The 121,896-nt window shown below is 50.2% G+C and overlaps 1 protein-coding gene across 3 annotated transcripts; it reads right to left on the reverse strand.

Moving 5' to 3' along the window:
* Nucleotides 1-51,380: 51,380 nt before the first annotated feature.
* On the reverse strand, nucleotides 51,381-121,477 carry UACA (uveal autoantigen with coiled-coil domains and ankyrin repeats). Of its 3 annotated transcripts, none has more exons than XM_090149203.1 (19): nucleotides 121,337-121,477; nucleotides 109,508-109,641; nucleotides 108,986-109,074; nucleotides 108,175-108,239; nucleotides 107,234-107,291; nucleotides 106,853-106,923; nucleotides 106,643-106,749; nucleotides 105,486-105,667; nucleotides 104,985-105,022; nucleotides 104,387-104,473; nucleotides 103,185-103,292; nucleotides 102,339-102,371; nucleotides 101,752-101,850; nucleotides 101,523-101,559; nucleotides 100,644-100,693; nucleotides 96,864-99,566; nucleotides 96,286-96,438; nucleotides 95,434-95,499; nucleotides 51,381-51,933 (listed from the first exon to the last, which is right to left on the reverse strand). In XM_090149203.1, the coding sequence occupies exons 1-19, from the start codon at nucleotides 121,391-121,393 to the stop codon at nucleotides 51,892-51,894; spliced, it is 4,179 nt and encodes a 1,392-aa protein (XP_090005329.1). In that variant the 5' UTR covers nucleotides 121,394-121,477; the 3' UTR covers nucleotides 51,381-51,891. The 3 variants fall into 3 exon arrangements, with proteins under 3 accessions (XP_090005329.1, XP_031443774.2, XP_090005330.1); XM_031587914.2 differs by lacking the exon at nucleotides 51,381-51,933 and adding an exon at nucleotides 94,265-94,745; XM_090149204.1 differs by lacking the exons at nucleotides 51,381-51,933; nucleotides 121,337-121,477 and adding exons at nucleotides 94,265-94,745; nucleotides 112,404-112,539.
* Between the last annotated feature and the right edge of the window lie 419 nt (nucleotides 121,478-121,896).

Below are 121,896 nucleotides of genomic sequence, written 5' to 3' on the forward strand. Positions count from 1 at the left end.
GTGCTTGCAATCTTTATGTTCAACACCCTATTTCTTAACAGTGGCTGTTCCCGAGAGGCAAGCGATCCCGGATCTACATAACATCAAGGGGAGATTTACAGCTTGTTTCCATAATGATGACACCAAGCAGGAGATTATGCTGTCAGAGACGCCGGTGCAGCCACACAAGCTCTAGGGAAGAAAAACAACTGTCATCCCATGGTGCAGTGTAGTCATCATCACTGCAGTGGGCATCCCGAAGCTCAGGTCCTCCCAGTGCCGATGGCTGGGATGGGGGAGGTGGGATGGGTGATGGGGAAGTACTCTTACCTGCATTCAACAGCACCAACTCAGTCCTCCCTTCCTTTCCCATCCAGCCTTGTGTTTGCAGTAAGAAACCAATGCCACAAACACGCCAAGGGGGTATTTATTTTTCTTGAAAGCAAAATAACAGAACGGAACATCAGAAGGGAGGCATTTATCTCAGCCGGCTCCTTTCTTTTGTTGAGAATCAAAGTGGTGATTATTTGAGCAGGTTGCTTCCTGACAGCCCACCACAGTGGCAGAAAATGTGCTGCAAGCATGTGCACCAGCGAGTGGAGGGCTGGGATTTGGGACAGCAGTGCTTGGGACACACTGCTCCCATTACCCACATCCCAGTAATGCCCCCATTTTCCAGGCACAGCTCGGGATGCTGATGCATGCCACCTGCCACGACCCCAAGCAAAGCATCTCCCGAAATACAGCTCCCTATGTGCAGTTCCATCCCTTCTTTCCTCCTCAGGAAAAAGCCCCCCCAGTGAGGCCAATGCCTTTCAGAAGACAAACAAACACACTGCTCCATCTGAAGTCACCAGGCAGCCAGTCACCACCCGGGCGGCAGGATCCAGCCCATAATTTGCAGTGTGAGCACTCGAGCAGCATTGCCACAATACGATGAGGTCATGAGTCACCCAACCACTGAAACCATGCAGCCAGCCCCGTACAGTGCATAGCTGGGAGCCTGGGGATGCTCTTCCCTGCAGTGCCTGGAGAGCAGGGGTTGGGATGGAGGGAGCAGATGCGTCCCCTGCCCCGAGAATAATGGGGAGATGCAGCTCCAGCAATAAAACCCCAGGAGCAATTGGATCCCAGCAAAGTATGGCGACAACACTGCCTGCATGTGGCTTCCTAAAAACCTCATAAAGCTGCAAATGCACAGCCTGGGAGGGGAAGAGGTGAGGGATGTGCTCTGCTCAATGTGCATGCCCCTGCAAAGCCCCAACCCCGGATTTTCCTCCAAAGATACTGCTGGAGAAGACAGCAGAGGAATCCCACTACTGCCAGCCCGATCGCAGCCCCGTCCTTCAGGGACGGTTGCAAACAAAACAAAGGAGATGGAAGATGAATGCTGCATTACCCTGGCAGCCGCGAGTTAGGCTATGATACATCTCTACCTCTGGGATACGTGACAGATATTATTCATTGTTCCCTTCTCACTTGTCACCGTGCAATCAGGGCTGGGAACCAAGGGAAGTTCACAACTTTCCACTGCGACTCGCCTGCAGATCTGTCAGTTGACTGAAGACCCAAATTACACAGTTACAGAGCCCAATGAACTGCTAAAACCTGCACGCCTTGCTGCCGAGATTAGAGATTCGCCATGGTAATTATGTTAATGTTGATGTGTAGACGGATAACTGGCAGCAAGGAGTTGCTCTGAAACATCTATTTATAGTTCTGGGGAAAAAAATAAACCTCGCCATCTCCAGGCAAACATATGGGCGACCAAAGCAGACAAATTAAGTGGGAGAACAGAGGGAAAGAAGGACCAGGAACTGGAGCCAGGCGGTGCCATGGAGCTGGTGCCCACGGTCAGATGCGCACTGAAGGATGGATGGTGGCACTTCGGTGGCACCCCATGCATTTGTGGTCCAGGAGTGGGATGGTGGCACTTCAGTGGCATTCTGAGCGTTTGTGCCACCACTCCAGGCCCACCGTTCACCAGGAGTATAGTGGATGAGGATGTGCCTCCATGCTCCCCCCTCCCCATGGCTGTGCGTTGTGCACTGCCCAGAACGCGATGCTCCCGTGCAGCACCGACGATGCCGTGCTCTCCGGCTCCCAGCAGGATGTGGGATTTAAATTTTGAGCTGTGTGCTAAATTACATGGGCCGTCAGTCAACTCCTTGCGATGTTTTGAGTAGACAGATTTATACAAACACTCAACACTCAGCAGACCCAGCACGGTATCTTTCACACCAGTGAGGAGGAAATAAATCAAGCCTTCCCTCCCCCCTCCCTCACCATGCCAAAATTTCTTCCTGATGCCTTTCAAACAGGATCAGGAAAGTATGTATTTACCGTGGAAACAACTGAAACTCCCTGAGAACCCAGGGAACGTGCAGCCTGTCCAACCCAGGCATGGGGAACGAGCCCATTGCCTCCAAACCCCCATAGGAGACACCAGGATAACCCCAACAATGGGGGCAGAGCTCAGTGTGCTGAGTGCTTTGGGAGCAGAAGGGCCACTGCGGAGGCTGTTACTCCTGAAGATAATGCTTCCCACCCCTCACCCCCTTGTTTATTTTTTAAAGCTGATGCTCTTTTAAATTCCTGGTCTCAAGCTGGCCCAGCACGCTCTTCCAGGCACAGTGCTATAGCATGCCATTAGAAAACAAAGTGCTTTCTCCACTTGATAGCTGGCCTTTTATTTTTGGAACTGATACATGCAATCACAGTAGCATGGCCCCAGCAATTAGGAAGAAAAGTACTTTTCTTTTTCAAGCCCAATTACCCATCCTGTAATTGACATAATTATTATCTTTCTGTTTCCTAATAATATTTATTGAACACTATGAATTCCTATTCTCAGCAAAGCTGCTCCCAGAGCACAGCAATTTTAAGTCCTGGCAGGGTCAGAGCTGGAGGAGGATCAGTGCAGGTTGTTCCCAGCGTGGGGGGGCTGCACATAGTTTGCAAACCTCACCCTCTTGCTACCAGCTGGGTAAATATACAAGAAGATACACGAATTTCAGATGGACATAGTCCTCCACGTAATGAACAGGGGTCCAGTGACATGCCCTGAAGACCTCAAGGAGAGCCAGGAAGTAGAGAGAATAGTTGGTCCTATCTGCAATGAAAACAGGCACATTAATTTAAAGCACACCCAGACCCCTGCTTCTTTTACATGTTACAGTAAACACCTACCAGAAAATCAAGCCCTGAAGAGACTCAACCACAAGCACACCAGGGACAAACCAAAGCCCACAGGGGCTCATGCCCTCAGCTGGAGCTTTGCCCTCAGCACCACCCACCCCTGCAACCACCATTCCCAGCCACATCCAGCAGCCAAGGCACTCCTCCAGCCCTCTGACTCCAAAACACATCACCCCAACCACAGCTTCTCTTGCCTGATCCAGATTATTTATGGCACTGATCTCCTAATTGTCCCAGTGATCTGATAGGTGGAGACAGGGAAAGCGTGGGTCAGACCAGCTCTTGGCAGAGCACAGCTGAGCTGGCCATCAGGTGCTGCCTTTTCAGCATCCCCCCAGCTGGATCCCATAAGCATTGTGTGTGGGGATGCTTTGGGAGTGTGAGGGGACTACAAACAGCCTTGAATTCACTATAGAGTCAAATGGCAGTTTCTCATAGAGACGGCTAAGATCTACCTGATGCACGAAGCAACCTCTTCCATTATCCCCTCAACAGACTGCTGTCATGAAGAATTGAATGAGCCAACTTTGGTTGGGATGGAAAAGAGCCTAAGGAGGAAGTGATGGGGTCACCGTCCCTGGAGGTGTTCCAGAACTTTGGAGATGTGGCACTGAAGGAGGTGGTTGGTGGGGTGGGTTGGGGATGTGAGAGGACTTTTCCAGCCTTAACGATTCTATGATAAACATGGAAAAAATAAAGCCTCCATCTTCTCCTAAGCTTCCTTTTAGTCCTACTGTTCCGCTCACACCAACGCCAACCTTGGGCCATCCGAGTGGCTCTGGCTGCTCTCCCTGGTAGAAAAGCCACATCCACGGGAGGAGCAGCCTCACGTTTCTTGCTGCAGCTTCCCTTGAAGTCTCAGGGAATTGTGGCCAGGAAAAGCATGGAGCATCCATGGTGGGGATGAAGGGGGCCGGGGGGCTCAGCCCCGGGGGTTGGCATAGGATGGCACCACGTTGTGGCCCCAGCGCTGCGCTGCACTGCTGCCCCACGCAGACAAAGCACTCATTGTATCGCCGTCTGATTCCTTTCATCGAGGGGATAAAATTAGAAAATCAACCTAATTCCCAGGAGCCTTGTTAAATCAATATGACATCCATCAGGCAGGCGAGGCACAATGCAAGGCTGAGATAAAATTAGAACGAGACCCCCGGGTGGGTTGGTATCAGCTCTGCATTTCAGAATTGGCAGGAGCTTTTGCATAATTTATCAATTACAAACAATTTAATTCATCCAGAAGAACGGCTCGCAGGGCAGCTTTGGGTGAGCTAAATGGCACTGAGGCTGAGCAGCTTCGGGAACCACCTGCAATGGGGCGCAAGGCACAGAACCAAGCTGGGATGGGGCTGCATGGGCCTCAGGATGCCGATGCCAGCATGGAGCTGACTGTGCTGTTGGCAATGAGACAAATGGGACACAAAGTGAGAAAGGCTGAGGATTGGATTTGATGCTTCCCACCCCCAGCCTGGAGCCAAGAGCTGCGAATGCTATCGTTCCGTCCCAGCAAGGGAAACACCAAAGGTTAAGGGTAGGTTATTTGAGAGAACAAAAGTGATAAAAATCAAAAGCATTTCTTCTGCTGACTCTGAACCTTCGGAAGGTTATGAAGCGCTTCCTTCCTGCAGCCCTCCTTTGTTCCACTGCCTACTGCCCGGCTGTGCTGCCCAGCGCGGGTCTCATAGCAAACAATGGCAGTTTGTTTGGGAGAGGGGAGGTGGGAGAGCACGGGAGGGGTGACAGCCCCCTCTGGAAGTGACTCCTTCCCTCTATGCTTCCCCCCCCCCATCCTGCCCTCTTGTTTCATCGCCGGCTCACGCAGTTATTAAAGCCAAGAAGTTAAGTGGTGCGTAATTATGGCATTGTAGTTGCTAATTATAATCCCACAATGAAATCAGTGCTTTGCAACGAAGGCCGCAAAGACCCGGTGGTTAGCAGCAGGCCTGTTCCTAACTCCTCCAAACTGCTCCTGGCAGCAAGGAGGACTCGCAAGGACGATTCAGATGGGGTGAGGCACACAGCAGCACCCTCCTCCCAGCAGTGCATCCCAGTGGGGCTCCATGGGGCACTCCTTATTGGGGGAGTGGTATTACCTTACAATGGGGGTGGTATTACCTTACAATGCATAGCCCAGCACTCCTGGTGCGACCGTTCAACCATTCCCAGCATGGCAGGCCACGTTCCCTCTCCCCACACAGCTGCCTGGATCCATCCCTATCCGTTACCATCGTTCTCTGTAGCAGCCTAATAACACTCCACGCTTTATATCCTAGGTGCTTGATTTATTAGGTAATTTGTTTCTTCTCCGTAGTGCTGGCCCGCTTGTCATCCGTGTAATGGGATGATGGAAGGGCACGCTGCAGACACCAGGCATTAAAAGCTAGCCAAATATGACCCATCTAAACTTGACGTCCAAAAATCGATTCACAGCAATTTTTGTGCTTCTGGCTTGCCTGAGTTGGGGGGGAGGAAGGGGAAGGCAAAAATTACAGTGATTCACACGGGGCTGCCCTCCATAAGGAGATGGGAGGGAGGAGGGTGCTGGGATGCTGCAGGTGGGCACTGTGGGCAACAACCGTGATGTCCCCATATCTCTCACATTTCTATCCAGCCCCTAGGGTCCTTGGGAGAGCCCTCCTATGGGCACAGCGCGGGGGGGTGATGCCATTTGATGACTGATGCCATTGACCTCCCCGCATCGTGCTAGCAGGAGCTCAGTGCCCTCATCCCACAGCTGGGATTCAGTGTTCAGCTTTAGGATGGGGACGCAGGAGGGATCTGCAGCTCCTTCATCAGGATGTTTTCCCTTGCTCAGAGCAGAGCTTTGTAACCTCAGCCACCTCCAAAGTGTCTGCTGTGGGCTGCTTAGGAGTAAATGGGGCGCTCATTAAAGCCCAGGCAAGGAACCGCAGTGTGTTCTAATTCACACTGTCATTTATATTTATTAATGTAATTAACCTGCTCAGGTAGCTGTGCTGGTGAGCAGTGTGAATCACTGGACCAGGGAGTGAACCCAGGGCCAGGTGTGGGCAGTGTGCCTGGGCTGGCTCCATCTAGGCTGTGAGGACCACTTGCCCCACACCATAGCACTGGGGCAGCAGAAGACCCTGCTGGGGCTCCCATGTCCTTAGGAAGGAATGGGGCCACATGTGTGGCCCAAAGGAGGATGTTGCCTATGGCTGTAATGCAAATCCCTTTGCAATACTGTAAATCCTGCTACAATATTGTAAATCCTAAGGAGATGAAAACATGCAGAGCCCCTGAGTTGCCTGGTGCATGGGATCCACCAGCACCTCCTCGTTCCCAGCCATGTCCCTGCTCCTGGGTGTGGGTTTCAGTGCTGTGCTCAGCCCAGAAGTGAGAGAGGTGGTGGCACAGAGCTGTGCTGCGGTGCTGCTCGTGGACTGCCTGGGGCAGGAGAGCAGGGATTGCAGCAGCCTCAGCCAGAGCAGCTGAGATGCAAAGGCAGATGGGGAACTTCAGGCACTGCAGGGCCATGAGCTGCACCCAACATCTCCCACACTGATAACCATCAGCTGTTGAGGGTGTGGACGACATTAGCAACTCAAAGGGATTAGGAGAGATGTGCACTGGATAAGGGGATGTGCTCACCCGGAGCTGGCCTCGGCGCTGGCAGGTGAGCTGGTTTTTGGGGTCGGTTTGCTGATATGGATTATCCTGCAGCACTCAGTGAGGCACCAGGAGTGGCCATGAACTGGTGTTCTCAGCTCCCCTGGCCAAGGCATCGCCACAGTGTTGCCACAGTATCACCCCAACACTCACAGCATTGCTGCAGCACTGCCAAAGCACCTGCAGCTTCACCACAGCATTGCCACAGCATCACCATGGCATTGTTGCATCACTGCAGCACCCACAGCATCCCCATAGCACAGAGGATGCCCCATCCATCCCCAACCTCTGCCGGAGACCCCCAGGTTTGGAGCTCCAAGAACAAGGGCAGGACCAGCCTGGCATGCATGGAGAAAAACAAAACACAATTAAGGAAGCCAACCAGAACACCAAGTTAATGAGCACGCTGGAAGCCATCAGCCAGAACCTGTTTTGGCACGGGGTGCTGCCGCCCCGACGTGCCAGGCCGGAGCTCGGGGGGAGGCAGCTGCTGTCCCCAGGCACCGTGGGTCTGGAGCAGCACTGGTTTGGTGAGGGGCTGGGAAGTGCAGGAGTCGGCAAAAGGAGAGGTCACCTCTGATTTCAGCACTGTCTACTTTTTCTTTCTTTCTCGTATTTTTTTTTCTTTCTTTTTCTCCGTGTTATTATCTTCGTTAGGCTCTGCTTTGGCTGCAGGGCCTCTCCAAGAGAATGGAGTGCGGCGTGGGTGTTACCGGCTGCTGGCGCTCCCCGGCTCCGTGAAGCAACGCCAATTACTAATTTCATGGAGATAAGCCCTTCTGAAGGAGGGGGGAAAAGAATTCTCCCAGCTTTGAAATCCAAAAGGCGCCTTCATTTCTGCATTCCGCGAAAGCTCGCAGGGCTGCGGCGACGGCTCCCATCCATCTGCACACGGAGGGACGCGGCAGCACCCAGGGGGCATCACCTGGAGGTATCGGGGAACACGGTGCAGCTGTGCACCCACCCACGTGTAACCCCACACCCGGCCCCTTCCCCCTGCCGCTCCCACAGCCCCGCAGCACCCAGGGCATGAGCGCGGAGGGGGAATGGCGGCGCGCAGAATGAAGCTGGGTGTAGTTTGCATTTTTATTGCTCTAGCCTCAGATTCCAGCCTACTGAAAAGGTTTCAAAAAGGATTAGATGCCATAAAACCTTTAATAATCCTCCCACATCTTACGTTTAATTATTGTTTTTACACATGCGGAGCCAACACGCCTGTAGCGAGCAATCACGTCTCGCATGCCACTCCTCCTGCATTTCTTCTCCCCTGCGTGGCTCTGGCTTTCCACAGCTCCACCACCCAGCAGGACCCATCCTGGGGACTCGCAGCTCCTCCATCCCATAACCACAGCCCCATAGAAGTGCGTCGCATCCCACAGGGAGCAGCAGCTGCAGGCAGCTGTGCAGACGTGGATATGGGGCAGAGCAGGGGGATCTGGGGGACGCTCGCAGAGGAGATGCTGAAATCACTCTTGGATGGGGATTAAAAAAAAATACCCTCATCTCCAGTTCTAACCCGCCTGCTTGGAAGGAACATGTTGTCGCTCATGTGCTGCCATCAGAATGGTTTCTGGAAGGGAAAATCAGATCTTTTCATCGTTTGTTCATCTCAACAGCCTTCCTGAAGCCAACCAGGGCTGGGGAAGATTCAACTGTAGGAAGAGTTTAAGAGTAGAGCACATCCTGGTCACATTTTGGTACCATTTCAGAGGTTCCATTATCCCACAAAGCACTTAAAAGCAGCCCCACAGCTCCACCAACCCCAGGCTCCCACTGACACCGATGCCAGGGCCATAGTGACATGGGGACCTAGGAAAATGGGATGTCCCAGTGCTGTGTGTCTGGTGTGGCAGTGTCTCCAGCTCTGCACCATGGCCAGGCAAGGGGAGAACAGCTCTGGTTGGAGTGGGGAGCTCTAGGGCTGTGCTGGACCTAAACAGGCTCTTTGTGAATGGCTTCATTATTATTATGATTATTACTTATTACCTAGGTGCTGCTTCTCCATTGCCCATGGCATGGCCTTGCTAGGGGGTGATTTTCACCCCGTTATTTCTGGGCTGGGGGAACCAAGGTCAGATTGGCTCTCTCGTTCCCACATTTCAACTCCAGGCACATTTTGAGGCAACCTCATTTTCTGGGGCACATTTCCCCACTGTGACTCCAGGGACCCCCATCTCCCTGTGCCGAGCATGCTCAGGGCTGGGTGCTGGCAGCCAGCACTGCCGCTACCCTACGGAGCAGCATTTGTGCGTGGGCTCATCCCAGCCCTGCTGTGACTCATTTCTGATGAAGATTATTATCTTTTTTTTCAGCAGAAAGCCAGCAGTGGGACGGGCTGGCACCCACAGGGCTGCTTTCCCCTGCATTGAGGCAAAGATGTGCAGCATCAGCGGAGGTGGCCATGGCCTCGCTGGGAGGAAGGCCAAGCGAGGCGCACAAGGAGTTAAGGGGCTCAGCCTGGCTGGAGGAAGCCTCCCTCAGCAGGGAAGGAAAGGACAGAACAATTCCTCATTTATTTTGGTCGCAGGCAGTGTCCCATTAAAATCTTGCTGCCCGAGCTGTGCGCACATGGCAAAAACCAGAGCACCCGGCTCCCAGCGAGACAAAGGCAGCCTGTGCTCCGGAGATGTTTTATTCATGTGCAGCCTTGGAGCACAAACAAGCCCCACCATTCCAGCTTGCCTTTGTGAGATGGGAATGGCAGTGAGGGGATGGAGCTGCACCCAGAATTGCAGCTTCTTCCCCAGTTTGGAGAGTTCGTTGTGCTCATTCCCCCACACCATGCAGAAACTGTGTGCTTTGCTTGCCATCCTTGCATGGCATGAGGGCACGGGGACAGTACTTGGCTTCCAGCAGGGAGGAAAGGCCCCTGCAAACAAAGAAATAATGGAGGAGTCGGCCTTCGCCTTCCCCTGATTGGCTCTAATTGAATATTAATACCATCTTGATCTTATTTTAATGCTCCATTTAATCTGAATGTTTGTCTTATTTTTGTTCCTGGCAGAGGATTATGCACACACGTGACATTGGGCCACCGCTCCCGTGCGCAGAGCATGAGAGCCATTTCCAAATGGAAATAATTCCAAAGGGAAAAACTCCAAATGGAAACACCTCCCAGTGGAAATACCTCCCACTGGAAATACCTCCAAGTGCAGCTATCGGGACCATTGGGAGTGAAGTTCATGCGTGGAGCAGATCCTTGTTTCGGGGCGTGGATACAGCACCCCGTGCCCAGACACGTGCCTGAGAGAGGCAGAGATTGCACATCTCCAGGATGTGAATCCACCTCTGCTGTGACGGAGGTGTAGGTGGGGCAATGCCTCCCAATGCTGCTCTGGGTGGTCTGGATGGGTTGGGAGCCAGGAAGGTCCCATCCCAATGGGGTGGGCTCCTCTCTGAGTTATACTGAGAGCACCGTTAATTAAAGCACTCTTCATGATGACCGTCCCACTCACCAAGAGGCAACTGGGTGGGTGGTTCTGCCCCTGGCAGCAGGGATGTGGGGATAGCACAGGGCAGGTGTCCCTCCATAACTCATAGCATCTTCTGCATGGAAAACAACCTTGGGAAGCAGCAGGGCAAAGTGGGCAAGAGCTGAAGTGCCACCAGTCTCTGTTCCCATCCCCAGCCCAGGACCTAAGGGGTAGCCACAACAGGTGCTCTCATCTGTGCCACTTAATTTTCCTGCCCAATCTCTCCTTTTTCAGAACTCACAACACGTTTGGTAACACTGAGGTAATGGGCCAGGGTTTAATCCCTCCCAGAATCACAATAACAATCACAATAACCCCACAGATGGATGCGCCAGTCCAGGAACGCATTAGTATGGGAGAGCACAGCAAGTGGTGCTGCTGCCAGAAATACCAGAGGAATTAGCAAATTGGGTTGCAGCTCTCGAGTGAAACCATTTATTTAGGATGGACTGTTCCTTCTTGTAATCCTCTGTCATCAGCACTCGCTGCGAAAATTTAACTGTGTCAGACTAAGCCGGCGTGGTAAGCCTCAGCGCTAGCTCTGTGGGTAGAGAGACTCATTGGTTGCCCAACGCTATTTGCAAGTCAAGTGCATTTCTTTCTTTGTGCTGTAATTGCTGAAGACTGCAAATGCCTTACTAAGCAGATCGAGGCGGCGGGGCTGGCTGGTGCCAGGGGGCTGAGCCTCGGCTGTGGCTCTCACTAACCCCATCCATTAGCTGCCGTCCTCCTGCAGGGCGTGGGGCTGGGGGCACACAGCCTCTGCTGCTCGTTGGAAAGACGTTGACACGGACAGTGCTTGGAGTGTAGAAAGCTTATGGTGACATATAAAGCAGAGGTAAACATTCCTAATGGCTTTTCCAATGCTCTACGAAGGTAACTTTGAAAATAAAAGAGATAAGTTTAAAAAAGTGCTGCAGCTGAGCCCCCACTCCTGCCCCCCACTGAACTCCCTGCTCCTTACTGGGGAAAACATTGGTGGAGAAAAAGGCTTAGGAGGAAGACACAGCAGTTCCCAGGTGTGTGAAGTTTTGGGCTCCAAACCTGAGAGCATCAAGAGTTCAGCTGGGGTTATGTCAGACCTGGTGACACAGAAAGCTCTTCCCTCCAGCGCTTGAGCTTGCGTGCCAACCACTGCTGTGGCTGCTGAACTGTGTTGCACCCCGGCCTCATCCCCAGGACATCACACATCTCCTCCTCCAACCACTTCTGGATGTGCAGCTCTTTGGAAATTTGCTGCCCTCTCTTTGGGGCTTTTGATGTGCCCCGGGAGGAGGGTGCGTGGTAAGGTAAGCATTGCTTCACTGCTGTTTGTGCAACCCTGCTGCAGATCCCTTATTATTCACGATGATATCTTGCCACTTGATATGCATAATAGCTCAGAGGTACCGTTGACTACATTTTTCCAGCACTTTGATGTGCTAGCGATAACTTGTTTCTGTTTCGCAGCCATTAAGCTAGGTGGAAATCATTACACTACATTAAGTGTGGGGTTTGTTCTTTAATCAGTGTTGTTCTGGTTCCAGGCTCAGTGTTGCAATCTGTCATATACAGAAAATATCCTCTAAACTCAGGTAACAAGTTTGGAGGAAGCCAGCAGAGCTGAGCAGGGTTTCGCTGAGGTCAGGAGCTGAGGACACAGTGCTCCCAGTGCCTCGAGCATCCCTGGCTGGGGTTGCTCCTTTTTCAGGAGCAGGTGCCAGTGCCTCCAGGACAGACCCTATGGATCCATCACACACAACATCTGTTTGACATTTTAATCTCATGTTTGTGAAAGCAGCTAAATGGGAAACTTCGAAGGTAAGGCTTGAATTTTTAGGGTGCAAGGAGAGGTTGACCCGAGCATGGAGGTTCTGGGAAAGAGGGGAGGAGCACCCAGAAGGCAGAAGCCCTGCAGCTGGTGCCGCAGGGCACCAGTGCTGCTCTGTGCAGAGCCCCTGGAAAGCTTGCACAGTTTGCAAACCAGCACCGTATTTGCTTTGCAAAACCTCTAACCACCTCTCCCCAGAGTATAGGACAGACACAAGTGGGAAGGGGAATATCACAGCCCATTAAGCCCTTGGTGCTGAGATGGGGAGGGGTGGGTGACCCCACCACGGATGGGGCCACACCGCTCACATTGGCCCCTGCTCTCACTCAGTGGCTTTGGCACTGGTGTCTCAGTTTCGTTTCCTGCTTTCTTGCAGCCTCGGCATGTTTAGCTTGGCCTCCTGCATTCTGTGACATGAAAGCCTTGGCTATAAATACATCGTCCCGTCTCTGAAGCCTTTGTCGTGTTTTCCTGCTTCGTCCTCCTGGGGAATGTCGGGTGAGGGAGTGCAAGGTCCCACTCCCACTGCAGCTGCTGGAATCCTTGCACTCTGAGATGCTCTCCATGGCCCCCACCTTGCTCCACTGATCATAGAAACACAGAGTTACTAAGGTAGGAAAAAACCGCTGAGATCCCCCAGCCCAAGGCCAACCCATCACACCATGTCCTTCAGTGCCACATCTCCACATTCCATGAGCACCTCCAGAGATGCTGACCCCCCTCCCCGGGCAGCCCATGTCGGTGCATCACCGCTCTTTCTGAGAGGACATTTTTGGATGCTCCCATGCCAGCCCAGGCAGCACTGAGTGCCCACGCTGGGGCAGGCACGCCTCGTGGGTAGTAAACATGTGTACGGTAGCAGCCCATAATTACAGCCCTCATTCAGCTGAGCATCGCCGCTTAGAAGGCATCTAAGCATGTGCTCAGAGGTAATTACACGCCTGAAGATCTTCCTGACTAGGCGCGGATTTCAGGCTGTGTTCGATATCTCCTGCCTTAGCTGTGATTCAGCAGCACTGTGCTCTGCCTCTCTGGTTCTAACGACTCAAAGCCATCGTGAGGTGACCACAGGGCCTGGCACTGCGATCTGAGCATTCTGCACTTCTCTCCGCTTTGTAGCTAGGAAAACGAGTCTGCTTTTGAATCTTGTTGCTGATTCATAGCCCTTCCCTCCATGCAAGACAGCAAATTAAAGGCTGATTAGGAACCGGCTCTGCAGAGACCTCATGAAATGGCTTCTCTGACACTTAGGGGGAAAAAGAGACAGAGAGAGAAAACACTTGGTTAGAAACTGGCTCGATACAAGAAGGCGAAGCCGCACCGGTTCCTCTGCGCAGTCAGTTTTTCCGTTCCATTTGCATAGCAGCTCTGGTTTCACGCAGCCGACGCCGTCCGCTCCGCTCTGCATGTGAACGGAGCCCACGGCTGCGCTGCGCTGTGCCCGCGGCTGAGCTCCTGCAGCACTGCGTCCCACGGCCGTGCGCTGCCACTCCGCGGGGTCAGACACGGCCACCAGCTGCAAAGCAGGCGGCGAATGATAAGGAAGCCAGGTTGGAACAAAGTGCCCCCGGGCCGCCTTCCGCTTTTACTATTATTTCTTTAACAAATCAGAGCAGGCGTTGTCAAGAGAAGAGAATCTCGAAGCAAACGGCTTGGGGTTTTGCTGCTGAAGTTCCCCAGGGAAACGCTCCTGGAGCCAACAGGCACAGCAGAGGCGCTGGGCGGCGGAGGCAGGCAGTGCTCTGTGCCAGCCCCTCGTGCTGTTCCACACCGTGAAGTCCTCGAGGGTTTTGTTCAGCTGAGTTCCTGCTGCACAGCACATGTGGCAGTGCGCCTCGGTCTACAGCATGGGAATGGCAAGCAACTCGTTAGCAGCACGCAGCTCATTGGTGGAGCCATTTCTCCATCATGTAACCACGGAGTAGAGCGGGATGCAGGGAGTTGGGTCCTGGGGAAGGAGCCAGCAGGTGGGGGGATGCAGGTCCCAAGTTCATCAGCAGCCATGGCTTCTCCATGCTCCTGCACCCACTCCCCACTCCTTTATTGTGGGGTGCAAGTCACCCCCCTGGAGTTAAGGATGCTCCATTCCTGCATCCAAACCCAAAACTGAAGCAACGTGCTAGCAAAACTGCTCTCAGGGAAAGCAGATTGGCTCAAAGGAGCACAACGGGCAGCGGGCAGCACCTGCAGGGCACCCAGCCCTGCCCTTCCCCTGCCACCACCTCGCTGTGCGACCTGCACTACCTGGTGTGAGCCTCAGCGCTGCGGATAGAGTTATCATCAGCATCTATTAGCAACAACAAACAATATCTGCTCCGTTCATTGTTGTAGGCTGGATTATTAGCACTGGAAAAACAGCTCCCGGAACACCCAGGGAGCCAGCCGAGATTCATCTGTGTCTAATTAGCAGTGGCTTCCTTCTTTGTTTGTTCAGTTAAAATTAACTCTCTTCCTGGGAAAAAAATAAATAACAAAAAAAAAAAAAAAAAAAAGAGGAAAAAAAAGAAAAAGAGGAAAAAACACACACAAAAAGCTGACGCTGCCTGGGGCTCTGGGCCGGGCAGACTGGGGGCATGGCTATGGGTGACCCAGGGGCCGAGGCAGGACGGGGCTTTCCCAAACCTGCCATGCAAACCCAGGGATTTTTGCATTTGCTTTCACGTCTCCTTGACCCCAAGGACTGGTTAATGTATTTTGTAAGACTGCATCTGTTCTTCGTCAGCCTCAGCGTTTGTGTTCAGTTGCCAAAGGCACTCAGATAGATGTAGAAAAGAAGCCAAAAAAGAACCCCAGATCCCAAAGCCCAAACGTTTCTTGTTAATCACAAAGAACCAAAAATAACTCAAAGCTGCGGTCATGGAGCTGTGCAGCACCTGCGGTGCCAGGACCTTCATGGGGGAAACCAAAGCTGCCCCTGAGCCAAACCAGGGCATATGTGGCACCTGAGTGCTGGGCTCGGTGTGCTCAGGGCTAACAAGCAGTGCTATGACAGCTCTGGGGAGGCACAGAGCATCCCTGCAGAGCAGCAGGTGCTGGGCTGGTGCACGCCCTCCGCTTGCTATCGCTTCATCCCAGCATGGGTAAAGCATCCTTACACCAGGGGACCGTGGAGATGCTGAGCGCTGGGGATAAATGTTGCTTAAGCACTTTATGGCACCTGCGAGAGTCGCTTTGCCTGGGGAAAAAATCACCCAGTGAGCACTGCTGGCAGCAGGCAGAGGGAGGGAGGTGGGTCTGCAACGGGCTGGAAAAGGGCTGCGCTGTGCTCAGGGCTGGGAGCAATTTGGGGCATAGGGGGCCGCATGGGGCAGGAGAGCCCCACTGTGAGCACGGGGGGACAGAGCTCAGCAGAGAGCTGAAATAAAGGATTTCTCCTTCTGTGCTGGTTGGGAAAGCAGAAGTCCCGGACCGAATGGGCCGTGCTGCGCTGCTTGGCCGTGCTATTTAGCTGTGCTGGAAATGAAGGATGAAGGTGATAAAGGGTTTATTTTAGCAGGCAGCAGCCACTGGCTGCTCCGTAATGCACCGGGGAAGCTCAGCTCCACCGCCCCGTTTCCCATTCCAGTCACGTGCCCCCAAAATTGCAAATGGAGATTTGTTACATTTCATTTGTTCCTATCCCTGGGAAGCCATTTGCGATGAGTTCATGTCTCCCAGGAGGCTGCATTCCAATCAAAGTGAAAAGAGAGGGGGGAAAAAAGCCACACTACGCTGAATGACAATGATATCTCACTGCCGATCGTCGGGACCCGGCGGCGCTATGCGGGTCAGCGCCGGGCAGCTCGTGTGCGTGGGGCCAGAGCTGTGGCCGTGCAGCCGTAGCACTGCTTGGCCGAATGTGTCTCCACACAGCGCTGCGTGATGCTGCTCACCCGGCTGCAGCTGGAGGGCAAAGCGAGCTGGGAGGCACGCCGGGAGGACGGGCTCAGCATCTGCTTCAAATTAAGCAGGTTTTCTCCTGCTCTTTCCCCACTCTCATTAACCGAGTGCACGCACTCCCAGAAACTGAAAGCAGAGATGGTTGGGGTGAGCTCGCACTTATTTGTTTATATTTGCTTTTAGTTTCCCCTTTGTAAAAAAGCATGGTTTTCACTTGAGGGCAGTTTTTGTGGGCTGTGGTGCGGTGTTATTGATTAGCGCCTGTTATTCTCAAGCAGGAGGCTGTCTGACATGCTGCCTGCCTGCTGCTAAATGGAAATCTCCTAATCTTCGCAATCCCTTTAAGCGTTGGCAAATGAAAAGGCGGCACATTGTGGCAAATCTCTGCTCGTGGGGAAGAGAGGCAAGAGCTGCGGGGTGAGAGCAGGAGCTGCAGGGCTCTGCATGGCGTGGGGATGTCTCTCTTTGCACTGGCAGGAGGTGCCCCGAGCATCCCATAGCAGAAGCAGTGCTGACCCACAGCCCCGTGCAGCAGCCTCAGGGCTGCAAGCATCGCTGCACCACAGCAGTGCCCACCCCAGCACGGTGGGGTCAGAAGTGGGTGCTCTGGGGGTGCTCCCAGCCCAGCATCCATTGCTGCTGTAATGAGTAGGAAGACAAATGTGCATTCACAAAGCCCAATTTACACTGTGACAGTCTCAGCAGAGCAATGTACTCAGCACTTCCCAACGAATTAAGGATGCCACAGAAGTAAAGCCTCAAAAAGCTGCAGTTAATCCCTACGTTCCACCCCGGGGCTGTGTGAGGCCATCCCATCCCCATATGGAGCACGCAGGGAGGGGATGCTCAACCCCCAAGGCCAGGTGGGACAGCAGCGTGCCACTGCGCCTGGCAGAGCAGAGTGCTGGAAAAAGGAGCCCGTGTTCATTAACCTGCACAGCCAGGAATAACAATTGCCTTCCATCAGGACCTCATGAATAAGTCGCACCATCTGATTTAGTTATTTATATCCTTCCTGCTGGTAAATTAATTAATGTTTCATTTGCAGGCGGCCCGTAAAGCTACTTCTGCCTGCTCTGAAAGTGGGCACGTTGCAATGTCATCTGCTTTAGGCAGCATCCTCCCCAGGAAAGTGGCTCTGCACTGGGCCCCCTCCCCGTGCAGCAGGGCTGCAGGAACCCATTGCTTTGTGCCCCCCTCTGTGCATCACTGGTGCAACACTCAGCAGAACTCAACAGCCCAGCATTTCCATCCAGCAGAGATGTGGGACTCCCACGGCCTTTGGAACAAAGACAGAAAGCCAGACAAACGGACAGAACCCTGCGAGTACTCCAGGATGGTTCCCTTTTTGCTATCCAAGCACTGCACACAGTTGTGTGGTGGCTATATAACATGGTGCAAAATGCTTAATGCACACAGGCCATGTGAGAACACCAGCAGCAGCCTCTCCCGTGGCACAAACCATCCCAAGGCCACAGAGATGTCCCCACTTTCCCTCTCTGCACAGGTCACCCCCCAGGCCATGTGTCTGGGCAGGGAAAGGCTCTGCCTGCAGCCCGCCTGTGCTGATTGCTTATGGCCAAATATGCCCAATTATTTTTCAATGCAGACAGTTGCGGTTCATTTGCTTCCCCATCAGGCAGGGGCTTGCAGGAAGTATTCCAATGCCAGCCACGTTTTAATTTCCTCAGGGAGTGGCACATCTTCTTGTGCAGATGAGCTTGTATCCAGTCATGGGACCCCAGCAGGTCCCTATCATCACTTAAGGGAAGCAGAACTGCATGCCCCCATATTGTTTTTTGCTTTTTTTTTTCCTTCCACGGCCCATTGTCTGGAATGCCAAGCTTGAATCAGGAGAACTGTCCATGTCCAAATCTGGAGTTGTGCTCTCTCAGGCTGGGGTTTTCCTTTGCTCTTCATTATTGGGTTGCTTCAAAGAAAATGATGAACAACAGAATCATAGATGGGATGGGATAGAATAGGACAGGATGGGGTAGGACAGAATACAGTAGAGTGGAGTAGAATCATTAAGGTTGCAGAATACCTCTCCGATCCCCAAACCCAATCCCAACCCATCCATCCCACCGTGCCTCTCAGTGCCGCATCCCCTGAGTTTTGGAACACCTCTGGAGATGATGACCCCAGCCTTAGACTCTTTTCCATCCCAATCCTCTCTCTCTGAACCAGAAGGACGCTCCCTGCCCAACCTGGGCACAATTTCCAGGCCCATTTTCCTTTTTGGATGCTGCTGCCCATGGGTACCCCTGCACGGATGCGCAGCCGCAGCTCACCCTGCTCTGAGCCACTGTAAACTGCAGTAATAAAGCACATGCTAGAGAGATGTCACTGGCAGGATTGTTAATGCGTGAGCCTAATGAATATGAATGGTCTCTTCATAAATGTAGCTTTGTGTCATTAAATTCCTTCACACCTCACTGATCATGGAAAGGTTACTCAGAATTAAATGTAAATCACATATTTACTGGTACGAAACAGATCAGCGTGTCGTTTTTAAAAAACATATAATTTAATAATGGTGCAATCTTCCCCTAACCAGCCTCGTGTGATGGATTCGCGGTGCTCTGTCGCTTGGGGTTTTCAGGGGAAGGTGATACAGATCTCACATTATGGGCAATTTACACCGTGTTTTTTTTCCCCTAACTGTAGACCTCAGTTCTTAATCATGTCAGTGGCCCAGAAATGAAAGGAGTTATTTCAGCCACGTCACTCCGTATAATTAAAAGATTAAGGAACGTCTTCCGTTGTGTTAGAAATTAATGGGCTGGGGGCTGGGTGAGCACCCGATCTGGGCAGTGCAAGCTGCCAGCGTCACGGGGACGTTGCATCCCTCCCTGGTTCTGCTCCGAAAGCAAAAGCTGGGCACTCCGATATGTGGTGGTGTGCAGCTGCTGTGTTTTGGGGCAAATCTGGGGGCAGCTGCTGCATGGAGCTGCGTGCAGACGGCTCAGCCACGGCTCAGGGGAGGATGTCAGTAAGGAGCTCTGTGAGCCACCCAGCTGCCGCCAGCAAAGCCCCCTCGCAGACTGCTTTAAACAGCACCAGCACACATTAGCTGGTAAGGGAGAGCTGATTAGTAATTAAATGGCTTTTAAAAATAAAACCATTAAGACTAATCCCATCAAATTTGGAGCTTCATCCAGGCAACTCTTATTAATTATTGTCCCACCTTGCGACTTCTAAGGGCCGGGCTGTTGGCTTTTGGGTAAATCAAGGTGCTCCTTTTGTGCCATTATCCCTGCTGGGACACCCAGGGCAACCCAAAGTGGGGCAGGTCCCATCCCTCCCCATGCACATTGCCATGATGCCATGCTGCCACATCCTCTGCTTCTGCCCTCAGCAGAGCAGTGCTGTGGGGTGAAACGGGAGCCAGAGGGAACCTGAGCAGTGCTATGGGGTGAACCCGGAGCCAGACCCCATCTGATGCTGCCACCATCTGCAGCAGAGGGACCTGCAGGGTTCGGCCACAGCGCCTCATGGTTTGCCTCAAAGTATCAATAATTTCAGGGTTAAGGAAACAAAAGCTTTTTTGCTTATTTGTATTTTTCCCTTCATCAATACTGGGGCCAGGCAGGCCACTTCCAGACAGTCCCCGGGGCCTACTCAGCTATTAAAGATAGAAATTATATCTTCATAACCCAGGATATTGCTGCTCGCTTATTTATGACTTGCTCCATTTCAAGAATATTTATTCTAGACAGGGAGCCTGATAATTTTCATCCAATCTACTTCTCATAGCTCAGGGCAAAAGAATGGAACAGCTCAATTGAAAGAGCACTTTCCTATTATTGCCAGGTAAGGGCAGAGCAAGCTGATCTCATTTCTGCCCTGAACTCGCAGCGCCACTGGATTCAGCTCCTTTTTTTTCTGCTTTCTTTTTAATTCATCGAGGAATGGCAGCCCACACAACCACTTAAAGGAAGTACTGCATAAATCCCAGTGCAGTAATTACCCATTTGGAAACATGACGCTTTATAGGAGAAGCGGCATCGCGCCAGGATGCTCTGCACGCTACTCCTACTCCAGCTGAAATCCTCCCAGGGCTTGTAGGCAGCAGTTAGCGGCTGCAGTTGCAGGCTCATAAAACTAAGCCACTGCAGCTGGGGCACAGGAGCTGCAGCAGAAAGCTGCCGAGGTGGGAAAAAGCCATTCAGGATCACGGGCCAGAGGAGGAACCAGAGGACCTGTGGCCATAGGGAGGCACAAGGGCTCAATTCCGCTTGTTGGCCAACATCAGTGCAGCCCCACACGCTCTGCACCTAACCAGCACAGAGCTAGGCTGCCTGCAGTCCTGGATGTGATGGGAGAGCCACAGTCAGCCCTGGGAGATGCTCTATAAGATGGGTCAATGCCCCAAACATGGGTCAGTTCTTCACAAAATGGATCAGAGAATCACAGAAATCATAGGGGTTAGAAGGGAACTCTGGAGATCATCTAGCCCAACCTCCTGCTAAAGAGGGTTGGACTGATGCTCTGTAAGGCTGATCAGTGCCTCATAGGAAGGTCTGATGTCCTGTAAGATGCACTGATGCCCAGTGAGGTGGATCAATGCTCCATAAGTCTGATCAATGCCCCGTAAGATGTGTTGATGCTCTGTAAGATTGATCGATGCCCTATAAGATCAGGTGATATCTCATAAGATAGGTCATAGAATCATAGAAACAGAATGGTTTGTGTTGGAAGGGACCTTAAAGCTTACCCAGTTCCAACCCCCTGTTGTGCTAGAGCAATAAGAACACCTCCCACCAGACCAGGTTGGCCCAAACCCCATCCAAACTGTGCTTTGTTACACCATGAACTCTCTGATAGCACATAAGTAGACCTGAGTGCTGCAAAGCAGATGGACTAAACTGATAAACAGACACAACAAAGCATTGCAATTGAACTTTCCCACTGGCTGCTTGGGAGCAAGGAGCCTGGTCCTGGTCCTGTCCCTGCTTGCACGGCAGCACCATGAGGCCACCGAGCACCTTCTCCCACCTGCTGCGTGCCTTAAATGTCAAAGCCAACGAAGTGTTGAAGAGCTTTATTGCTTTTTGTGAAGCCGATTAGGAATATCTTCTGCTAGGTAAAGAGTAATATTGCAATATGAAGGATCGGGGAATTTGGAGGCAGCGCTGTGTGAATTCCCCACAGAAACCTCTGTTCGCACAGCCAGAACAGTTATCAAAAAGACAATTTAAGCAGCATTGCACTCTAACTAGCTGGAGGACACAAGAGCCGGTCCTGTACAGCAATCTTTCAGCCTGTAGTAAATGAAATTGCAAAAAAAAAAAAAAAAAAAAAAAAAGTATTTAAAAAAAAATCAGCTTTCCTCCCTGATCGGTGGGAGGTGAGAGAGGCAGAAGGGCTGGGATTGTTACAGCTGTGAGCTCAGCTGTGTCCCTGCCAGCAGCCAGAGCCGCCCCTCAGAGCCCTGCTGCTCCCCAGCCCCAGCAGCTCACCCACAACCCCACCCCACGCAGCATCACAGCGGATGGAACAAGGCCATGGCCACAGTGCTTGGGTTCTGCTCCCTCTGCGCACAGGTGGGCTCCTGCCATCCCCAGCCATCAGCAAGAGACGAAAAAGTACATGAGGTGCATCCTGCTGCACTACAAAATCAGGTTGATGCCGGGTGCCAGATGTGATGCCCAAAGGGTTTCTCTTGTCCTGTGGGAGAGTTGTCAGGCTGCAGTGCAAGCCCTGAGCATCGCCTCCAGCCCTGCTTCTCACTCACCCCGAGGTGCAATACTGTCTGAAGAACAGTGCTGGAAAAGCAGCCTGAGTTAATGGCTCTGGCAGCAGCATGGAGCCAGGGCAGCGTCTGCCAGTCCTTACTGTTAATGGCCATTATTTAGGGACCACCCTGAGCTCACCCCGTGCTTTGGAACAGCAACATGATGGTCCAATCCAGCTCTGGTGAGGACTGCGGGAAGCAGAAATCCATTTCCACTCACTTTGATGGGAGCTGGACTGAGCCCCAGGGCTCTGAGGCCGTGCCCATGAATTTACAGCAAACATGGCCATTAGAAAAATGATAGCTTCCCAACTGGAAATCGCTTACAGATGCATCCAGGGGAAAATTCCCTCTATTTATCCCCTGGTCAGGCAGAATTGAAAAATGTACTGCAGCTGAAGCCCCCGTGACATCCCTGGGACACAGCCTGCCTGCAGGACCCACAGCATGGCTCTGGCACAGCAGCACGGCGCTGTGCGTCAGCCTCACTGCATCCAAAGACAGGAGGACACGCATCCAGTCTGACCCACCAGCACTAGTACAGAAATCCAGTCCCAAGAAGGAGCAATAGAGGCAGGAGGAAGTGTCTTTTCCTGGGATTTTGTGCCCCAGATCTCAGAGCTCCCTCAGGCTGAGTGACTTCTCCAGGAAGATGGAGGAGAGCATCACCTAAAGGTGATGGAGCCTGCACTGCTTGGTGTTGCTTTGAGGAATGCTGGAGCAGCGTTCTCGTGCTCCCGGCAGCAAGCACAGAGCTGTGCCTCTGCTTGCTCCCCACTCCTTTCCCAGCACAGCCCAACCCTTGCTGACACAACTGGGCAGTTTCAGAGAACGACCCACAGGTTCACTCACACCTCCGCTAAAGGGAAGGCTCATTACGCGGTTGATCCAAGTATCCTTTATCCAGAATCTCAAATTCTTATTCGAGGCAGTAATTAAAACAATGGCAGATCAAAGCACTCCCAGGCATCTCATTTCAGGTAATTCCTCCTCGCCTTGGCCCAGCCTTTGTTCTTGTTGTTCTGAGGTCATCAGCACCATTAGTTCACCAGCTCGCCATCCCACCATCATCTCACCAGACCGCCATCCCATCATTACCTCACCAAATCACCGTCCCATCATTGTCTTGCCCAATTGCACCCCGTGCCATTTCCTGGGGCGAGGAGTGCACCAATCCCTGCCTGCGGCTGCAGGAGCACAGGGCACCAGCTAACCTCTCTGTGCACACAAAGACGGACCCCCAGTTCCCTCCTCCAGGCAGGTGCATTTTTTCTTGGAGGCAGCCAGAGCTGAGCCACATTTCCTCTCCTTCCAGGCACTCATGCAGAGACAAACTGCTCCATCTCCACACTGCAGCCTGGAGCAGAGCAAAACACCTCACCCTGCAAGGCCAGCTTAACAGCAGCTGTGATAAGCGACGTGTTTGTCCTTGACCAGCAATTAGCAAGCGCCTGGTGTGATGAGCATCTCCTGAACTCCTCTCCCAGCTCTCACAGCTGCTGCTTATTAATGTTTGTGTGCGCAGCTAAAGCAGAGGGCAGCACGACCCGGGGAAATCGGCAAGCTTTTATTAGTGCTGCAGATAATTACATTTAATCAGGACACTGGCTTTTCCCACACCAGATAGCTGAACCATCAATCTTCCCTTTAATAATAAAACCCTCTCCAACTCGTTTGCATTCATTGTTCCTTTTGCAACAGCCCATTGCACACGTTATTGCCCCACCTCCCAGGGCATATTGCAGGGCATGGTGTGGCTGTCCCTGTCCCCACATCTCCTCCTCATGCCCTATGTCCCCTCCCATGTCCCATTTGGTCCCATCCGTCCCATCCACCCAAACGCATGCAGCATGCAGAACTTTGGGGTAGCTCTGTGTCTTCATGGGCTCCAGAGGAATTTCTCACCTGCCGTGAACTCACACCACAAGGATTGCATCTGCATCAGGAAGTGTTTGCACGGGAATGCAGAGGGCTGATTGCGTGTACAAACTTTGAAGGAAGAGCTGATGGGATTTTTAGAAATAGAAATAAATGCTTTGTGTGTGGGGGGGGGAGGAAGCACGGAGCCTCTCAGGAGATAGGAAAAATAATGTATAAATGAATAACAGCACAGCAAACATTCATCTTCAAAGCCAAAACTGGGGAGTAAAGCTGAAGGTATTATAAATCCTATTTTGCTGTTGCTTGGCTGCTGCTCAGCACGGCCAGCTCGTGCCAGGATGGACGTATCCATGCTGTGCTGCACAAATCCCAGACCATGGCTGGGGTCGGGAGCCCCTGGGCACAGTGGGAGCCAAGCAAAGCCCGTGGTACATTTTTTCCCCAAAAATATTTCTCTTCTAATCTAAACCACCATCTTTCATCTCCCTTTTATTTATTTTTTTTTTTTTCATTGATTCCTGAGTCCTGGCAGTGGGAAGCTTGGTTGATGGAGTGTAATTCTTGGCACATCTGTAAAAAAAAGCATGACCCCCTTTCCCTTGCAGCAACTCCCACCCTGACAGGAAGGGAAAAAAAAAAAAAAAAAAAAAAAGGCCATTGGCCAAAACATACAGCCAAAAATTACAGCCAAACAACCTGTTTCCAGCCAGTGCCAGCCCCTGGAAAGCCAAGTAGCATCACAAAGCCATGCACACAACACAGCAAGTGTCAGTGATGGGAGAGAGCTGCCTACAGTGGACGCATGGGCTGTTGGTGAATCACACAGTGAGAGGCCTCACCCAGAGGGGCAAAGCAGAAATTTGTCACTGGGAAGTGTGTTTTTTACCAACATCAGCACATAACAGCTTCAGGAGGGGTTTGGTTGAAGTTACAGAGGGCGTCAGGTGCATGACACAAAGTGTTGGGTGAAGGACCCAAGCATTGGGTGAAGGACCCAAACACTGGGTGAAGGACCCAAGTTTTGGGTGCAGAACCCAAGCTTTAAGCAGATGTGCACTTATTCCCTCAAAAACGTCCATGCACCTCGCCCCACATCTGGCCATGTGCTGCAGATCACGGGGAGCTGCAGATCTTTCCATGCAGAGCAGCAAATGTCATCGGAGGCATAAGTACTTCCAGATTCAGCACTGCAGTGTGCAGAATCAGCCTTCCCCTTGTTGTGTTTGCAGTCAGGTTTTACATATGGCTATCCACCACTCTTGTTTTTTCCCCCTTTCCAAAGCGGGTGATTCGCACCATATGTTGCTGACTCTCATATCAAATTCTGCTCTATAATGAGAGTAAGTGCGGAGTGAGAGGAGTCACCCACTCAGTAGCTGCAGGACACAAACAAAGCAGAAGTCATCGTGCAATAGCTGCTCTGCAGGGGAAAAAAAAAAAAAAAAAGGCAGAAATCCATGCATTGGAATTTCTTTCTTTTGATCTATGGTGAGAACTGAAATGATAGAGCACCGCTTGGCAGGATCACTTCTGGCACGTCAGCTCCATAATTCCTCCACCCGCTGAGCCCTACAAAGCTCTGTGCCATACCCTGCTCTCCCCTGGCTGCACCCGGTGCATGGTGGGGGTCCTCCACCCCTGCACAGCCCATGGCCATCAGTCTGTACCCATTTGCACAGCAGTCCCACCCCCAGCACTGCTGACATTATGGTTCCTGCAGCGTTGCAGGCAACTTTTTTCAAACTTTCTATTTCTGTTCATTAATCATTTAGAGAAATGTGCAATTACTCGAGTCCAATTACAGAAAATGTGCAACTACTTGAGTCCCATTATAAGCCTGGATGAAACGCCAAGAACTTGATTAGAGCAAAACCACCGCCAGCCCCATATACTTTAAAAGAAAATATTGTGTGTTCTCCTAGCGGGTGAAAAGAAATCACAATTTATTTACCCACAAACGTGTCTAACCATTGCTGACAATATGGGAAATCTTTCCTATCGGCCGTAACGTGATTTCAGCCTTCCCTCAAGGAAGAGATGTCTCTCCCTTAATTAAAACAATGCCTGAACTCACTGTAACCCCCTGATTTCATGGTGAGAATCTGCTCTGATTTTTCCAGAGGGTTTTCAGCCGCCCCGTGAGCTGGCCGCGGGCCCAGCCCTGCTCCTCGCTCCCATCCATGCGCCGGACCGTGGCGATGCTGGGGCAGGAATGGCGCTTCCCATCCATGGATCTGCCCACGGTGAGACCGCGACCCAACAGGCCACGTTTTGTTTTTTCAACTGCAAAGATGAGAAGAGCAATAAGAAATGATGCGCGCTTCTCCCAGCGCTCCGGCGGGACCTGGCCTCGCTAATCTTTGCAACCAATTGGCTTTATTCAGTAATCCGTAATTACACGAACTGTCTCCTATGCAAATCATAAACGTCTCAATCAATCAGCGCTAACAGCCCATCAGATGGGAGCGCAGAGCACAAAGAGCGAGCTCGGATTGGTGCCACATGTGGCTCCCACACCCGTGTTATTTAGGTCAGCATCTCCTGCGCTGCGTCGTGGCGGGGAGTGAGAGGCATTACTGCTCATTAGGGATTAAGCCCAGATTTACGGCTCTGCTCAGCGCGGCCGCGCGGCCGCCAGACGCTCCCCGCCACCAGATCGGAGGTTTTGGAGGAGAACCGCGAGCTAAGGGGCTTAGGGAGGTGAATTAATGCACCGGGCCTCCGCAGCTCATCCAGAATAAAAATCCCTTATAAAAGTATAATTTTCCTCTTGTTACTCGTGATTGCAAAATAATAAGATTGTTTAAAAATCCAATCGGATGGATGTCAATATTGGCAGGAGACGCGATGGCGAAGCGCGCGCCAGCCTTCCGTGGCTTTTCTTAATTTTAATTAGGATAAAATTTACTAATCTTACAGGGTTTACAGAAGTAGGTTTGCCAAGAGGCCATCAATTGATCTGAATGATATTGGCTTCCTCTTCAGAGCCCTTCGCTGACTGCTATGCAAAGCCTGGGCTTTTAGCTCCTTTCTCAGATCGTCTCTGCAGCTTTTTTGGCATGTCAAAAGGCCAGATGTTTTTTATTTGAGAGCAAATTGACACGTTAAATTACATTGTGCAAACAGTAAAGCCAGCCATGAGTAAACAGGCGACGAGGATTCATTGAATTTTATGGGTCGCAATAATGTTTATGTAATTTAACAAATTTATGCTTCGTGTCAGCTTTACCACAAGAGTTATTCATTCCAAAAGGAAAAGCAACTTACATCGCAGCCCCCATGTTATTCTGCCTGGGAGCCAATCAAAAGCAAAACAAGCTTTAACATGACAATTGCACAGGGGCGTGCGTGTGCGTGCACACCATAATGTATCTCGTGTAACTTAAACACAGTCTGCGGATATTGCTCGATTTGTGTTTTTTTAATACTAATTTGATTACTTTTCTATCATCCAGCCAGAATGCAAACAATGGGAAAGGCTTCTGCCGAGCCAAGCGCCGCTCCAGCGCTGTAATACAGATATACTCTCCGTGCGGTGCTTTCAGAAGGTCATGTTGATTTTTACCATAATGCATTTTCCAGGTCCCTGGGAACCCACAGCAGATTTAGCAGGAATCCTCAATGAATCAGGCTGTCTGCACTCCCACTGAAGCGTATACCTAGCCCGAATTTCGCTGGCAATGAACCATGCCTTAATATTACAAACTCCTCCGGCTATTTAAATGCAAAGTCACAGCAGACTTCGGGGCAAGCAGCCGGGCAGGCCGTGCACTGGCAGCATCACTGCGTAGCTCTCATTAACGCATTTAACACCCCGTGCGTCCGAGGCCAGGCGGGAGGTCAGCACGGAGCTGCCGGGAGGCTGGCGCAGCAGGGGTTAACGCAGGGAAGTGCTCCTTTTGGAGCAACGAGGCATGCTAAGCTCATCAGCCCTCTAAACTGGCATCAATAATAAATGGCTTTCCACCAACACTGAGCAATTATCAATCGCAGGCGCTGCTGTAGGGCCTGGCTATAGCTGCGCAGGCAGCAGAGTGAAGAGCAATGCTTGCTGCTGGCAGCAAGGGAGAAGCCCTGGAGAGCAATTCAAGGCATCTTCCCACCATCACGGCCTTGCTACGGCCCTTCTCACATGCAGGGCCATCAGGGAAGGCTGCAGGTGCCACAAACCAGCATCACCAGTGCCATGACCCTGCCGTGCAGCACCAGGGACGGGACACAAGAGTCAGTGGGTTATGGTAATGTAAAGTGGGTTTTTACCCCAGGTGGGAGCACAAGGACGTCCTGGGCCCTCAGCCAAGGCAATGGAAAGCTGTGCAGCTCACCCTGCTCACAACACTGCCACCAGCATGGAGAAACCAGAGCGAGCCAGCTCAGGGCTAGAGCAGGGCCCCAGCAGCCAAGCTTTCCCAAAGGTTCTTCTCCATGCTATGCACTGACCCATCCGGAGGTTGCACAGCAAACCCAGCCCCCTCAGCTCACATCCCAGGGATGATCCCTCCTTCCTTACCTCGCTCTGGCCCAAGGTCATGGCATGCCCAGTGGCCCTGAGGTCGTACATTAAAACCACCATCACCACTGGCAGGAGTTATGGGGCCAGCACTCAGCAGAGCCCTGCAGCCCCCCGGCTGCCCACAGCCCACCAGGGATGCCACGGGGAGCTCACACTGCCGACCCCCAGACTTGTACGGCCCATTGGTTTTGTGAGCACAGCGTGATGGGACCAGATGATCTTCATGGTCTTTTTCAACCTTAACGATTCTACGCTCATTGCAAATTTCCAGGCAGAGGCTCTATTGGTTCCCTCTCCACCTGAGCACGGGGACAATGCGGGCAGTGCCCTCGTCAGCAGGAACTGGGCTGAAACCCATTCAGGATCTCAATGGCATTTAGAGCAGCCTTGAAGGAGAACTGCGCGCAGGATGTGAAGAGGGAGCTAAGGTTTATTGCAGTCAATATAATTAATTTCAAGCTAATTTGAGCATCTGATTAAGTTTAGCATTACCATAAAAACGAAACTGCTATTTAAAACCAGAGAGGGGTTTATTAAATAAGTGCTGGAATGCAACAGAAAGCAAGATGAAGGTAATAAAGTCGCTTAAAGTAATAAAATTAAGTGAATGCTCGAGATATCCTTTGATGGATCTCTCTTTTACCCTTCCCCAGTAATAGAGATTTTTCTTCCCCAGTCCTCTGAAATTCTTGTGGGTCTTTCCAAATTTCTACAGCAAGAAAGTACATGTGGGAAAAAATGGAACCTGCTTCAATGAATTATTTTACTCTGAAGCAGAGGAGAAGACCCTGGGGAACCAGGTGCTCACATAAGGGCACACGTGGCTCTGAGCACCCTCTGCTCCATCTGCCAGGAATGGTGCCTGGGGGGCTGTGGGTCTGGGGAGGGACCTTGGGCTCACCTCCAGCCTGCTGCTGAGGGATGCAATCAAACATCAGCCCAGCGAGAGGATGGATGGTGAAAACCCTGCGGGATTCTACTGCTGCGCCAGCGCCGGCCACGACAACTTGCCCTTCTCCTCCAGGTCTGTGTGTCAGCCTGAGAAAACACTTATTTACTCTGAAGGCCACGGAAGCCTTAAAATACAAAGCCTGAGATAACACTGATAAGATCACACAGACTTCCGAATTAATTTATACTGCTGTCCTAAGCAGAAGTGACTCACTGATCGCCGGGCAGCGCCGTCCCTCGGGTGAAGGCGGCTGTCGGGGCGCTGGGGCACGGCCACGTGGGGCTGGTCTCACAGCCCCCATCAGCCTGTGTGCAGAGCCTGGGCACAGCATGGAAGCAGTGAGTGCCGCGACCCAGCCCCCCCCCCATGCCCCACACAGCCCCCAGCCCTCCTGCACCACCAGCAGGATGCTGACACACGAGGCATCGGCGCCAGCGTTGGGATGCAGGGCAAAGAGCGAAACCACACCAACGTCGGAGCTGTGGGCACACGGACCAACCTCCTGCACATCACCGAACCCTCATGCAAGACTCCCCAGAAACACACAGCGAGGCTTCTGCCATGGCTGCAGCACCCAATGGGGCCCCACTGCCCCCAGCTTTCTCCCCAGGCCGGAAGAGCCCACAGACCTGGAGGAGTCTCATCGCCACTTCACGCAGTTTAAACAAATACCAATTCCTGTTTTGAGCCCTTCCTAAGATTTCCACTTGGCACGGGGCTTTGCTGGTAACTTCCAGCGCAAGGCTGAGCGCAATTTAGATTCTAAAATACCGACTGCGGGCTGTTCCCTTAATTGATTTCTTTTGTTTCATTCTACTCCTCAAAGATTTGTCAACATTAATTTTTATACGCTTAACACTTTGCCAACGCTGGCCAACTTTTTAAAATTAATGAGTTGAGATAGAGATTGAATACCTTCCCTTCCCCACCACCGCAGCAGGGAACTAACACAGGGCAAGAGTAAAGTGTGTTATCAGCATTTAATTTGTGAATTCGGGGTGATGGAAAAGCAAATCTGCCAGCAGCCGTTGGCATATCAGTGGCGGTGCTGCTGTTCCTCTGGATGAGCTCCTCCTGTTCGCATTCTGTAAACAAAATAAGCGCTGTATTTCCCACAACAACGTGAGCCGCTTCGGAGATCCGTGGGTATCCCGGGGTTCGGTCAACACAGTGGTGAAATATTGCATTCACAGTGGTTTCCTGGGGAGGAGGCAGCTCACAAACACCGAGCGGCAGTGCCCTTCAGCTGCGCGCTGTGTCAGCTGTGATAAAGCATCAGTAACTGAAACTAACAGAGCTGGTGCCAAACCCCACCGAGAGGCACTCGCAGCAAGTGCAGCGCTCGGATGGCAGGAGCAGCTCGTGTGTTTGTGAGAGTGGCTCTAAAAATGCATTTTTGAGATAGCTCGTATTAAGGTGCAATTACAGGTGGAGTAACAAATCTGCTCGCTGCCTAATATAGAGAAACATGCTGTGACCACCAGATAATGCTGGAATTAAGCAAGATGGCAACGACTGCAAAAGGCAACCCAGCAAACGGCCTGATCGCTGCTCGGGTGATGGGTCCATGCCAGTGGGGTTGGGATGCACAGCACACAGGGGGGCCTTTTGGGTGGTGATGGCAAAAGGGCAGTTTGGCACCCACTGAGCGCTGTGTGTGGAGAGATGCTGGCTGTCACCAAGGAAACTGGAGATGGCTGGAGAGACCTGCTGCCTGCCCGCCTGCTGCTGCTCTGGGGAGGGATGTCAGCTGTTGAGTGGCACTCCTGCAGCTGCTGGAAGCTGCTCCGAGGGGTGCGGATACCATTCTGGCCCTGCACAGGAGCACTTTGCATCTGCTTCCAGGGAAGGGCTTGAGCTGCTGCCACCCAGATGTGGAGGGGGGACATCAGACCCTGGGGGTGGCTGGGAGGAGAGCCATGCATTGGGGGTCTTCCCAGCTGGCCACGGGCACTTGGAGGCAGGAATAGGGATTAGTGGCAACATCACTCCTTCTCCTCTTGAGGCTTCACCACCTCTTCGCCTGTAGGCTGGGTGTGTTCACAATGTCTGACCTGCAGCTGGAGAGCTGAGCGGTGCGGTGGTGGATGCCCCATCCATGGGTACAGCCAAGGTCAGACTGGATGGAGCTGCGGGTGTCCCTGCTCATCACAAGGGGGTGGGGTCAGATGGCCTTCAGAGGCAGCACCTTGTACAGCACCTGCACAACACAGGGCAATGTGCGGCATGAAATCACACAGGATTCAGCCCCGCTGCAAGAAAACCTCACATTTCCCACTGCCAGAAGTGCTTTGGACAGCTGATGACAGGAGAGGCTGCGCAGCCTTCACAGGTTTGGCACGGGAGATGCTCTCAGCACTTCAGCCCCAGTCTGGATCAAAACCCCAAAGCAGTCCCATGCAGGGCTGGGGCAGTTCCTTCCCCCCCCTCCCCCAACCAACCCATTGTACACACACACCTCCCACCCTTATGCTCATAAGACATAATTGCATTTATCTGTTTCCATTTTTGAAACAACGGGGAAGTTAGCAAAAGCAGAATACTTAAGCACAGCTAGTTCTCAGCAATATAATTCTCTTTAATCTTTTAAGCATTTGACAGTATTTGCTTGAAAGAAGGAGCAACAAGTACATAATTATTGCACTAATTAAGCTGCCAAAACACAAGCATGCTGCAAGAGCACCTTTGAAGCAGTGAGCTCTCGATTCATTAGCATCTGCTGTAAGCTTATTAATCACCTAACAGGCAATTAGCAAGCTGTTACTGTTTGAGACTAGTATGTAAATAAATTCTTGGGTTAATTTCTTCCTCTGATAATAAAGAAAACATTATGAAAATTAGCTAAGCGACAATGTAAATGATCTTGACTGTTAATTATATGATGGTGTTACATATGCGGCCGCCGTACGCGAGATAAGGGATGCACCTCTCACTTTGCGTATGGGTTTAAAAATAAAATTGTTGACATAGGGAAGAGGGAGGCTTTCTGCATCAGAGTCACAGATGTTTGCCTTTAGCTAACCAAAACGAGCCGCCGAACGACTGACACTGCAGAATTAGCAGCCGGGCGATGTGCAGGCAGCAGCACAGCGTGCAGAGCTCAGCCTGCAGGGCCTGCAGCCTTGGGCAGGGGCACTGGGCCACCCTTAGCCCAGGGTCTGGGCACCCAGAACTCTGTGGGGATGAAAACTGCTGGAATTGATGCGAGGTGTGAAGCAGAGCCCCGCCTGCACAGTACTGGCTGCTGTTTCAGAACAAAGAATAGATTTTTATTCTCCCCATTTCCTAGAAGGAGGACATCATTCTGTGGCTCGGATGAGATAATTTACCTGTGAGGCCATCCATTACCACTGCCAACCCGGGCTGAAGGCATCGACCCGTTATCCATTATTTGCCAGGCTAACAAACTGAGGGCTCCCCTTCTCTCGGGGCATCACCTCCTCTGCTCCTATTGCAGCAGCATTCACTCATCCACCAACAGAAGCTCAGGGCAGGGATCTGCCAAACAGGGCACCCTGCATGCAGGCTGTGGGCAGAAGCACAAACCCCACACCAGGAACCCTGTCTGTGCCACCTGCCCTTGGATGCAGGCACAGCCCTGCAGCCACGTCCCACCCCAGGGACAGCACACTCTCATCCCCAACCGTCACAAATGTGTTCCATCACCAGCTCAGCTTTACAGCATTCTCTCCCCCAAATCCTCCCCGCTACTTGAAGCATGCTCCAGCGAAGCAGAAAACTAATTACAGCGCGGCGCGCACCCGCTCGAGTGAGGAATTACCAGCAGCAGAGGTTACTTAATAATCTTATTAATTTAAACTATTTTATCACTATCTTTTGCCCCATCATTATGCACACAAAAGGCTGAATATTTCACAATTAAGAGACGACTGAAACAAAAAAATGAAGATTAAGGGAGGGATGAGGCACTTCCCAGCATCTCCAGGCAGCACTGAGCTCTCTGCCCTCCTCTCCAGCTCCAGTGCCACTTCATTGCCATTTCATAGAACCATTGAATGGCCTGGCTTGAAAAGGACCACAATGATCATCTCATTTCAACCCCCTGCTATGTGCAGGGTCACCAACCAGCAGACCTGGCTGCCCAGAGCCACATCCAGCCTGGCCTCGAATGCCTGCAGGGATGGGGGGCATCCACAGCCTCCTTGGATCCCGGGAAGAAAAGAATGCAGATGAAATAAAATCTGTGAGTTGTTCAGTTCCAAAAGATCATTTTCCATTTCCAGAAGTGAGCACCAGAGCTTTAGAACCACAGTGTGAAAGCAAAAGGACAAGGAGGGAATGGCTTGTAAATGGGTTTTTAGTAGGAGCAGTGCTTCAGTTTTATGGTCGGTAGCTGGAGATCCCTTCAGAGCAATGTGCTAAGAGGTTATTTTGGATCCAGCTTAGAGAGTGTAGCAGTTTGGCCCATTAAAAAGTAAATTTTTCATGTCAAGAAACAATCTCTTGCAGATGGAGCACTCAGCTGTGAAAAAGAGCAAAAAAATCTGGGTCAGGAGCGCTGTGTGTGCACAGCAGCTCTGCAAAGAGTTCCTTGTTCCAAAGGGATCCGCTTCCTGTGTGCATCTCCCAGCACAGGAGCAGTCCCAGCAGCGCCGCACTGTGCCAACCACCTGTGGCCATCCAACCCAGCCCACCAGGGCCACATCTCTCACCGCAGCAGGCTGGCTGCTGCTCCAGCATGGCAGAGCAGAGCTTTGCTAAGGCCCCCTTTTTGCTAAGGGAGACTTGCCTTTGGCTCCAAGCAGCTCCAACCAAAACCATGCTCCACCGCACACGCAGCACCCAGCTGTGATGCGCTGCAGGATGGCTCTTCTCCTGCTCCGTGTTAGTTTTCCCTCTGTTCAAACATAGATAATGGCTGTGAGCAGGAGTCACTCAGCATCCGTGTGCATCACCTCCTCTGCGTTAGGGAGATACAGCCTGCGGCAGCAAAAGCTGCTCTTTGAATCCACCTTCACTGAAATAACACATTTAAATAATAAAAGAGCTCATAAACCCAGCATTGTTTTTTAAAACCATTAATTGAAGCCATCAGCAGCAAAGTGCTGCTCTCACAGCAGGAGCCTCTGCCAGCAGTGCTCAGAGCTTGGAGGGGCATTGAGCACCACCTCAAGCAGGAAAATGAGAAAACATTCGCCACGAAAGAAAAGATTGAATGGAACAGAGGGGCAGTCGTTGGTCAGGAGGTGCAGACCCCGGAGGGGAACTGGGATGCCGCACTCTCCTGCACCATTCCAGCACTGCCTCCCTCCCTACAGCATTCACCAAAGCATCCTCCATGGGTAGGGATGTGCTCAGCCAGCCCCACCACTCCGAGTCCATGCACCACTGGCTAAGTGAAACGTCCCCATCCCCAGGAACCCTTCCCCACTGCTGCCAGGGGACACCAGGGTGAGACAGCAGCAAGGAGACAGCAGCCCAGAGCACAAAACAAGGGCTTGGTGCGGGAGGTGGCTTTCCAGCATTCCCAGCAATACCAGGCCAGCAGTGATCTGCAGCACCAAGAACACCGAGGAGGTATTGCAGCAGCATAGCAGTGAGCCCTGCTTAGAGCCTCAGGGGCACACAGAGGGAAAGGCCAGGTGTGGGTGATTGGTTCTGCCCGGGGGGGGCACGCAGAGCCTCAGGAGGAAGGGATGTGCTGCACAGCACACTGAGTCACCAACGCCCCGCTGCTCGGGAGAGAAATAGGTTTACCAGACCGAGGATTTCCTTTTTCATCAGCTTTCTGGGAGGAGCTCCCTTGGGTGGCATAACTCCAGGAGGAGCCAGGGACACCACACACCCAGCTGTGAGCACGCTCCTCATACAGGCTGCAGCACAGCCTCAGCTGCTGTGCGTTATAAATCAGCGCAAGAAGGGAACATCCCCCATCAAACACACCGTAAAGTTCCTCACCTGCAGAACAGGGAGTCCAGGACCCTCAGACTTCAGTGAACGCAACTCCCGAGCTGTGGCAATTCGGCACCTCGCACTGGTGCTGGCCGGTTCCTCAGCCCTTCGTACAAGAGTTTTGTGCTCTCCGTTCGTCACAGCTGCGGCCGGGGCTGCGGGCAGGGAGGGAATGGAGCAGAGCGGAGCGGAGCGGAGCCCGCAGCGCTGCCGGGGCTTCTCCTACCACCGTGTGGCCGCGGCAGCCGCTGCACCGCCCGGCCCCGCAGCGCTGCGGGAGGAGAACACCGTCGACGGCACGAAGTCTGTGATCCTGTGAGGGAAATCCCCCTTCGTGGCATCACAGAACGGCTCGAGGTTGGAGGGACCTTTAAAGGCCGCTTGGTCCCATTCCCCTGTGTGATGAAATGGAGCACCCACAGCTCCACCAGGTGCTTGGAGCCCATCCAGCCTGACCTCGGCTGTCTGCAGGGATGGAGCATCACCACATCTCTGAGCAACAGAGAGAGGTGACAGGTCAATGTGATGCACACCGTGCCCGTGGTGGTGGAGGCACCAATGACAGCAGCATTTTTGCTCTGCATGGAGCCCAGTGGCAGCAGGAGTCAGAAACACAAGGGCTGATGGATGTGGCCACCTCAGCATTTTTCTCCCACCTCAGTCACAACCAAAGCATTGCCCAAAATGCTGTGGTACATCAGATCTGGCCGAGTGATACAGCTGCCCAAAAGGGCCTCTGGGGGAGTTCTGTCCGTGCTGTTCTCAGGGCTGTCTGGCTTTCTTCCAGCTCCAGAAAAAAACCCAGGCCTATCAGGTTAGCTCGATGTTACGTGCTGATACGCATACAAGAGCTCACCTTGTCGGCTTTAGGAATCCATCAGTCTTCAGTGAGATAATGAGGACCAGTCTCCGGCATTTTTTCCAAGATCTAGTGATATTCTGAGCTGCTCTAACCTCCAGGCTTGATTTTGCAGACAGGCAGCTGAAGACTTCAAAGGCAGAAGCCCTCATCAGTTAGGAAATTCCTCTGAATACCCAGAAGCATTTGGCACAGCGGTGCTGCCAATGAGCTGGGCAGGGTGGGGTGGGGACAGGCCTGGGGCTGTGCTGCGGGGCTGCTTGTCCCCATCCCAGCTCAGCACGGGGCAGAGACACAGGGTAGAGCTGCGGTTCCAAGGGATGAGACGCCAAGCCAAGGCTGTAAGCGGCGTCATGCTCCAGCTCCCATGCACAGAAGCCTCTCCGAGCTGCTCAGCATTCCCCAGCACAATGCAAAGCAGAGAGAAAAGCTCCATCACGCCGACTCCTCGGGGACTTTACCTCGGATGCCCCAAGCAGAGCCCAGCTTGCTGATTGGAGCGCAGCACAGAGATGGAGTGCGGGAGCACAGATTGCGCTGCAGAACCGGAGAGGGACCGAGCGTTTTCAGCAAATTACCTCTGTTATGAGCCTGGCCATAAAAATCACCTCGCAAGTGAATTTAGCTTTTCCTCTCTCCATGCCCAATCAATTAGCACATGAGTAATACCAGGCCCATTAGGGCAAACCGATGCCGGGGGTGTTATGTCATCTGCTATAGAAATGATTGCTTAATATACCGGTTGGCTCCGAGGAACTCTTACCCATCACACAACCCTCTAAAATCGATAGCAACAGTCAAACTATATTGTTTCAAACAAGAGTACTGCTGGGTAGCTAAGTAAGCTCAATATCAGTGCTTGTGATCTCAGACACTTACCGGGCTATAAATAATACAGAGGAACAACAACAATGGAGAACATTCTACCCAGAAGATGGGGCTGGCACAAGTCATACAGGGAGGCAGCATGGGGTGCAGGAGGGCAGGGCTTGGGGCAAAGTGTCCCCATGGTATCTGGTGTCCTCTGCAGCTCAGCAGCACGAGCCCAGCTGCTGCATGTACATCCGTGCACATATGCAGCTCCGGTGCTGCAAGCAGCAGCAGGGCCACCATTGCTTTAAAATATGCTTCACGAACCAGAAAGGAGCAAAGCGCAGTGATGAAGGCTGACCTAAAGCACCTGGATGTGGTGTCACTGTGGGTCCATTACAGCCGAGCTGTGTTTCCATCACCTCTTCCCTCTCCCAGCATGAATCATCACTGCTGGGGCTGGAGAGAAAAGGCACAAGGAAAGGCTGGAGCTGGTGGGATGGGACCCGTGTGGCACCAGGCAAATGCTTTGCTCTGGGTAGGAAAAGAGCTAAAAGCAGAAGGAGGAAAGCTCCTCTGCTCGCCCTGGGGAAGGGAGTTCACATCATAAGCGCAGGACAGAGAACTGCTGATATTGGGGCTGCCAGAGGATTTGAATGGGATTGGCCTGGGCTAACAAACTGTGGTCAAAGCTAATCTCTGATTAGCTATACTGAGGAGATTTAATTTAGTTTAAAGCCTTACCTGAAATGCAGAACCGGGTATTATTGCATATCTGACCGAGGCCGCTGTGTACAGCTGAAGTATTTATAGTAGAATTAAAACCTCTCTGAAAGCAATCATCCAAGGAGCAGCAAAATTGATTGCAGCGGTGCCGCTTCCAAACATTCGGAAAACATGAGTCAGTCTCCAAAATGTCACAAGATTTTAAAATGTAATATATTTTGTCTTATTTTTATTTAGTTTGCGAGAGCGGTGCTCAAATTTTCAAGCTGCAAAAGGTTGAAACCTGACTCTGTGCTGAGGAAATGGAGATTTGCACCCAACGTGATTCCAGCAGCCTGGGCTTTAATAAAAGGCTTCTGCAGCACCACTTCCCTGGGAAATCAGAGCGTAGGGGAAAAAGTCGCCTAACTAATTCCTATTAGAGGCGAGCTGCTCTCTCCTCATCTCCTGTGAGTGTTCTTGATTAGCTAATAAATGATTAATCGCGCCAAGAAAAGCCGGCTCCTTCACCTCCTGCTTTCATCCACCCGCTGCCTCCGGGGCATTTCCAATGTCACAGCAGCCCCTGCAGCCCCCCGGCCGTGCTGAGAGCCCCACAGCAATGGCTTAGTTGCTGCAAGCAGGGCTGGAGGGGAGCAAATGCATCCCTACAGCCACAGAGCACAGACACCCCGTGCCCACCCTGCCACCCCCCTGTGCCATCCTGCTGTCCATTGTGCCCACTGTGCCACCCCGAGCCCACCCTGCCACCCCCTCGCCCTGTCCCTCAGCCCAACATGCCCTCCCCTGCCTTCATCCCACAGCCGGCAGTGCCCCACTGCCCACCTCTGAGCATCCTCCCCCTGCTCTAAATGCTCTGTAATTTACCTCAGAGGAAATGGGGTGCATTGATGCCACCGAAAGCAGCAGGCACATCTTTGGAAGCCGTCGCTCCTGACAAGTGCTCTATTTTAATGCTCCGAACAGCAATTTTTATTCCAGCAGTATGTGAAGGCACTTAGTTTTCTATGCAGTTTTTACTTTTTAATCTCATATACTTCTTGCTGGTGTCAAAGTGTCACCATTTAATAGTCTTACTGGGAAAAAGAGTGTTTCAGATCTTGTTCTATAGTCCACATTGTGAATACATTAGAGAACCACTGAATGATTTAAGAGGAATTTTTATACCTCTGAACACAGATGCAAGGCTAAAGCATGCGGGTGTGCCGGGCCCAGCCTCACACTGAGTGCTAAAGAGCCGGGCAGCCTCCCCTCCTGCTCCAGCATCTCCCACAGCAGTGGGGGTCCAGGCACTCCCCCAGGAATGGCTCACACGGTGCTGCTGGCAGAGCCCAGATGGGGAGCACGGTGCTGGCACGGGGCTCTGCCCAGCACCCCACATATCCCCTTCCACCTTCTGTTCTCAGGTTGTGGACATCTCCAAGCGCTGTAAAAGATGCTCCCATGGCACTTCTGATAATGAGAACAGGAGCAGACTGTGCAGCTGCTGCACATCAAAGTGCTCCTGCCCAGCCCTGCTGTCTGCAGCAATGCAGCACCCGACAGCCCCATCGGCACCTGTCCCAGCTCTACCAGCAGCCCCAGGTGAGCCCGCCCGGCTCTCCCTGCACACACGCCATGCAACACAGATGCAGGAGTGCACACTGCAGCCAACGGCAGTCCTGCCCCAGGAGGACAGTCCAGAGGTTGTGGAAGGCAGCAGCAGGGAGGCAGGGATGGTGGTAATTATGATGATGATGACGATGATGACGAAGATGATTTCAGGTATCGCACGTGTCTTATTTACTCCTCTCAGCAGGATTTTGCATGGAAGTCCTGGGTTCCAGGTGTGTTCGCTGGGATGTGCAGCCGTGTGTTGCAGAGATGTGCAGCCAAGGCGCAGCGACGGAAGCAGCTGTGTGAGGGCAGAGGAGGGTCCTTGCCCTGCACTTGTGGCACTGACTGTGGAAGGAAAGGACACAGAATCAAGCCCGTTCTTTCACCAGGGGATTTGCAAGGCATCATTTGCCCCCAGTTAGCATTGGCTGCCATAATGATGCAACTCCTGAGATTACCTGTCAAGGCTCTGTGAATTTTAAATAAAAGGTAAAAGGGTTTAACTCGAACACGACACCTCTGTGCATACAGAAAGAGCTCAGCTGCCGCTTCCCTACAGAGGCAGGTACGATCCAGACCCCAGATCAACACCAAGCACGGCTGCAAATCAAGGGCCAGACATGATTGCAAACATATTCCTCGCTCTTTCCTTTCTTCTGCTACAAAGGAGATGGGAGGCACACACGGGCTTTGCTTATATCTCATTTCAAACAAAATATACAAGCATAAATAACACTGGCTGACAGCTGGAAGGTTTCTGATCGCACCGCAGAGGAGGACGGTGGCTGAGCTGCTCTGCTGCAGCCACAGCCACTGCGGGGCACAGTGAGCATCGCCCTGCGTAGGGGCAGGACCCCCAGCCCAGCCCTGTGTCCCCAGCCTCAGAGTGGGGAAGGGGGCTTCAGGAATGGGGATTGTTTTTCCCCCCCAAACACACTCAAGAAAATGGGCGTAGTGAGGGAGTTGCCAAATGATGGAGTGATTGCAGCCCAAGGTGAGCACTAGGCCTACACTGCTTGAAGTCATAATACAGAGGAGCCGAACTGGGCCATGCTGCAGAGCTCAGCATGGGTGCTGTACCCCCACAGCAGCAACAGCAACACTTTGGGTCTTTGCACTCCAGCAATGGGTGGTGGCATGGGTTATGTCACCCATCCCTGCTCACATGCAGAGCAATCCTCAGTGTGGGCACTGTGCATGTGAGCAAAGCACAGCACCGGGAGTGATGGGGATGGGGACCCCGTATTAACGTGGCACGCATATTAATGTGGCACCCACTGGATGATGGCGATGTCTTTTTAATGCACCCACATCTGAAACCTGAATGCATAATCTCTCTATTACACACACACGTGATATATATACGGCCGGGCAGCCAGGGTGATGGATGCGCACGTATTACATATGCAGAGGTTTGGGATCCCACTGCACAGTGGGCAATGATTTCTCTTTTCCACAGCTATTTATTTGCATAGCAGCCGCTGTGGATGACGAATACAGTCAGGGCGAGACCGCTGCTGAAATACAGCCCAGCTTCCCGAGCCCGCTGCACCATTAATTATTAACTCAGTACAGGAGATTTGCCGCTCTCCCAGCACCAGACACTAAAATAGTTCCGTACATAAAAGAGCATTAAGTGAAAGCTCAGGCAAAGCCGATCGCTCTGCACAGAGACGTCCCGCTCGCAGGACCTACAGCTCGGCAGGAAAATTTACAATCCTTTAATTCCATTTACAACGCGGCAACACAAAAGGGAGCTGCAGACAGAGGCTGCGAGCGGGGAGAGCGATGGGGAAGAACGAAATAAACAGGGCTACAGGGGAGCAGGATCATCAAATTCCAGCCAGGATTAAGGGAGAACGCGCCTGTTGGGCACCAACATGAGCCTGGAGTTGTATTGAGTTGCAGAGGTTCCATCTTGTCCCTGCTCCTGACTGAGCACATTGCACATCTCGGAGCAGCTCCCCGTAATTTGCTTATAAATAATTGACTTCTCGGTGATGGAAGCCTCTGGAGGGTCTCCCGGTTTATTCACAACAAGGCACCTCGGCCTGCCGTGCAAATTAGCCCTTTCAAACCTGTCTCATCTCCAACAGAAACGTTATGAAGAGTGATTTTTTTTATCCCCCGTAATAACCTTCAACTAACCTTTAAACTGAAGTGAATAATTTAAATCTTATTTTCATATCAATGGGGGAGTCAAGCCAAGCAATTATCTTTTATCTGTATACTCTGTCGTCAGCGCGAGGCATAATAAAGTTTTCCCAAGTGGGCAGAGCGAAACGGGGAGAGAAAGAGAGAAAGAGAGAGAGATGCTATCTGACGGCATTAAGGCGGAGATGAATTATTCAGCAACGAGCGCAGGAGCTGCAGGACAGCCCTGCATCAGCGGGCAGTGGGAACGGCCATACCCACAGGGTGCTGGGGGGAACGGGAGAGGGAAAGGGGGCATCCCGCAGCGGGGAGCGGGCTGACATCCCCCCTGGGCTCATTAGGATGCTGAGTCCCACCAGAGCGCCTGTGATCTTCTCTATTAATGCGTAAAATCCCGCAGCTGTGGTGGAGGGCGCTGACAGTGGGCTTGGTGACCCTGGCGGTGGTTGCAGCCTATGGGTGCTGCCTCAGCCCTGTCCCCGTGCTGCACCCACACCTGTGCCCACCCACACCTGCAGCTCCGTGCTCCTGGATGGCACTCGGAGCTCAGGGACAGCGTCCTGCACAGCTGGGGCGGCCGCTTCCCACGGCTGTGACTGCACCATAGGGGCAAGGAGGGAGGGTTCTGCTCTGTGGTCTTGCATAGTGAGCAGAGATTGAGGGTTCACTGAGCCTCCGTGAAAATCCCAGCAGGTCGGAGCTGCCTGCTTGTTGTTCCCAATGGGTGAAGGCCTGGAGTGAAGCAGGGGGTCCCACGGAACGCTGCAGCCCATGGAGAGGTGCTGCCACTGAGCACGGGATATCTCCCTGCAATCTTTCCACTTAAACCAGTGATTAAACTGAACTGGCAGATGATTAAGCAAACAAAGATTAATGAAACAAGCAAAGGAATCAAATCTTGATGGGGGAATAAATGCATGATTCAAAACAATATTAGGACAAATTGTCTAACAGTGATCGGGAATGTGTTGCTTTTGTCTCAACAGCATTTGTTGTACTCTCACTTCGTTGCAGTCAAAATATTTGCTCAAACCAAAGACAGAGATGAAAAATCTCAAATGCTACCAGTGCTACCCGTGATTTAACAAAAAGATGTGCAGGATGCCCTGTCCTGGAATGCCAGCACCCAATGCAGCACCCAGCAGTGGTACCCAATAGCATCACCCAACAGCAGTGCATGAGCGCGGGATTTGCATTTCTTTCTGAGCAGAAGCAATGGGTTTTAGAGCTGCAAGTCTTTTTCTTTCATCAATTTTGCATATGGAAAGATCATGTTTGCTCTAAATAGTTTTGTTTTTAAAGCCTCTTAAATTTTTGAGATGAAAATAACAAAGAAGGAATGGGGGGGAAGACTGCTCCAGACAGACTGTCACAAGGCTGCAGCAGCCAAAGAGCAGAAGCAAACTCCATCAGCAGAGCAGTTAATTAAGAGGGGAAGGAAACAAGGTGCCTAACGCAGAGATAATTGCTCCTGTTCCACTGCAGCACACACTGCCTGCACACACACACACACACACACACACACACACACACACACACAGGTACCTGGCACACCCCATCTGCAGTCCTCCCCACCCAGAGCGCCCTGAGGACGCCGTGCTGCTCTGTGCTGCTCTGTGCCAGATTTTGCCTTTTCATTCAGGTGATGCTCTCAGATCAACCTGGCCCAGCAGCATAGGACAGAGCCAAAAGGTTCAACTTGTCCTCCTGCGATGCAACAAAACAGGATGGCAGTTCAATGCGAGTGCAAATCCTCATTCCTAAAAGCTGCACAGCAAAGTCTCTGCCACCATCCCAGCGCCACTTCCCGTGGCTCTGCATGGCCAGCATGGTCAGTGGGACCAGCTCCAGGGCTGCTGTCCTAAAACGTGGCACAAAGAGGGAGGCCATGCTTCCCTCCAAGCCAGTGATGCACAGAAGCAGAGCTGAGGTGCGTTGCTCCATGCCTGGAGGACTCAGGGTGTGAATGCACTTTTGGGAAGTTTGCTGTCTTTGGGATGGAAGGAAGAGCCTGAGGGAAGATGGAGGTGTCAGTGGGGCAGTGTGCTCTAGTGGAATGTACCATGCATCACATCACATTGCATTGCATTGCCTAAACCACGTCATGTAGCACAGCATCACATTGCATTGCATTGCCTCAAACCACGTCATGTAGCACAGCATCACATTGCATTGCAGCGCATTGCAGCACATGGCCCTGCAATGTATTGCATTGCATTGCATTGCATTGCACCACACTGCATCACACCACGTCACAGCACCTCGCATGGGTGCAGCAGTGCAGCCAGCAGCAGCTCTCTGCCCCCAGTGCTGGGGCTGCTCCTTCCACCAGCAAAGCAAGCTGTGCACTCTCTGTCCCTTTAACCCTACTGCATGCAGCCCCCAGCCCTGTGGTTGCCGGGCACCTTGGGGAGAGGTTTGGCATCAGCAACTGCAGCAGAGAATCCACTGAGTCCATGACATGAATTCCAAGTCTCCCTCTCACATGGAGCTGCCTGAGCAGCTCAACCATGCTCCTATCTCTCACTCTAGCCTCCCCCCCCCCCTTTTTTTTGGAGACTCATTACTATATTGTGGATATTCTCCACTAAAGGGCATCTCTTTGAATGCATTTGCTTTTTTATTAATGTGTGCTAAGACAAGTCAAGCCTGATTATCATGAAGACAATTGCTGAATTCCCTCCTGGAGAAATCTCATCTAGACTGTGTAGGCGTTTTAATTTCAGAGACCCATTAATTGGCACAATTGCTTAAGCAGCTGCTTTCCGTGTCATTTTAGGACCACTTTATGAAAAACAGAGCTTAAGGAAAAAAAAGAAAAGAGAGAGAGAAAGAAAGAAAAGAAAAGATAAAAAGAAAGAAAGGAAAAGTATATGACAGGCCGGAGCTTTCTACGTGGTAGCATAATTAATGCAAGGAGCTTCCTATGGGTGGGAAAGCAACAAAAAGCTGCTCCAGCACTGCACCGTGGCACATGGCTGCTGCTGTCCTGGGCTGTGTGTGCTCAGGTGCAGCATGGGGTGTCTGGTGCTGCTGTGGATCCATTGGGTTCTGGAAGGTAACAAAAAAAGCAAAAGGAAATTGAGAAGGCAGCCTGCAGGGATCGGCCACGTGTATTTCCTGCAGTGTGAAGCTGCACTCCCAGCACATCTGTGTGCAGGAGCTCCTTCTGCCTGCATGGGTGAGGGATGGGCACAGTACTCTGCCGCCCTCTTCCCAGCCCTGTGTCCTTCCCATGCTTGAAGTATAGCACTGTAACCCCATGCTCATGACCTGCAGCACCCCCATGTCTCCAACCTACAACATCCCTATGTCCCCAGCCTGCAGCATCCCCACATCCCCAACCTTCAGCATCCATACGTCCCCAACCTTGTGTCCCCACGTCCCAACCCACAGCATCCCTGTATCCCCAACCTGCCGCGTCCCCATGACCCCAGCCTGCAGTGTCCCCATCCACTGAGCTGCGTTCTCCCACAGCCACTGGATCACAAGACTATCCCAGCAGCTCCAGCAGCACGCAGAGCTCCTGTGATGAGGTTAATTATGGAATGGCTGAGGAACAAATCCTTCGCTCCAGGAGAAGTGGCCGGAGAGAGCCGTGCGCTCTTCTTTGCCATAGGCAAAAATATACATTCCCCCTTATTAATAAATAAAGCCATATCAATGCCCTAAATTATCAGCAGAATATATTTGCTAACCTGAAGCGATAGTAGGAACAATTACTTATTAATAAAGCAATAGCTAAATCTAATTACATCCCCATCAGATCCTGCAAGTAATAAAACCACAGTTGCCTCGCGGAGCCGGGGGACCTCCTGACCCCAAATCAAAGTTTAAACCATCCATCAGCTCCCAATACATTCCCAGCACATCCCGCAATTACCATCACCTCCGCTCCGCTCCCTGGCAGGGGCAGGGGTCACCCCATGCACTGCATGGCTGTAAGCTAGAACAGAGCCTTAGAAATCTCATTATCCTGTTAACCATACATTTATCTGACAAGATAAAAGAGACTAGGTGACCAAGCTATCATTAAAGATTAATAGAAAGTATAAAAAATTCAGCTGCAACCAGCATTACTGTTTAGTGCCTGTGATAGGCCTGACAGGATTATTAATCAGGCAGCCAAAAAGATTTAGGTCTTTGCTCTCGGTTTTTCATTTTAAGCCTTTCGTTTCCCCCACGCCATAGAAACCGCAGGTCAGCGCCGGCTGCTGCTAATTGGTTCTGCGGGGTTTGAATGGGAGCGGCTCGGACCAATTATAGGATCACCGGGAGCTGCGGTGACAATGAGGGCTGGGGACGCCGAGCTGTTTACCAGGAGCCCCCCCCCGGCACAGGGCTATTAATAAATGGTACAGATCAATGCCGGCATTAATTTTAATAGAGGGCTACAAGGATCGCGCCGGTCCCAGGGTGATTTTCCCCTCATTCTTAATTCCATTTAAGTTTAACATGAAAGATTCCCAGGTAACACCTACACAGGAAGAAACGAGATTTCCCTGTTTTTAAGTCTTAAGTATTCTTTTTATTCTGCTTTGCTTTTTCCCTTTTGATCATAAATCAATGTCCTCTCACAAGTTTCCCTGCAAGCCACGTCTGCGAGCAGGCTGTGCTGCACTGCTCTCCATTTCTCCACCTGTGAGAGAGAAAAACCAATAAATTAGGGAAGGGCTTTCTGAAACCCTGCACGGGGAAGCGAGCCTGCTTTGCCCACGGCGGGGGTTTGGGAGCCCCCGGCTACACAGGGCTCCATGCCTGTCCCCATCCCCATCCCCATCCCCATCCCTCTCCCCATCCCCATTCCCGTCCCTCTCCTCATCCCCTCTCCATCCCCAGCTCCATCCCACCACCTTTGCCTTTGCCACGTTCCCCCAAACCTAAATGCATTTTTAAATTAAAAAAAAAAAATTACTGAATTCAGCCTTTGCTGGGACACCTCCAGAAATTGTTCAAATCCTTTTAACACCACCCTTCTGTTTTCTCACAAGGCAGTATTGAAGCGGGAGCTCGGAACTGAGAAACACTGGTGGTAGATGGAGGTTGGACTGGATGATCTTGGAGGTCTTTCCCAACCTTGGTAACTCTAGGATTCCAGGATGGCTAAACCAGCACGGGCACAGCTCTTTTCCACGAAAATGGAACAAGCCAGAACAAATCAGCTTTCTGTAGGAACCACTTGCATAAAAAAGCAACAATGAAATATCCCTTGCTGTAAAAGCCCTCCAGACACCCAGCAGGGCCCTGCATGCGTGAAGCTCAGCCCAGAGCCAGGCTGGCAGAGCTCGGCTAACAGCCTTTCTACATGGCATCACGTGCCATCCTTCCCGGGCAGCCCTATCTGCTGCACGATCACATTCAGCAGCAGATTATCACACTTCCAATCGATGCAGCACATTGTTTAAGATCCCACAGTCGGGCAATTAATTGTCGAGCATAATTGGAATTACGCAGAGAACAAACGGGCGCATCAGCAAAGCCCTGCATCCCCACATCCTCCTGCCAGTGAGGAAAAGTTGGGATGTGCAGCGCACCTCCCGGCCCTCAGGTCTGCCTGGTGCTGCTGGGCTCCGTGCTCAGGGTGTGCAGAGCAGCCCATGGAGAGGCGCAGCACCACGTCCTGCCGCGCTGCTGTGTGCGCAGACGTGCGTCTCAGTTCTCGTGGTTTAAAATAAATTTAATAGATGCTTCCACACTTTGCTGCTGCTATTCTGGGCATGGCGGCTGGAGTCGATACACAGGCTGCTAATTGACAGATCGGCTCGTGAGCCAAAAGCAGGGTGGTGTCTGCGAGAAGACGTGGGTTTCAATTGCTGATCTGCCACAGCACCAGTCACCAAGCCATGGCCCCAAACCATGTCACCTTCCGTGCCAAGGTGCTGTGTCACTGTGCCGTGTAGCCATCTCATGGAATCATGCCACCTTGCCTTCTGTGTCACTATGCCACGGCACCATGCCTTGTCACCATTCCATGCCACCATTCCATGCCACCATACCACGGCACCGTGCCATATCACCGTGGCCACGGCACCATGCCATGTCACCGTGGCTCCTTGCACTGCAGCAGCATTCCCTATGGATGCCCTCACACCATGCCAGGCCTACTGGGTGTCTAAGCCGTGCCAGCATTCACCAGAGATATCTCCTGATGCTTTCTGATGGGACAGTGCTTGCAGACTTCCCCATGCTTCCCATCAAAAAGAAAAAGCCATTCAGACAAACGGGGAGAGCACCTTTTATTTGCATAAGCTTTTGCAGTCAAAAGCAAAAGACAGTGGCAGTGGAAAGGGTTTCCTAAGAGCTGGTATGCTAAAAGGGCTCTGAAGAGCCTGGTTTGCATCCAGCCAGGAACTGCAGTCGTTAGTGCTGCAACCAAAATAAATCAATTCCAGTTCTGCAGGATGAACGCAGGAGGCTCAGGCTGCTCCGCTCCCGTCTGCAGCGAGGTGCAGCTGGGCTTCACGTCGGCTTTGAAGCTCACAGGGCTGAGATAAAAGAGAAATTCTAAAACCCCGTGCAAGCAAGGAGAGCTGGATGGTGGGAAAGCCGGGCTGCAGTGCATGTCTGAGAGATGTCTGTCTGTCTGTCTGTCTGATGTCTTCCACCTCATCACAAACAAGTGTAAGGTGGAAGCACAACCTCCAGCACAGGGCACTTCAGCTGCACTGAATCCAGCAAAGCAACAACTGTTCCTCCCGGGGCCGAGGCCACCCTGGCTCCAGCCGCTTTGCATGGGCTTCGGAGTGGTTTGGGGCAAAAAGCTGTGAGCTGTGAAAGAGCATTGCAGCTCTGTAACAGAGCGTGAAGCCAGGCGGGTTCACACGAGCCTGATGGGTTCGGCAGGGGAATGTTGGGAGAAAAGCAAATCCAGATTGATAGAAAGCTCCATTCATCTCAGAGGGATCCAAGCCACAAAGAAATGGATCTAAATGTCAAACATTCCCCGGGTTTTGTGGTATTCCAAACCAGAGGGCTGGGCAGACCCATTGCACAGATGAAAACCAGGTGCAGGGAGCTGTTGTGAGGTGGGCTTGGATGACGGGCACCAAGCCTGTGGGTCTCCAGATTGAGGGTTTCATTTCGGGGACATTTAATTCCAAATAAATCCATGTGATTCTTGCCTAAAATATTCCACAGCATCCTGTGAGCCAGGTTGGCCGCTCACCCCTATCTGGATGGCATGAAATGCTGTGGCTGCCATTAATACGTCGACATTCACCATGCCACTTTCCAATGGCTGTGTTGTGCAGATGCCCTGGGCCGCCAGCTGCCCTCAATCCCAGCAGCAAATGCAGCTGCTGCCAACGGTGCCACCGCCCCCCCCAGAGTTTCTGGGGGAGCTCTTAGATCCCATTTGGCACCGTGGTCCTTTTGCCTACAGTGGTGCTTCACGAGCCAATGCAGCACAACAAGTTGAATGCATGTGCATGAAGTCTGTTACCCTCTGCATCCACAGCTTTCTGCAGACAAAGCAGAGGACCAGGGGGGCCATGTAGAATCACAGCATCATAGAAGGTTGGAAGGGACCTCGAGGATCTTCAAGCTCCAACCCCCCTGCTGCATGCAGGGCCACCAAACTCCATCTCTAATACTAGACCAGGCGGCCCAGGGGCCCAACCAACCTGGCCTTGAACACCTCCAGGGATGGGGCATCCACAGCCTCTCTGGGCAGCTGTTCCAGCACCTCATCCCACTCCCCATCTTTCACCAACTCTGAGACCTAAAAAAGCCATTTTTCAGCCAACGCTATAAAGCAAAGCTGCCGCTTTCCATAGAGGCTCAGCACATTTGACAGAAACTCTTTGTGTGAGGGTAACTGGAAATAGTAGGAAGGCAAATGCAAGCCTTTTTTGGGGGAGATGTCTGAAACACAGAGGAGATAAGGTAGAACAAATTGTTTCCTGACATCAGCTGATGGGAGGCCTGCAGAGGCCCCAATCCTTCCCCTGTTCCATAGGCTGGGCTGGGAGAGGAGGATGGGGAAGAAGAGCCTAATGATGGTGTCTGCTCATCATCACCACGAGAAAAATGAACTGCTTCCCTGAACCTGAAAAATATCAAACGGCATAAATAAATCTATTTAAATTATTAATAAACGAATTTACATTCGGAGCCTGAGAAGGAGAATTAATTTCATTTCTTATGCTAAACTGGCCAGCATGGATGATGACTCAAGAATTAAAGGATGCAGAAATGAAGGGAAAATGAAGGTAGCCGGCTCCATCAGAAAAGAGATGCAAAGTGGGGATCCTGGGTCCAAACAAAGCCATCAGCCAAAAGCAAGAAGACCAAAACCAACCTGCAAGCCTGAAGCTCTGGGGGAGCCCGAGCCCCCCTCTGCTGCCCATGCATCCCGTGTCTCTGCCAGCACTTTGGGGGACAACAGCCCTCAGTGCAGAACCCCATCAGCTGGCTGCTCCCAGGGCAATTAATTAGGAGGTGCTCCCAGCCCCTCGCATTCCTCCCCCATCCCTTCCACTGGGAAACAGCATTCATGACGGATTGCGTATGAAAACCCACTGCTAAAACAATCCTCTCCTCATCTGCCCTCTCGCTGGAGTCTGTCTGCAGTCTTCTCCAGGATGCATTGTTATTTCATGTGATGAGACATTCCAGAGAACGAAATGAAATAAAAATAGACATTTGGAGGGGCTTTTGTATTGCTTCTTCGCAGCTCCCCACACTGTGACTCCTGTGAGCGCACTTGTCGGGCTGATCCGCTGGCGCTGCCGCCTCGGCTGTCCTTGTGCTGGAGACACTGCTCTTTTAAATTCGGTTTCTCAGAATTAGAAGAAAAACTTGGCAAAGCAACAATAGGGAAAAAGAAATATGAATAATCTCAGAACAGAAATTGCATTATGTGATGTGGTTGCCATGTGGTTAAGTCTGAGAGAGGATCATGCGAGCGCATTGTGGGAAAATTGATAACAGGCTGAAGAATACGGAGGGCTCAGATCGGAGGGCTGCAGTGCCAACCCTGAGCCAGTGCAAGGGGCTCAGTGCTGGGCAATGGGATGGGGACGGGGGCACCTGCACTGGGGTCTGCAGCCCCCGGGGTGCTCAGCTCCAGGATGGATGGGCTCCCTCAATAAGCCCCGAAATCTCTCAGGGTGTCACACAGCCCGTCTCAGCTGCCACCGAAACTGCAGCCAGCACTGAGATCCGTGCCACCCACCCCTGCCTAAGCTGTCACCCCACGTGCACTCTGCTCCACTGGGGTCAGTGCCCACAGCCATCAGCACTGTGGGTCTGTGGCCACGTTGACCCCAAAGCATCGCCCCCAGAGCGCTGACTGGGAAGAAACACGGATTTCAGATACGTTGGGATTCAGATGGTTTGGGGGAAGTAATCATGAATGATGAAAGCAAATTTTGCTCCCCAAACTGTGCGAGCTGTGATCCATCCCCGCCCGCTGGCTGTCGTGCTATGGTGGTTTGAGTGGGAGGAAAGTCAGCACTGTCAGCTGAGCGGCAGGAAGCTCTGAAAGCGTGGGGAAGTGCATGCACACACACTGAAAAAGGGGTAAATTCTGTGAAATCAGATCAGTAATGCAAATTCTGCTCTTTTCTTGCACCGTGGCTCGCTGGCAGCATGCACAGAGCCATCAGCCCAGTGCAGCACAGCAGAGGGGAGGCCCATGGTGTGCCCCATCAGTCCCAGCAGGTCCTGCCTCCACCCAGCCCTGTGCAAACCATGCAAAGCACGGGGAGGTGAGAGGAGAGCAGGCGCCTCTGTGCCCTTCTCAGTGTTGTAGCTTCTGGGGATCCTTAAGACATTCATTCCTGTTGTATGGTGAATTGCTGCTGCCTTCCTTGGGGGCAGGAGGAGATAGAGCATGCAGAATGCTGTCTGTGCACTGCTGCTGCTGTGCACCTGTGTACTCTGTGCCAGGAGTGCTGAAGAAGAGAGATGGGGCAGAGGAGAGGGCAGCAGTGGGCTTGGGGTCTGCAGGGACAAAATGGGACCCTGGACAGTATCCAGCATCAGAGCCTCGGGACAGCCAGGGCTGAGTGCACACAATTAGGGAGCAAGAAGGGCAGCGGGACTCCAAATCCTAATTTGGCCTGATGAAAGCTTAATGATTCCAGCTTGATGACTGCCGGAATGCCCCAATTTCCTCATTCCAAAAAGCCCCCACTGCCAAGGCTCGGGTGGAGCGGACACGCATGGTGCTGCGGCTCCGAGGGGTGGCAGGAACAGAGCGAGGATTTCAATGGCTGAGGCACAGAGAAGGATTCCTGCAAGCAGATGAGCCGGTAATCTAACAAAAGTGTGGAATTAGAGTATTTTAATGAGGGTTTCAGAATGCGTAGCAGCCTGGTGGCATGTCCAGTGGAGGAAAGCGGCTATTTGAAGGGAAGCAATGCAAAGGCTGGGGGCATTCAGTGCCAGCTCCCTGCCTCTGAGGTGCCCCCGCCCTGGGGCTGCATCCCCACATTGCTCCTGTGCAGGCTTTGTGGATGGGAATCACACAGCAGTGTAGCTGGGGAGCAGCAGGAGAACACTGCTCCTCTCCCAGCGCCCGTTGCGATGGCTGCAGAGCTCCGTCCCTGGAGGAGACAGACGGGAATCCAGCTCCTATCTGCATGCAGCTCTGGGCCCCGTGAAGCTGTCTGTGCGCGGGGGGAGCGGGGGGCTGCAATGCGCACAAGGTGCTCTCGTCATGAAAGCATCTTTTGATTTTGTTATTGCAGCTATCAAAATATTGCAGAGTTCAGAGCATTCCGCAGGGATCCCCGCGCTCTTCAAAGACCGGAGGACCACGGCTGGGGAAAAAGAAGCCTTTAATTACGTCGGCTTCCACGCTTGTTTCTGCAGTGGAGTTCCTTAAAAAAAAAAAAAATAGTTTTAATGAGAAGAAACACATATGGCCCCATTGTTCAAACAAGGAGAGATATAGCTGATTTTTTTTTAATAGGCAGTAAGTTCCTTTGGGTCTCCTGGAGCTCACACCAAGGGGCTCTGCACTGAGCACTCCCAGCAGCAGGGCTATCCGTGGGGCAGAGCAGCTCCATCCCAGCCCCGTCCCATCCATCACCCCATCTGTTCCCACTGCAACACTCTCCTCCTCCCCTGCCCCTTCCAACCACACAGAGCCGCATGCAGTGGGATCTCAGCATGGCCATCCTCCACGAACGCGCTCATTTCCCTCAGATGTTCATCTGAATCCAAATGGAAAAGCTCACTTTTCCCACAGTATAAATAGCAGCGCAGTGTATGACACAGCAGAAAGCACGGGCCAGCCCCACATTTCAAAGAGCATCTTGAGCGTATACTTCTAATAAATAATCCTATCTGGCAAATTTAATTAACGGGCTGCAGCGCGTGGTGCAGCCTGCTGGATAGAGTATCTCCATCTGATCTGCAATGCTTTTAGAAGCTTTAAGTATTAATAAAGAGTGTTTTGTTCAAGAACTCACAGGGGACAATTACAAATAATTGCCAAGAAGGGTGTGTGCCTCATTTAAGTGACTGCATATTAAAAATGATGAAGGATTAAAAGAGAACTCATAGCGATGGAGTGCAGCAGCGGTGGCTGCCCCTGCTCCCATTGCCATCCCTACAAGGGATGCTCGGTGCAATTCGGGCTTCCCAGCCCTGGAGCAGAAGGAACTGAATGGAGGAGTGGAATGGCCAACGGAAGACAAAACCCACCAAGGAATCCAAACCCAGAAAACCACATGAAAATTATCACACCGCAAAGAATTTTTCTGGGGATGTTTTCCCATTTTTCCTGCCTTGGAGCTGTAGAGCGGGGTTTCCCCCTGCACTTCTCCTGTGTAGGGTATGAGATTCACAGCAGCCAAAAAATGCTCGTTCCCTTCCATGATATCAAGGAAGAGGGAAACCTCCTTTGAAATGACTTCTCATGGCAGAAGCGTGCACAAAGAGCAGCACTGCAGACGCTATATGTGCAGCACTGACATTGGGATGGTCAGTTTCTTAACAGCTCTCACTTTCCACGACAATGGGAAAGAAAGAAAGAAGTTAGACTTCCAGCACACCTTTCTCACCCTGCAGGCAGCAAGAAACAGGCATCACAGTGCCCAAAGGAAAGCTCTGTTGGGACCCAGCAGCACAGATCAGAGAGGTGCCCATTGATGCCAAAAAGCAGTACTCTTAGAACGACCATAAAGACATAATTTTGCTGCTTTTTCACATGCAAATAACAAGTCAGGAGAGCAGCAGCTCTGGCACAGAGAGCAAAGCAGGGCTCAAGATGGACTGCGCCAATGTCTGGGTGGTGAGGTTTGAATGGGAAAGCCCAGAGCTATGCCTGTAAGCCACCGTGCTTGGGGCCAGGGTCTGAGCTCACCACATGTCTCCTTGGGGGTGGCACCGTGGGGTCTCTGCCCACACCACCTGCAGCACCTAGGATGGGGGCTGAGAGCATCCTCCCCACGTGCTCCTGCACCACTACCACCAGCCAGCACTGAGGACAGTGGGGACAGAAGGATTGGGCTGTCCACCCTCCAAGCCAGAGCACACGGCTCACTGAACACCAGCTTTGGGAGCTGTTTCCAGCTGTTTGGGAGCAATGCCTCCTCCAGAGCCAGGAGTAACTCAGGGCTGAGCCCTGGGGTGTATATGGGACTAAGGAAACCCAGAGCACAAGGCCAGCACAGCCCCAGCTCCGTTCCCAGACAAGACCTCTGCCAGGGATGGGTACCAGTGCCGGGGTTGAGGTATCAGTGCCAGGATGGGGTACAAGTGCTGGAGGCATGGCCCCAGGCAGCCCTGCGCTCCCATGACAGCCAGCTCACCCCAGCCTCTCAATCTGGGAAGGGTCCACCACAGCCCTCTGGAGCTCAGCTCAGCAGACCCACAGATCCCCCACTCGTCGCCATCTCCCTGCGGGACTGGCAGCAATAAATCCTGCCCGCCGCAGGCAGTGCCATGCCCCCTCATTTTCCATGAGATCCGCACGCAACGCTTCGGCTCCAAACATCTCCTTTTGATTTCATGGGGAAGGAATGCTGTGAACTTCAGTTTAGAGAACCAATTTATTTCATGCAATTTCTCCTCCTCGTAGAAGCGGCTCTGTATTCCAAGCCGTGATTTTCCAAAATAAAAGCAGCAGTTAACCATTGGAGCGGAGCGATCCGCCTCCGCCTCGCTTCCCCTATTGCTGCGTTTCAGAACTTTGCTTAAAAATGGAAAGGGGCACCTTTAAAACTTTAATACCACGTAAATGTTCCAGTCTCGCTGCTGCACCAGATCGTTCAGCAAAGTAGCTAATTAAAAAATGGCTGCTGTGATGACAGACTAGATTAATAGTTTTTGAAGAGCAGCCAGTGCACCAACTGCTCCCGTAGCCATGCTGAAAGCTAATAATGTAGAAAATTCTGCCAATTCTTTTAATTCATGAATATTTAAGCCTGTGAAAAATCTGTCAGATTATAGCACTTTTCTGGTGATTTTCTGCTTAAGTACATTTATGGGCAAATGCCAGTTGCTCAAGAAACTTCAGTGGAACGCAAAGACTTTTTATTGTCTGTGTCGCCAGAGCCCTTTTCCTCCTCCCATCGCCCTCCAGCCGGTGCCAGGATCAGCTGTGGGCACAGCACTCCCACTGGTGCCCACTGGGATCCCAGGCAGGGATGACCCATCTGCATGGTAACAGGGATGGGGAGGAGCAACAGGTGATTCCTATTAGAGAATTATAGGTATATATTTTATATATATATATATATGTATAATATATTAATATATATATATAAACTTTTGTAGGAGCACAAATCCTGAGTTTCCCAGCTAGGATCACTCCCAAAGCTCCTCAGGGGATGTGCCCAGGTCAGGCAGACTGCAGTATCCCCAGCCCTTCAGCAGCAGGCAGCTCCTCAGCTCACTCCTCATCCACAGCACTGCCTGGTGACTCACCTTACAGCTACTGAAGAAACAATTACACCAGGTGGGAGCATAACCTGCTCAGCCTTCCCTCACAGTGCCAAAGGCCAGAACTCCCCATGAGCAGCTCCTGCACAGCTATTCTCCAGCCCACCACAGCAGGGATGCTCTTTTCCACAAAACCAGGAGCAACACGGTGGGCTTTGCTCAAGCTCCCAGCAGAACGGATGGGATGGTTGGTAAGGGGCTGCAGAGCTGCATCCCCTGCAGAGCCCACAGCCTGGGGATGTCCTGCACCCTGCGTCCCAGCATCCCTGCATCACCACCAAACTGCTGCTCAGCTGCACCCGTGTGCAGGAGGACCTCATTCCAAAACGCTTTGGAATGCACCAAGTATTCCTGTGACTTTGAAACAAAAAACGAGGAAACTCCAGCAGAACTCAGAACATCCACAGAGCTGAAAAGAGTCTCTCATCCCAACGCAGCTGTTATGGTGGGGAAGAGAAAACCCGCCCTGGAGCCGCGTGCTGGGAAGGTTCACGTTTTTAAACTTGAGCCCCAAGTGTCCTTTGTGCTGTCAGGTCACATCAGCCCCTTAAACGTTACACAACACCGCCGTGTAATTAAATGCTTACAGGATTTGCAGGCTGTTTGTCTCATGGTTGGGAATGGCTCCTCCAAAGCTCTCAGGTTTGGCACATCCGCTCCTCCACCACGGATGCCACACATCTGGGCTATGCCAGCACAGCACAGAGTGGGATGCAGCAGGAGGCAGCACCCAGCCTCGAGGGTGGGGGCAGAGGGTTGGGGGCCCAGTGGTTTTGGGGCTGCCCCATTGCGAGCGGAGCAGCAGTGAAACTTCGCCTTCCTCTCCTCACCACCTTCAGCCACTCACAATGTCACTCCAGCTGAGCAAGAAGCAATTATGATTTAATTACCCCGCTGCTCTTCAGCAGAATTTTTGGAATGGCGGTTTTTGTAGGGCCTCATTTACCCTTCTCCTCTTCACCTGCATTTGTTCTGCGTGGTGCTGTTGCTGCCCAGCCACGACCGCGTGGTCACCTCATCCCCCCCCTCACAGCAGCCACACGGCAAGGCAGGGCACGACGAGAGCTGCTAATTCATAAATATTTAACACCCAGCTCTGCTGCCTCCTGATAGCTTTTTTCCAGAGTTTCTATTCTCATCCGTATTCCACCCCCTTCCCCTCCCTGACGGCCCTCCTCGTTTTTTTTCCCTTCCTTCTCGCCGGGCATTAATCCAAGTGCTGAGATGACTGTTTCACTTCCCCGCTGTCATCAGTTGTTTTTATCTTATCTGGGCCGTGGATGCCAGTCAGCAACCCGTTGCGGTCTTTCCAGTTGAGTCCTGACCTCCGCAATCAGCCTCAAGATGTCCTGTAACGAGCAGATATGGTTACTCAACTTGTCCATCAGCACTTCTGGAGGGGGAAAAAAGGAAGCACAAACCAGCAAATGGTGGCACGAGGCAGGGCTGCGGGCCGTGGCTGGGCTGCTCCCTGCACGCAGGTGTGCCCGCTGCAGGCCCTCACGTTGGCACTGCGTGGCGCAGAGAAGCCTCTGCAAACCAGGCGAGTTTTAGGGCTGCCTGTCCTCCCGCCTTGAGGAGCAGCAGGAGGACGTGCTGTAGGGCTGTGCTCTGTGCTGCGTGGGGGTCACACTCACCCCACTGCCCCCAAGCAGAGATCAACACCTGGGGGCTGTGCGCTCCGTGCCTGCAGTGCTGTCCTGCATGCACAGCTGCCCACGTGTGCTTGGCTCTGGTGTTCAGTGGAGGGAGGAAAACACCCCAGCAAACAGGATTGCCACCTCCTGCATCCCTGAGCACAGCCGTGCATCTGTCCGTCTCATGATACCACGGAGGGCAAAGTGAGGCCAGTGCAGAACCAGATCCACTTTATAGACTTATCACCCGGAGTAAAAACGTCCTGTTGGATTTATCCGACATGTGTTCTATCAACGTGCTCTGCTCTGAAGTAAAAGGGCTTTTAGTTACAGCAGATTGGAGGGGGTGTGGGGAAGGAGAAGGGATGGATTTGGGCTCTGCCAGCAGCTCTGGTTGCTTTTGCATCAACGTCTCTATTTTCTAAGGGAGGATTTAAGACCTCGTTGTGTACGAGCAACTGAGACAGGAGAAACTCGAACGGGGAGAACCGTAAAAGGTTGTACTGAAAAATGCTATTAGTCTGCATGAAATAAGATTCTTCCTGGAAACATGACACTGAACATCGAAGGGAGGGGGAGGAAGAGCTGTAAAATGGCTGCAGAAAAAAAGGGTTACAAATTAAATATGATAAAAAGAATCCTTTTGAATGAGATCTTAATTTAACCTCAACATCATGACCGTATATTTCAGGAAATTAATCCCTCGGCCTGCAATAAATCCCAAGGACGGTACGACCACTTATGCTTCAGCAATGAGCCATTACTATGGGTTGCAGATGCCGCAAAGCCATCGTGCCATTACTGAGGGGTGTGCAGAATAACCCAGCTCCGTGCAGTGCCCGCACAGCTCCAATTGCTACGGCATTGAGCTGTGAGCCAACCTGCACCCAGAGTCACATCTGTGCAGAGAAGGAGCGCTGGGAGCTGCTGATGGAGCCCTGCACCCCAGCACTGCACCAGATCTGCAGCTGCTCTCAGTGCAGATAAATGGACAGAAGTGCAAACACCAGCACCTCACAGAGCCCTCCCTGCTCCACCATGCGCTGCCAGCTTGGCACCCAGCACTTCCACATATGCCCCAAAAGGAGGAGAGGAACTTCTAATGAGTCAAGACTGTAACCTTGTTCTGAGAGCAAACATATGCCACTGCCGCTCCCTTGGCAGCAGCACTTGGAGCCAGTTGCTGGCAATTCCATTCGGGCTGCAGCCACTTTAGGGCTCTCAATAAGGAGCAGACAGAGCAGGTGAGGAGCACCGAAGCTTTGCGAGTGTTGGTGAGCTGCTGGCAGAGCTGCTGCAGCCCTGCTTCGTGTTGGAGGTGGTAAAATGCATGAGCAACTTGATTCCTCCTGGGGGAACATCCCTGTGCGCTGCTAGGGATATTGCAGAGTGCTCTGTGGGGTAAAAGGCAGTGCACCCTGCTGACCCCACACACAGCCCTTCTCCAGGCAGCACGAGGGAGCAGAAGTGAGGAAGTGTCTATTGGGATGGGCAGCCCTGAACAGAGCTGGCCCAGAGCAGTTCAAGCTGGGAAATGCCTTTTTGACACGAGTGAAGTTCCCTACTGAAAATTTTTGTCAAAACTTTCAAGTTAATAGCAAAAAAAGAAAAGCCAACCCCAACAAATCCGAGAGCACCCTGGGAAGCACAGTCACAGGGGGGGGGAAAAAAAAGCTATAAGTGCAATTTCTGCTGGGGAATGGTGAACAGGGGGGCAACATCCCCAGCTCTGCGCCCCACACCAGCCAGCAGAAGGGACCTCCAGCAGCAGCCAACCCCAGCAGCACGTTCTCTATGGCTGCGGTGGGACTGCGGTGCCACGGGAGGTTCCCACCTGCAACCATTGCGTGCAGCGGGAGGAGGAGCGGGCTGGGAACGAGGGGTGCTCTGCTTTCTCATCAGCCACCGAAGTTCTCGTTTGCTGCACAGTCCCGTTCCCAGGCTGCCCGTGCAGTTGATGCTGCAGCGGATGCTGTGGTTTGCTCGTCTGAAATAAATTGCGCAACAAACTCAGCCCAGCGCCGAGCAGCATTAGCTGCAGCAAAGCAGCTCTAATAGTGCTGGTCCTGTGCGTCCCGCTGGGGGACTTTCAATTGACAGAGTTACAAGAGATGAAATATTCAGTAGGATTAAGAATTTGGAGGAGGTGGAAATCAAAGTGAAAAAGAAAACAAGTAAAAACAGCTTAATCTAGCCTTCTAGCACTAATTGTCATTGGGATTCAGGCTAAAACAAACACAACAAAATGAGCTGCCAATTTGAAAGGGGAAGGAAGAGGGTGAACACGATTCCCACCGCATCGAAAGCAACCTTTTATCTCTCCTCCACCGCAGACACAGGCACGTGGGGCACGGGGCCATGCCTGGGACAGCCCCAACCACACAAGCAGGATCCGAAGCTCTCAGTGCTGGGCAGGGCTTTAGCCAAGAGGCCACCCCCCATGGCACCAGGGCTCCGATGCAACATCACCCCGACATGACATTGCTCCCATGCAACACTGCCCCAGTGCAACAGTGACCCAACGTGACATTGCCCCAGTGCAGCATTGCCTACTGCAACACTGCCCCAACATGACACGGCCCCAGTGCAACACTGCCCCAACATGACACGGCCCCCCACCCGTGGGTGCCCACAGCCCCACGCAGGAGAAGCAGTGCAGCTCTCTGCCCACACACTGCGGGCAAAGGCACCAGCAAGGCAGATTAGCTTACAGCCGAAGCGGAGTTATCCAACACTGCAATTTAAGTTGACAATTACATGGTAACCGACTTGCACACAAAGAGAGGCTCTGGAAGTATTCCCAGAACGCAGAAGTCTGACAGTATCCACCCAATTTGTTGCAACAACAAAGAATACTGGAATATGTCCTTTCATTTGGCAGAGTACTGTTTTATTTTTTTAGGCTAGGTGGAGAAATTTAGCCTGCTATTTAAGGAGCTTGTTGTGCCTTGAGAGTGACAAGCCAAGAGTTTCACTAGAAAGCCAAACTCAAACACAAATTGCATCCTGCCACCCGTGAGACTCAATTGCATTGAGGGAAGGAATTTGCAGGGCCTCATCTGCTGCTGGGGTCTGCCTTTCCAGCCCTACAGAGACATAACTGGGGCCTTTCATTGCTCCCTTATACAATCCCCCTTCTTTGCACAAAGGAAGAGAACACACTTCAGCAGGCATTTGGATGAGCTGCTCTTTTTTTTTTTTTTTTTTTTGAGCATTCTCCCCATGCCAAAGCCATCTCATTTGCGGGTGTTTGCGCCCACAAAAACTAAAAAGGAGATCTTGTGTGTTAGATGATGATATTTGCAGGCTACAGAGCCTTTAGGGAAACATATGGCCCAAACAGGGAAAAGCCAAAGGAACCCTGAAAGCAGGGGATGGAAATGCATCCCAATGGAACAGGAGGCACGCAGTGGGCATGCCTGCATCACCGAGCCATCGGCCCCCTCCCAGCGCCCGTGTCAGAAGGTCAGCAGCACAGCCAACTCCTGGGACTTTTTTTTCTTGTGGCCTCACTTCTGGTGGAAATTAGTCAGCTTTCCAGAGCAGAAACCTCAAGCCATAGCCACACTTCTGAGCCAGCTCATCACTGTCACCCTTCCACAAACCACTTCCTTCCCGATTACCGGCAGCCTCCCCGGCGTGATGAAGGGGATGGAGCCCTGCACGGGGCCACGGGGAGGGGCTCAGGGAGCTCCTGTGGCACGTGGGCAAGGAGCCAGCTGGGAAAAAGCAGCAGTGAAGATGTGAGGTGGTGATGGGGCACAGCAGGGCTGGGTAAGGAGCGGCAGCCAGGCACACGATGGGGCACAGGGAATTCGGTTGCACCTGGGACAAGCACAGACCTCACTCCTGTTTCATCAGCAACCAGGGCACAAGCTCACACCTGCCTGCAAATGGCATCGACCCCCACATGAGGAAATCTTTCTGAGGGGGCCAATTTGGGCTTCTGTGGCCTGACAGAGCCAGCTGGGCACAGACAGAGGGGCCCACACCCTGAGCATATGGCAATGGTGGCTGAGGACAGCCCTGTCCCATCCCCACCACCCTCACCTGCAGCCAGCTTGGCTCCCACTCCTGGATTTTCCCCTCCCCCCAGCTCAGCTCCTGCACAAACAGCTGCAGTTTCACAAACCCCCCCGTGCTGTGGGGCAGCACCGCGCCGTGGGGCTCCGTTGCGGTTTGCAAACTGCCACCGCTGCCTTGATGCCTTCCCTGCCACCCCTGTGCTCCAGTCCTGCAAAACCTGCCAACCTGCCACAGGCCAAGAAAACGCAGCACAGCCCTCATTGGAAGAGAGGAGCGAAAATGAGTTGCTTTCACCCCAAAACAACCATCTTTCATCCTCAGACCCATGAGGGCACAGGCAGAGCCTGCAGCCATCGCACTGACAGAGCAGCTCCCACACGCCGGATGCACGGGGCTGCAGGGCAGCGTTTGTTCATTTCATGGGCAGGATATATTCATTTCAGCACCAGGCAGCAGCGAGGCCCCAAGCACGATCCCCGGGGTGCAGGGCTGTGTTTGTACCGAGACAAGTTCCCAAATGACTCACCAGAAACCAGCCCTGCTCCGGTGAGGCCTCGAGCAGCCGCAGACCGGGTCCCCTCCCACGCTGCGGTCCCCATGTCCTGGGGAAGTGCGGCTGCCATCCCATCCTCCATCCCCATCCCTACCCCCCCATCCGATCTCAAAACCCATCCACAACCCCAACTCCATCCCTTTCCCCATCCTGGAGGATCCCCATCCGCAGCCACGGTGAGGCAGGAGCAGGACCTGCTCTCCCTGCAGGAGCAGCTCCAGCACAACTGCTTCCACCCCTCATGCAGAGCAGCACATCCCCCAGGCCAGCACCAGGCCACAGAGGTTTGTTTTCTTTAGAGAGGATCTTGGTTTGAAGGAAAAAAAAAAAAAAAGCCCCCATAAAAAAAAAAAAAGAAGAAGAAAAAAAAAAGAAAAGGAAAAGAAACCACGGCCACATCCTGCCTTAAACTGCTGCTCGTGATGTGCCGACGCGGCTGCACAGAGCAGTGCTGGGGTGGCAGTTCTCCTCCGCTCGCCAAGTAACACTTCAGCTCTGAGTCAATCGGCTGAAGCCACAAATCCATTTGCTTACGAGCACGAAACCACAGCGACCCACGGCACTCCTCGGGGCCACGTGTGCCAGCACCTGCCTGTACTGCGCTGAGACGGACAGGCTGCGTCTCCTCCATGCGCAGCACAGCAGCACACAGCAGTGCAAAGCAATGCCCCCCCCCCCCCGCAGCCCCCGCTTTGCAGGGTGGGATGGGCTCCATCTCTGGCAGTGCCAGGGCAGGGGCTGCCATGCTTTCAGGCATCGCTTCCCACAGGTTTGGGGCTGGGCACAGCAGCAGGTAACCCTCCCAGCATGCAGGGTGTTGAAAGCCAGCACTTTTCCCCTGTGGGTTACTACGCACTCAATGTGGGTGGCTCGTGACTCACCGGCTCCGTTTCAGAGCCTACAGGTGCTGCTGGCATGGGGAAAGGCAGCAGCTGGGCACTGGGAGAGGGGGAGAAAACCCCAAGCTATTGGAGGCCCTGCAGGAACTGAGCCTGGCTCCCAGCTGCCCCTGCACAGCCCCAGCATCCCCCATGGGAGGTGCTGTGGGGCACAGGGCTGCTGGGGGCTGTGCACAGTGACCCACAGCACTGCTTCACTGCCAGACAGGGCTGCACTCTGCAGTTAGAAGGAGAAAAACAATGACACAGGAGAAGAATGTAGGAGAGAAACAGCCCAGCTCCTGGGGGAGGTGTCATCTGCACAGCAGAACTGCCCTCCTGGGGGCTTTGATGGCTTCTGAATTGTTTTACTGTGGCTCTGCATCGCTGGGGGAAAACCTGCACCAGCAGCAAAGCCACATCCCAATGCTCAGCTGTGAGCAGGGATGCTCTGTGCCCTCCGGAACAACGCGGGCACCAGGAGCCACAGGCCTCCATCTGAACTCAAGGCCTGGTGACAAAGCAGTGACATCGTGCCCATGCAGCTACAACACAGCGCACGCCACAGAGCAGCTCCAGGTCCCCCCTCGGGGCTGCCCTGCCCCACACGAGCACTGCCATCTCTGAACAGCAGCGAGCAAACCTGGCTCCATGGGCAGCCCACACCTCCAGCACAGCAGCCCCCACCACCTCTTCCTTCAAGTTTTCACACTGCAGCTGGCAGCACCACCCCCAGGCCCCCCCCAACCACATTAACCTTTTTTGCTCCATCATTAAAGAAACACAACAGTTTATACACCTTTTTCTTTTTTTTTTCCTTCCTTCCTTCTCCTGCGTGGTTCTCACTGTAATCTGCCCTGAATATTTAACGTGGAATCCCTCGTGAGAGCAAGTGGTGTTTTTATGGGCATTAGAGGCAAACTCTCGCAAAGAAGAAGTGGTAATGAGTACCCCTGAGTACCCTCTCAGTTTCACAACCGCCTGTGTTTAAAAACAAGCAGGAATTGGGCAAGTGGTGCTCACAGGGGAGCGCGGCAGCCGCTCTCTCCAGCAATGTGCTTCGCTCCCATAGCCCGGCGCAGGCAAACACCACTTGTTTATTCCAATTGAAGCCGACACCAGAAGCGCTCCGGACCCACCCGATGAATGTGTGTCCTGCTTTATTTCCAGCTCAGATTCACGGCATCTCTTTAATTTCTGATGGCCCGAGCAGGGGCTGGTAGTGGTGCTCCAGCAGCTCTGTGGCTGTGCACACACGTTCCCCCCTGTGACTGCCATCAGCGTGCGGGGCAGAGCAGCTCTCATCCCAATTACGCGGGACGAGTTCGCAGGAAGCTTCTCATCACCCGCGCGCTTCTTTTTTCACACCCCACTCTCTGGTTTAACACAGCAGGCACGCTCCCTCTCCTTTTCAAAGAGAAAATATTCCTTTTCATTTCCACAACCCTCTCCATCATCACCCGGAGCAAACTCTGCGCAGAGCTGCATGGGGCTGGAGCGGCACGCTGAGCGGTGCCAGGAGCTCTGCAGGGCCCTGCCCAGCACGGCAGTGATGGTTGGGCACTGGGGGCTCATCCACAGCCACGACGTGGGGCAGAAGCAGCCCTGCAGTGCTCAGCAGTGCAGAGCTGAGTGCTGCGCTGAGGCACAGGGTGTGATTAGCTCAGCGGGGCTTTGTGAGTTGATTAGCACCGTTCAGCAGGGCCAGAGGGCTCCCTGCGCCTGGATATCCCATGCAATTTCTCCTTCTTTTGCCTCAGGAGGAGCCCACGCACAATCCCTCACCCACACAACAGCCCCAACAACAGTCACATTACCCACATTACCCACACAGCCCCAGACAGCCACCGCACAGCCTGGCGGGTTGCATGGCTACTGGTGAGCACTGGGGGCTCGAGGGTGGGAATGGCTGCACCTGGGGTTGGAGGTGGGCTCTGAGAGCAGCCCCAGCCTGCAGAAACCCAGGGAACAGCTCTGGGTCCCCTGAGCTCACTGCCATCCCCACCCGCTGTGCTGCAGCGGGATCAGAGTATGCTATTAAAATAATGTCATGTTACCTATCAATAATAAATGACCAGAATAAATTTGCTGCTCTGTGCTTAATAACCCAACCAGATTTCCATTTAAATATCTGCACAGCAACGGCTTCTTGCTCCGAGAGCCTCGGAGATGAATGCAGTGCTGCATATGCAGGCAGCCCAGGAGGAACTGCTTATGTTTGACTGGGAAAGAGCTTTCCTGCCTCCACGGGGCCAAACTGCAGCAGAGAAAGGAAGAGGAGCCTGGGACAGTGAGATAAGCCCAGTGTCAGCAATGTGCTCCTGCATGGGTGCATCGTGAGTACCCCCACCCTCAGCTGTCAGCTCCATGCACTGCTGCAGAGCCCAGCTGCCAACAGAACCCAATGGAAACAACACCCCAGATTTTCATGCCAGGGATGGCTTTGTCTGACAGAACTGCAACAGAACGGCAATGACACCGATGCTGGGATCCTCCCGTGTCACAAGGAGCAACCTCAGATCCCCCAGACCAAAGGATGGAATTGACCCACCTGCCTCCACTTGATTGCCTGGAGGGAATCTCACTATTTCTGAGCCCACGATGTTCTTGGGGGTGCTCTGCTCAATTCTGGGCACGTTTCAGCCCAGATGGCTCTGGCCTCTGTGCTAAAGGTGCTGCGGGCCCAAAGAGCTATGGTTTGCAGGTGGGGGCTCCCAAAGGATGATGAAGCAGAGTCCCCACTGATAGGGGCATCTCACAGCCACAGAAAGAACACCTACATTTTCAGCAGCTTCTTATTGCAACACTCATATAAAGGCATTGCAAAAGGGAGACGACTCACAGAGGAACACAGAGCCATGAGAAACTCCTCCCCCCCAGGAGCTAAAGAAATGGGACAGATGCTTTGAATCTCAACATCACCCACACAGCTGCAGTGCATCACCCCAAGATTAACCCCTAGCAACAAACAGGTTTATTCTTGGTGGTGCTTGCTTCTGGCTGATGGAGATGGGCATTTGGGAGCAACTTTCTCTGCTTGCTATGTGCACGAGTGCAGAACAGCCTCAGAGGCAGCCCGCACCTGGCAGCTAATGGCCCTGTGCCCCAGCACTGCACTCCATCTGTGTGCAGCCCATGCAGATCACGTCCCATGCAGCCTGTGTGGATTGTGGCCCACTGTGTGCACTGTCTTTTGCTTTTCAAACACGTCAAAGCAGACTGCTTCCCTCCCGTGGCTCTCAGATGTGGTTGCCTTGTTTTAGCCCAAACTTCCCAAATACAGAGTTTCAGCCCGACGCAGACGCTGACCACAGAAAGCTTTCCCCCTGAGCTAAATGCAAAGTTATAAGCAACAACAACAACAACAAATGGATTTAATAAAGGGTAATATTCATTATTCTTGTGCTCAGAGCTCTGAAGTGAAACCACCTTCTCAGGGCAGACATCCTCCAGCACAGCTCACTGCTTGCTGATCAAGCACAAGAAGACCATGCACATTTTCCCCTCACAGCTGCTTGGCTGCTTGGCCAACCCCTCCCTCCCCCCCATCGTCACTTCCACTGCAAGCTGAGTTTTAATTTGAAGTGGTCCTCAACACCTCTGAGCTCTTTGTTCTTCAGATCTAGAAAGTAATTAAGGCTGGCTGTGGAAAGTTTTCGGATTCCTTTTCTGCTTTTATTGGAAACCATGAGAGAAATACCACGGAGCACAGAAATACAACACAGCTGCTCAGAAATGTAACTGTGAGGAAGGAGCTGTGCAGCACACAGAATAAAACCTGTGCTGAATGACCAGCAACCGGCCTGTATCCCATGGCACAGCCCTAATGCTCGCTGCCCCAAGCAGTGCTGAGTCCAATGGAGGCATCTGGGACAGGAACATCCTCAGCTCCCAGCGCTGTCATCCAGTGGCAGCACAAGAGGTGAGAAATGCTCAGCCCAACACAGCGACAGGCTTACATGGAGCTTGGATGAGGCCCTGGGCAGCCTGGTCTAGCATTAAATGAGGAGGTTGGTGGCCCTGCATGTGGCAGGGGGTTGGAGATCCATGATCCTTGAGGTCCCTTCCAACCCTGGTCATTCTGTGATTCTGTGATTCTGCTGAGTGCGCCCAGGAGATACCCTGTGTCCAGGAGACATCACTGTATTCAGGAGCCCTGATGTGCACAGGAGATATCCTGTGTCCAGGAAATATCATGCCCAGGAGAAACTGTGTGTCCAAGAGGCATCATGTACCCAAGAGACATCACATACCCAGGAGACACCACGTATCTAGGAGACACCATGTGTCCAGGACACATCACTGCATTCAGGAGCCATGGTACCCCAGGAGAAACCATGTGTCCAGGAGACAACAAGTGTCCAGGAGACATCACTGCATCCAGGAGACATCATATGCCCAGGAGACTCCATGTGTCCAGGAGACACTGTGCAGCCAGGAGATGCTATGAGTCCAGGAGACACCCTGTGTCCAAGAGGCACCACCTGCACAGCCCCAGGCACACAGCCCAGCAGCCCAGGGGCAGGATGTTTCCCCTGTGTTAAAAGTTACTGATTTAAAAGGCCTCGCAAATGCATGCCCAGAAAGAAAATATTTGTATCAATCAAGAAATCCATCCTGTGAGTAACCTGTCAATCAACACTGCTTCTTTTGGGCTCGAGGAGGGCTGTGCGGAGTGCTTAGAAAAACATGGTTCATCCCCAGTGTTATTGTTAAAATCCACGTCAGTTTGTTTTTAATAGATATCGAGTGCTCTGATGAAGAGCATCAGGAATAAAGTCTTAACAATATTAATCTGACTCTTTCTAAAGAGTAAGCTGATTTATTGTGCTCTAAGCCGAAAGAAGGATTCAGAACGCTTTCCCCATCTCTCCCATTGGGAGCCATGAGATGTCATTCACCTGCACTTCTGGAAGGGCCGCTCAGCCCCGTGTGTCCCTGTGTGCAGAGCTGGACATCACCCCAGCCCAGTGGCACTGGCTACAGAGCCCACTGGGGACTCAGCCTTTGCACCACATCTCTCTGCTTGCAACAAGGCTGCTGCCTCAAGGCTGCTGCAGTGAGGCGTGCAAACAGCTGCTACCTGCATGCATCCTGTGCCCTGAGTGCCACGTGCATCAACCTGCAAGTCAGCTGGATATGCACCTCTCAGCTGTGTGCCCTCACACTGAGCTTCTTGCTTCCCTCAGCAAAGGCTTCTGCAGGTGATTTGCATCAGGTACAGCACCGCTGCACGAGGCTGCAGAGGTGCACGAAGCAGCACCCATGCACTAGGGATGGACCAGGAGCAGCAAGAGGAGACCACCAGGGAGAAAAGTGGTCTGCACACACAATTAACAGCCGCTTTTGCGAGCACCTGCTCAGCTTAATGAGATGGGACTGTCCCAGCAGCCACAGAGCTGCAGGGGATGGAGTCAGCCACGGCCACGGGGAGCAGGCAGGAGCTGGGAGGTGCGGCGCGGTGGAGGCGGCAGCCATGGAGAACTCATTAACCACCCAGATGTACCCTGAGCGTCCAGTGCTGAAGTTTAATTTAATTGAAGAGAAAGCAATAAACCTTTCTGGCCTTGTAATGCAGGCACTCAGTTCTCATTACAGTTAGCCTCACGTTGTCTGTGTGAAAAGCAAGAAGGAAAAGCAGCAAGAAGCAGAGATGGCTGTGAGCCATGGCTAATGAGAGCCTGCAGCGCTCTGCCCCCACGCCCCAGCTGGAGGCTTGTAGGAGCTCCCATTGCTGGGGACGAGGGATGAGCAGCCCGGCTGTGCGCCCTGTGCTGCAGGAAGATGCTTTGTGACCCCACACCACGGGCACTGAGATCCCCATGCTGCAAATTCAGGTGCAGGTTGAGGCTGTGTATCAACATCACAGAGAGTTTGTAATTAAAGGCCAAATAATTTGGGAAGCACTGAGGTTAAGGTGGTGCTGAGGTGACTTAACAGCAAGAATGTCAACTTCTTACAGGGCCACGGGGTAACCAGAACAAACACAGCCAGGCCTGGAGCAGAGCACAGCAATGCTCAGCACTGAGCAGGAGCAGAGCAGCCAAACCTGGGTGTCAGAGGGCAGCAAAGGGCCCCGAGCACTGCAGGAAACATCGCTGCTCCCCAGCACCCAGCGTGAGACGAAAGGCAAGGAGAGATGTTACTCACTCCTGAGCTCATGGGTGTAGGCAGGGCTGGGACTGCTGAGCAGTTCCCAGGTGCTGCTCCTGGAGAAACGAGGCCAGCACTCCTTGTTACCTTCGGGTCATTGGAACAAACAGCAGCAAGCAGGCTCCAGCACTGAGCCCATTGCCAGGAAGGGCACGGGGAGAGCCCTGGGTCCCCCTGCTTCTCTGCCATCCCTTTGGAGGCTCACCAAGCATCCTCTGCTGCTGCCCGCAGGGCAAGGCAATACACGGCCTTGTGCTGGTGCCCATGAGCCCCTTCCTGGCACTGCTTGTGGGTGCTGTGCCTGGCTGGTGGAGAAAGAAAGGAACGTTGCACCCCAAGGAGAAGCCTGCAGCATTGTGCTGCACTGAGCTGCGCTGAGCTGCACTGAGCTGCACCATGCTGAGCGTGGCTCAGCACCAGGACAGAAAGCATCCAGCAGTGGCTCCTGAGAATCACCTTCATTAACCTCACCTGCAACCCTCGAGGCGTTGGACAGCAAGCAGCACATGTCGGTGTGAGCACGGAGGGGCTGAGGGACACAGGCCGTGTTTCAGGGCAGCAATGTGGATTCTTGCCCTCCCTCCCACCCCAGCAGCAGCGGTGCCAACGCAGATGCCAAACCTGTGTAAAACGCACATTGAATTCTGGGGAATTAGGAAATTTCCATTTCAATTCAAATACAAATTAAACTCAAAGTTGTCATCAAAGAAAAGAAGAAGATGAGGATCAAAGTGATGCAACACTCTGGGAAAGGAAAAGATTAAAGAAAGTAAATTGAACAAGATTTTAAAGAGATATTAAAAGGTGTTAATGCAAGCTAATGCGGCTAATGAAGAGAAAGGGAGGCTATTCAATTAACATGTGCAGCAAGGAGCAGAGAGCTTTCCACACCTCCGCTAGAACATCAAAGGGTGGATGCTACCTCTTATTAAAAGGGAACATAGAATATTTAAAAGGAAGAATAGATTAAAATAGATTCCAGATAATTATGTCTACCTCCATAATAGCAACAGTTTATCATTATATTCCAAAAACAAATCTAATAATACGTGCCACATACCGCGGTTAGAAACACTCTTTGAAGTGTTGCAGAAAAGCAGCAATTAACCCAACGCACAGACGGTCTGCGGGCTGTCTGTGTGCTGGGCTGCACCCTGCACTGCTCTGAGCCCGCCCTGCCCCAGCCCAGCACCCTGCTCACCCACAGGGACACGGGAACCCCAGCAGAGCACGAGGATGAGCCGGGAGCCCTTCAGTTGCCCCATAGGGTTTGGGTGCAGGCAGTGCCTATGCCGCTGCTTTGCACACTGGGGTCCGTGTGCTCTGGGAGGTGTCTGCTTGGGTTTAGGTGATAATTAAAGGTAATTCTGGTGTTTGGAAACACCTCCAACTAAATAGTGATGAGTGCAATAGAATTGCCTCGGATCTGGTGGATGTGATACAGACGGATGTGCTTTACCAGCAGGGACTGCTTGTGCAACAGGGTGCTGGTGCAGGGGTTGTGTTGTCACAGAGCAAAAGTAGAAAGAGAAGTGGAAAAGCTGTGTCCTCAGAAGTGCCTGTGCCCAGCATGGATGCAGCCAGGGCAAGGCTGGAAAACACAGCTGGGAAAAGCTGTTTTTCTGCAGGCACAGTGTTTGCTAGCTCCAAACTGGAGTCTCATTGAGAGGCCACACGTGCAGCAGATCACTGCACTCTTCAGCGCTCCGTGGCATTCCCTGCGTCCCACTGGGGTCAGGGCTCTGCCTGCAGCCATTGGAGACATCCCAGTACCAGACGCCCTCCCGCGTCCCCAGCTCTGCAACGACCACAGCCCATCCCTTCATCACCTGCCCGGAGATGCTCACAAGGCAGAAGCAAACACCAAAGCTTTTTGAAAGTTGTTTTCTTTCTGGTTAAGGGAAGAAAAAAGAAAAAAAAAAAAAAGCAGACACAGTGGTACCCCCGGGCAAGATGTCTGAGGATTAGCATCCATGCATTTTTCATTTCCTCCGAGGGGCTCAGCACCACCCCTGGTCCAGGAGCCGCCGGCTGCCACTCGCATGGCCCTGGCCATGGAGGAGCCTGCAGCGCCCGCCCCGGGATCCGGGTGCTGGGAGAGCCGGGCCAACTGCTGCTGCTGCTGCTGGAGCTGCTGCTCGGTGCTCACAGAACATCGTGGCATTTCCTCGGGTTTGCCCACAGAGAAATGCTGCAGGGAAGATTCTACTTTAGGCTCGGTTTGGGTATTTTTGCTCCATTTGATTGGGGTCACAGAACGCAGGCGGATGTGGAAGCGGCCAGCTGCAGTGGGTGCTGAGGGGAGGAGGAGATGCTCAGGTGTGCAGACGCCGCTCTCACAGCACATCTGTGTTGGTGCCCAGCAGCTCTGTGCTCACACAGGAGCACTGCACTGCCCTGCATTTGGTTTCTCTTCCCAACTCCCTGCCTGGCAGCACCACTCTGTGAGGGGCTTCTCCACCCAAGTGGGTGCTCCTGCAGGTCAGGGCACTCCAGCAAAGCAAACCTTCACTTTGCTGTAATTGAGCATTTCCCTGGAACAGAATTAGGTTTTGGAATGCAGCACTCAGCCCAGCGAGCAGAGGATGGCTGTCTAAGCGAGGGCACAGAAAACACACTGAATTAGCACAGCTCATTATTTCAAGTGCCAGAGGATTTTGCTGAAGAGCTGCAGCAGCTCGATGGCACAGCGTTGGGCTGCTGACCCGCTCACCTCCAGCACAGCAGCACAGCAGCTCTCCTCCTGTTCCAGCAGTGCCATGTGCTCCATTAATGACACACCGGGGGCATCCCCTCCTGCCCTGCTGTAATGCACACAGCACTACAGAGCCTCTGCCAGCCCAGCTCAGCAGCCCTCCTCGTCCTGTTTGGAGGCAGCCCCGCTTTGGGATCCTTTCGCAGGGAAATGTCAGCTGCAATGAAACGTTTTAATTTTCCCATGGGAGATGTCTAAACAAAACATTAACATTTTGACTTCAAATGTCATTTCGCTCTGCTGCTGCAATTAAAAACAAAATGACATTTCAAGTCAAAACGTCGATTCAAAACTGAGGTTTTTTGTTTTATTTTAGAAACCAAAATTGTATTTCAAGTCGGAGAGAGAAGAGCAGGGCTTGTTCTGAGTGCTGCTTTCCTCCAGATTAGATGGGCAAACTCCTCTGGAAACCCAAATTCTGCAAACAAGCAGTTCCAAGAATGATTCTTCATTCAAACCCAAGCAGCTGCTGCCTGCCAGGGGTGGCTTGGAGGGCTCAGTGCCGGCTCCTGGGCTCCTGGAGGCTCTGCCTTCCCCACCTGCCCCAGGGCTGGGGCTGAGCCTGGCGAGCAATGCCAACCAGACCCAGGGCAAAAGATGCACAGCTCCTCCTCGAGGTGTTTGCTTGGCACTCTGCACCGGGATGGTGGTCAGAAGACTGCTGCTGCAGCAGAAACAGAGCCGAACAAAAACTCCCTGAGCAATTTACCGGAGGAATTTAACATCCTCGCCTTGCCTGTTTTGTTCTCTATATATAAAATATTATTTTATACACTACAAAAATACTACGAAGCCACTTCATCCCTAAGCACGACACGGCCTCCCTCTTCCAGCTGCACAAACATCTCGGCACAGGTTGAGCTTTCCCCGGGGGGCTGCAGCACTGCTGCACCTCGTGGCACACACAGGGCCAGAGGAAGATTGCAGGCAGTTACAGTGTCAGAGGGAGTATCCTGTGCTGGAATTTGAATACTGAACAAGCAGTTACCAGAACAAGTAACCGTATGTTGGAACCTGCGGAAGTGTTCACAACGAACTTGAAACCATCCAGAAATCCCTGGGTTCGGAGCTCAGTGCAGACTCCAGGCCTGGGTTTTATCCACCATGGGGGGTGCAGGGCCAGCTGCCGAGCAAACACAGCGTGCTCCTCCCACTGCTGAACCAAGACTGTGAGAAATTTCACTTTACAGCGTTTTCACATGAAATTCAGTCACTGCAGTTGAGCTGGCTGGGGCTCGGGCTGCACAGGAGCTGGCAATCCCAGCTGCACTCCTCTCCTTGCGTCCACATCCCATCTGCACAGCGAGGTTTGGCACCGGCGCTAGGAAATGAGGGGACAGGGGAAAGCCTTTGGGAGCAGCACCGGCTGCATTTTTGGTGCATGTGGAGCTTTGAGATGAAAGAATGCATCCACGTGGGGTGACACAAGGACACACCACGCAAGCTGAAAGTCCTTGGCAGAGCAGATAGTGCACCCTGAGGAATACGGAGGCTCTTGGCTTGGCTAAAGGCACCAGGGTGCACACTGGGGCTGAGGCTGCCACTGCCCTGCCTGGCTGGGACACCTTCAGTCCCTCCAGCATTGTTCGCCCATAATTATCCTATGCATAGAGCTTAGCAGCAGCTCCAGTGATCCCTGTGGCCTCTGGTTGGTGAGTAACCCACCTCTTCCAGGAGCTGAACCAGAAGGGCTGCTCCAGCCCTCCTGGATCTCACCAAACCGAGGTCCCTGGAGATGACGCCTGGGGGACACCTCTGCAACTCTGCTATTCAGCAGCAGGGCTCAGGGAAGGGAGGTGATGGGCACTGCGGTGCCTGGGGACTGCTGCTGTCAGAGGCACACACACACCTAACAGCTTCTGTGGTCCTGCAGGGTTAGATCACACATGGAATAAGACCTCGGTTTCAGGTCTGGACACTCACAGAAATAGTAAAGCTGTATTTAGACACCGAAGTCATTTTGAGGTTGAGTGAATGTGGTTCCACAGAAGCTCAGAGCTCGGCTGTGGATACACGCAGACATGGGATCGCTCCAGAGAAATCACTTATAAGGCAAGGCTGGCAGCAGAGCAGAAAAAGCAGCTGGGGGCTGTGGAGAGGTTTGCTGGAGGCCGCAGGGAGATGGTGCCAGGCAGGGAAAGCATCCTGGCCCCAGCTCCCAGTCCAGGCCCCGACAACAGAACCAGATCAGCAGGTGGACAACGGGGCAGTGAGGCCAAAGCACAGCCCCAAGCAGCACCCCAGAACAAAAAGATAAAGGGAGATAAAACCCGTCCTCACCTTTGGTTGTACCCTCGGCTCCCTGTGCAGGGCATACAGCAGCACAGCTGAGCCCAGCACTCTGCTTACAACAACACCATTGGAGGGCAATGGCACCCAACGTCCTGCGTCCCCGCTGGGACCTACTGCGCTGAGCTGACACTGCTGCAGCCACATTCCCACAGCCCTGGGAGCGGGCACAGCAAGGCAGGGCAGCACGGGCTGACAGCTTCACCCAGCATCACCTCCACCACGGGTGCTGGCATGGGGAGCTCTGCAGATTTCCTGCCATTACATTGTGTTCCTTCCCCGTGGAGCGAAGTAACTGTCACTTTGCTCTAATTAGCCAATTAGGTCCCCAATTAGCTGATGTAATTACTCCGAGGAAGTGATTTCATTGAAGACAAACCTTGCTCCCGCAGCAGACAGCACCGTGCGGGCTGGGGGCTGGCGGAAGCGACGTGGGGAACAAACGTGGCATCACCCCCCAGCTCTGAGCTGCAGAGCTCCCCATCAGCAGCGTGTTCTTTCAAAAGAGATCAGACCATCTAATCAGCGCTGCTCCATCTGTCGAAAAGGACAAGGGGAAAAAATTAATACTGCTTATTTACATTTTTTCCCCTTTCTCAGCGTAACTTCTAGATCTAATCAGCGCCAAGCTGTGCTTTAATTGGAAATATAGAGCAGACGCGCATTTCCCTACAGTTCATTTGTTTCTTTATCAAAAAACAAAAACGTCAGTCGGGCAGACAGGACAGGACAGCACGCTGCGTCCCAGGACATCCCTCCTGCTCCTGCCAGGCACAGCCAGTCCCATTGGGTCTTTTGCCCCTATGGGGCGGCCGTGGGGCTGGGCACCGTGCTCTGCAGCAACGGCATCGCAGCGCTGTGACTTTGAGTGTGACCCAGAGTCTGTGCAGCCCACGGCTGTGGGAGGAGGCTGAAAGCACAGCACTCTGCCCACAGCAAGAGCTGCTATCGCTGCGTGGCGATGGGGAGAGCTGCTCTCCACTGAATGTGACTCGACAGGCACAATATCTTCCCCAGCCCTCCAGCAGCTTTAGCTGTAAAAGTCTATGCAGATATTGTGACCTTTTAAGAAGGCGCAGCTCTGCGAAGTTTAAATAGCACGCCGCAGAGACTCCCAGGCAGACAACTCGTGCACAGAGCACTCGCACAACAGTTTCCAGGTCAGCAGACATGGAGGAAGGACAGTGACCCTCCTTGGGGACGCAGGGTGAGCCGCGGCCGCGGGCAGATGGCACGGCAGGGCTGCAGCCTGGAAGCAGCGCTCGGTCGGGCAGCGTCACTCGGGGCTGTCAGCGCTGCACACCACAGCGCAGGTTGTTACCGACGATCCTGAGCTGCAGTTAGCAGCCAAAAGCTGTTAAGTGCTTGAATTCATCCACAGTAATGAGAAAGGGGACGAGGATGGGGACGAGACGCCCAGTCCTCTCTGCGCTCCCTATTAGGGCTGTCAGCGATGCAGGAGCACAAGCCGGGTCAGCAGAGGACGGCAGTGTTTGCGCTCCTCTTTTCCCACAGCCCCGCTGCTGGCTGAGCCTCAAGAATCCCCCAGACAGGCAAATGCTAACACATTAAACTGCGGTTTATGTCACCTAGAGCGTTTTGCAAAGTCTCAGTGATCTGCAAATAATTAAAGGAGAAAGCAATCAATCTTGTTGTTCACAACAGCGATTAGCCCGGGAGAACCCAGACTGTAATTCCGCAGGCAGAGGGGGAAGCTGCCGCGCACATAATGAGAGCCGCCGGGCGTCACAAGTTCAAGGACCACGGGGGTGTTCTCCGGCTGCGACGGGAATTTCTTATCGCTCTCCAAGGCTGTGTCATCCTGTATTTCACAAGTACTGTGCTGAAGAAACAGCTTTGCTGCTTGTCAGGCACGGCCCTGCCATGCAGGCACATCCCTGCGGCTCCTCCGGGGCTGTGGGATGCGGTACCCGGAGCATCGCTGCTGCAGGCTGCCGCGGTGAGTGGTCCTGCACCTCTTTGGAGGGGCACAGAGCCTCATGCACAAGGCTGCAGTGTATTGCGAGAGATCAGAGCTGTGTCCTGCCTTGGGCACCGGCCTGCAGAGCGGCACAGGGCAGGAAGCAGCCACCAGCACAGCTCCATTCAGACCGTCCTCCAGCCTCATCCATCCCATAGCAGATCCCTGTGCAAACACAGCTCTGCTCCTATCTGGGTGAAAGAATGAAAGAAACCCCCCACAAGCAGGAGAGACCAGCATACACACATATGTGGGTCTGCGTAGCACTTCCTACCCACCTTCTGTTGTGCATTTGGATGTCAGACTTTGCATCTGCGGCGAAAGCAGCCCACAGCGATTCAAAAGTGATTGCACAGCATTTTGTACTGGGTTAGGTGGAGATTTCTATTTTGTGTATCATTACAGCAAGCAACGGTGGTTTCTCAGGCTTGGATCTAACCTTACCACAAGGCGAAGGGGAAATTGCAATTATTTGTTGATGGTTTTTCAAAGCCCTCATCCAAGCACAGCGTGCACACAGCTCCCCTGACACCATCACCACGCAGCCCATAAACTTCCCAGGAGCTGCCAACAGGAGCTCGTTGTCTCCGCTCCACCGCTCGCCCCACCACCTGCCTGCTTCTGCCCAGCACAGGGAAGCACTGCTGCCAAGCCACGGCCCAGGAGCTGTGGGAAGACTTGGCTTGAAACAAAATCGTATTTCCAAACCAAACTTCAAACCAAAAAAATGGGAAAAAGGCAGAAAGCTTTTCCCTCGATCCCCCCGAGGCTCAGAGCCACTGGCAGCCAGAAGGCAGCAGCCTGGGCAGGGGAGGATTTCTGTGCCCAGAACCAAACTCCAAAGAAACCCCAAGGAATTCCCACCAGCTTTTCTAGGGCAGACACATCGCCTTCCTCTGTCCCCAGCACACCACCACCCTGCCTCAGGAGCAGCACCCTGCGTGCTGGGGAACACATGGATGATTGCTCAGCTATGGTGAGCTCAGAACCAGGTTTCATGCTTTTGGGATTCCCTTCGAGGGTGGCACAACTGGGGCAGGACATGCAGGTAGAGCAGGCAGCACGGCATGAGCAGGGAACAGAAAGCCTCCCCAGGATGGGCTCCTTCCTCCTGCTCCCAGGGAGGGGAGGAGGAAAACAAGCCAGAGGAGCTCTCCACTCAGAAGCAGCTTTTTCTCCTACACCACGAGGTAGGAGAACAAAGGTTCTGGTGTGCTGGTGCTCCCCAGGAGCCGTCCGCCTGGCTGGACGGGACAAGATGAGACAAAGACTGACCAAGAACCGTCCAACACAGGTCGATGAGGAGCAAATGAGTCTTCAGAGGAGTGCAGTGCCCACAGCTGCAACCCAGATACCCAGCATACAGATGTGGCTGCTCACATTGAGCCAACAAGCAATGCAGGAAACGTCTGTGGGGCTTTTGTGCCCTCGTAAGGAACGTGTGGCCCAGCCTCAGACATTCCCAGCTCAGTGCAGAGGTTGGGTGCAGAGACGTGCCAGCACCAATTCACCCATGGGTGCATCCCATGCCCTCCCTGCTGCGTGAGCACTTTGCAAATGCTCCCAGCCAGGGCGGGCGCCCACTGCCTTGCAGGAACGCAAAGAAGGATTTGCATATGTGGCTGAAGCTGCTGGGAGCAGAACAGCTATTTTGCACGGGGCAATGAGAGGGGCTGTCCAAGCAAGAAGGGCCCAGCTGCAATTAGATAGACAATTTTCTGTCGTGTTTTTGTTGGGAGCATTTCACATGCCAAGAGTCTCAAGAGGCAGAATTCATGCCTGTGAGGTTTTGCTTCTCAGCCCATCCCTTTGTGTGATACTTAGTTTAAGCAGTATCTGAAGGAATCAGTCTCTCTTATTATCAAAGCCACAAGCCATCTGGTTCCACTTTCCTAGGGAAAGGGAATAAGGGGAAATCTGGTTTCACTTGGGTTTTCCTTTCCTGGGTTATGGTTTGCTCTATGTTTAATGTTGTTACTGCAATATGATATTTGGGCAGTGGGTGGCCTGTTTCCCCCATTTGAAACTAATTTACAGCTTTGTCTGGCAAAATTGTTGCTTCCAATCAATTAGCACTGACACAGAAATTAAACCATCCTGGGGTCTTGACACATAAGGAAGCAGGTCCTTGTTTGCTGGAAGAAATCCCCTGTCTGGGGGGAGCTGGTGGCTCACCCTCCCTCTACGCCAGTTGGGATTTTTATTATTAAAGATCCAGAATGCATTCTTAAAAGATATTTAATAGGCAAGATTGAGCTCTACTGCGGATGCTATTTTTGTTTTACAGCCATGACCTCGTTAAGGAGATGGACAAATGAAGCCAAAAATGGAACATTAATAAATAGAGCCTGAATCCATCACAAACACCCACCGGCATCTCAATCGCTCCTTCTCCCAAAGCAGCTGAGGGCTCCCCAGCACCTCTCTCCTCTCCCATCCCATCCCATCCCATCCCCAAGCACGAACCCCCTGGGCATCGCACACCCGGCACATTCCAGTTCATTTCCCATGGCTTTGGCTCAGTGCTACCCATGGACATCACAAGGGGATCCAGCACCACGGAGCTCAAGGTGCCAGCTGTCCCCTGGCCCCAGAAGATGCTGGCACAAAGAGTGAGACAGAACAGGAGGCAGATCAAAAGCAGAAGGACCAATGCCATCATCTGTCCTGGTGTGGAGCACAGATGACACTGCTACAAGAGGAGCAGTTCTGCACAGGGGAAAAAAGACAGGAGCCTGCAGAGGATGAGAGAAGTTAAATCAGGCCCTGGGTGCTGATAGCCAGGTGATGGGCATCACAGGCCACAGTGCCAACAGTGCCTGTCCTCAGGATGCAACCAGGATGGTACCCACAGGTTGTACATCCCAGGGCTGGAGAACGCTTTGTCAAGATTGCTGGGCCAGAGCCCAAGCTTGGCTGGAGCTTTCACTTGGAAAGCTTAGCTTGCTTCAAAGGCAGCAATCGCAGCAAAGGAGTGTTTTGGCTCTAGAGATGGAGGATGCAGATTTCCTGGAGAAGAAAGGCTGCCCTCAGACAGAGGGGAGGCTCCACCACATTCCCAGCACTGATGAGCTTTGGGTTCGCTGTGGGGAAGCACATGGCAGCCCCAGGAGCAGAGCAGGCAGGGCAAGCACCAGAGGATGCCCTGGTTTGCAGGGAGACAGCCTGAGGCCCCGGGTCACACACTGGAGGACAGGGCAGGACCAGCCACAGAGCCCTGCTCTCCGTGCCCAGCGGTGGCAGGGTGCTGGTGACACTGAGCGGGCTCACTGCCTCACGGCGTTCACCTTCACTCTCTGCATTGCTCAGACAGCTCCTTGCACAATGCCACGGCGGGGCATCTGGGCAGAACCCAGCCTGTGCCCCCAGCAATCACAGAGGGTCGATCCCTGGAGCTCACAGCCCGGCCAGGCTGCCTTCCTGCAGCCACCTGGCACCCACCACTGCTGTGTGCTGGCAGCGCAGCGCGGGAAGGGCAGCTCGGCCCCGAGGGCTCTGCTGAACATCAGCCTGGACCTGAGCCCTTCCGACCTCTCAGCTTTCCCTGCTCGCAGGCCAGCACATGAGCTACGCACCGCTGCTTTGAGCCGCTGCCATATGGCACCAGCCCTGCACAGACAACTCCTGCAAGAGCTCAGCAGCAGCATCTCTCCTCCGCTCCGGCAGCTGCTACAGACTGGGGTTTCTAAACCTTCCTTGAACACTCAGACCCTCAGCAGTGCTGCAGAAGTGCACGCTGTTTAAAACAAACCAGAACAAAACAGCCTAACCTCTCTCCCAACAGGAAGAAAAATATTTTTTAAAGTACTGAAGTTTTTACAGCTGGTGAGAGACAGCAACGGGGAAGGCTGCAGGGCAGTCCCGTCAGCAGATTCCAGCCAAAGGAAAAGCACAGGAGAGCACCGAGCCAGATAGGAAAAAAAGATGAAGAGGACGAGATAAAAAGGAGAGAGCTGACAGTCCTGTACCCGTGGAGGAGGGCAGCAGAGCCTCATAGCTGGAGATGCACCAGCTAGAGCTGTGAAAATTCCCTGGCTTTGAAGACCAGGTCTTCCTGGAGACACACAGCTCTAATCCACACTCCTGAGTAATTCTCTCTTTGGCAACACATCATACCCGCATTGATTCAAACCTCAGGGCAGCTGTACTGGCTTTAATCTAGGTTTTATTTTTGTAAACTACAGTTTCAAGGAGAATGCTCACAAAGTGGATCTGGGGATGGGTGGCAGGGAGCAGAGCCAGAATCGCTAATGTCTGCAGTGGAAACACTTGTGCTTCTTCAAGAACAGGGACCAAATGTGGAAAGCTTTGATCCTAAAAAGCTAACAGCCCTGTCAGGGAGAAAAGGGGTCAAGCTCTTCCACTTTTGCTGGGGCAGCTCCCTCTGCTGTCTTTGCTCACCAGCTGTTACTCAAAGACGCACGTCAGTTCCAGATGGGCCCACAGCAGTATTTCATCAACGTGTAGTCATTAGTCTCCTCTGTAAAGTTATCACCTAGGAAGAAACGAGTCCCCACAGAAACCAAACTTGAAAAGGAAAATGCCATCCCCTCTACCCCATTCGGCAACCAGCTGGGGAGCCCACGGGATGTAAATTACATCCACAGCCTAAAGCAAAGCCAGACTCAGCCCCAATCTCTTGAACTGCTATCCTTTTCACATGCTGCCTGATCAGCAAGCAGTCAGCAGAGAAATCTGCATGGTAGGCATGCAGTGCACGGCAGGACAGCCGTCACCGAGCACGTTTTGATTAATAAGAACCAAGCCCACGTGGGCTGCTTGGGCACTACCAGCACCCAGCTCACCCAGAGCAGCAGCCATTGGGTCCCTGCCTCCTTCGAGCAGCCCCAGGCAGCACCAGGAAGAGCTTCTGGTCCTGGGGTCGCTGGAAGAGGTTTCATCTCTTTCAGAAGAGAAAAATATGTCCTGACTGTACAGACTGATGGTGCTCCACTGAGCACATCACTGCAGAGATAAGGAAAAGATTGAGTATTTCAGCTCAGAGACAGCCACGAACCAAGGCAGAGGTACAAGACACCCTTGTTTTCTCAATGAAACAATTCTGAGAGCACAGAAGACTAATGGTGGACACACATCTCCTTTCCACGTCCTTCTTTGCACAACCTTCTGCCTCCTTGGCTTCCATCAGTTTTTTTTCTCTGAAAAAGGTTCAGCACCCGACTCCAGCAGTGCTGCAGCAGACAACACACAAAGACCATAAAGAATTTGCACAAAAAGTGCGGGGCTTCTCCCCCCCCAGGTCTTCTTTTCGATGCTTCTCTTGCCTCAAGGTAATATTCTCAACCACCTGAAACAATAGGTTGCTGTAGCAATTTTCCCCAAACAGCCCAGCACAGTTGGTACACGTTTCCCCTCGATTTTCACCAACTTGCCTATATTATCTTCACATTACTTCTGTGCTGCTGAGCACAGCACTCCCTCCATCAGCGCCGGGCTGCCGCGTGCTTTTGGCCACGGCTCTGGCACCATCTGCAGGCAGCGGTGCCACCCGCAGCGCAGGGCAGCTGCTCCCAGGGGTACGAGCGGAGGTGTGCGAGGAGCAGAAGGATCCCGAGCCTTTCTCTGTGCGACCACAGAACAGCACGTGCCCGATAACTCAGCGCCTGCGTCAAAGGATGCTGCAAAGCGCAGTGTAATTGCCTCTGCTATTAACGGAGGATCACTCCATTGAGCTCATTCAGGGAAGCCAAATAAAACTAATAAGAGTATATATATATATATGTATATATATGAAAAGGGCAGCGTGGTGCTCAGAGATGTCAGCAGTGAGCTCTCTCTCAGCATTAGCCAACCCCCACTCCTATTATGTTCAGCATTTCACAAGCTTCTAGCTTGTCCATCCCCCCCAGCTCGTGGTAAGACACATGGAGCTTTTACCATTAGCACACAGATGGTAAGCTGAAGCAAAGAGGGATTTGGAGACCAAATCACCGCCTGCCCTCAGTGCATCCCAAAAGCTGAGCGTCTCTCCCAGCATCTCTGCTTCCCACAGAGAGATCCTCTGCCACGGGAGAACCAGGGCTGAACATACAGCTCTTCCAGCATCAAGTAAGAAAACATGAGCCCCAAACATCTGACTGCATGGGTTCTGGGCACATGCCCACCTCACAGCAGGGTTCAGAGGTGCTCACAGGCCAAAGCAAGCTCAGCACAGTACTGATAAAGCAAGGCTGGAAGGTGTCCATGAGGTTCAGCCAGTCCCACCAGGCAAGAATGCACCAACTGCTAGAGCATAAAGTCCCCACATCAAGCCCTGTACCATTACTTCTGGACCCAGTATCACTCTAACCTCACGTCTAAATTGCGAGTAAACAGGTCACGCATTTACAATTGGCCTGAAGATGACAGCTGGGGGACTACCTGCCCTCTCTAATCCTCTGCCCACAGCTGCACACCTCACAGCCGAGCCCCAGGTCCAGCACGCTGCCACCGAGCCCCAGCTCCGCTGCTGCCCTCCTGCCCCAGTGCAGCCAAAGCTCTGCAGCACTGCTGGGAGCACGCAGCCCTCCCTCCGCCAGCTGCCTTCTTGCTCACACCAGCGCCTGGCTCAGCCCCTGCTGACAAGCCACTTATCAGCAGTTATCAGGTCTTGGCTGGAGGTAAGGGAGTTTATTTCCTATTCTTTGGAGAAGGACTCAGCTGCGATAGTTACAGGGAAGGAACTGTGGTGAAAAGGAAGCGCTGGCATGGAGGCAAAGAATTCAGGAGGTGGGGAGCGCTAGAAGGCCCAGCTCGAGCAAGGAGATGAGGGCAGCACAGCGGCCAAACGCAGGGCATGGGGTCGCACAGGCAGTCAGACAGCCCCCGGCTCTGCACAGCGGATGGGAAGCCCGGCTCCCAGGCTGCGGGCCAAAGCCAGTGCGCAGGGCAGGCTTTTATCACAGCGGCTCAAACAGCAGCTCGAGCTCACACAGCACGGCGGGTGGGAGCGGGCGAGGGGAATTCTTCACCTCTGCAGCATGGCAGCGCTGCCTTATCTGCCAGCTCGGTGCCAGTTAAGCAGCACCTCCCACAAGGCAAAACAAACACGCTGACATGCTTCTGAAGAGCTGCTGGCTCCGGTTTTATCGTGGAATGCACTGAAGGTTTAACCTTTCTACTTCTGCCTTTCTGAACACCTGTAAGCGTTCCCTCAAGAACCTACTCTGCATACCTCAGAGCTGAGGAAATTCCACATCTGAGACCTGCACCACGCCATCCTGCTCTACTGGCCCAGCTCTCCTTCAGCAAAAAAAAACGTTAACAGCATTTAAGTCATCGCTCCAACGCTGCCTTACAAGAGGCAGAGTGCAAGCAAGGAATGGAAAAAGCCCTCACTGCTCACAGCATTACCTGAGAGGTTTTGAAAGTGACATCCACAGCACGATGAGAAATACTGTGGGATTGGTATGTTTCCTTCCTGAAGGTTTTGCAAAATACACTTTTTCTGCTGTGAAAATCAAAGCCAGACTCAGCATCAAACGATTAAAGGTTAACTAAGACTTCAAACAAGCGCCGTGCAATGGGCCGTTCTCCTACGGATTATGGAACACAAAGTAGCCCTCGGTATTAATATCTGCATTTAATTACGGCCATGTCTGAAGGTGATGAGCAGAAAAATACAGGCTTTGTTACAGATGTGCATTTCACTCTGGAAATTCTTTGGAAAGAAAAATATTGCTGCACCTGTTAGGCACCAAACGCCAACGATTTCTCAGCACTACGGGGCAAGTGGCCCAAGTTTAAGGTGAAACGAAGCTGGAGTTGTTTTAAAATAAGCAGAAGAGTCTGCTAAAATACAGTGCTTTTTTATTCAATGGGAAACGAGGTCCGCTGGCCTAGGATGTGAGGATGCAAACACAAACCAGGCTGGAAGAAAGCTGGGTGAGGTGTGCTGCACTGCAGTTGGGTTTCTCCCATAGCTCCTCCAGAAACTTGGCCACCAGAAAATGAGCGGCTGATGCAGCACAGGGGAAAGCAACATTCCTCCCCCTGGAAACCACCATCTGCTTCCAGGCACATCCTCTTCACGCGCCTCTTCATCCCTCACTAGAGCCTAATCACAGAAGCCTTTTTAATTAAAAGAGGTGGCTCAATGCATCTTTTTCCTATTGATCTGGAGTCAACAAGAAACCATAAACCAAGAAATTAAAATAATAATTTATAGCCTTTGGCCTGACTGCCTGTTAGCTCTGTTTGCCATATTGTACACAATGGTTTCCTGCCTCTGCCAGTATATAAACTCAATACAAGAGCTCCAAAAAGGGAGAGAAGAAAAAAAAAGCCAAACCCCCCACACACAACCCTATAAGGCTTCCTCTAGAAACCAGCTCTGAGGATGGTTTTCAGCTCACCCTTTGTCTGATCTGGGGCCAACCCTCGGTTCCAATCATAACAGAAAGCAGCGAAGATGAAAGGCCAAACTCCATTTCTTTCCAACTTGAGCCAGGTGTACAGCTGGCACCAGCAGCCTCCAATGGTAACATGTTCCAGTGAAGACATGTTAAAGCAATAAAAAGAAAATGAGTAACATGTGGCTGAAAACATCTATTCGTTTCACTTATTTTCTATAAATGAATTTTCCCAGGGCAGTGTTTGGGGGTTTCTTTAAACAGTGCTCAGTTCCATAGGCGTTACAGGGTTTCCAAGACGGTGTGATCCCTCTGAGAGGCTTGAAATGCCAGCAAGTATGTCTCTTATAAACTAATAGGCTATTATTTACAATTGCGAGTGGCTCGAATAGCTGATTTAAAACCTTCAAATGACAAAAATTCCTCTGAGGCAAGATGCCAAAGTTGAGCAAACAATTTGTACGGTATGTTAAGTGTAGGGGGAAGCCATAGAGCTTGTAATGAAGTCGTGTCTTGTGTTTCCAATCAGAGGCAGGCAGGACGAAATGCATTATGGCAAGCTACTGAGTGCAACAACAAACCACGGGGGGTGGGGGAGGAAGAAGGGGGAAGCAAGGTTGGATTAAAATATAATTTCTGTGGCTTGTTGAACAACATGACGTAGCTAGTCCTTGGTATGTAGAGGATGGGTGCTCGCGAAGAGCACAGAGCCATCTGCTGCTCGTCAGATTCCAAAGCAATTACAGGATCTGTGTGTTTTCATTGTTCTTGGTGGGTTTTTTCCTCCCATCCCTGTTGCCCAGCCTATACAGCAAAACCCACAAGCCACAGCACGAGACAGAGCACTGAAACGTGGGCAGCCCCCAACTGACATTTCAGAGCAAGGTTCAAAGAACAGCCGACGTGATGGAGCTAAGTGGAAAAGCAGAGGAAGATCTCAGAGACCATCAGACTGCAGGAGGCTGCCTACGAAGGCTGCGGGTTTGGTTTTGGGGAGGGGGTTGTGGTTAGATTCCTGTTTTGAAGTAAGAACTGATTCCTCCAAGGACAACAGCTGTGCTTCCAGAAGGCAGCTGATGCCTTGCCCTGGGAACAAGCTGTGATGAAGGCGGGGTACGAGAGGAAGGTGCATGGAGCAAGCACTGAAGGCACCGTACCAACTTGTTTCCAGCACACACGGATCCTCCATGGATCAGCGTGGGATTGCTAAGAGATAACACGAAGGCTGTGAGGAGCACACCCCGAGGAGATGAAGCTGAGTCACTGCCAGAGCCCAGGGAGAGCCTCACCACCCAGACAGCAGCACAAGCTCAGAGGTATGCAGGCAGCACTGCAAGCACTGAGAACAGCGTGTCTGTGTCGAAGGACAACAACGGCGTGAGACCACAGCAGCCCCAGCGCAGCCACAAGCCAGGCCAGAAGCAATGAGCACCAACACCCAGCCCCCAGGAACCTGCCAAAGCAGCAGGACAGCAAGCAGCCACCAACTGCTTGCAAACAGCCTCACGAGCTCGCCCCACACCAGGGCATTTCCCACACGAAGCAGTCAAGAGAACACTGTGCACAGAGCAGGGTCAGGAGGCTTCCCCTGGGCTTAGAGCTTAGAGAGCAGAGCTCAGGCTTTCAGCTCCCAGCTCCTCCCAGAGCTCTGCAGGGGCCGTGGGAGCCCAAAGCCCAGGCTGGGGAGCACGTCTGAGTGTGTACAACTCAGCTGTCGGGGACATGCCAAACATCCACAGCCACGAGCAACCCAAAGGTTCCCAAAGGCCTCAGCAGCTCTACTTCTGCTACGTCAGTGCATGGCTAGCCTCTCTTTTTCCACAAAATCCAATCATATCTTATCCAAGGATAAGACAAAACTCCTTTGATTTAGGAGAAGAAATTACAAATAATTCTAAGTACAAATATTCAGAAGTCCTTTTCCTAAATTATTTATGGAAACTCTCATTTCGTGTCTGTGCATTTCTTTTGAAAGAATGCATCTTCCACATCCTCTCCACCTCTTCAAGCCGTGCAACATTTCCATGGCAAGCATCAGCGCATTTGAGAGAAGTGCCCACACAGAGGCACAGAGGAGAACCGCTTCTTCACAGCGCCTTCTGGCCAGCCGCACAGAACGCATCTTTCTTCCTACTTAAATGCCTAGTAGCGCTCACTCATCCTGGACACTGTGAGCCAGGACACTTTCCACCTTGTTATTTGTCGCTGTTTCAGACACTAAACTGTTCCAGGAGCGTGGATGAGTCAATCTTGCAGACAAGCTGCAGCTGGGCTGGATCTCAGCTTGCGTGGGGAGCGACACAGGGCAGGGTGCTGTGCCATTCAACGCTCACCAGCCCCACTGTGCTGAGTCCCTGAGGATTCCACATTTGGCCCCAGTAACTCAAAATAGCCCACCTGACAGCCTAAAGCCCTGTATCTTACAACCCAGCTTCAGACCATTTGTGTGCTCCTATCTTCTCGCCTATCCCCCTAGAGCACGTTCCCAGAATTACATCTATGAGTCACAGACATGTTCTGCCCTGATGAGGCAAGCCAGCTGGCAGAGACCACAGACCTTCTGCAGCCCAAGGAAAACCCATCTGCAGCATTTTTAATCTCTCCCGGGCATCTCTACTTCAACAGAAATTCCAGAGCATCCCCAGTCAGAGACGGGAATACACCCGATAATGCTTATCCAGGAATGTGTTTTTGTACCGAGGCAGAGCCAGAATCCTCTTGCCAGATTTCCCTCCCTGGGACACTTGCTGCAGTTTATGGCTTGCTGTGTCAGTGCAGAGTATATGCTATCAATTAAGAAAGTCGGCTGGCACAGATGAACCCAGAGCCACAGGGCAGAACATCTCTGCCAGAGCCTGCAGGCAGAAACTCTGTAAGTGCATTTCAATTAGATGTATTTGAAACTAACAGGAAAGAACACACCTTACAGAGACAAATGCGATGAGCAGCTTGACGTGGCACACAAGATGCCTTACTTCTCCCCAGTAGCCCAGCAGTAACTGGCTGAATTAGGAGGTTTGCTAGCCAGGATCTCGAGTCCTTCGTGATTCTTTAGCTTGCCTAGAAAACATGAGCCATTCCTGCCTCCTCCTGGTCCCAGAAAGGAGGCCAAGAGCTAGTTTCATTACCACAGGGAAGTGCCATCTGAATAACCATGTGCCCAAGTGGGCTTTTGTCACATCCTCCAGAAACTGCTCAAATCAGCAGCACTTTTTTCACGAGCATCAAAGTGGAAAAGCACAGCACCAGACCTCCATAGCAGAAAACATCTCTGAATTTCTGTCGGCCTTAGAAGTGAGATTCTCCTCTTGAAAGAAGAGAAAAGGAATAAAACCTGCTGGCAACACAACAGCCAGAGACAGGGTCACTGAAGGCCTTCTTTTAGCAGCACTTTAATGGAAGAGAATAGGTTTGAGAGTCCTTTCCAACTGAACACCTGAGCCCAACTGCCTGACCTCTTCGGGCTAACCAAAAGTTCAGGCACATCATTGAGGGCACAGACCAAATGTTTCTCAAACACTGGCAGGCACGGAGCACCACCCACCTCACCAGGAACCTGTCCCAGTGCTCGGAACCCTCACACTGAAGCAGATTCCCCCAGTGCCCAGTCTGACCTCCCCCAGCACAGCTGAGCGCTGCCATGTGTTCCACCAGGGAGCAGAGCCCAGCATCTCCCTCTGCTTTCCTTCCTCGGATGCTGCAGGCAGCAGTGAGGGCACCCCTCAGCCTTCCTTTCTCCAGACCAGGCTGCACTGTAAGCATGCAGCCCAGACATGCTGATCCAGTATAAACTCCCAGCTGAAGCACATTCCAGAAGCACTGGCACATTAACTTTGTCCTGTCAGGCTCTGTGCCCAATCAGGTAACCTCTGTCCTCAGCCTTGCCTTATCTGATTGCAGAGGAGAGGTTATGGCAGAGCAGGCACCATCTGTTACCCACAGCTGGCACAGGAACCACAGCACCAGCCTGAGCTCAGGACTGCCAGTTCCAGCTCATCTGACAAACATGATGACAGCATCATATTGAGGTAGGCAAATTCGTGCTGCCAGGTGATCTGATGGAGCACACACAGGTTGTTAATGATCACTAACTCAGTCAGAAGTGCTTGGAATGAGGCCCAAAGTGCAAAGCTATTGCTGTGAGTCCTGCCAACCCCAGGAGAACATCACCAGCGATCAATGAAGGGAGGAGCTCTCTGCCAGAGGACCAGCAGGCTAAAAGCACGGTTAGATGCAAAAGGTGGGGAGATAAAGAGCAGAAGAAAAGAGTCCTGACAAGAACAACCACTTCATGGGCTGCTTCTTCCAGGCTAGCAAGGGGACAAGCTGCTGCCAAAGCCCAGATCCTGGGTACAACCAACAGCCCTATGCAGGAGAGTAACCTCAACACCCTCACTCTTGTGGCTGTCTGAGCAGCCTAGCATGGATCAAGAACAGACATCTCCTAAAACGTCCCTCACACCACTGGGTTGTTTTCTGTTTGTTTTTTTTCCCCTCCAAAGGTCATCTCAATTAGAACAAATACAAATATCCTTTTAAAAAAGCAGCTCATCAGTGCGAGTGTTTTCAAAGGCATGAGTACTTTAGAAGCAGATTGGTTTATTTGTTCCATGTAATTTACTTTTAAAATGTGTCCCTGGACTCCCCATCAATTGCACATGAGATATTGCAAAGGTGACCCAGGAAGTTTCTAAATCATGTGCTCGATAGGAAGCCACAAGCAAGGCTTCAGGCAGAGCTCACCGAGCAGAATGGGGGCACAAGGGCTGTGCAGGTGGGTGTGGAAGGGGCTGCTGTTTCAATAATCCCATCCCAGCTGTCCAAGGTCATGTTTCCAGCAAGGACAAAACCAAATGCCTGCACTCAGCCCTGTGTGTGTGAGCTTCAGAGAAGCATCTATAAAGCAAAGCAAGAAAGCCATACAAGCTGAAGCTGGTGATCTGCTGAAGCACCGATAATTTTAAAGCTATAAATCACTCCTCCTTTATCCCCAGCAGAGTTCTTTGCTCAAGAACGGCTCAAGAGAATAAGCAGATTAAACACTCAGAAATTAATATGCAGCTAAGTGCTGCAATGTCACATCCTTGTCCTCTCCCTCAGTCCCAGGCTGATGTGCAGTGACATCCTGCAGCACTCCTCCATCAGCACCAAGCTATGGCACAGGGTGACACTTGTCACCAGTGTCCCAGCACAGCCTTGGGATGGCATGCTCTGAGCATGGCAAAGCATTGCTCATCCCTCCAGGAGACGTGAGCTCATCTTCCCACCTCTCCTTCACAGAGATGAGCTGGGACTTCAAGACTCCTCTTTGGCCCATGGGACATCAGCCCCTCCTTCAGCTCACTTTTTACCCTCACTCAGAACAGAGGAGATCTCCTGCCAGGATTCTTCACAGCTGCCCAGAGCCGTGCATTTCTGTACTTCTCCCCAAGTAAGCTTGAAATGATAGGAACCCCATTACCCTTTAATCAGACTCTGCTCCTCCCACTCCAACCTCCTGCAGGTTTTTGCTTTTTACCAAAGAACTCCCTTTATCACAGCTTGCCATTAGTTAAATGCCCCATTAACTTTCTTTACATTTTAGCAGCAGTAGGACATGACAGACTCTTTAACAACCCAGGGCTAGATGAAGCTGCTGGGCAGGGTTGCCACATTTCTGCCTCAGATTTCTTGTACAAAAATATGCATGAGTGCCAGAGGTCCCATATTTTCTGAGTGCATCACGCCCACTGCTTGCATGTGTGGATGATAACACAGCACCTCCAGAGAGAGTCCAACAGCTTGAGAGTGTCAGACTGCAGAGCTGAGATGTACACATACTTGTCATTTATTAGGATTTATGGGAATTTGACAACTGTGAGCTTCAGATCAGAGCAAGACACGAACAGCCCAAGATGCCTAAAAAAAATGACAAGGTCAATTTTTTTCCCTAGGCAGACGAAAACAAACACATGATTTGAAAAATCCAGGCCCTACTGCAGCCCCTACTGGAACTCCTATAAGATCAGCACTACACTCTGTGCTTGAAGTCTGTATTTCTGCAGCCAAATACTTCCCTGTCAAAATCTTCAAGTCCCCCTTGCATTCAGCAGCAATCCCTGCTCTTCCAGATCCCTGCCCCACAGGGGCACGTGGGACCAGCAGGCAACTCTCCCTCAGCATGCAGTCTGAGAGGGACTCGGGGGAAAAGCACCCTGCTCAGCTCACCCACCTGGCATTGCTGCAAGGTGCTGAGCCGATCTGTGCCCTGCAGAACTGCTGCAGGCAGAGGGCAGCTCCCTGCTCAGCCAGGAGCAGCTCCAGGCACCCTGGCCTCCCAGGTCTGTGCCTTGCCAAGTGCACTGCACAAGTCAGGCCCATTCATTTTGTAGCTGTTCTCAATGTGTCAGACTCCAGCATTAGAAAGCACTCACGCGTACATCATTTCAGCACAGGCAAGTATCCCAGAGTAATTTTCACTTGTTTGAAATGTAAGAGGCAAGTGCACGTGCTTCCCTTTTGTTCCTGAAGGGAGAAGACTTCAGCATTTCTTTCCATGTTACACCGTAAGATTCAGCTGGGAGTTTCCATGGTTTTCCAGCTTCACCTCATAGCAGCCATGTTGCATCTTCCCCATCAGACAAGCTGACGCTGCATCCAACTCCAAGAGATGTAGGATTCCAGCTTATTAAACACTACTCGACAGATCTCTATCCCCTCCAACCCAACCCCCACCAGTCTGCATCTCCACACGTTTGTCTCAGCTGAGGCTGCAGGAAGCAGTCAAAGCAGGGAACGCCTGGTGCCTTTAATTCATTCTCAGGCTAAAATTAGAGCTTCTCCAAATGTGACAAAACTCACACAAGGCCACCCCCAGCCAGCTGCCTCCTTGCTGTAGCTCTCAGACCAGGAGAACATCCTCTATTTCAGGCCATGAAGTGGCTCTTTAGTGTCACCCCTCACCATCCATCCCACCATTTCTTGTGCATTCTGTAATACCTCATCAGCATCAGCATTCTGCAGTGTCACCATTTCAAGCCAGGCCCATAGTACTCTATGGGGATTTAAAAAAATAGAAAAAACAAGCAATCCTTGCTTGCAGCAAGTACATTACTTGTAATCCCTTGGCTCCCTCCAGGGAGGCATAGAGCAGCTCTTGCTCTTTCCCTGAAGCTCCAGCCTTTTCCATATTCTGAGAGGATTTTCATATCACTGTCCACTGTTCACTGGATATTTTTCCACTAGGAAAATCCTCATTTTTGAGGAAAAAAAATCGATTTCACTTCTCTCAAATCAATCCTTCATCACTTCTTTCAGAAGATGACCAAACACAGCTGCATGGTCAGAAGAACAGCATTTCTCATAGCAATCATTTTTTTGCAGACTTTTTGAAGACATTTGTGCAGGTGTTCCTACCACCAAGCCCCCAGGTTTCCTAAAGCTCAAGAGTTGCTTGTTCAAGCCTTCCACAGCCAGAATGCACTGCAACTTCAGCCAGAAGTGCCCCTGCACCCCCAAATAGCTCCTACACAACACCTGGCTCCCAGCACAAGGGCCCTCTAAGAGCCATTCTGACTTTGGCTCACTGGATTATCGTCTCTCAAAGCCCTGCTGTGAATTTTTTGAAGTCATCACTACCACATTCTAAAAGCACATAAGCAAAAAAGAGCCAACACTTAATGAAGTGCAAAACTAATAATAAAACTACTCACTAAATGATAGAAATCATTTTCATGTCCTTTCTCATCATCCAAGATACTTGGTAAACACAGAAGTAAATACTCCTCACAGCAGAGAGCTGCTTGGAAGCCAAGTCCAACAGTAAAGCTTCAATTTAATATGCTTTAAATGCTCAACATCTTTTTCACTTAATGTAAAATCCATCTGATCTAATAGCTGTGATTGAATTATATGTGTGTTTTTCTTTTTAAAGTTAATTTTCTGAGTTGGCAGAGCACTACACACATTAGATTAAGAACGCAGTGATCTCCACAAGCTTTCCAGGATTCAGACATATTTCCAAGTCAGCTACTCAGAAGTCATTTACCCACTTTAAAAAGGGCTGCTACGTAACAGCAACATTCTGCCAGCAATCAATTATATGCTGCTTGTAATGCTGCCTTCCCATTTCATGTAACAGATCGCTATCTCTCTTGTCAAGCATCCCTCAAACCTCTTTAATGCATTTCATTTGCATCTGACATTTTTGTGACCTCTCATTTTCTCCCTTTCATTCATCAACAATGTTTGTCCATGAACACGATAAATGGAAAGCTGCCTTTACTGGCAGGTGATACCTGATGTTTGATTATACCAAACACATGGATTATCACAGCCATGGGAATTCTGCTGAGCAGACACAGCCTGGATTTTGTGTTCACCTTCATGATACAGTTGAACCAAAGAACCTCATACACAGCATTGCCAGGAGCTGTGTTCATTCAGTTTGAGCCTACATGGTTGTACAGTATTTAAGTAATCCACTCCTATTACACCCCCAAACACAAAACTTAGTTTCTTAGATCCTAACATGCTATGATTTTATAGCATCATCAATGCCAAGGTAACAAAGAAGTCTGAGCTAGCATGTACTGGTGATACCAGCTGCAATGACTTACACTGCTCTCAAGGAAGTTGAGTCAGTTTCTCATTTTAGGTCATTCTTCATCTTGCATTCCCTCCTCCCAGAGGAGGCAGGTAACCAGTGCATCCAAGTGCAGCTCCACACCTGCCACCAAGCTGGCACCAGCTCTGGTTCACTCCTCCAGAGGAAAGCCCCTTGATGTGCAACTGAGCACAGGAGGTGCACAGGTTTAACAATCTCAGCCCCACCAGCTCTTCGGGTTGTGGAATAGCAGAAATGCTGCTGCAGGAAGCAAGGCAAAGAACAGCAACACCACTATCCTTCAATAAATGAGCACTGAACTCCAGCAGATCAGATGGGGTGCAAAAGGAACACGGGGCTCAAACTCTTGGCACACAGCGAGCAATGGCACACAAGCACTCGGGTTTTTTCCATCCTGTGTTAAGCTGATGACCTGTCCTAAACAAAACTGTGACAAGAAGCTACTAGAAGTCTACACCTAGCAAAAGAACATCTGTAGGAATGCTGAGGCAATTATTAACACTGAGGACTCTAGAACTTTGAAAATACATGGAAAAAATATGCCAGCAGACATGTGAAAAATAGATGTTACTGGGATTCAAGAGCATTCAATCGAGTCCAACACCCTCCACAACCCAGACTACAAGTTATTTACATTGCTTTACCTTTTACAAATTGATCACTACAAAAAAAAGAAAAGACATTTTATTGATGTAATATAGGAGAAGTTTAGAAAAACATACACAGAAGTCCCTCAATAAGGAAACATACAATATCAAAATATGCCAGAGTTAGTATATCAAAACAGTCCATTTCTCTCTAATAAAAGTTTCAAGTAACGCAATCATAAAAGAATTTGGCTAAAAAGTAGTGTGTATATACTGAGATGCTTTCTGTAATAGTCCTCTAAGAAATTAAAGGAAAGCAGCAGATCTGTTGTACTACAGACACATTTAGCAAATATATTAAGTGTATTTATGTAATATAACTGTCCTGCACATTCATCACTGACGTCTCCTCCTCTATGTGGCAGCTGTCTCTCAACAGTACGTGACTCTGCCCAAAAAGGGACACAAAGGAAATAAATGTAACATCACCGAAAACGAAGTCCTAAGCCAATGAGACAGAGCTTGTTGGGAAGCCCAATTAATGTGAAGCAGAGAATTCTGCACTCTAAACTTCAGTCTTTGTTTTTCAGAGAGCACAGAGAAGGCAGCTTTGTCTTCTCTGCTTCAGGCTCTCAGGTTCTTATTTGCTAGTTATAAACAAGTGCTTTCAGCTCAGTAGCATGAAGTTAACAGGGCCACTGAGAGCACTTACAGCCTGCACTATTAGAACACCAGCATACATTATTAGGCTCATTTTTTAATTACTTCAGGTAGTCCCAAATTTCATAATTTCTCTTATGGAAATATCATCCTTCAGTTAAAAAAAATGAAACCTTGTTTTAACAGGTAAATTCCAAGCAAATAAAAGCTCTCGTTTCATTCATCATACTATTTGCATCTTTCCCCATAAATAATCAGATTATAGTACATAATTTACAGTTAAGAGGAAAATACCTTAAACTTTCATGAAATAGTGTTTGAAAATCCAGTAATTGAATTATCTTGTATAAAGCTTGCTGAGCTGCTTGGTCTATGCCCATATTATACCTAATGAAGAATGAAATTATGTTCAAGTAGAACTATTGCATTTAAAAAAAAATATTGCTCTACAAACCATGACATTCCAGTCCTATACTTCAGCCTACAGTAATCAGCACTACACAGAATTCATCAGAAGTCTCTTGGGCAAGGGACAAAGGTTAGTGTTCTGATGGAAAACCCCATTTTTAAGTCTGATAAAAAAAAGCAAAAGACACTGCATCTTAAAATTTATTTAAAGAAAACCTATAACTTGGCCAGCCAAGTTACAGCACATAGCTAAATACCTTCCATCTAGCTGTGCAGCTGACTTATTAAGCATGTTGTAATAGTCACAATCAGTGCCAGTTACAAACAAGATACCCCACTCTTTGGTTAAGAGCCATACAGCTACAGTACTTGCCAAGCTCATTAGAACACCATTTATTTTCAACCATACCATGAGAGTTCAAGTTATAGGATAAACTAGAGTTTCTGGGAATAGGCCTCGTTTTAAGAAGTGGTCAATCAGACATACAATTATTTAACTACCATGTCATCATTTTGACAGTCAGCTTGTACACCAACTTAAAGCACGTTCTACATCTTTTATGAATCTACTGAAAGGAGTGCCAGGTCTGAGACTTCGTAGCTCTACTTTAGTTTTGGAAGAAAACATTTTGGCTTTGTAAGCTGTTTCTTATATAGAGTAACTTCCAGGGATTCCAATTACAGCCATAATATCAAAACAATATAAAAGTCACAAAGGTTATCACTACCGTAATCACAGCACTCCTACAAGCTGCAGCAGCCTTCAAGAGCAACGGCACTAAGCATGTCAGCAAACAAGTCCCTGTCTCATCTGAATGATCTGTAGTAAAGCAGCTTGGACATCTTCATCCATGTGACCCTAGAGCAAGCAAACACTCAGTTACAAAGAAAAACAAACAGGTCTCATAAAACATCAACTATACACAGACTACATTGGGGGGCTTTCAAAATTGCTCAGAAGTCACAACTCATTGTTGTATTTCCACCATTCTGGACAACTCTGAAATCCTCTAGGAATCCTGCTACAGTTTTCTCATGAGAGAAAGAACAGTCTGCCCAACGTAGCAGAATATCATATGAAAATATGTTTGGGCAAAAAAAAAATCGTTCCTGTTCTCTGGATGCCAGCTTGCTCTTATAGCAGCCCTATTTTTATGTGCTTATGTATCTGAAGCCACAATTCTGAAATAAGTTGCTCAGCTCTTTGTTCAGTGAGAAGCACTCAATAGGCCTGCATTCCAGCTTTAACGTGACCTCCCTCCAGCATTACCTGGGACAATGCAGAACTAATTAATACATTCACATCACCCAACACCATCACCTCAGAGCAGGTTACAGCTACACATAGCCACAGTGGAGACAAAAGCTAAGAGGGCAGCACCATAAGACTGCCATGGTATTGCTTTTCTTTTCCTGGATTGTTCAATTCTAAATTGAACTCTGAACATGAAAACAAACTTCAAATAAGCATCATTTACTTAAGATCTTCCAAAAATATCTTAATCTATGAACTCAGATGACAACATCTGAACTTGAGACTGTCATACCTGTACAGCACTAAGAAGATGTGTCCGATAGACTGAGACTACCTCTTGATGCTGCCTTTTAGCATCCTATAAAAAGGACAAGAGAAGACAAAAAGAAGAGATGAAGTCAAATTAACATCCTATCTAATTCCAATTTGGTTCTGTGTACTAGTATAGAAATACTAGCCAAAGCAAAATTCCATAGTTAAGTTTAGCTATATTCCCTGCATTAAATCGAGAAAAAAAAAAGAGTCAATATTTCAAATTACATTCTAGTTCTGTACAGATTGACTGACACCTAACTTTGCTCACCTACACAGCTTTAGCTATCAGCTATATTAAGCCACAGAAGCCACTAACATGTATGTATGCATACAAAAAAAAAAATCACAGCACTTGCTGTGAAGTGCTCCTCTCTACTGTTAGTTCTTAATGATAAGCAACACACTTCAGTGTTTGCAGACAAGGGAACACAAAGTCCACCAAATCCATTAATAAAGGACCACTTCACTTCCTTTTAGAGTGAAAAACACATGGTTGGTCTTTTTGTACAAAATATTAATGTGGAACCTGCACACAGAAATGGTCTTGGCATGAACTACAGCAATGTACTTCTTTAGCACAAATCCTGTCTGTTTCATCTGGAAGAGTTCCTAACATTGCAACTCTGGTGCAGAAAAGCAGGCAGACAAATTTACAGACAGAAGAATCAGTCAGGGAAAGAAAAGCACACTTATGAATACTCCCACTTTTCCCCAAAGCCTGAGCTCACAATCAGCTCCAGTGTTCTACTGACCATACGCACATCTCCTTCTACATGGAATCACCATAAGCAATGCTTCTGCATCTCAGACACCCTGCATAATTACTTACAGCCAGCTGTTGTTGCAGTTTTTTTACTTGGTTCTGGAGCACTTCTACCTGCTGGTTCTGCCTCTTTGCAGGAATCCCACTGGTGTACGTAAGCTGAGACAAGCCATTAAGAGCTTGTTTTAATCGTTCCACATCATTAAGCAGCTCTGTTATCTTTAAAAGAAGAACAAACTCATTTAAGGAGGCCTCACTTCCTGAAAAAGTGGTGCTCTAGCATTTTTATTCTTAACTACAATACATGACACCAAGGCAAGAATACTTTTAAATACTTTCTGTATTTAAAAGATAGCTATAAACACTCAGGTGATCAATAACCAATGAAAGAATGAGTTCATACACCAAGAGTATGGAATGCAGGATGGGAGTCATAGAGGTTATCACCTCAACAATACCCAAAACAAAAAAGGAATTAGAAAACCTCAGTATACTGCCACAGAAAGCTAGGGCTTCTGCTCATGGGTTTGGGTCAGTCCTGGGTACCTAAGCACACAAAGTCATATTTTAACAGCTAAGCAGCTGCAAGAGCCCATTGCTACCGCACTGAAAAGGCTTGGCCCATTAACTACCTGACAGCCTACCTTGTTATCCTTGGCTTCCACTTGCTTTGCAGACTCCTGTATTCTCTTCTGCAAGTCAATAATTGTCGTCAGTGATTTATCACACCTTTCTTTCTGGTCCTTAATTTCCTGCTCAATGCTGCAGCTCCGTAACTGGAGCAATTCCTTTTCATCTTTTAAGGAGCGCTCGCTCTCCTTAGCTTGCAAAGCCTCCTCGCAAGCTTCCTCATACTTCTTGTTTACACTGGACAAGTTCTCAGTGATGGTATTAATCTGGGCCTCCAGAGCGCTTTTCATGGAGTTGTATTCTGATAAGTCAATCACTTCTCTGCTCTCCAGGTCTGACAGAGCCTGTTGATTGCGCTGAATCTCAGCTTGCAGCTTCAAGATTTCCTCACTTTTAACTTGGCTTTCTCCTTCCTTCTCTTTTAAACTGCTTTTAGTTGCTAGGATTTCTTGTTCCAGCATTTCTTTCATTTTCGTATATTCAACCAAAGGCACTGAGGACTTCTTCAGATCCAGCAATTCCTGCTGCAGTTCTCCTACTTTCAGCGTCTCTTTATCATAACAATCCTTCTTACTTCTGAGAGCTTCCTTTAGATCCTCTATAGTGTGCCCAAGAGCGTTCTTCAACACATCAATCTGCTCCACAGACAGATGCTGACTGCCCACAGGAGCCTGCACAGCGACACCCTGCTTGGTGCTCTCTTTCAGCTCATCTTTTTCATCTTTTTCGCCCGTATATTTCTGCAGCATCTCTCTCAATTGCTTGTTCAGCTCCTCCATTTTGCTTGCAAACATCTTTTCCATTTCATGGCATTTCTCAGCAAGGACGTAGTTTTGCTGCAAGTCGTTCTGGATGGACATAATGCCTTTTTTGAGCTTTCCATTCTCCTCCTTGCACTTCCTACCTTCCTCCTCACTTTCTTTGCACTTCCGCATCTGTTCCTGCAACTGTGCTTTTAATTCTTTCACCGTGGCTTCAAAGTTTTGTTCTCTGTCTTCAAAGGAGGCAACTGGGGCATATTTTGACTTAATGCATTCTTGAATCGTGTCAAGTTCCTTCTTTTGGGCTTCAATTTCTCCGTGTAACTGCAGAATCTCCTCTTGACTCCTCTTATATTCAGCAGCAATTGCAGCATTGTTTTCCCGAAGCTCTCGCACGCTGTTCTTCAAAGCACTCACTTTAGCATCGTGCTCTTTTAAACTTATACATTCGGTTTGTAATTGGTTCTGTAGAAGTTCCACCTTGTCTTTCAAAGCCCCATTTTCTTTATCTATTCTCACAAACTCTTGCTTTCTCTCTTCGTTCTTTTCCTTCAGATCTGACAACTCCTTATTACTCCTTTCCAGTGCATCATTCAGAGCAGTTTTAATCTCTTCATGCGTTGCAGCCAAAACATACTGATCCTTCACAGACTCTCTTATGGCCGTGTTTTCAGAGACAAGTTTGCACATTTTTTCTTGTTCATCATCATATTTTTTCTGAAGCTCGGCAAGCTGCTTTTCAAGCTCAATGCCATGAGATTTCAAAGCTTCCATTTCTTCTCTGTGTTGCTCTGGAGACAGGTACACAGCCTGCAAGCAGCTCATGTTCTCACTTAAGCTGCTCTTCTCTGCCAGCAAACGCTCAGCTTCTGCTTTGCTTTCATTGTATTTCCTTGTTATTTCGAAAAGCTTTTTGGTCAGATCACCAACAGTCACATCACTTGTTTTTTTCAGTTCTTCATGAATTTTTAAAGGCACGTTCTGGCTTTTAATTTCAGTCTTTAATACTTGGATTTGTTGCTTAAGCATCTTGTTATCAGCCTGAAATCTTTCGAGTTCCTTCTGCAGAGTCTGATTCTTTTGCGACAATTCAGAAATTCTCCTCTCCAGTCCCTCATTTTTTTGCTCAAAGCCACTCCTCATTTGCTCATGATCTTCTGGCTTTACGTGCTGAGCAAGTTTAGCCTTCTGACTATCAAATTCCCTTTTTAAAGCCCAGATCTCTGCCTGCAGTTTTTCACGCTCTCCCTCAATCTCTGCTAACTTCTTTGCTTTCTCGTTCACTTCATCTGACAGTGAACTCTTCATGTTTTCAAATTTCTCTGAAGCTACAGAGTGTGCTAACTTTGCTGCTGTTTCTTTGAGCTGCCCTTCTAACTCCATGACACTTCTTTCCCTTTTATCTCGCTCCATCTCCAACTTTACAAGTTCCTTCTGCAACCTTTTATTTTCTTCCACCAGCCTTCCTTCATCTCTCTTAAATTCTGCCACTAGCAATTCGTTCTGCTTAATCTGGTTCCTCAGCTTACCCACTTCAGCAGAGGCTCCTTCATACTTTGTTTTCATTTCTTTCAACTGATCCTTCAGCTCCTCTGTTAGCTTACTGTTTCCTGAAGCAGCTTCGTTAGTCAGGTGATCTTTCAGAGCAAGAAAGTGGGTCTGCATTTGCTTAACTTTGCCTTCTGAGTCAAACATCCTCTTCTGCACATCTTTTAAAGCATCTTCCAATTGTTTTATCTGTCCATCAGACTCTTCCTTGGTTCTTTCGCACTCTGATGCCAAAGCTTTACATTCAGATACCTTGTGAGACAGTTCTCTCTGCAATTTGCTTATTTCTTCTTTTGCTGCACCATAGCAAGTCCTCATGCTGTCAAGTTCTTTCTTTAAAGTGTCTCTCTCTGAATTGGGTGACTGCAGAGGCAGGGACAGCTCCAGGGGTCTCAGCATAGACCTGGACTGAAGATAAATCGACATAAAAGTGTAAGCATGCTTACAAGTTTTATCCACGTGCATTGTCACATTCATAACTACATGAAATCTATGCTGACAAGCACAACATTTTCTGAGATGTTTTTTGTTTCCTTAATTTTTTTTTTAAGGAATATACTGACCTACACTTGCCCATATTATGTCAGCAATAAAAGCTTTGATTATACTTCTAGTTATTGTTTACAAATCAGACCCCACTGATGTTAAAATGAATGTTCCTGTTCCTGTGTTTTATTTTCCATCATTATTCACATTTAATCATATCTACTCAAAAATATTTCAATTTCCTGTAAGTGTCCCTGCCAACAAGCATATGAAAATGATGGTCAAAGGAGTTGGAACAGACTGAGTACACCATGCCTAATAGGACCTTCTCTCCACAATGACTGAAGAAAACAGTCACTTTACTTACTGTCTAGTAAAGAACATTAAAAAAATATTATAAAACAGAAAGCAGCTTTGCTGTTTTGCATTTTGTTTAGTACCAACCTTCACTTTGCTGACAGCCATTACGGCTATTCCATAGCACTGACCTGGTCATGTTCCAAGCACCTCCTACTTTCAGGTCACCTGCAGACCTGAGCAGCTTAAAGCCACTTAATTCTGGCATGGGATAAGGTTTGAATTTTATTGGTTTTTTTTTTTTTTTTTTTTTTGCTTGGTCAAACTGTGAAGATAGCTAGCAATCAGCAAACAAAATCAGCAGGAAATTATTATATAGTTGACAAGAAAATGGTCTAGATTTTAACTGAATTTTAAGCAGGAGAAAAGTTAGGGAGATGAGAAACAACTGCACTGTGCACCATGACTGCTGCCCCAGGCTTCTGTCGATTCTTTTCAAGAATGCCCATCACAGACCATTCAGTACTGATGTCTTTGCAGCATTTACAGCTATGTCACACACACAACCCTAGAGGGCACCAGCAGTTAAAAACATGGCAAGGCCAGTATTATAGAAACAGTTTAATACGTGCACATTTATAAGAATTTTTTGCTTTCCCAAGATTTACCAGCTCTGAATTCTAGTAATAAAATATTTATTACCTGTGATTCCACAGCAAACACTTGACCTTGTTTAAGTAAATCTTCTTTCCCTAGATTTTCAAAGCAAATAGCATTTAGTTGAGAAACAGTTACACAAATCCCAACAACTATGTTTTTCCTTCCTAATTTTGTTCTTTTTAATGGGACTGTGCTATGTTGCAGGTTGGTGTTTAAGTATCTGGTATTAAAACACCCCCTCTTAAATTAAGTAAGGCAGGAAGCCTGGACAAACACCTATAAAGGGAAAGACACCCCTGCCACCCCAGGCTGGGTGCTGTTCTGCAAGAGAGCCATGAAGGCTGCCTTGAATTACCTGTGAAAAGAATACAGCAGGGAAAAGTATTCCTTTGCACTCCAGATAAACCTTCCGGGCAACTAAACAGCTCTTGTTGTGGTTCACAATAGATTCGGTGATATTTTAAGCTAAACAAGTGCAGGACAGGCCTGTAACCAAGTTGGGTGTGAAAGACTCCAGCTTCTGGAATTTGAATCGTTTTTAACAGAAGTGTAAATTGAGGAACTGTGCTTAAAAGTTGTCTTCAAGTTTCCCTGTGCTGAAGCACTCATGATTGCCTGCCTCGTCCAGCAGAAGGATCACAGACAGGCAAGAACACGTAGTGTTTAAGGTATGAAGAACAGAAAGACTCTCTTGTAGCAGAGATCTCACTCGGTTTGTTTTTCACATCATTAGAAGACATCCCAGATTTCACAAAAACAGTCACACGTGGGTTTTATCAATGTGTTTAGCACCCAGCAATCTGCATTGTGAGGTAGGAAGTGTGGACAGACATGTTTGTCTATAGCAAGGACAAAGAAGAGAAGAAAAAGCTGTTCTCCAACACTGCACGAGAAGCTGTAGGAGTTAAATCCAACACTTACTGTTACTGAAGTTACTTCCAGATCCCACTAAGTCAACCTACAAGCAAACAACAGAAAATACAAAAAATAAAAGCTGAAAGTTCGCACTGAGTTATCACATCTAAGCTACAGATAAAAAGGCAGAAAACTTTAAGTGAGATAAAGCTCAAGACTTTCAATAATTAAAAAGATTAAGTATTGACATAGTAAATACCCATTGTTGTATGGCATTTCAAATCAGTTAACATACTTCATAATATTTGAGCTTAGCTTTCAGAGCTTCAATAGTCCTTAAGCTTTCTTCCTGCTGTTTTTCCTTTGTACTCAGGATTTTCTTCAACTCATCTTTCTGAAAGAGAATAGAAAGTGCCAAATAGCCAAAGCCACGAGGACAGCCAGATTCATAAGATAAGCAGCTTTTAAAAGTGGTTTAAAGAGAAGTTCAACTAAAAATCAGTACTGAGAGAATACCTAAATTCTTTAGCTTTAAGCTAAAATTCTGCTACAAAACTACGTCTCTACAAGAACAATCTCATAGTAGTCAAGGAAATAGGTATTAAAATCATGTGCAAGTTTCACCAATGCAAATAAATGAAAGTCACTAATTCAACAGATGCTTACAATACCAAGACTGCTTTTTAAGGTGAAATAACTATTACAACATTTATTTGTAGCAATACAAATACCATACAGCTCTATGAACTGAATACATATCAGAAGATACTTCGTTTAACCTTTATATAGCTTTCCTCCATAGCTTAAATACCATCTCCTAAATTCAATAGTCATTTCTCCTATTTCATAGCTCTATTACACTTCAAAGTGATATAATCATACCTCATTTTCAAGATCATCTGCAAACATTTGTTCCTGCAAAAATAACAAAAAATCCCCCCCACAAATCATTTTTCAGTACTGTTTTTAAGGGGCTTATACACTGTACATTAATTGATGAGTCTACCCAGCTTCTCATCCTGCATGCTCCCAATACAGTGCCCACCTCGCATTTGCCTTTAACCTCTAGCAAGAGAAAAACAAATAAGGATGTTGACAGAACACTGTCTCTTGACACTTGTACTAAGAGAAAGGAATGCCTTTCTGTTCTATGTCACTGAAGCAGAAAAATACAGCTTCTCAGTAAAAAGAGAATGAATAGAACATGAATATGAGGAGGCAGAATGGTTTCCTTGGGATTTTTTGGAGGGGCAGAGGAGGAGAGTTGGGTATTGTTTGTTTTGAAGGGGAGGAGCAGTTTGGGTTTGTTTTTGTAAGAAACAGAACTTGTATTTCAGATAATGAACCAAAACTGAAAATCTTTTTTCCCCTCCACTTTTTTCCTAACTGAAGAGTTTGTGGGTTTTTTTTTCCGTGTTTCCACTTTAAGTAACTGCTGGAAAATAAGCAATGGCTCTGGTAAGTACCAGTGCACAATAGCTACATTTAAATGGCAAGTTAAGCTTACTTTCTGAATTACAATAGACAAGAATGCCTCGTGGCTCCTATTCCATTAGGAAATATAGCTATAAATGCTATTGCTCAACTTTATGAGGAGCAGTAGACAAAGGTGCAGCATCTCCTTGCATTTTAAATGACTACAGACTGGAGGTCTTTGCAGCACAAGAAAATAATAGCAGCACCTACAGAAGTAATCTGCAGTAACTCCATGAAGACTAGTGGTTTTACCTCAGTTAACTGCAGCTGAAGCCCACTGATTCTATCCAGTAACATCCTTTGCTCCTCTTGCACTTCTCTCATTCGATCCTTCAAATCTTGATTTTCTAACTCCAATTCCTAAAAAAAAAAAAAAAGCAGAATAAATCCACCACACCCACACAGGGAAAACTAATGAGTTTGTACCAACAATTTTAGCAGTCATTAATGACATCAAACCTTGCTTAAAAAGCCCCAATGATTTTGTTGCCTTACTTTAGCACTGTCTCATTCTGAAGTTTACACAAGCACAACTTTCAAGGTCTCCAAGCTTTTTGTCTCTAGATAATTCCTTCTCGTGTACATACAGGCTTTGAAAATAGAAGCAGAATAAGAATACATTCAATGCTGAAAGCTCTCAAGTGCTTGCCTATTAACACGTAACAATAATTAGTATTAGAACAGTTCCTGAAACCCAGTGTATGAATTGAAAAGGCCTCACTGGCATGAAGCACAGCAACTTGAATGGACTGCTGTTCCAGAAACCACAAGAATCAGCCTAGCAATGCACAGAATTGCAATGCATGGAAATGATAGGTCTTCAGATCTCCAGTCAGCCCAGTGCTTACATCCAAACAAAACCTGTTTAACCACCAATAGATAATCACCTTCTTAATAGTGGAAACTGCTTTAGCTCAAAACAAAAGTGCTGCATTTAGAGATTCTTATCCTTTGTAATAAAAAGGATTGCAAAATGAAAACGTCAGTATCTCAGTGGGTTGCTCCCCATAGCTTAAAGTGTTATATACCTTTTCATAAACTGTAATGACATAATAGGAAGATGAGAAAGTTACTGCCAGTTAATAGAGCAATTATGATGCAAGTTAGTTTTAGAAAGACAAGCATACATTTCTGAGAATGTTAGAGCATCTTCCTGCTTTGTGAGCCCATGATCTTACTGCAGGTGGAAGTAGCAGGCACCAAAAGTTAAGAGATGGGAAAGGGCAAGTCTCATCTCATGTCTTAAAAGTATTAAGCAAAAAATCTTGCAAAAGTTTACAGCTTATCTGCATAATTGTCACTTTACATACTCAGGCAATTAAGTTTTAAGTAAACAGCAATACATGTATGGTGTTCCTAAATGGAACTGCCAGTGCTTAGAAGCACACCTTGTCTTTAATGCCTGATTCATTACAGGTATGGGAATACATAAGTCAGAAACCCTTCTCATTCACCTGAGCATTATGTTCCTTCTGATACAGCTTCACATTCACCTCTTCCTGTGCATGCAGCCGATTCCACTTCTGTGACATATTGTTCATCTGTTACAGCAATTAAAGCATTAATTGACATTCCTGGTGCATTCTGACAACATTTACCCAGGTTCTATTTCAACGTCCAAGGAGGGGTGGGGAGGAAGCAATACTACTGAGCAAATGTGCACATCAAGTATTTTTTAAACAAATGCACACACCACATAATTAGAGTTGAAAACAAGTTGATTTCATTCCCCTGATCACATCCCTTTGTAAAAATATTAGTGTCCCAAGCTACTTCAGGAATCAACAGGCTTTTGAAGATGTTGTCCCAGCAAGACAAAAACCTGCTCCTTGTTCAGCAATAGCTCACTTCCAGCTCCAAACAGCAAGAAATGTACTGAAAATTAACACAGACCCCAAGCGAGGCCCAAAAATCCAAAAACCATTCTGGGCTTCACCCCACAGGGCAGAAAAATAAGAGGATAAGTGTTACAGAAGAGGAAAACTTCACTAACACTACGTATTCTCCCACACCTCATAAGGCAGCCTTAGGAGATACCACAGTAAGCCTCACCTTCTGTTCAGGCTGCCCTCTCTTCATGGTATCTCTTGCTAGAAAAGCAACACAAAATAAGAATTTAAAGAAAAATTCATTTCATTCAGATTCACACAAAGCATACTCTGCAGATCTACTTCACTTTCTTAGGAAGACATTTCAAGAAATAGTTCCCCCCTCCCCAAATGCGGTTAAAAAAATGAAGTATTTCACAAGTACAAGATATTCTATAATAATGCTCCAGAACAGCTATAATCAGTACTGCAAGACCAGTTCAGTAATACTAATACCCTGCACCTCATCACATCACAGCCTGCATTAGCTTTAAAGGCTTTACTACAGACAAAGAAACAAAACCCAAAACCCCTCTCCTCTCTACCCCCCATGCAGGCTGTTTATCAGCTCTTTGTTTAAAGGACTGCAGCTGGCCCCCAAAGACTACATTCAAAGACACAGCACTGAGAGGATATGCAACCCAAATGAAAGAGTAACAGCAAGCAGCAGCAGCCACCTTCATACCTTTGCTGGAATCCTCAACGGCAGCTTTTATTAAAGCCAAAATGTCAATATTGTCACCAATTCTGGCATAGTAAGCACAGTCATGACCAAGGCCATCAACCAAACTAACATCCGCACCATTCCTGAGCAAAACTTCTACCGCGTCCTTGCAGCCATATTCACAGCCTAACATTAGGGCAGTCCTGAGGATGGGGAGAAAGATTGCATTCAGAAACTCTGGGATCTTATGCTTTCAGAGGAGTGCTCAAAGAAATAACCTTACACTTATGTCTAATGGTGGAAAGTTGAGTGAAGGAATCTTTCACTTATCAAGAGAGGAAACTAAACATTAAAAAGTCATTTAGTAGATGACAAGTATTTGTAAAAAGCAAAACACAAATAGCAGGATTTCCATAAAACCCAGCACAAACCAACTGCTTTCAGAGCACCACCCAATTACTCTGAAAACTCCTGTGATTTTTGGCTTACTCTGTTTACATACAAACATCAATAGACACAACAAACACAAGAGGAAGTTTAGACAGAGTTCCAACAAGTGCTTGAGAATCCTGGCAATGCCTCCCAAACAAACATTTGCCAGCTTCAGAACATGCAATGCAAGCACCCATGCCTTGCCTCCCACCAGACCCAAGTCCATTACCAGCAGGAAAGCGTCCTCCAAGACATAGCCAGCAAAAGCAGCAGTTAGTTACATGCTCCCCGCTACCCCTCCTCCATTAAAACAGAAAGAAACATCTCAGGGCTTTCCAGTCCCTCAGACGCCCCAGTGGGTCTCAAGTACTTCTTGAGAAAGTACTGCTTTCATCGTGATATGCTTTACACATCAGTCTCAAAGATGATAAGCTGCAGCAGTGGACAGACGAACTGTTAAAACAACCAACTGCCATTCCTCTGCTGGGTATCACATGCAATCCTTTCCACTTAAGTCTTTCTAAATGTATTTTAAAATGCAAGAATAAGCAACAAGAAAAGTCAAGTTTGTTAGCATTATTGAATTGGCACATAATTTCTGGATTAAGTCCCAGGTCAGAGGGTTGGTTTTTTTTTTTTCCCCCCCTCTCAATTTAACATTTGTTCTGCAGCCTGAAAGCCAACAGAGAACGTTCTACCCTTGAATGGTCACAGCAGGCATTCTCAGAACACCCTGCATGCATTACCTGTTTTGTTTGTCCCTGGCATTGACGTCTGCTCCTCTGTCTATAAGAAGCTGGCAAACTGTGGGGCGACACATCTGAGTGGCCAGCACCAGTGGTGTCCTCCCATCCTGAAGAGGGAAAAAAGGAATGAAAAAAAGGGAAAGGATGTAGAGAAAGCACACAAGAATACAGCAGGGCATGTGTGGGAGAGAGGTATTAGCAACAACTTACTCCATCCTTTGCATTCACTGAAGCGCCATGGTCACACAGGAGTTGTATGCTAGAGGAACAGTCTGACATAGCTTGCAAGAGAAGAATGAAGAGCAGGTTATACTGCTGACGTATTCATGAAACCCCAAATACTTCTTGGGGTGCATCACTGCTCTGTAACACTGCTTAATGGTACTTGCTCTAGACAGTACTAGTCAATTCACAAAAGAGGATGTAGATCTAAAAATTTCTGCTAAGTCTTCTAAGAAGTCTGCTGCTAAGGCTGAGTGTCATTACAACATAAAGCAGATCAGTTTAAAAGAATGAGGCATATCTGAGAACCATGACATAATTAAATCTAGATTTCATACTACTGTTAGGAGAAAAAGCAAAATCTTTTACCTGCATCATGAAGGGCTGTTCTTCCTTGAAGATCCACATTCTCTGTTGGACAATTGTACTGTCAAAATAAATAACTTCGATTATTAGCTACCATTCAGATGGCATTTAGAACACTTGAAAGGTTTTGAGCTTTTAACTAAAGCAACACAGAATCAATGAAGATAAAACATACCTCTGAAGTTTCCAGGCACACGACATACAGAAAAAGAGCAGCTATAGGTACATGCATTTCAGTGCTTTGAACACACACTGTTGAAAAGTTCTAGAATAAAATTAAGGCTGTACAAAGCAATCACACAATCCATCAGAGTTTTCACGAACTTTCAAATGTTTGTTCACCACAGCCAAGAACCTCTCTGCTATTCGTCGTTGCTTCTTTGCTACCAGTATCACTAGTAGCTCTGCCACTCTACACAAAAGGTGCCAGTTATGTCTGCATGCAGACATGTGTCAAGTAAACTGAAGACATTAAAAGCTCATTAAGATTTCAAATTAAAATAAATGAAGAAAATCTTCACACCCCAAAACAATCCCCATGCAATACTTTCATTATTTCATTAAGGAAAGACTGCTGGACATAACTGCCCATCTTTCAAAGCAAATGTTTCTCTTGTGCACACCTTTCAGCATCACTGTTCCTAAAAGCAAACCGATTCAGAAAAGGAGCACTAATCTTTAAAAGACACTCGAGTTCACTTTATTTAGAAGGTAGAAACTTTGAACTTTTGTGAAGAAGCAGAAGGATGCTGTTTATTTTCACCTCCATACATCCAGCCACTCCTGTTATTTCATACGAAAAGATTTTCTCCATGACTATCAGGTTTGTTTCTCAAACCAGAAAAAGTAGGTTATCTTAAAATTCAGACTGGTATAAGTAATGGCAGCTCCCCCTACCAAAAGGGTAAAAGCCATCAGGAAGGACAAATTCTATTTTTCAGTACCTGCAACAACTTCTGCAGACATAAGGCATGTCCATACTTTGCAGCGAGGTGCAGTGCGTTTCTTCCTAGAAAACACCAGTAGCAGTTCAGGATCTATTATGAACATGCAGTTAGAAGCACCATACACAAATCCAACATGCTTATGCTGTTTCTCAGAAAGTTTATTATTTATCACATAACATCAATTCACAAGAAATTCACTTGCTCTTCACTGATTAGGACAGTTTATTTCATCTGAACTAAAACCTTTGTCTTCTGCATATGTAATTCCACGTGCTTCATTACTGGTCATCATGGCTTAGGTATATGGAAATACAAAGTTGTATTTGTGCCATTAAACTGCTGGGCTTGTTTCAGTCCAAGCAACAGTTCAGATCAACACCCATATCATTTTATTTGATGGTCTGGGGGGTTTTTTAGGGCAATTCTGACAGTACTAAAACTAAGTCATTCTCTTAGAAATACTTCACCACTTGCTAAACAGTGGGGCTTTTACATTACTTTATTTAATTTCAGAGAAAGTGCAACCAACAATCCATAATGAAATTTGCAGTGTTTTGAGATGAATTAGTCCATGAGTTTCTTTTAAAAAAATCTGTTATGTGAGCCAAGGTCAAGTTCTGCTGCATGTCAGGAGCACTCATGGACTTGTATGGCAGTACATGACCAATTTTCTCTTGGTTCAGCCAACCACATGCAGCACTACAGGAAGGAGGGAGACCTACCCTGTGACTTCATTAAATCCCACTCCAAAGCAAAAACCAAGCTGAGAAGTTCAGCAAGTTGCACGTGAGCATTTGAGGAAGCATACCTGCAGCATCAGTGGCTGTGATATCAACTCCATGAATAAGGATGGTGTTCAAGCAGTCCAGATTTCCCTTTGATGCCACAACATGGAATCTAAATAGAAAAGCCATGCTTAAGTGCAACTGTTTTATTTGCAAAATAGTAATATTAACCAAGAAAGTCAAAGCAAATAACCAGATGTTGATGCAGACTAAATTGCATGCTACAAGTCCATCCTTGCTGCTAGAAATTTATCATTCCCATGATCAACCCTTATGATTTCTGTTCACAGTGGTTTCCTCCTCTTCTCCACTCTCCACTTCTTCCACTGCAGTGCAGAAGCTACACAGCCTTCTTTGTTCAATTCCTCATTAAGATGAATTTCATACTTTGTAAGACTAGTTCAGATGAGGGAAGAAACTAACATAGCACACTGTAAATATATACTGCTCTTTTGTAAATGTGTGTATGCAAAGCAGCAGTAAGACTTGGGCACGGAGCAAATTCCCCTGGCTCCCCCATCACCAGAGCACTGGAAGTTACTTACGCAGACCTCCCTTCCACATCCAGCTTAGTGGGACTGACTCCTTTTTTGGCAAGGATTGATGAAACCTTTTCCACATCGCCCCTTTCAGCTGCTTTCATTAACCTGTCATCATACTTGTTCCAGTCTGTATTCAGCTGTACAAAAGAGAGCATTAGAGAAGTGAGCTTGTGGTACAGTACTGATCATAAAGCTGATCCAGCTCATTACTGGGGGGAGGGATAAAAAAAGATATTTTTGTTTACAAATGACAGTCATACCTGTTAAATTGTTTGGCTATATATGTACAATACCATAGCATTTCAACGAGGCTGTCAGCATCGAACACACTGCTCAGGACAGCTTGGTTAACTCATTCTCATCCTTAAAGGAGAATTTTGGGGTATAAAACCACTCATGCTGCTGAGATCCATCTGGAAGGTCTAAAACTAAACTTACACACTAGCTCCTTATAAATTTAAGGAAAACTCAACATTTTCAGACAGTTTCATCACCTGCAGATCTAACTCTGCCTCCCCCCGAGCAGAGGCCAGCCAGCCGTGGGACTCACAGCACAGTCACAGAAGCACAGAATGACCTGGGTTGGAAGGGAACTCAAAGATCACGTCTGGAGAACGTTTCTCCTAATGCCCCATTATTACATTTTAACTTTCCCCCCATCCCCTGACCCCATTCATCCCAAAAGCTGCCTCTTGGCCTTACAGGGACATCAGTTCTCCTCTCCCAAGGCAGCTACAGAAAAACCTGGGGGGATTTCTTGTTCATCTTCACTGTCAAACATTTAAATTGTGATTGTTCTAAATAAAGCAGTCAACTGTCCCATTTCTCTGTTAAATATCTGTCCATGCCCCAAAGCTTACAAGCTAAAACACAGCAGGAACAGATAAGCCAGGAATGGCAAGCAACAGAGCCCAAGACACTGCAGCTACCCACTTCTAATCCCAGTGTCCATCTTCAGCATAAGCTTCTCAGTATTCACAAAATATCATTTCATAAGGAAGATAAAATACAGGTGCTACAATTCTTCCCCCTTCTATCAGCCCTTTGATAGTCAAGGTAGAGCAGAGAACAACACAAGGACATGTGTTTTGCGGGACATTTCAACACAACAATTACAAAACACGTAATCAACAGCAGACCTCAGTTTTTGTGAATTCAGCAGTCAGCAACTTGAAAAATATGAACTAAGTTTAGCCCTTTCCAAACTAAGTTCACATTTATCAAAACCAGCTGAGCTCCACAGATTGACTGACAGCCCTGCTGCTTCCATGACAAAACGAATGATGAAAGAACACCAGAAACGAAGGCAGGGACCTGGCGTTACACCACCAGCTACTCACACTGCTCTTCCTCCAAGCACTGTTCCAGACTCCCCACGTGCCTTGCCAGGGAGGGAACCCCCAGCACAGCACATTATATGGGCACAGAGATGCACTGATTCAACCCACTGCATTTGGTCATCCTTAAAAATAGACCTCAGCTAGCTCTGAGATGTCCCAAGGGCTCTCCAGTTTTAACACCAAACAGATGTGCCAATGATACGCAAGAGGATGGAGCTTTTTCTGGCTGCTCAGGATTGCTCACAGATCTGCAGTTCAGCTGAGCAGGAGACGAGCACCTATGAGATGTGCAAGAAGCAAATGCAAGGTTTACAGCTTCAAACTGCCTGCAAATACCAAAGCTACGCAGGGTACAAAGAAAGCACAGGTCGGTCATAAATAGAGCACTGCACAGACACCGACAGCCGTCACCCCCCCCTTATTCCTTGTTTACCTCCAGTTTAGAACTGTGGGTGACACCCTGCCCAGAGCACGAGGCCTGCCCTGCCCGCTGCCAGCACGGCCTGCTGAGCTGTTTTATGATTTCCAAAACGCTCTGTACAAAGTGAAGGGCAGCACTGCCCCAGGTCCCCCACCGCAGCCTGTCAGAGCCCCGCTCAGCCACACGGGCCGCAGGGGCAGCGAGCACAGGCCCACCTCACAGCCAGGCAGGCTCTGCTGGCTGGAAGAAATGCAGGAAGTTCGGCAATGAACACCTATTGCCACCACTGCACAGCTGCACAACGAGTCACGTGGCGGCGTTACTGCCATTATCTTTATTTCCCATTCCCACAACATGGCTGTGGTAATCATGGAGGCTCAGCAGCGACTTGCTGGAAGTGACATGCAGTAATAGAAACAGACAGCTCTCAAGTCGCACCCACAGGTGTTTCAACAAAGTGCAGCACCATTGTCAATCAATTAAAACATTAATTAATTACAAGCCAAGCCGGCCTGGCATAACCAAGGCCCCCAGAGGGCACAGCACAGGTCACAGTGAGAGCTGCAGGCTGCCAATGGGGAGAGCAGGATTCCCCAGCGCCTGACAGAGGCTCTCTGCTACCAGCTCCTTTTTCTGCAAGTGATGCTAAATACCCCAGAACTGCACATCAAGCTCTGCCCCCCCCCAAATTCTTTGAAGTACAACACATTTCACATCCTTCAAGTGATATTGTATGGATGCAAACGTGCATCCATGTTCAGACTTTGAGTTTCAGACCTGGAGTTTATACCCACCAGCACAAACTCAATCACATATACAGACAACCCATTACCATACGCTCCTTCCCATTTCAGCCTTCAGATAAAAATAGTATTTTGTTATCATTGTGTTAATAGAAGTACAACTTTTCTTTGGTTATCACATCTATAATTAAGTTACATCAGTCTCCTATGATGCACTAACTCAACTATTACCAGCTGAGCATTTCACATTCACCAAAACCCCCACAGGAAGAGTTCCTAAAGATGAACGTAACTCATATTAATTAATAAGAATTAATAAGGAGTTCCAGAATTCAAGCTTTTGTGTTTCTGCAGCTGTAAGGTGCTGCCATTGATAGGAAATTTAGGATACCTACTGTGTCTTTAGCTGCACAAGAAAACCAACAAGTCATTCTAGAAGGCACAGCTTCTTGCTGCCAGAAGTGCCCGGCGTGCCTTGCATCAAGCCACGAGCAGCTGCAGCTCACCGAGCACCAAGCAGAACGGGTTCGAAGGGGCTCTCACATGCAGATCCTCTCCCCCACCCCAAGCTCATTTTGCTCCATCCTTCGCTTAGCTGGGATCCCCAGGCACGTTTGCTGCATCTTCAGGATCCTCCTCAGCCTTCATCCCTCCAGGCTGAGTGCAGCTCCGTGCCGCAATGCTGCGAAGCCCACGGCAACTGCCCAGGGATTGCTTGTGTAAATACCGCCCAGCCTGCAGCGTCTTGTCAACAGCACGCAGACAGTCAGCAGCCCAGATCTATTTTCTGATAGCGGAGCGATGGAGAGCAATAGCTATTAATACATTCCCTGCATGCTCGTGCTGTGAGTAATGTCTTTGGGGTTTAATGTTCACCGAGCAGACAAGCACGCACCGAGCTGCACTGCCACGTCCTGTTCCACAGACACAAACACTGGCTTTAAAATAACAAACACATTAGTCAAATTAACTGTCGGCTGACATTAATGAAGGTCATGCTTCTCACCACTAATAACACAGAAGGACTGAAATACCAGCAGGAGTCATTTTTTCCCATTCCACCGCAGCGCAGAGCCAAAAGCAGCGCCGCCATCAGACATGAGACAACTCTGACTGCAGAGCAGATGGAATGCCTGATCCTATTTTGACAGAAATTTAACCCATTTTAAATTAGAAAACACACATGCCTCCGCTTCAAGAAGATATCCCCTTCTACAGTGATGGAAGCCATTCCGAATAGAAGCAGGTTTCAGCTTACTGCTGCTGCCAGTCTGTCTCCCAACGCGTTAAATGAGAGGAGTCGTGGAGGCTGTCAAAACATTCAATAGACAGCATCATGATTAACAGCGGGGAAGCTGGAAGTCTCAAGCTTTGCATTTAAGCAGAGATCTCCTGAGTGCTGTATTTAGAGGGCTGGGTCAACATCACAGGCAGAGCACTGTTTAGTCTGCAGGGCAGACAAACGTGATGCAGAGCAAGAAAACCACAAATACAGCACATCCCCTGTAGGGCACTTGGAAATAACTGAAAATGGCTTTTCTCAGAAGAGCCACCTATCACAGGCTGATCACACCTATTCCTATTTGCACTATTCACCCTACCCATCATTTTGCAGCTACTCCACGCTGTGTGCTGGGAGCAGCACTTTGCCTCACAGCACTGCCATGTTCCAGAGGACATCCCAAGGCATCTCTGCAATTAGCATTCATGTGACAGAACCACTCCAAGAACACTCAGTGCTTATGGGAATGACCACATCACAAGTTATCTTCTGAGCAGAACTGAGTCTGTCTCCTAAAGCTAAAAGTGGCATTCTGGAAAAAAATAAATACATTTTACAAGTGACAGCAACAGCAAAAATACCTACACAGCTGGAACCAGTTTGGTGAGAACCCACACAGAGGACTGTGCTCCCCAGCTGAGCTCCCTCGTACAGATCTACCCAAATCCAACCAACCACAAGGTTTCTCTGTTCTGTGAGAGCCTGCCTGCCTGATGCTGCTCCCTGTGACTGTTGAGGCCATCCTGCAGCCTTCACGCCTTGCCCATAGGATCCAGGATTGCTGAACCATGCCCAACTTGGGGCAGCACAGCTGTCACGGCTCCAGAAAGTGCAGCCCAGCTTCACATTTGCACTGGTGGAGTTCCTCTCCCAGGCAGCTCCTTGTCAGAGAGCTCAAAGGGTGGGAAATAAAGCTCCAAGTGTGCAGTGCGTGGGTTGTGTTAGACTACAAGACATAGCCCATGCCACACAAGAACTGAACCAGCACAGATGACTTCTCCTAGCCTTCAGTCAACTATTTAAGCTTCCTAGGCTAGAGAGATTCTAATTATTTACCGAATAATTTTCAATTAACTTCCCTATTATCTAGTTCTTCATGGTGTGCAAACAAGCTTTTAGCATCCTCAACACCATCCAGGAACTGTACAGCTTCACTGCACACACCATGAACCACCACTACTGTTCTCCCTGAACCCCAAGTCCTTTATCTTAGAGATAACATCACAGATGAGAAGCAAAGCTGCTTTCCCCCATGAAGCTACAGCCCATCCTGCAGCTCCCCAGGCCGGCAGGCAGCACTGCTGCACCTGCAGTGCTCAGCACAGCAGCAAACCCTCACTGCTCCACATGGTGCACACTGAGAAGCTCAGCAGCAAGATTCGTAGGACTCTGTAAGGTTATGACCTTCAGAAACGAGCACATTCATTACTCTGTCATTACAATTAAGTATCTGAAGATGAGAAAGCAGTGAGAGCCCAGACAGCAGCACCAGAGGGATGTGCAGTCAGGCAGTCGGCACCCAGAGCAGCAGCTCGCTCCTCCGCTCCCAGACAGATGTCCTGCCCTTAACGAGGGGAGGGAAGGGCACACAGCTGCTGGCAAAGGAAACCCTGGGGTAATGTCACCAGCAGTAATTGTGATCAGCTAAGAAAATATTTGTATGCTGCTGACAACCAGCAACGCAATTAGCAAAGTTAGTATTTAAAATTTGTTGATTGATAGTGACCTAATCTAGGTGTTCCTGCTCCAGCAGGGGATTGGATTTGATGATCTTTCCAGGTCCCTTCCAATGCCCGGCATTCTGTGATTCTGAAACAGATTCTATTACAATTAATTAATCAATCTATTTTCACTCTTCTGAGTGAATTCAGCAGCCAGCAGCACACTCACAAGAGCTCCCATGCCAGCAAAAAGCTCACAGATTTCTGGTCACCAGCGTGAGCACGATGTCATACATCCCCACTTGAGAGAGCCAAAGCAAGACCTTCCCCAAAGCAGCTTTTTGGCAGAGAACCTCCCTTTCTATACCAGCACTTCAGTCAATCAAATGAAGATGCGACATAACAGCTGGTCAGTATGCTACCCACACACTCCAAAACACCACTCCTTACTACATTTTGAGCACAGGTACAGTTTTTGTTGGCCGGTGCAATAAAACAACTCTGAAGTCCAGAAGGATGCTCTTGAGAAGTTAGCAACAACAGATGCAACACTACTCTTCCTCCCATTTGTGCACAGCAGCATGTTACTGCCTTACAACAGAGCTGACCAACAGCACAAGTCGCCAGCTGCTGGAACAGAAGCACAGCTCAGGAAGCTCCTCTGGGGCTGGAAGGGCTCCCCCAGGTCTGCCCATGGAGCCGCACAGTGCAGCCAAACAGCTCGGTTCTGCGAAGCACACGCAGCCCTCGGCCGCCCTGCAGCTCACTTCAGGAATAACAGCTGGAATTCAAAGCGGTCCTTAAACCTCCCAGCCTGAAAGCTGCCATAAACCTATGAAAGTGAACACAGCTTCTCGTCACCACCGAGTGAGGCAGATAATCCTATTAATGAAAAAAAATAAACGAGGCACATCCTCCCTTAATGCCATTAGGGCTCGACTTAAGCACATAACACACACAGAGCAGGGAGCTCTGGCAGCACACAGCCCTCAGCGCTTCCTGCAAGCTGGCACCAGCACCTGGGTGCTCCTGGGTGCTCTCTAGTGAAAGACACAAAGATGACACTTATGTAGATAGTTATAAAACCAAAAGCACAGGTTTTTTTTTATGTCTGAGAAGGCCATTAGAAATAAGAACTCTTGTCACAGAGGGAAAAAGAATCACTGACTTTAGGGCTGTCTGTCACAAGGCAGTCACTTCCCCAGCACAGGCTTTCCTGCAGGGAAAGGAAGACACTGGCTGATAACAGCTACCCGAGATGTGTGCACATCACAGAGCACAGCCAACAGCTCCTGCACTTCCCTCTGCTCATTGCAGGGGTCAGAGTACAGCTGTGATTAAATCCAACAAGTGAACAGACACACCCTGCGATTTCATACAGCACTGAACGGCGGCTGCTTTTGAAGCAGTGATTTATTTGAACACTGCAGACTGTTTGCAGCTTCAGCAGCCCAAGCTATCCCCTCAGCTCTGTCAGAACCATTCACCAGGCTCTGCTCCCCTGCAGAATGGATTCCTACCACCTAATGCCATCCCCACCCCTCAGGCTTTGCCTGATCCATGCTGCCCAGAAGATGCCACAGATGCAGGGCTGGAGAGAGGGCTCACGTGGAAACCACTTTGTATTTTATAAGCTTGTCCTGCTTATCAGTGTCTGTACGTATTCACTTAAGTGTGTTTCAGAGTCCAGAGCTGAAGGAGCAAGACGTAGCATTTAGTCCACATAAAGGAAAAGCAGAGCCAGCCTGAACACAGGGATGGCCCAGCAGGTCCCCCCATGCAGCACATCATTACCACCTTGTTCACCCCAATGTCTCCACCTAGAGAAAACTCACTGAATGCTACCAAGTGGGTGAGGCTTAGTCTGAACACTGACCAAACCCAAGGGCAGACTTACAGCTGCTCCATTTGTGCACTGCTCTCAAAGTGCTCCTGTGAAGAATTTTTATTGTTTGCATGACTTGTTTAAGTAACGGCATCCCGGGATTAACACAAATAAGTCAACCAAAACATCAGAGGAAAACAAACAGTAACCATCTAAAAACATTTCTAATCCTATTCTGCAGTTGGCACAACCCATCGATACCCAAGTATTAGGCATCAAACAAACACATGAGCCTTCTAGCCAGATATACAACTTGTCCTCTCAGAGCCACAGTAAGGGCCCTGAGGCTGCATCAGATACCACTGTCACAGTGAGAGATGTGCATCTAACAGCACTGCCAGCTTCTCCACTTCTTCTACTTGCCGGGGTAAGGAAAAGCCCAGCAGCAGCACACAAACTGCAGTGGAAGTGCTGAACTCCGCACACAGCTCCAAAGGATGCTCAGGCTGCTAGAAAAAAAACAGCAAAATAAATGAATAAGATTTCAGTTTTATTTTTAAATACAACCTCCTTCACACCTCATTGCCAACGACACATAGCCTAAGTGCATGGTATTGATGAGCCACCCCCAGCCTCTCAGCCCCGAGGCACAGCCCGGCTGGGCACTAACAGAAGCGCCCTGACCTACCCGTGCACCTTGGAAAAAAGCCAGAGCTCTCACAGCTGCACTTCACAACAAAGGCTGTTAGCTACCTTTTACAGTAAGGCTGGGGCCTGCCTTTTGTGCCTGCACCAAACAGCACTGCGGCCTTTATAGCAAGGAGAGCATCACAGCTTCCACCACCAAACCGATGGAGCTGGGGAGCCCACGGCTCAGGGCCTGCAACACAGCCCTGCCATGGGAGGAAGAGGCATTTTCCTTCCAAATGGGAGAGACCAAAACCAGCCGCCATTAGAGCGTGCAGGAATCCCCCGGACTTCCCGTTTATAAAATGTTCTCTAATTGCTACATTCCAAAATAATAAAGCCTTGATAAATACTCCTTTCTAAAGTTGCCCGAAAATTACAGCGCACCTGCACAGGGCTGCAGCACAGAGCTTTGCTGAACCACAAATTGCTGCTCCTGCCTCTCCTTGAGTTCCTTCACAGGAACCACAAGCAGCACACAAACAAGCACATGATTCCATTTAAACAGATGCAAATGAAGCACAAATTTTTGTTCAAAGGAATGCACACACCAGCACAAGCTTTAATAACCCAAACATCCTCTAAGGAATAATCACATTCAGGCTAGGATTTGACTTTCAGATGTTACAGAGCCGATTCCTGGCAGTGGTGCCTGAGGACAGCACTGCGAAGCTGTGCTGGGATGCACACAGAAGGGCTGAGCTACTCCAGCCAACAGCAGCAGCACAGGGAAGGTTCTGCTGAGCAGGCACTGCCACCAGCACAGCCAGCAAGGGCTTTGTCTTTGCACAGGGCAGAGCTGTGACACCATCAAGGTCTTGTTTGCCCTCAGAGCAATGTGTGCCACAGCAGTAGGAGCCCTCTCCCATTAGGGAGCTGAACGCAGAAGTGGGGGCTGATCCCAAGCCCCTCTCACACAAAGGAAGCCATCCATCCATCCAGCAGAACTCGGCAGCATCCACAGGCAGGAAAGCACTAACACAGCCTCAGACAGCTGCCCCTAAATACAGAAGTCAGTCAGGTACTAATTTAATAACAGAGACCGTCACACCAGGATGTGAGCTCAAATGCCTACCTTTGCTTTTTCCACAATGGTTTCCACTAATTACATATGACAGTCAGGGTTTATTAATACAATTTAAATAACCTTAACATTATTCTTCTCAAAGGAGAAAAAGCTGACAGAAGCTTTCGCATGGCTTTCCACCTGCTCATTCTCATCACTTGAGGTGCTCCAGGAAGCACTGCCAGTAACTGAAACCCGTGCATTCCTCACATGGGCTGCCCCAGTGCCTCACCCTCTGACACCAAGAGCCTGGAGGAGCTGCAGCCCTGCCCAAACACACCAGGACTCCCACCGTGCACCATAAGCAGCCAGCCAATCTCATCAAGCAGCCTTGGCCCCCTCCACCCCCATACAGAGCTCATCACAAAGGACAGAAAGGCAGCAAGCCCCACACTGATCAGGTAATGGACAGCAAGCAGAACTCACCAGCAACAGCTGAGCAGCAAAGGTCTGAACAAGAAACAAACCTTTCCCCACGCATCTTCTCCAGGAAACCTCAAGAAAAGCCAATTAGCAGGCATATCTGATGAGCTCCTCCTGCATACACTGCAGCAGGAATTCCTAACTTTATTGGAAGAACACACTTCCTATGTACACCTAGATACAAACACACACCTACGTCAGCACTCGTTTTGGAATCTCAGAACTACTAGCAGTGCATACTGCTGCAGTCACCCAGTACAATATCGACTCCATTAATTGCAATTTATCTTGTTAGAGCTGGTGAGTGAGCCACTGTCTGTGCACTGCAGCCTTCATGGGCCACAGGATCTGCTACAAAGCACACAGCCCACAGCAGCACAAAGGACAAGCAGCATTTGTCTCACTATTCACAGCACTGATGTTACCTAGCAGGCTGCTCAGATTATTTCCTGAGCACCAGCTGGAGCTGGCAAAACCAGGTAATTCATTTTTCAGATGTAGCACCCTGAATAATGGTGGAACTAGTAATTACTTCCTGCATTTCGTGGCTTTCCTCCATGATGGGACAGGTAGTAAAGCTATTCCCAAAAGATCACTGTCAAAAAACATTAAGGCACACAACTGTTGCCTTAACTGAAAGAAAACGTTCAGAAGCATGATGAAGGGATTAAGTTTCTCTCCACCCCCCAGGAAATAGCACTGGGTGGGAACAGGAGAGAGGGATGAAGTTTCCGAAACAGACAGCTCTTTTTGCACCGCTTTCAAGCAAGACCCACAAAGCTCAGCCTGGCTGGATTCCCACCCACTTCCCTCCTGCCCCAGCAGCCACAAACAGAGTGGGCTTTATCCAAGCACCTCCCTTCAGCCTCACCATTAACACCAGCTGTATGGAGGAATACAGGAGGAATCCCCCTGCACAGAAAAGGATAAGTTTGAGAAGTTGGTGGAGTGACTGTGTAACCAAAGGATGGAATGAACAGATGAACTGAGCACACTGTGGGTACAAAATCCAGCTTATAAATGACTTCTGCTAAGGTAGATTTCCTTCAGGTATTCAAGAGTGATTTCAGTTCTTAGAAGTACTGAGACTGATCAAACCCACCTTGGAAGGAAGGCTTGTCGAGCCTGCTCCCACAGAACTGAAAAGCCTCCATACCTACCCAAAACCAAAGACAAATGCTGTATCACTTCAACTGTTTGTTGACATTTAATTACCATAGGCTTACTTTGAAATAACAAACAGTTCTAAGGTATAGCACGACTAATGAAGAGCACAAACCAGTGCCAGCCTACACGTTAGAGATTATCATAACAGACATCTGAATCACTCCTTTGCACAGCGATGTGCTCATACACAGAGCTGTCATTTCACCCAGGGAGTTGTCAGCAGTTTACAAGCCTGAATGCCTGCATAGCTTTCAAATGAACTATTATTCTCAAGTAATGCTTTCAAATTTAAGACAAATGAGCAATAGAGTTTTAAAGGAATCTAATATCTTAAAAGATGGCTGATAGAAGTCAGCATATCCCTATTAAGCCGCCCTTTTCCGCTACCCCAGGCGGGCAGCAGCGCGTTCAGCAAGGCAGCACGGGACGGCAGCGATGAGCTGAGGAGGGCAGCAGCCCGGGCTGACTCCTAGGAAACCATTCACCGAGCGACCACAATCAAAGAGCAATCAAACCGTGCCTCCGAATCAAGCTGCCTTCGCTCACAAGTACTGCTCTCATCAAATCCCACCTGCAGAGAAGAATGAAAAAGGACGCCAGTAAAGCTGCTTAAAGCCAGGTAACGCCAACCCGAGCCATAAGGAACCACCGACGGCCAACCGCCACAAGGGCTCCCTGCTCCCAGAGCGCTCAGCTGCCGCAGCCCAGCACCCCGAGGGCCGCTCAGCAGCCCGGCAGCGCACGGCTACCACCGAAGCCTTCGGGACGTTTCGTAAGCAAACCTCGCCGCCGCACACCGCGATGACCGCCGCGCTCCGGCTCCACCGCAGCACCGACAGCGGCCCGAGGGGCAGGGAAAGCTACGGAAGCGTCGGGTCTCCCGGGGACAGAAAGCAACACCGGAGCCGAGCGCAGAGGCTGCGTCCTCGTCTCTCCAGCTCCGCTCCACCCGGTGCAGCCCCAGCCGCGCCGGGCACCGCACGCAGCGCCGCAGGGCTCAGCCCACAGCCCGAGGTGCCCCGTGCCCGCTGCCGCCCGCCCGTCCCCGCACGGCAGCCCTCCCAGCCCGGCTCGCTCAGCCCCCCGCCCGCCCCAACACTCGCGCAGCACAGCGCTGCCCAGGCCCGGCCCCGCAGCCCACGGAAGGTGCCCAGGGCCAGCCCCGGCCGCCCCACGAGTTCCCTCAGGACCCCTTCTGACGCCACCCGGGCACGCACCGCGCTGCCCGCGATGATGGCTTCGTGCTTCCTTAGGCGGGACTTGAGGCTCTTCATGGCGCGGCCCCGGGCGGGCGCGCGCGGCACCGACCCCGCGACGCGCACCCGCCGCCGCCACGGCCGGGACAAACGCGCCCCCGCCCGCCGCGGCACCTTTAGCCCGTAGCCCCGCCCCACGAAAGGCGTCGCGGCCAATCGCCGCCCGACCGCGCGGGCGCTGAGACCAATCGCCACGCGGAGAGGGGGTGGGACTTCCTCATTTTAAAGTCCTCCTGAAGGGGAGTGGCGCGGTGAGGGACGGGAGTTCGCGGAACCGCCCGCCCGGCAGGGGGCGCGCTCTGTGCGGGGCAACGGCGCGTGGCCATCGGTGCCCGTTGGCGGCCGCTCCGGCAGCGCGGGGTACCGCAGGGCGGGCCGGTCCGTGAGGCTGCGAGTTCGGGCCCGGCTGTGCTCGGGAAGCGGGCACAGCCCCGAGGTCCGCCCGCCCCGTGCTGCCCGCCCGCCTGGGGAAGCGGGTGGGAGGACGCGGTGCTGCGCTGCTGCTGGCACGGACGGACTCG

The sequence above is a fragment of the Phasianus colchicus genome, chromosome 12 (genome assembly GCF_987193195.1).
Source record: "Phasianus colchicus chromosome 12, bPhaCol1.hap1.1, whole genome shotgun sequence".
Taxonomy (NCBI): domain Eukaryota; kingdom Metazoa; phylum Chordata; class Aves; order Galliformes; family Phasianidae; genus Phasianus; species Phasianus colchicus.

Bases quoted from the DNA above. Each gene is read 5' to 3' on its own strand.
- UACA (XM_031587914.2), bottom strand. From the start codon at position 121,393: ATGAAGAGCCTCAAGTCCCGCCTAAGGAAGCACGAAGCCATCATCGCG. The intron at 100,694-101,522 runs GTAAGTGTTGGA...TTGAAAATCTAG, and splicing joins TGGAAGTAACTTCAGTAACA to GGAAAGAAGATTTACTTAAA. The intron at 99,567-100,643 runs GTAATAAATATT...ATTTATCTTCAG, and splicing joins TGTTTGCTGTGGAATCACAG to TCCAGGTCTATGCTGAGACC.